We start from the raw sequence: 113,886 nt of genomic DNA, 5'->3' as shown, positions 1-113,886 counted from the left end.
TTATGAGAATGCTAACTGAAGGAAGCCAAGCCTTGAATTCCCACCCGTTCCCTGGAGAGATGGCCGTGTGTACCAGGTGTGTGGAACTCTTGGGAGCTACATTGCACTCTGACCTGCCTGGGGCTGTTGACATGGTTGTCATTGCCAGTTTCTGTGACTGAAGTCATCTCCCCTCCATCACCTGGCAGGTCCCCACAGTGTGCATGTGTCACCCAGTTTATGCAGGAAAGCTGACCTCAGGACCCCTCCCTTGGCAGAAGAGAATTACCAATGGCAGAGCCCATAGCAGGCCACTTTTCCTCCCCTTGCCAGGTTAGGCAAGTACCTGACCCAGCTCTGACCAGGAGAAGCTGAGCTGGACTCTGCTGGGCCTCCTCAGGGGTATTTCCCATTCTCACAGAAACCATCAAAACTATCAATGTGGTGCTTGCCATACCATGGCTCAGGCTGCTTCCTGCTGCTCTGGAATATGGGGCGGTAAGTTTGACACCTTTCATCCTGGGGGTTCTGATCCCTTGTATGGAAAGATGGGGCTATGAATGAAGCAAATCGCTTTTGTGGGGCTCCCTACTTTTTGTCTTGCCCTCATGGCAACAAGAGAATGGCAGAGAATAGCTGTAGTTGAGGTTGGCCTCATTTGCACTGGTCCTTTAGGGAAAGACTTGTAGTCTATCTGGCTTATTTGTGGGTCCAGAGCTCAGCCTGAAGAAGGCAGTGGTTGGTATGAGGGCCTTGTGTGTCTAAGGACAGCAAAAGGTCTCTTGTTCCCAGGGATTTGTCCATATCTTCCAGGTTTGTTCAGAAGCCTTTGCAGAATCAGCTCAGAAACCAGATCTCTAAAATCTAGGATATGTAGGTAAGTTCCAGATGAAACCAGTTGGGTAAGGTGAGTGAGTGCAGAAATACTGAGCGAAGTAGTATCAAGGGGTCTAGGAAACTGGAGGGCCTGAGGCACTTGTAGGTAGACGTCCACAAGTATTCCAGCAACTGTGTTTCCTGGGAGGGTTCCAGAACTCATCAGGAATTGCAGGCCTGTTCCTGTGGCCAGGAACACTGGCAGTACGTAATCTCCAGGTTTTTGATTCTTAGCCTCCTTGAGCTGTTGTCCCAGGACTGAGAGAAGGAAGATCCAGTCATCTTGGGATGTGGCTTCTGTGCTGCAGCTAGTGCTCCCGTGTCTCCAGATACTGTGGCCTTCATCGTTGCACAGTTTTTCAGCCATGGTGGCAGGGCTTTCCCTCCAGAGCTCCAAGAAGAGAGATGGTAGGATCAATATATGGGTCAAATCTTCTAAATTGTGGGGTCTTGTGATTTAAAAAAAAAAAATGAAAACTGTTTCCCCAAAAGATAAATAAAATGTCACTTCAGCTAAACTTGGGTGTTGTCGGTAGCTGTCCTTCACAGGAAGGCATGTCTGGCAGAGAGCAGGAGCACCCAGGACCACGTGCTACACATACCATTCCCACACACCAGACTGCACGTAGGCCTGCCGTGCACCAGAGCAGAGAGTGAGTTCTTGTAAAAAGTGAGACTGGCCCATCTGGTCCCTGGCTTCCTGCCTTACAATGTGATTTCTTCTGCCATCCATCATGAGGCACTCACCAGGGGCCAGATAGGGCTGCCTGGTTGGACTTTCACCCCAAAACTGGGAGCTAAATTAACCTCTCTCCTTCTCCTTCTCCTTCTTCTTCAGTAAAGCAATGTCTTTATTTTACTTTATGTGGTGCCAAGGATCGAATCCAGTGCCTCACGCATGCTAGGCGAGCGCTCTACCTCTGAACCACAACCCCAGCCCTTAACCTCTTCTTATAAAGTACTGAGCACAGCATTTAGAAGGCTGAGGCAGGAGGAACACAGGTTCGAGGCCAATCTGGGCAATTTAGTGGGATCCTGTCTCAAAAAGGGCTGAGAATGCAGCTCAGAGGCAGAGTGCGTGCCTAGCATGCTTAAGCCCCTGGTTCCATCCCCAGATCCCTGTCCAAACAACAACAACCACCAAAAAAAACAAGTACCCAGATGTAGGTCTTCTGTTACAGAGACCCAGGCAGCAAAGGGCAGTCCCTCAGCCCCCAGGTAACTGGAATCATAGGCTTGCAGGGCTTAGAGTGAATGCCGATGTCCTGGAAGTCTTGCCTATGGTGGTCCTCCCCGCAGTGGTCACCCCATGAGTCACGCCCTCTCCTGCCATGCCTGTCCCAGAGTAGAGCCTCTGAAGAGTCCAACTTGGGCTCCACACCCACTGAGGAAACACACTCTTCTAGCCTGAAGGCTAACCACGTGTCCTTCACACCTTACTATCCTGAATTGACCTTCTCCATCCCAGGAAGCTACCAACAGCACATCACCTGCCCAGTGACATCAGCCTGTCCCCAGTGTTGGCTCTCCCAGCCAGAATCTGAGTTCTTCCCATTGGCCTTAGAATAAACCAAGCACCTCACCCCAGCTTGCAGGGCCAGTATGACCCAGTTCTTGACCTCAAGCCCTGCCTTCTTCTCCTGACCTCACTGCTCTCAAATGCTCAGGTCATCTCCTGATTCAGCTCTTTGGAAAGGCCTCCCAGCTACCAATGTGAAGTGGCGCTCATGGTCTTCTGCCACCTCCCTTTTATGTTCTTCAGAACCCTAGCTTCCGCAGTTTTCCTATTCTTTGGTCTGTATGTTAATTCTCTCTACTGCACATCAGCTTGAGAGGAATATGTGTACTCCCGTCAACAGGCAAGGGCCTGGCACACAGGTGGGCCTCAGGGACATTTGGCTAGTGTTTGGTTATTCTGCAAGATCTGTGCAGGCCTCTCATGGCCCCACCGTCAGCTGAGCCCTTCAGAGGGAGAGAGAGCAGCACCATATGGAAAGAAAGTACTGGATGCCTCTCCCGAGCTCAAGCCTGAGTCTTCTTACATACTGATCTCACACTTGTGCATTATTGCTGTGTACTGGAGACAGCTGGCCCCACAGGGGAAAAGCACAGGGGAAATATGATGTTTTCAATGGGTTCATCAGATCACAGTCCCATCCTAGGTTGAGATGCATCTGTATAGCCAATTTAAAGATTTTGTTGAATTAAATTTGTATTGAAATTTTCCAGAAATATTTTCCCACATTTATAAAATAAAAGTCACATAAAAATTAAAATATTTGACTCTTCCAAAACCAGGAGATCAGGGAAAACTGCCGCAGCCCGGCTGGCTGGGCAAAATAACCGAGGGGTGACGAGCAACTTATGTAGATTGATACGGCAGGAGTAGGAGCCCTTTATTGTAGGACAGGAGCGCTATTTATACATTCCACACAGCTTATCTAATTAACATAAACTGAATACAGCAGTCAACCAATAAGGAAGCTCCACACTTAATGGCTCTGTGGCGTTACTTCACAAACCTCTCCCCCTGGCAAAATACCAGGCGCCATCCTGACTTGTTTATAGACTCTAATATTTCTCTGGCAAAATGCCAGGGGCCATACAGACTCGGCCATGGCTCTTGGCAGAAAACCATGTTAACTCCACTGCGCTTTCTCTCAACTCCTTAAAAAGTAAGAGACCTAGCCAAGTGCAGTGGCTCACACCTGTAATCCCAGCCTCTGGGAAGGCTAAGGCAGGAGGCTCATGAATTCAAAGCCAGCCTCAGCAAAATCGAGGTGCTAAGCAACTCACCTGTCTCTAAATAAAATACAAAGTAGAGCTGGGGGTGTGGATCAGTGGTTGAAGGCCCCTGAGTTCAATCCCCAATACACACACAAACAAGTCTTAGACCAGGGGCTAGAGCTGTGGCTCGTGGTAGCTCACTTGCCTGGCATGTGTGAGGCGGTGGGTTTGATTCGCAGCACCACATTTAAATAAAATAAAGGTCTATCAACAAGTAAAATATATATATAAAAGAAAAGGTAACAGACCTGCTGGGTGACAAATACATGTGTGATGCTTAAAGTCATGCTTTGCAATTGAGTCTAGAAACCTCACTACTCACATGAGCCACTCTCCAGACTAAAAGCTCTGCCTGCTGTCTTGGGTTTGCTGTGAGGTGAACCACTTAGGAAACCAAACAACAGTGATTTGGATTTCAGGTCTGGGTGACCCCCAGCTCTGTAGGTCCTGAGTTCTACACGCCCTTATCCCACTTGACCATTTTTGGAACATGTCTTCATGTGCCTTCAGAATGGATGGCCATGTTCCCCTAGTTCACCAGTCTTCACACCCCGTGTTTCTATGGCAGTCAGTTATCGATGACCTCAGTAGGTCTGAGTCAATGACACCTGCCGGCTGGGTTCCAGATTCCATGAGTCATGAGTCCTGGGCAGGTCCCTGGAGACACAGCTAGTCAAGTGGGACGTCTACTGGGCAAGGGTTCACTCTTGCTGTGGAGGTTCTTAAAGAAACTACCCCATTCTTCAGGGCTAGCTGTGGGCCCACGGGGACCCTGGCTATCCAGACCACATGAGGCAGTCCCCTGAGCCCAACTCTTTCCCTGGACTAAGAGCTCTTCCTAGCCACTCTTCTGTCAGTGGGACTCAAAGTTAGCGTCACCCAAAAGCCTGTTGCCTCTCACATTCAACAGTCCACAAAGAGCTACACCATGTGGAAGCTTGGAAGCAGACCTTCCCCAGTCGACACCTGGATGTCAGCCCTACCAAGAGGCTCTGACAGAGGACTCCGGCAAGGGCACCCAGGTTTCTGAGCCACAGAGACTATGAGTCAGGACACGTTGCTTTGAGCCACTAGGTTAGAGAACAGATGAATGGGTGCCAACACAGATGACTTCTGCAACGGCAAACGGCAACGATACGTGGCCCAGAATGCCAGGCGCTGTGGGCAGGGTCTGGCTCCCGTTGGCTCCCGTACGCTTTCTGTGGCATCCTCTAGTGATAAACCAAACTGGTAGGGCCTCTTTTTGATGGGAACTTTCTACAATCTTCTTAACATGGAGAGGTGACTGAAAGCTTCCTCCATTCCTTATACACAGAGGATGTTTCCCAAGTGTAATTTTCTTTTTTTTTTTTTTTGGTCATTGATTAGGGTTGGTTTCCTCCCCAGGGTCTTTCTGCACACCAAGAATTCAAAGTCTCTTTGGTGTGTCCTCAGGTGGCCAGAGCCACTGCTCTGGGCAGGTTTCTGTCTGGCATGGCCACCTGGTATCACCAACTGGAGCTGTGGAGGACGGTCTTCCCTTCTCAGCTTCTGTCTGTGCTCCCCTGTGCGTGGGTGCCCTGGCGATGTACATGCCATGCTAGGGGATTCTCAGTGCCCTGGTGCTCCCATGCTGGAAGAGGGTGGTTGCCCTTGGAACTGCTTCACAAATACCCAGTCCTGGACAGGGTCCTCTCTCCTGTGAACTCTGCTGTGTATAAAAGAAAAATGTTCTTAATGAATGAGGTTCTGCACATGTCACATATGGAAAGGCTGCCTCCACGGGGAATGGTCCTGCTGCTGGTGGCTTGATCCACTCCCGTGGGTAGGTTTCTACCTGGGACGCTCTGCCTGCCGTTCAGTCACGAGAGTCCCTAGAGTCTTTGACAGGTCAGGTGAGAGGAAGGACAGTCGTCATGGGGCACTGCACACACCACACCATGAGCCAGTTGGGTGACCCAAGGGCCGGGGAGAGCAGAGGCACCTGGGACAAGTGGCAGCAATGACTACTGATACCACCACTCAGTGATGTGAGCCTGGTCTGTTCACATCCCAGCTAGTTCTCCCATGAAGCAAGTTAGTCTGAGGGCCAGAATCCATAGCACAAAAAACATCGACGTCTCACATCATATAGATTATGCTGAAATAATAGGATCATGAAAAGGTGTTTCTTAAATTTTTTTAGTTGTAGATGGACACAATACCTTTATTTATTTATCCTTATGTGGTGCTAAGGATTGAACCCAGGACCTCAAAACGTGCTAGGCAAGTACTCTACCACTGAGCCACACCCCAGCCCATGAAAAATTTTAATAGGCAATGAACTTTAAACATCAGACTACAATGTTCTGGATCTCAAGCTCCTTCTTTTCTTTTGGTACTGGGGATTTTAACCATGTACCACCATGGACACTTACCACTGAGCCACACCCCCAGCCCTTTTTATTTTTTGAGACAGGATCTCACTAAGTGGCTTAGGCCCTTGCAAGTTGCTCAGGCTGGCCTTCAACTTGCAATCCTCCTGTCACAACCTCCCAAGTTGCTGGGATTGCAAGAGGGTTGTTACCTTGTAGGTGTGCACCATAGTGCCTGGTTTCTGGAACACCAGATCTGGCAACAGTGTTCCATCCCTCATCTCCTGTGCCCACTCTTCTGCTGGACAGCAAGTTTGCAAAGCCATGAAAGCAGTGTCTCACCGTGCCCAGAAACCCTGGTCAGTTCACAAAAACTTTGAACTCGAGAGCCTCTTGCCACTTACTATCTATACTACAGTCCACCATTTCTCTCAGCCTGAGTTCTTGCCTGGAGGGTGATAGATGCCAACCCACAGCGGAGAAGTAAGAGGAGTGCTCACAAAGCTGCATTCATTGCTTCCACGTGGGCTTCTGCCATGTCGTTTCCAATCTCTCCCTTTCACTACTTCACACCCAGTGTTTTTCTGTCTGCATCTATTACCCACTGCGCCCCTGTAGGTCTTGGCCCTCACCCTTATTAGGAACCAGAAGCCAGCTTACCTTCAGACATCTGGGGAGACCCTGAATCCTCCTAGATAATGAGGGACTTGCCTCCTGATGCAGGGCGGGGGGACCGTTCTAGTGTTGCAGAAAAACTTCCTTTTACTTAGGGTGAGCTCTGCGCCCTCAGGTAACCCTGTTACATATAAGCCATGATGTTTACTACACAAAGACTTCCAGACTCTCCGTGTTCTTTAGACAGGAGTGCAAAGCAGGCCAGGACCAGACAGCAACTCCCTGCCCTCCTGAGCCCTGAGGCCGAGGCCCAGGCCACTCGCTGCTCTCAAAGGCCATTCCCTATTCTACTCATTCCATTTCTCAGTTTACCCCCAGGGAACCCCTAAGATCAAAGGTGAATCAATACCACAATATAGAAGGCAGGTGTTTCCAGGGAGGGGGATTAATGGGCTCACTGAACACATCACGGGGGTGTCCAGGAGACTTGACCACATCCATGAAGAACGTACATCTTCCTGAAAAGAGCACACTGGGTTCCCTGTGAGGCCCTTTGCCCACCCTGAGTCAACGGGAAGCCATTCCAGTGGGCATAGGACCATCCTGACTCCTCCAGGAGAGAGGAAGCCCAGGGAACAGTCCCAGGGCCAGAGTCCCACTGCAGACATTTGAATCCAGGCAGGATGGAAAGTGGTCACGGTTTCTGCCTGAGGTTTCAGGGCTAAGACAGCTTGGCCTGGTGTCCTGGGCTTGTCAAAAAGGACCGAGTTGGCTGGGCACAGTGGTGCACACTTGTAATCCCAGCAGCTTGGGCGGCCGAGGCAGGAGGCTCACAAATTCAAAGACAGCCTCAGCAAAAGTGTGGCCCTAAGCAACTCAGTGAGACTCTTGTCTCTAAATAAAATACAAAAAAAAAAAAATAGGGCTGGGGATATGGCTCAGTGGTTGAGTGCCCAGAGTTCAATCTCCAGAACCAAGAAAAAGGGATCGGGCAGAGTTGCCTCTAGTTTTTTTTTTTTTTCTTTTTTTGGGGGGTGGGGGTGGGGGTAGTGGTGCAGGTGCTGAGGATCAAACCCAGGGCCTCACATATAGATTTTAATTTAATGTATTTTCAAATTTATCATGATACTCAGGACAGAACCTAGGGGCACTCTTCCACTAAGTCATACCTCCAACCGTTTTTATTTCATTTTTAAGAAATTTGAGACAGGGTCTTGCTATGTTGTTCAGGCTGTTCTCTTAACTTGTAATCCCCCTGCCTCAGCCTCCCAAGTCACTGGGGTAACAGTCACTGGGGTAACAGGCATGTGCCACCATGTCTGGCCAGATTCATTCTTCCTTCTCCTTCTCCTTATCCTTCCTTCTGCTTCTCTTCCATTTGGATGGCTATCTAGTTGAAATAATCACATCTACTACCCAATATTGCTTTTGTTCCTTTGCCAAGATTAGTCGGTCTGTGTTGGAGCTCTCTGTTCTGTTCCATTGATCTATTTGGGGATTTTTGCCAATAATATACTGCCTTGATTACTGTAGATTTAAGTATTTTATTTTGCAGTGCTGGGGGCTCAAGCCAGGGCTTCATGCATGCTAGTCAAGCACTCTACCTTTGAGTTACACCCCCAGCCCTGTTCTTTAATTTTGAGTTGGCTATTCTGGGTATTTTGTCTCCCCACATAAACTTTAGATCAGAACATTGATATCCATGAGGTAACTTGCTGAGGTGAGGCGTGGTGGTGTACACCTGTAAGCCTAGTGATTTGGGAAGCTGAGGCAGGAGGATCACAAATTCCAGTCCAGCCTCAGCAACTTAGCAAAACCCTCTCTCAAAATAAAAGATAAAGCCAGGCGAGGCAGCACATGCCTGTAATCCCAGCAGCTCAGGAGCCTAAGGCAGGAGGATTGTGAGTTCAAAGCCAACCTCAGTAAAAGCAAGGTGCAAAGCAACTCAATGAGAGCCTGTTTCTAAATAAAATACAAAATAGGGCTGGAGATGTGGCTCAGTGGTCAAGTGCCCCTGAGGTCAATCCCCGGTACTAAAAAAGGGCTTGGAATGTAGCTCAGTGATAAAGTGTCCCTGGGATCAAAACTTGTTGACATTTTTTATTGGGATTGCATTGACTCTATAGATCAAGCTTGGAATAACAATATCTTGACAATATCAAGTCTTTCTGTCTATACATAAACATGGAATGTCTCTTTTCATTCAATTCTTTGACTTTGTCCACCAGAACTTTGTAGTTTTCTTCATATATTTTATATGTTTTATTGATTTAGACCTATTTCATTTTTAGGATACTAATGTGATATTGTTTTTCAGTTTCAAATTGTACTTTGTTGGCACATAGGAAAGCAATAGACTTCTGTATATTTGTATCCTCCAACTTTGCTGTGATTGCTTATTAAATCCAGGAGTATTTTGCTGTTGTTTATTATTTCAGATTTTCTACATAAATGATCATGTCATCTGTAAACAAAAACAGTTTTATTTCTTTCTTCCCAACTTAGTAATTATTATTTATTATCTCTAAATAAAAACAAAAAGGACAGGATATAATTCAGTAGTAGAGCATTTCTGGGTTCAATCTCCAGTGCCAAAAAATAAAAATAAAAATAAATTATTGGGCTGGGCAAGGTGGCACCTGCCTGTAATCCCAGTGGCTTAGGAGGCTGAGGCAGGAGGATTGCAAGTTCAAAACCAGCCTCAGCAACAGTAAGGTGCTAAACAACTCAGTGAGACTCTATCTCTAAATAAAAATATGAAATAACGGGGGCTGGTGTTATGGCTCGGTGGTACAGTGCTTGCCTAGCATGCAGGAGGCACTGGGTTCCATCCTCAGCACCACATAAAAATGAATAAATAAGGGCTGGGATTGTGACTCAGCTGTAGAGCAATCACCTAGCATGTGCAAGGCCCTGGGTTTGATACTCAGTCCCACATAAAAATGACTAAATAAAATAAAGGTATTGTGTCCAACTACAACTAAATATATATATATATATATATATATATATATATATATATATATATATATATATATATATATAATATGTATACATATATGTTTAATTCAAGGAACTGCAGAGGTCCTGGAATAGCCAAACAAATTTTATTTTATTTTTTTTTAAAGAGTGAGAGAGAGAGAGAATTTTTTTTTTTAATATTTATTTTTTAGTTTTCGGCAGATACAACATCTTTATTTGTATGTGGTGCTGAGGATCGAACCCGGGCCGCACGCATGCCAGGCGAGCGCGCTACTGCTTGAGCCACATCCCCAGCCCCAAAACAAATTTTAAAACTGAAGAACAAAGTTGAAGGATATCTGCCACCTGATTCTAATTATTTATTTATTTTATATTTTTGGGGTACCAGGGATTGAATTCAGGGACACTCAACCACTGAGCCTCATCCCCAGCCCTATTTTGTATTTTTAAAAAATTTATATTTTTAGTTGTAGATAGACACAATACCTTTATTTTATATTTATTTTTTAGTTTTAGGTGGGCACAATATCTTTACATCTATGTAGTGCTGAGGATCGAACCCAGTGCCTTGTGCCTGCTAGGCAAGTGCTGTATCACGGAGCCACAACCCCAGCCCTTATCTTTTAAATATTTTTTTTAGTTGTATTTGGACACAATACCTTTTACTTATTTATTTTTAAACATTTATTTTTTAGGTGTAGATGGACACAACACAATGCCTTTATTTCTTGGTGGTGCTGAGGATGGAACCTGGGTCCTGCCCGTGCTAGGCGAGCACTCTGCCGCTGAGCCACAGCCCCAGACCTCCTTTATTCATTTTTACGTGTGACTTAGGATCTAACCCAGGGCCTTGCCTGTGCTACCCAGGCGCTCTGTCACTGAGCTCAGCCCCCGCTCTGTTGGACAGCTTTCAGGTACAGGTGTTGCAGGGTTTGTGTGTGTGTGTCTGTGTGTGTGTGAACATGCTGCTAAATATCCAAGTTTCATATTTTATTTTTGCGATATTGGGGTTTCAACCCAGGGGTGCTCGACATAGTCAGCCCTTTTTTTAGAGACAAGGCTAACTTGCTAAGGCCGACCTTGTGATCCTCCTGCCTCAGCCTCCCGAGTTGCTGGGGTCACAGAAGCGCACCACTATGCCTGGTTTTATTTCATGCTCCTTTAAATGACACATTTATTTCTAAATATAAATTTCTGATCATTCATTGATGACAGGTCATTCTGAGGTTTGCTTTCAGGCTGTGGGGGCACCGAGCTGCCTTGCCCCAGGGCTGATTTTCTCCACGAAGGCGAGTGCATCCTGCAGATGGCGAGCTTTCCTTCCCTCCCCGTGAGACACTCTGGGTCTGTCCCACCTGTCCCTCTGGGTGGTTCTTTCCCCAGCGTCACCTCACGGGGACTTGCCCCTCCTGAGCCGCGCTCTCCTGGCTGCAGTCGTCCAGGGTGGGAAGGCGGCTGCGCTGCTGACCGGGCCTTGGCCGGCCTCTCCACCTCCGCGGCCCAGGTGCTATCGGCCTGAAGGCGCTCTCTGGGCAGAGGCTAGAGGCCATCACGGAGCCCACTCCACTCTTCGGGGAGGGACCACCGTCTATGTGGTCTCCCACGCGGTGGCTGAAGAACATGGTCCTTACACTCTGTCTAGTCCTTTCAAGTGGCAGGGTAGACCCTGTCTTTGTCACTTTTCCTGGACTGAAAGCAACTTGTATCTTGTGATTTCTTTTTTTTAAAGGAATGCTTGTCTCTTTATTTCTTACAAGAGCAGGCATCTGTGTGTTTGCTGCTCTGCTGATGCGGTCCCCAGCACACAGTCTTAAATGGCCCTGGTTAATAAGCAAGTGTCCTTATTTAAATGCAGAGGGATCCAGCATGGGACATAATCAGGTGTGATTATGTGACTCACTCTTTCTTTTCCTGTCATGATGCTCTTTCTCCCGCTTTCCACAAAAAGCAATAGCTACGTTTGTGGGTGTGGAGGTGGCCCAAGCAGATTCTGTGGGGTGGCCAACCAACAAATGTCTCCTGAAATGCTTCTGACCGCCAGGCCCTGGGCTGGGGCCTGGAGTCAACAGAGCTGAGGTGAGGCAGTGGACACGCCTTCACTACAGGTTCCTATAGGGCATGGGGAAACACACATCTGACCCAGCAGAGAAGGAACAGGCAGCTCCAGGCAGTGCTATTTCCATTAGAATTCTGAAGGAAATGGAAGAGCGAGAAGTGCAGCAGGTCATGAGCAGCGTTTCAGGTTGGGAGTCAGAGAACCTTTCCCAGAGGCAACTCCAGGCAGAGTGTCCGCACAGAAGGAATCATGCTGTCGGGGTCCTGTCAAGAACGAGCAGGAGCTTTTGAGAAATCAGGTCATAAAGATTCTGTACCGGGGCTGGGGATGTGGCTCAAGTGGTAGCACGCTCGCCTAGCATGCGTGAGGCACTGGGTTCGATTCTCAGCACCACATAAAAATAAAATAAAGATGTTGTGTCCACCTAAAAAACTAAAAAAAAAAAAAAAAAAGATTCTGTACACTAGGGTGCAACTTGTGTTTCATTATCAGCAGGACAGGAACTAGTGCAAGAAACTCACTGCTCCAAGGGAGGTCCTACCTCAGTGACAGCCAGCCCAGCAGATGGAAGCCACTGCTGTTGGACACTAGGGTTATTGGCTGGGACACAATTCACACCCTGGATGGCTTTGAAGGGAACAGTTCTGAGACACGCAAAAATCCACAGAACTTAGGATCATCTGCTTTACCAATAACCAGTATGTGCTGTTGCACTCACCCTAAAGACCAGAGTGGTGCAAGATAAATGTGCGCAGCACTTCTTAAGAGCTGCTGAGCCATCTCTCTTGTGGCTGAAGTCATCACATTTGACAAACACTGAAAATCAGGCCTTTTGCTTTATTTTTTTCAAAGAACTGCTGCTTGTTAATTTCTATGGTGTGAATTTCTCCACTGTGGTCAATTTCACCCTACCCATGGGATGTGGATACGACCAGCTCGGAGCATCTGCCGTCTGGCTCAGGAACACCACAAGCCTGTCTCCTGCAGTTACCACAGTCTCCTTCCTCCCTCACCTCAGAGCCATGTTTCTGCAAAAACACCTGCCCACCTTATTCAGGGGCAGGTCCCAGGAGGCAGAGGCCCTCCACATTGCTGGGGACATCCATGAAAGCAAAGGCACCAACTCTTGCTGCCCAGATGTACTGGAGATTGGACACCACACACCAGATTTCCAAAGCTGTGGACGCCATAGGAGGTCCAGTCAGTAGGACACATGAACTGGACCACAGAGTGTGGGGAGACACTCTGAATGATTCACGCCTCCATCTGAAGCGAGAGGCTTTGACCGGTCACTACATTTCATAGTGACCTGGATGTCGTCCCGGTCCAGGAAGTTGAGGGCATGTCTTCAGATGTAGGCGTCACTCCCTGTCACCCATGGAGTCGAATCACACTCACCTCTTCCTTTGTAATATCACCCCTTTGACCTGTTTGGGATAGAACGTTCCATAGAAATGCCCTTTTGTGTCCCTTTCTCTCCCTCTGCCTTTGGGGTGGCCTTCCTAGATGTCAGTCCACCTGCGGACAGCAGACATCATGAAGCTAGACTCAGCCCCTGAAACCTGACCCCTGGCCTCATTTGAATGGCTTCTCCTCAATAAGAGGGGTCAGCCTGTGCTCTCTTAACCTTTCTGTGGACGCTGAAGGTCAGAGGAGCCCTGACAGGACCCCAAGAAAAAGGTCTCTCTGTCTCCTGTGTGGTTACTTCGTGCAGCCCAGTTCCCCTGGAGTGGCCCTGAGCGCTCTAGTCGTGAGGAACGCGGCAGCAGAGGCCATGGTCTGTCCCAGAAGGCCTCAGGCCTCAAGGATCTGACTGCACTGCGAGCTGATGCTGAGCTAAGGAAGCCACCCACCCAGACCAGATCCTTCTCCTTTGCCCTGTTGGAGCCCAATTAACTTTTCAGTCTCTCCCCAAAGAGGGTGGAGCCTCCCAGATTAAAAAGACGGTTTCAACAATAAGGACTTTATCGCCACACTGTGAAGGGTGGATGACATGGAGGCTGAACAAATTTTTTTTTTTAAGATTTTTAAAAATACCTTTATATTTATGTGGTGCTGAGGCTCGAATGCAGTGCCTTATACGCACCAGGCAGGTGCTCTGCCACTGAGCCACAACCCCAGCCCCCAAAATGAGTTTTGACAAGAACCAGGAAGGGAATTGCTCCTGGAGAGAAACCACTGGGGACAGAAGAGATGGGACTTCAGTGACCCTAAGGGCTCCTACCATGCTCTTCAGGGTGGGAGCAGAGGTCTGTCCCCCAGGGGGCGAGCACACGCTGCAGAGGCCGTCACAGTCAAGGTGAGATGGCACCTGGCTGTGACATAAGCTGACGAAGAATCTGGACAGGTCACGCGGTATCACAGCTCCTAAAACCTTCCCTGATAGCTGACACTCGTGAGCGACTTCTCCATGAGGGTGTTGGGGTGCGCACATTTCCTCACAGGTTCTCCTCACAAATCTCACTGTTGTCAGTCGTTGTCTCCTTGATTTTTTTTTCTTTTTTTTTTTTGTGTGTGTGTGTGGTGCTGGGGGTTGAACCCAGGCCTTATGCGTGCAAGGCAGGCACTCTACGACTGAGCCACATCCCCAGCCCCCCCCACCGTTGGCTTAGATTTGAGATAAGGTCTCATTAAATTGCCAGACCTGCCTCAAACTTGTGATCTTCCTACTTTGTTCTGCCAAGAAGCTAGGATCACAGGAGAGTGCCAGCACACCCAGCTCACAGAGACTTCCCGTTTGAGGCCATTCAAAGTGAACAAGAAAGCCCGAGGTGAGCGCTTTCCCACCCTGACCACACTCCTGAGGCCTTTTTCTAGTGTGACCTTCCTAGTGCTGAAAGAGACTGAGCTTTAGCTGAAGGTATTCCCACGTCCACTGCACTTGGAAGGCTCTTTTTTTTTTTTTTTTTGGTACCAGCAATTGAACTAAGGGGCACTCAACCACTGAGCCACATCCCCACCCCTGTTTATGAGTTGCTTAGGACCTTGCTAAATTGCTGAGGCTGACTTTGAACTTGCAATCCTCCTGCCTCAGCCTCCTGAGCTATTGGGATTACAGGCATTGGCCACCACACCCAGCCTTGGAAGGTTCTTTTCTAGCATGACCTTTCTTGAACTTAGAAAAGTTAGAGCCAAAGCAGAAAACTTCTCCACATTTGTTGCACTCATAAGGCTTTTCTCCAGTGTGAATTTGCTGATGTGAAAGGAGATTGCAGAGGTAACCAAAGGCTTTTCCACACTGGCTACACTTAATAAGGTCTTTATCCAGTGTAAATCCTTTGATGCAGAACAAGTTTCAAAACATTCAGGAAGGACTTCCCCCGCTCATGGCATGCAAAGGCCTTTCTGTGTTATGAATTTTCTGATGACGAAGAAGATGGGAGCTACTAATGAAGGCTTTCTTACTTTCATTGCACTCATAAAGCCTTTCTCCAGTATGTATTTTCTGAGAGCTTGTTTGGAGGTTCTAGCAGGGGAGCGCAGCTACTCGTATACCCTTGACCCAAGAACGGTCCTCCTCTCTCGGGGAAGGTGGTCAACTGAGCGCGCAGCTCCGGGAGGGACGCCCATGGAGTGGTGAGGGAGGACAGGGACACCCGCCTAGCCAGCCAGATCAGTCAGATCAACCCTGGCGATCAATGGGGTGAGAGTCGCAGCCAGATCGCCCTCACATCCAGTATGTATTTTCTGGTGCTCAACAAAGTTAGAGATATAACTAAGGACTCGCCAACACTGTCCACCCTCATAGGACCTTTTTGCGTTGTGAAGTTTCTGGTGATGAACAACACCAGAGCTTTCCCACACTGGCCACACTCATGCCTTACCTCTCAGCAGGACCCAACACAGGAGGTCCTGGACATCCAATCAGAAAAAGGGACACAGATTGGTGGGCATAAATCCAGGGAAATCGAGCTGCAGCTAGCCACCTTGTGGTCAGAGTCTATAAGAGGATGTGTACTGAGTGTAGACCAATTCGGGGCCAACCTGTAAAGGGAGCAGAGGAGAGGAATGGGGAAAAGAGGGGCTGGGGCTGGGCTCAGTGGCAGAGCGCTTGCTTGTGAGGCACTGGGTTCGATTCTCAGCACCACATAGAATAAATAAAAGTCCACTGACAACTAAAAAAAAAAAAAAAAGAAAAGAAAAGAAATGGGAAAAAGATAGAAGTCAAAGCAGTGGGTCATCAATTACCCAGGGCCAGTTAGAATAGGAATAGTAAGAAGTTGGAGAGGACAGAATGAGGAAGGAAGGTGGAAGTAAACTGTGGCTACTGCTCAAACCACTTAACACTAGTAGACAGAGGGCTGGTGCCCAACACCACACTGACTCCAGTGTCACCCTACAGCCACTCACCACAGCTGGGTTCTCTCTGGATCTTTCTCTTTTTAAAATATTTATTTATTTATTTATTTTTTAAAGAGAGTACCATAAAGAGAGGATGGAGCCAAATAAATATTTTTAGCAATAATGGCCACTAACTTTCCAATATTGATTACACATCAACCAGATTCAGGATAACATCAAAAGGTATTGGCATGAATAGACTTTGTATACAAGCAGAGACACGAAAAACTGTGCTCTATATATGTAATATGAATTATAATGCATTCTGCTGTCATATATAACAAATTAGAATAAAAAATTTTAAAGAAAAGGTATGGGCAAAAAAAACAACAACAAAAAATATTTTTGTAGAGGTGGTGATGATGTTATACTTTTTAATGTTATAAACTAACAAGGATTTTTCAGAAAAATTTTTACTTCTGTGAAATTTTCTTTCATTTCTCAGTTTCTTAACTGAGCGTTATGACTTTATTGATAGAAGTAACATTAAAGTATCTGGGGAACAATAAAGTATCTAGATGGACACAATACCTTTATTTATTTTTACATGGCCCTGAGGATCAAACCCAGTGCTTCACGCGTGCAAGGTGCACACTCTACCACTGAGCCGCAACTCCAGCCCAAGGATCTGGTGGATCTTAAAAAAAAAAAAAAAAAGGCATTGGCAATTGATTTTGATTTTACTTATAGGATGTAGCTAGAGTAGCCATATTCATAGACACAAAGTGGACAGTGGTTGCCCAGGGTCGTCAGGGAGGAACGACAGAGAAGCAATGTGTAATTGGAGCAGAGTTTCAGCGGTCAAGATAAAAAAGGTTCTGGAGATAGATAATTTCACAACAGTAGCAGTGTGAATGTACTTAGTACATTAAATGGCACACCTTAAAATCACTAATATTCTAAATTTTATGTGTATTTTACCACAGTTAAAAATAGTTTTAAGGACTGAGGCTGTGGCTCAATGGTAGCACACTTGCCTGGCACATGTGAGGCACTGGGTTCGATTCTCAGCACCACATATAAATAAATAAAATAGGGCTGGGATTGTGGCTCAATGGTAGTGCGCTCACCTAGCACGGTCGGGAACTGGGTTCGATCCTCAGCACCACATAAAAATAAAGGCATTGTCGGGGCTGGGGATGTGGCTCAAGCGGTAGCACGCTCGCCTGGCATGCGTGCGGCCCGGGTTCGATCCTCAGCACCACATACAAAGATGTTGTGTCCGCAGATAACTAAAAAATAAATATTAAAAATTCTCTAAAAAAATAAAATAAATAAAGGCATTGTGTTGTGTCCATCTACACCTAAAAAAATGAATATTAAAATAAATAAATAAAATAAAGATCTAGGGGACTGGGGTTGTGGCTAAACTGTAGAGAGCTTGACTAGTATGTATGAGGCCCTGGGTTAGATCCTCAGCATCACATAAAATAAATAAATAAAAGTATCGGGTCCGACTATAACTAAAAAATAAATATATAAAAAATAAAGGTCTTTCAACAACTAAAAAAATATTTAAAAACATAGTTTTAAAAATGCTTTGGCCAGGGCACAACGGTCCTGGCCTGTGGCTCAGGAGTGGCTCAGGAGACGGAGGCAGTAGTATCAAAATAATTAAATAAAAAGAGCTGTGGTTTGCAATCTCCTCTCATGTATAACTAATTAGAACAAAGTTTTTCTAGGGGCGCCTGGCATGCGTGTGGCCCGGGTTCAATCCTCAGCACCACATCCAAACAAAGATGTTGTGTCTGCCAAAAACTAAAAAATAAATATTAAAATTCTCTCTCTCTCTCTCTCTCTCTCTCTCTCTCTCTCCTTCTCTCACACTCTCTCTTAAAAAAAAAAAAAAACACCAAATTTTTTAATGTTAAATGTTGATGAGAATGAGAATGTGACACATGCATTGCTGGTGGAAATATAAAGCAAGACAACTTAGGATACAGCAATTTTACTTCTAGCTTTTACCTAAGAAAATTAAAAACCTAACTTTAAGCCTAACTTTTACACAAATGTTCATAGAGATTTCATTTAGTGGCTAATATTTGATCATAACCCATTGTGCAACAGGAGGATGGAAAAATCAACTGTGCTGCATCCACACCATGGAATCCCTCAACAGTAAGCACATGGATATAGACAAAATGGTGAGTGGAATGAACCAGACACAGAAGAGGTCACACCACTCTGATTCTGACAGAGAAGGGCCTAACCCTCCCAAGAGATACTTTTAATTCCATTTCCCCCTTTTCTTTCTTTCCTCCAGCTACTCCATACACCTTGAGCGATGCAGGGAGACCCGGCTCAGCCACAGTACCACAGAGGCTCCACCCTGGCTGTCAGAAACACCAGAATGGATCAGTCTGGGAAGCGGCTCCGTGAGGCCACTTACTCCACAGCAGGACGAGGCGCCCCTCGGGTTCATCTCTAGAGCAGCACTGCCCCTTGCTCTGATAGAGGGGGTTACGTCTAGGATTGGCTGATTTTCATTAAATTGAGGCAAGTAGAGGGAAGGGCTGTAATTGGATATGATAAACCAATTAAGGCTAAATACTATATTCTGAAAAATGGACCACCAAACTTTCTATTTTTCACAAGTCTCCTTTTTTTTTTTTTTAATACCTTTTGGTCTCATTTTCATTTTTGTTCTTGTACCTTTTGGTATGGCCATCCATCTAGATATGTTTACTTTTTGAGGTGGAAACTGCCCACAGTCATGGATCCTCTCCTCGTTGGCAGTTCAGATAGCTAGCCTGGTGATGAGGAGCACTTGGTGAGCTTAGTCCTTTTCAGCTTCTCTTCTTTTTTTTTTTTTTTTTTTAATATTTATTCTTAAGGTTTAGGTGGAGACAATATCTTTATTTTACATTTATGTGGTGCTGAGGATCTAACCCGGTGCCTTGTGCCTGCTAAGCGAGCGCTCTACCACTGAGCCACAACCCCAGCCCCAAAGCTTGTCTTCTTTTCAGGTCTTGATTGAAATCAAGTTTCCAAGCTTGAAGTAATGAACTGAGAACTCCAAAAGAAGAGTCTGAAGACAGCTCTTAATAATCGTGCTAACAAAAAACAAAAACCAAAACAGAGACACAGATCAAGTCTGCCTATGAAAGAGTTAGGAAGATTTGTAGGTCGCAAGTTGACTTAGAAAAAACTTGTGACTTGAAGATTTTTGTGATATTTTATCAGGCACTCCTGTATAAAAATCCTCCCTTTATAACCTCACAGTTTTACTTAATTTCAGGAGGCCTGATACAAATATGCATCTGAGGCAACAGTAATGGAACCATCGTCTTATTTTAAATGTCCATGTATGACTGGTGCAGAGGTGTATTCCTGTAATCCCACCAACTTGGGAGGTCGAGGCAGGAGGATTGAAAGTTCAAAGTCAACCTAAGCAGTTTATCGAGGCCCTAAAAATAAATTTAGTAAGATCCTTTCTCAAAATAAAAAATAAAGGGGCTGGGGCTGGGGCCGGGGCTCAGCGGTAGAGCACTCACCTAGCACGTGTGAGGTGCTGGGTTCAATCCCCAGCATTACATAAAAATAAATAAATAAAGTAAAGATATTGTGTCCAACTACAACTAAAAAAATAATAAAATAAAAAAAAAAGGACTGGTAGTGTGACTCAATTATTATGTACTCTTTGATTCAGTCCCTAGTACAAAAACAACAACAAAAGTCCAAATGTTTAAGACCAAGTTGGTCAAAATTGATTTTTTTCCCCACCAACTCTTAAGAGTCAGCGAGTTTTGTTAGGGTTCATTCTTGGGAACTTGTGAGAAGTTTCTTGGCTCCTTTAGTTTTTCCTCTACTAATTGTAACATCTGCCAAGTTGAGTTGGGGTCTCGCAGACCACATGTGGTTTCCCTTGGAAGCATCAGGCACATTTCCCTCTCCAGTGACCCTGCTCTTCGCCAAATGTGCACTGGTTGGCTTCCTGTTCTCTCAGCCTCGATCAGGGTCTCAGGGGACCTGGAAACGGTGCCCTAGAAGGGATCCTGGCTGACTCTAAAGTCCGGGCAAGAGCCAAATATTGGCTGCTTTTTCCTTGGCTTTTAGTTCCTTAACTTTGGTTTCAAACATCCAACAGATTGGGGCTGAGGTTGTGGCTCAGCAGTGAAGTGCTTGCCTAGCACCTGTGAGGCGCTGGGTCTGATCCTCAGCACCACATACAAATAAAGGCAACACTTACAAAATTCTATAAAGGAAATACAAAATGAAATGAAGAGGACCAAGAAAATAGTTTGTATGATAACTTTGAACCAAGAAATGTGATTTCTGTAATAACACTAAAATATCTTTGTGGTCTATTTTACATCCACAAAGACTCACAGATTTTTCAACTCAATTACATATAAAGAGGTGAGCACTCTACCGCTGAGTCACACCCTCAGCCCCCTTTTTGTGTTTATTTAGAGACAGGGTCTCACTGAGTTGCTTAGCACTTCAATTTTGCTGAGGCTGGCTTTGATCTTGAGATCCTCCTGCCTCGGCCTCCCAAACCACTTTAGCTTTTTCAAAAATATTGTATTTAGAGACAGGGTCTCACTAAGTTGCTAGTGCCTTGCTAAGTTGCTGAGGCTGGCTTTGAACTTGAGATCCTCCTACCAAGCCACTAGGATTACAGGCGTCTTCCACTGTGCCTGGCATACCTTTATAATAAGATGAAATACTTCACTCTTTACAGTACATTAATCAAAATACAGCTGAAACTTTTTGTATGCATATAGAATTACACCTGAACAGGTGTAGGGCTGGGGCTGGGGCTCAGTAGTGGAGCGTTTGCCTGGCACATGTGAGGCACTGGGTTTAATCCTCAGTACCACATAAAAATAAAATAAAAGTATTATGTCCATGTTCAACTAAAAAAAAATCATTAAAAAAAGAATTAGCAGGTGTAATAACTCATAGAGACCTTACTTTTAGTTTAAGACCCAGAAACAAGGAATATTACCATTTTTTAAAATTTACCAATGTATAAAAACACATTTAACAAAACCAAATATGTTACCTTATAAATTTAAAATGCAAAAGTACTTGAATTTATACTTAATTGATGTTTTAGTATTTTAACTTTGCAAATTAATCAGACATCTTCCTCTAACCAACATATTTAGAAATGTTTATTCATTATGTTAAATCTAATTTATCCATGTTTAACTTAGGTTATTTCTATAATGACACTAAAACATCTTCTCATGAAAACCAAGGTATCAGACAAGTCTAATTAACACTTCAAATTAGTTGTTTCTGCCAAAGGAAAAAATCCTTAAAAGCAATGGACATTGCACTTTAAACACTGTATAGAAACTCATGTTTTCTTTGTTTTTAATTTTTAGTTGTAGATGATACAATATCTTTATTTTATTGATTTATTTTTATGTGGTGCTGAGGATTGAACCCAGTGTCTTACCTGTGCGAGGCAAATGCTCTACTACAAACAATTAAAAATAAAAAAAAAAAAAAACGAAAAAAAAACCAAGTAGGTTGTAATTTCAAAGACTTTTTTTTTTTTAGTTGTCAATGGACCTTTATTTTATTTATTCATACATGGTGCTGAGAATTGAACCCCAAAATCTCACATATGTAGGGAAGCACTCTGCCACTAAGCCACAACCCCAGCCCTCAAAGACATCTTTACTCTTACCAATTTAGATTGACCCTTGTTGTTGGAGTTTTATTTAAGTCAGGTCAACTGAAAGGCACTTGGATCCATTCATTACATTTGAGTGCTCATTTATCTCTAAGCCAGTTTTGATTCTATGTGCATAACTAGACACAAGCACATACATAGGCACACATACGATATCCAGGTAGGCACAAGTATACATAAAACAGACAGGAAACAAAGATCTGGTAGCTCCTTACCGGGTATTAAATTCATACAGGTAGAAGGCAAAAAATAAAATCAACCCTTCAGAAATTAAAATAGAGCCGGTCACAGATTTTTACACTATGACTTACACATGAAAAGAGCAGGTGGGAACATTAGGAATAGAGTCTGTCAGCCATGATGGATTCTAAAATCAAACGTTCAGGTGGCCATTCATCCTGCATGGGGACAGGTTTACTTCCGCCATCACCACTGTTTATTTTCCCTACTTAGGACTCTTCAAAGGAAAAGAAGACTTCACATGGACTCTTTCCATTGTGCTTCCTTGTCTCTAGGCTTAGAATTTTTATTCCTTCTTTTCTTGTAGGTTCCTATAACAACACCCCTTCCTGGAGGTATCTTACACATCCCACCCCGCCTTTGCCAATCCCTTTTACTGGGGATCTCTTGCCCACCCCCATCCAGCTCATGTTTCTGCATACAGTCAACAACTCCCGCCTTGTGTGGTGGGGGTTCTTGCATTCACACCTCCATCACACTCACACAGCCTCTAGGACGTCCTGACCACGGAGGAAGTGCTTCTTCCTGGGGAACAGATTTTCCTACCTTGGTCTTCACACAGTTACTTGGTCACTGGAATGCTTGCTAGGGCCCTTTCTCTATGTTGTTAATCCACTTTTTTTTTTTTTTTTTTTTGTAGTTGTAGACGGACAGCATGCCTTTATTTTGTTTTTATGTTGTGCTAAGGATCGAACCCAGCGCTCTGCCACTGAGCTACAGCCCCAACCTACTGATCCACTTTTTGATTTTGAGTCCCCTATGGGCCTCTGGAATCTCAGGTTTCGTCCCCCACCCTGAGGCCACAAGAAGACGGTAAGATATCTCCTCTGAGGAAGGAGTCCCTATGACTCCCTAGGTGATGGAGCCCCACCTTGGGTGCCAACATTGTTAGAAATACAGGATACTTAACCTCTGAACCACATCCCCAGCCCCCCTTATATTTTATTTAGAGAGAAGATCTGAGTTTCTAATGCCTTGCTATGTTGCTAAGGCTGGCTTTGAACTCACAATCCTGCTCAGCCTCCCAAGGTTATGGGCGCGCCCCACTGTGCCAGCCTAAATACTATATTTTGAAAATGGACAACCAAAACTTCCCATTTCTCCACCTCCTGCAGACTTCACTTCCCCTTGCCCTAGGATGAAATCGGACTCCCAAGGGGTCTGCAGACTCCAATGCCTCACAGCACTCCATGCCCAGGCTCCCTTTCTCCCTCATGAAGCCTCCTTGGCCAGACCCAACCTTTCTCCCACTTTAAAAACCCAGGCTAGGGGCTGGGGATGTGGCTCAAGCGGTAGCGTGCTCGCCTGGCATCCATGGGGCTCTGGGTTCGATCTTCAGCACCACTTACAAATAAAGATGTGTCCAAAAAAAAAAAAAAAAAAAAAAAAACCTAGGCTGTCCACCCACCAAGACCTTGTGGGTGCACTGCCCTGTGCTGGGAACACCTTCCCCTGCCAGTGACACAAGAAGCCCTACTCATGCTTCAACCAGACCTATCTTGAACACTAGTGAAGCAATAGCTAATACCGAGAGCTTATTAACTCCCCGACATTGCAGTCTGCACACAACCATTTCTTTTATTTAAAGCTGAATTGAAAGCAAGTCCTGAGATGGTGAAGTGGTTAAAGGCATATACTGTGTAGGTTTACATTTCACCCAGCCAATGGTCAGCTCCCTACTCTGGAACACGTGGCTCATGTTCTCCAGTGTTAAAATGGGTGTGGTAATGGCAGGGTTTCCCTCAGTGACAGATAAAGGACCTAGAATCCGTCAGCATGGTGCCAGGGCTTGCAGCTACTCTGTTTTTGTTGTTTTCTGGTATTGAAGATTGAACCCCCATGGGCGGTTTACCCCTGAGCTACAGCTACAGCCCTTTTTATTTTTTAAGACAGGGTCTCACCAAGTTTCTAAGGCTGGCCTGGACATCTAGGTTCCTTGGCCTTAGCCTTCTGAGTCATTGGGATTATAGGCAGGAGCCACCATGAGCCATCATGCCCAGACTGTAGAGCTCTCTCTCTTTTTTAAGCATTCTTTCTTTTAACCTTCGTTTCATTCATTCATTCATTTATTTATTTTTATGTGGTGCTGTGAATCAAACCCAGTGCCTCAGGCAAGCACTGTACCACTGAGCTGCAACCTCGACCCCCTTGTGGGGCTCTTTTAAAAGACAAAACCTTTTATTCTCCGCCAGAAACAGTGTCAGTCTGCATGGAGAGCGTCCTGCCTTGGTGTTCCGTGTTGCCCTTGAATTGGTCCGAGGGAAAAGGAAACCAGCGTTGTCCTGTGTGGGGCCTGCGGACAAGTAAGACTGGGTTTGGGCACGCGCCTAGAAACCCGTCCAGAATCCAGAAAGACTTAGGCTAGGGGCCGGCAATTCCTGGTGTGGAGGTTGCGAGACTGATAGACTCTTCACAGCACAGTCCAAACCCCTGCTCAGGGCGCACAGCAGGAAACGGTCAGGAAAGGTCACATTTGAACTCTCAACTCCAGGCAGAGACTCCTCTGACTCTCAAGCACCCTCCGCCTCACGTTCTCTCCTGTGCGCCCCTTGCGGGAACTTTCCACCTTGGCATCTTCAAGGCTGAGTCTCCGGGGCTGCTTAGCGGCGCTCTGGGACCCGGGGATCCTCCGCACAGGTGGCCCAGCCTGCAGCCCAACTTGCGCTTAGGGCCCGCTGGGTTCCGTTGAAGACTCGCAGCGGCCACTGCCGGCCTCGCGTCGACGCTCGCCGTTGCCATGGAGAACAGACCCGCGGCGGCAGCGCGCGGCCAGGCCGTGGGAACTACAGCACCCAGAGGGCTCTGCGCGTGCGTCCGCCACGTGCGCCCGCCCCTGGGGGCCGGGGCCCGACTTCCGGCGCTCGGGACTGTCACTCGGCTGCCTGGCGTCGGGCCACTGCGGCTCTGCGGGTGGTACCCTGGAGGCTGGGCCGGCTGTACCGGAGCCTCTGGGTCCCGAGACGAGAAAGCGAGGAAGGTCCTGGAGGAAGACCTGCCTCGTGCCGCCTGCGCACCGCCGCTGCCGCTGCCCGACCCCCAAGCCTCGGTTTCCCGGAGCGCGTGGGCGGTGCCGGAGTGGGCGCTCCTCGGCCCTCGCCGCAGCGCTGCGGCGGCTTCCCGGGCGCCACCTGCCCTGGGCCGACCGCGAGACCGAGGCCCGGGCCGACCGCGCGAGGCTGCGGGCCCTTGGCGGGGCCTGGTCGTGCCCCCTTTCTGCCCCTTCTCGGCTGCAGACTCCGATGGCGGCGGCAGGGGGGCTGGCAGACCCGGCGCCGGTGAGTAGGGAGACCCCTTCCGAGGACCCCGAGCCTCATGGAGGGAAGGACTTCCCCTAGACGACTTGTGCCCTCTGGCTGCTCGGGTGGGAACCGGTACCCTCCAAACCCGGTAGACCAGGTCAGTGAGGCGGGCAGGTCCCACACGTGCCGAGGCTGGGAGCGGAGAGACTGGGTCGGGGGCACGGCTCCTCGACGTGGGGTACAGGGAGAGGAGTCTCGGGACTGAACCGGCAGGTAGAGGAGCTGGGACTGTATCCCAAGGGCGTGGAGCCATGGGAAGTTTTGAAGAGAGGCCGGACGTCCTCCCAGTTAGGATTTTGAAAGCATCTGACCTCTTGCTGAGTGGAGAACAGATGTGGAGAGGTGTGTCCGTACGAAGGGTGAAGGTTCCTACACAGCCCAGGGGAGCAGAGGATGGCTCCCGGACTGCATGGGGAAATTCGTAAGGGGAAAGTTTCGATCGTGTGTAGAGCTGCGTTTGTATCAGGTGTGTGGGGTATGAGCCAGTGTTGTGATGAAGCACAATCGCAAGCTTTTCAGAAGCCCAAGTGAGGTTCCCCCCTCACACACACACACAGGAAAGATCAGGAGTTTGCCGTGTCTGAGAGTGAAGTTGACATTGTAGGTGTCCTGAGCCAAAGCAGAGTTTGGGAACTGGACTGAGGAGGGGGTGATCTCACAGACTCAGTGGAGGATGGTCAGTTTCAGTTTCCTAGAGAGAGGAAAATGGTGGGGAATAACTGGAGTTGTCAGGGCAAGAGTCTGGCAGGTGGCTGAGGGAGGGGAGGGTGGAAAAAGAATGAAGAAATAGAGGGGACAATACTAGGGGGTAGTAGGGTATTGACTTCCTATGTGTCCACCAGGCCCTTTGGACCACCCTCCCGTGGCAACTGATTTCAAGGACCAGCCTGGAAATGTCAGGGGCACAGCAGGGAGAATTCTAGAGTGGGCACACCCTGGAGTATCCACAGCTGGGACTTACACAGTTGCTTGTGCCAGCATAGGAAGGGCACATTTGGTTAGGGTCATGAGTGGTCTTGCTGGGTTTAGTGGATGCCAGCCAAGAACCCTGAGGATTGCTCTCAACTTGCTTGTGTAAACTAGCCAAGGGAGAGGCTGAGAGTGCTTCTGTGCTGAACAGGAAAGGTGGAAGGAAGGGGGCCCAGATGGGTGGAGGAAGTGCCACTTGAAGGTAGCGCTGGAATAGAACCCCAGGAAGGTAATGAATGTTCAGAAAGTGCCAAGGATGTGACCATGGGGACAGGGATCTGAGTTCTGAGTCACAGCCATACCTTAGACTGCTTGCTGTTGTAGGGCCTGATTGCCTTTGAGGACATAGCTGTGTATTTCTCTCGGGAAGAGTGGATGCTACTGGACACAGCCCAGAGGGCCCTATACCGCCACGTGATGCTGGGGAACTTCGCACTTGTGGCCTCATTGGGTAAGGCCCTGGGTCCTCCATGGGAAGCCAAGTTGGTACCTGGCTGGGTCATCAGGACTATCATCTCACCTTCCCACCCAGCCAAGAGCAGGACCTTCTGGCTGGACGCCACATGAGGCAAAGGTCAGGATCTGGAGATGTGCAGGCTGCTCCGTCTTACCCTGTGGCCCCTCTGACTGAGTCTCCTGTGCCTGGGCTCAGTCCTCTTCCTGTGGTGCCCCAGCACATGTGCTGCTGGCAGGGATCCTTGAGCTGTCCCACTGAGCCCCTGCCCTGTTGTGACCCCAGGTTTTCCTGATTGCACAGATGAGACCGTCTGTTTCCATGAGGCCTGACTCCTGCCATCTTCTGTGGGATGGGCTGTCCTGACTTGACGTGGCCTCTCACTTGAACCACCCTGTTCACAGGACTCTCTGCCTCCCGACCTCGCGTGGTCGTGCAGCTGGAGCATGGTGAGGAGCCTTGGGTTCCCAGTGGGACAGATACAGCCCTGGGCAGGAACGCCCACAGAAAGTCCAGCCTTGGTGAGTTGGGGCTCAAGGTAGGGGTGGACGTGGGACCAACCGGTGGCCAAGCCTCTGACTCCCCTCCTACAGACATACTGTCTCCTCTGGCTGCCCATCTGCCTCTTTTCCCTTCTTTCATCATCCTGTCTTGGAGGCTGTGGCCTGGGTCTAAAAACATAGGACCTGATTCCACACAGGAAGTCACCTGACTGTGGTGAGACCTGTTCAGAGTCCTTCCTTCAACTGGGTGGTACAGCTTCAGACCTCCACATCTAGCTGTTACCTCCCTTCATTCATGTGTCCAGACGTTGCCTGAGTGCCTGCTCTGGCCAGGCCTGTTCCAGGTCCTGGGAACACAACCTTCGCGAGGATACTCCTTGTCCTGCTCTCTGGGGCTGATGCCAGGGGAGAGGCAGTCAGTAAACTGTTCGTGAATTGTCTGTAGCTTCAGAAACAAATCAGAGCAAGGAGAAAAAGCAGGCTGGGGAGTGAGCTGTGGGGAGGGATCTGTGGTAGGGATAGCAGCAGAGGCTTAGGTGATACATAATAGATGCTGAGTTCTCTATACTCCCACATCTGGTTGTCTGGGCTTTCCTCTTGACCACGGGGGTGCAGATACAGTGAATGCCATACCTGTCAGGGCAGATGCTTCTTCCACCCGCTTCCTGCAGGGCCCGCGTAGGCTTCCGCTTTTCTTCCTAGGCTTTTCTGTCCATCCCCTGGGTTCCCCCTGCCTTCCCAGCAGCCTGCTCTGGTCACATCCTGGCTGGATGCCCCAGGCAGCCATCATTCCTCTACCCTCAGGTTCCTGCTGTCTGGCAGAGGACAGAGATGTTTCTGGAGAACCGACACTGCCAGGGGCCTTCCTGCATAGCTCCCCTGAGACACCTACTAGTCCAAGCCTGGTGGGAAAACGGGGCGCCTTCTCCTCTGGAGAGAGAAGACCTACCGGTGTGTCAGTGATCTACTGGGAGAGGCTCCTGCTAGGCTCAGGCAGTGGTAGAGCCAGCATCAGCCTGCGACTGACCTCCCCACTGAGGGCTTCTGAGAGTGGCCAGTCTAGAGAGAAAGTCCTTACAGACTGCCCCGCTCCAGGGAAGTTGCCACAGATGGCGGAGCTACAGAAGCCACATGCGCAGCAAGCTCACCCCAGAGCCTTCCCAAGCGATCCAGACCTCAGCACCATCTGCAGTGGGGGAGAACGTGGAATGGACACAAACTGGCATGAGCCTCAGAGACTCGTGGGTACCCAAGAGGCCCCAACCTGGAAAGAGCTGGGCGGGGCCCTCCATGCTGCTCCCGGTCTGCTCCCGGGGGAGAAGCCCTTTGAATGCAGGGCATGCAGCAAAGTGTTTGTGAAGAGCTCAGACCTCCTCAAGCACCTGCGCACCCACACTGGTGAGCGTCCTTATGAGTGTGCACAGTGTGGCAAGGCCTTCAGCCAGACATCACACTTGACACAGCACCAGCGCATCCACAGTGGCGAGACGCCTTATGCATGCCCTGCCTGCGGCAAAGCCTTTCGGCACAGCTCCTCACTGGTGCGGCACCAACGTATCCACACGGCAGAGAAGTCCTTCCGCTGCAGCGAGTGTGGCAAGGCCTTCAGCCACGGCTCCAACCTCAGCCAGCACCGCAAGATCCACGCAGGCGGGAGGCCCTACGCCTGTGCCCAGTGTGGCCGCCGCTTCTGCCGCAACTCGCACCTGATCCAGCATGAGCGCACACACACAGGTGAGAAGCCCTATGCCTGTGCACTCTGTGGTGCCGCCTTCAGCCAGGGCTCTTCACTCTTTAAGCACCAGAGGGTGCACACGGGTGAGAAACCTTTTGCCTGCGCGCAGTGTGGCCGTGCCTTCAGCCATAGCTCCAATCTCACACAGCATCAGCTGCTCCACACAGGTGAGCGGCCCTTCCGTTGTGGGGACTGTGGCAAGGCCTTTGCCAAGGGAGCGGTGCTGCTTAGCCACCGGCGCATCCACACAGGAGAGAAGCCCTTTGTGTGCACACAGTGTGGTCGTGCTTTCCGCGAGCGCCCAGCCCTCTTCCACCACCAGAGGATCCATACTGGTGAGAAGGCCTTGAGGCGACCCAGGGCCGGGATGCGTGCCCAGGCCAGGTCTCCTTCGGAGGCCTCATCAGAAGGTGTTCATGGGAAGGAAGCCAAAGCCACTCCTTCCTCAGGTTCGCCCACGGCCCTAACATCTGCTGAGTCCTAAGGGCACACTTCTACCCTTCCCCAGCCTTCTGTGAATCCCTTTCACAGCTAAAGGCCTGTGTCCACTGCAGGTCCACAATGGGGAGAAGCCCTATGTGTGCTAACCAGGCACAAGGAAAATTCTTTGGTCGCGCTTCCATTTGTACACAGTGACAAGATTTGCCAGTTCAGCTTTGGGATACACCTGTGTCCTCAAAGAGGTCATATGCAGAGACACCAGGAGGATGGACCTGGTGCCAAAAAAGGCAGCCCTGCATGGTGATGCCTCTTCACTGTCTCATGACTAATGCTAAGGTGAGGGGAGAAGTGCAGGCATGAAGAGGTCTTCACAGAAACTGGCAGCTGGTGACATCTCCCTCTCCCACCCTCCCCCCCCCCCCCCAGGCCTCTGTTCATCCAGAGCTGCTTTGGATCTGACCCAGCAAATAGGAGGCTACAGAGGAATGAGAGTTAGGATGTAGGACTCGGGCAAGTGGTTGGGCTCTAAGCCTCAACTACCTTCTCTGGGAAAAAGAGGAAGAAATTTGGGCCCATCCCATAGAGGGTGCTCTGCAGGTGGGTGCCTGTGGGGAAGTTCCTCTTGTCAGCCCTGTGAACCCTGGGCTAGTTTGCTCCCTTTAAAGATGAGTAAACGGAGACACAGAGAGGAAAAGCGAGTTGCCCAGGACAGAGCTGATACTAGAAGCCGGGGGATTGGCTCAGTTTCACATACCTCAGCCCCCAGGCCTGAGGCTCTGACCTGGCCACACAGCCCACTCGCAGGCAGTGCAGCCCTGAGGGAGGGGATGTGGCTGTCAGCTTTGGAAAGACAGATCAAGGACACTGGCTTCCCAGCAGCACTCATTCACATTCTCATCTTCCTTCTGTCACGAGCTCCTGTTACCAAAGTCAATGTTATGAGGATTTTTTTTTTTAATGAGGGATCTTTACATCCAAAGCACTGGTAAGAACTGCAGAGGAAACAAGACAGGGTCGCTCATTTTGTTGGGTTTGGTGGCTACATGACCTGTTCTACTTGGTTGGAAAGTGGACAAACAGCTGAACAAGAAGGACTTGTATGACTTGAGCCTATGTAATGTTCAGCCTTCTTCTGAAGCCACCTTCCCCAGTAGAATGCCCCTTAATGCTGAGGACAGATGGATGGAGGGGCCATGTGATTCCTATATGGTTAAGCAGAGCAGGCCCTCTCCTGATCTGGGGCTTCACTGCCAGGGTAGGCCACGGTCTTTTTAACCCAGAGGAGAAAGGGGGGAGGAAGCCCAAAATGATAGCATTTACAACTTGAAATGGATGTAAGTGATAATTTTGTGTACCGGCATGTGGAAGTCCATGGCCTCAGCCTCTTCTCTTGGCTCCAGGGGTGTTCAGATGTCTTCCTAGTAAAGGTTTCTTTTTAAACACTGTGAACAATAACAGCCTGGTGCCTGTTTCACTCTAATGCAATGCAGACAGTATTAAACACAGATGTGTCATCAGGTGTCTTCCTCCCAGAGCTTCCACCTGAGTCCCCTAGAGAAAGTACAGGGTAAATATGCGGCTTGTCTGCAGCCCAGTGTGGGACTGGGACACCTGTGTCCCATTGGTGGTTGCAGGTTGGTGGAGAAAGCAAGGAGACCTGGGTGGGGTCGGCCTTCCCCTGAGCAGCAGCTCTCCTGGGAGATGAGCCTTTGGGGATCCAGTCAATGGGGGTGGGGGAGTGGAGAAACTGGGACAGAATATGGGGCAGCCATATGTGGTGTCCTAGCAAGGTTGACTCCAGCCCAGTAGGTACACCAGGCCACCACCTGAAGACCTTGCAGTCATCTCCTGTACTCAAAGAACATAAGACCCAGCTGTCCTGCTTAACCACCACTCGGGCCTTATCCACATTCTGCCCTGAAGCCTCCTGATACTCTGTAGGTCCCTGTACTGTTGTCCACCCCTCCCGTATGCACTCAGTCTGCAAAGCTGTGAAATACAGACAAACCCCACCCTGCCACAGAGCTACTTCTAGGGAACTCATGAGATTAAGGACCAAAGGCCTCTGCTGAACAAGTGTGTGTCCACTCATGAAACATTTCCTGTGCCTTGGGCAGAATTTCTTGGATCACCCAGTTTATGTCCTAAGCCCTCCTGATGCCTTAGCTGGATTCAGTGTCCTGTCTCCCCACCAGCTCTCCTTGAGCTCTTTCTCACCTTTGGGCTGTGTTCTTGTTCCTCAGCTCCAACCTCCTTGAATCTACCTTTTCTGATATCCAGAACTGGCTGGGGACCCCAACCTGGGCTGCCTCCTCCATCTGGCTTGCCTTTCTCCAACCCCTGTGGTCATGTTGGGCTGGTCTCTTTTAACCCAGTCAAGTTGTAACTGTAAAAGTGTACCTGAATTTTCTGGGACAAAGGTCGACTCAAACATAGGCATCACAGCTAGCTCAAATCCAGAAGACTGGTGGTATAGCTTGGTGGCAGAGTGCACCCCGAGCATGCCTGAGGCCCTGGGTTCAATCCTCAGGGAGGGAGGGAGGGAGGGAGGGAGGAAGGAAGGAAGGAAAAAAATAAAGGATAAATAAAATAAAAATAAATAAATAAATAAATAAATAAAATAAAATAAAAAATAAGGATAAATCCACAAGTGTGAGGATGGGGAAGGGTGTTAAGGGCAATGGCATTCTGAAGCTAGATGTGGTAACTGTCACTCACTGATGAGAAGCCAAATACTTAATTGGCATTTGGGTAAGTCCAACTAGGCTTACCCTGTAGCACAGCAGGAGGCTTGGTGAACAGCAATCCAGGGAGAAGGGTCTTCCTGTAAAGGTACCTGGAGAAGAGCTCTCCACCCACTGAAAAATGGTTCCCAGACGATCTGCAGTCCCAGAGAAAATACTGAAGCCCTTCAAAAAATAGCACCCTGATGAAGCCACTGGACAGGTAAGAGTTAAGCTCTACCCACACACTGCTCCAAGGTTCCAGTCAGCATTTAGGACTACTGCTCTTGTCCTGAATTGTTGACAGGTTATCTGAAAAACCAAAACACGTGCAGATAAAGTTTAGTATTGAGTGAGTACACAACAGTTCAGCTACTTGATAGGTGGAGGCAGAGTGAACCCTGCCCCACAGTTAAATAATAACACTGCCTGCTGTGAAAAACACGCCACTGTCTGGTTCTGTTTCGCAAAATAAATAGACGGTTGAGCACATCCCACAAATTTGGACACCCTTCGTTTGCATGTCAGACTCTGAAGGGTAATACACAGTTACCTTCTCAGTAAATGTATGCCCCCAAAAGTCCGCAGGGCATTAACGGGTTGAATGAGGGTCTCCAGTACCTGCTTCGAAGGAGAAATCTTAGCGAGGTGGAAGCCTGCGAATTCACGGAGGTTGCCACGGAGCGACATTTAGGATCTCTTCGGGATCGGGGGAACGCTGTGGTCATGGCCATGGAAAAAACTGGAAGTGGGCAGCTGTGCTGCACCCGAGTCTGCGGGAGAGCGGAGTGTGACCTGGCAGGCCGGGAGGTGGGGTGGGGCGAGCGTAGGCGGAGAGCCTCCTCTGATTGGTAGGGAGAGCACGCTGTCACCACCCCTAGGCCTCGGGTCCGCTGCGCGCATGCGCAAGACTTTGACGGGCAGTCCGGGCACGCGGTGGGTAAGCCTGGCGCTCGGGTGTGAAGACAGGGGAGGGGGACGCCCCTGCCTAACTCTAGGGCAGTGCGGAGTCTTCGAGAGGAAAGGATGCCATCCAGCCGCGAGGAGTTTGAAAATGCGCTCCTGGGCTCACGAGGCTCATGGGAAACGTAGTCCTCGGGGAGCCGGAGGTGCCTGAAGGGCCGGCGCGGGATTGGCCGGGCTGGAGTCGCCAGGGCAACGCGCGGGCGGGGCGAGCGGGTGTGTGCGCAGCCACTTCCGGGAAGTGGCCGCCGGCCCCGAGCGGCTGCGGAGGTGAGCGCGTTTCTGACTGGCCCGTGCGCGGCTTCTTCCACCGCCGCCGCCTTTGTCCAGGCTTTCTGCCCACCCAGAACGCCGTCCCCGGCGCCCAGACCCGGACCGGCACCCCTGAGAGACCTGCTCCTTCCCTTCCCGAAACGGGCCGCAGACCCCCAAATCCGAGGGTCTCTCGGGTGGGACAGGCCTGACAGACCCCCAGTGGGCATGCCTCCCCCAGATGCGCTTCAGGGCTGAACCCACAGTTTCGCGCCACGCGCAGCTCCGTTTTGTGTCGCTTCTGCTTTGGGGTTTTACTCGCATGGGCCCAGCCTGTACGAGGCCTCTGCAGTTCGCAGTGGTCAGCAAGCACCGTGTCTCGGGAGTGCACCTAGTATTGCACCTGCTTCGTCTGTCTCATGGCGAGGACAGGCCCGGTCCCCAGAGCCAGCTCTTCAGGCAGCAAGTCCCAGAGACCATTAGGACAGACACAAAGCCCAACCTTCCACACTCAGGGCTCCCAATCCCCCAGGACCAGCTGGTCGATTGACCGTTCACTTCTGGGCTGGGGGAGCCACTTTTCTGTCTGTTATACCCAGGTGTTGGGTTTTTGTTTTTGTTTTTTTTTTTTTTTTGGTGGTTGTTGTTTGTTTTGAGTCAGGATCTCACTAAATTGCCAACTTGCCAATGCTGGTCTCGAACTTGCAGTCCTGCCTTAGCCTCCCAAGTCGCTGGGATAACAGGTGTGGACCACTGCTCCTGTCTTACCTGTATTTGATCGAACTGTTTTCCACTTTCCTGGCAGCTTCCTGGACTCCTTCCATCCAAGCATTTATCCGCAAGGCATCCTCCTGATCTCAGCTCCTATGACCTTCTCCTTCCATGAAGCTTTCCTGGAGCCCCCACCCCTTACCTACTCTTACCTACTCTTGTCCTGGCCTTGGCTCCTGGGCTGGGCCTTGTATCTGTCTCCCCTTAGCCAGGCCCTCTTGAATGACACTTTGATCTCTCCTTTTCTGTAGGTCTTCTTGGTGATTCCAAAAAGACCCTCTGAAACAAGAATGCCATCCCCACTGGGGTCCCCACACCAGTCCCTCAGTAATCTTGAGACCACCCTTGAGGAGCCTGAGGCTGCACGACTGAAATTCCGTGGATTCTGCTACAAAGAGGTGGCAGGGCCCAGAGAGGCCCTGACCCGGCTGAGAGAGCTGTGTCGCCAATGGCTGCGGCCTGAGTCATGTTCCAAGGAACAGATGTTAGAGCTGTTGGTGCTGGAACAGTTTGTGGGCACACTGCCCCCTGAGATCCAGTCCTGGGTGCAAGGGCAGCAACCAGGCAGCCCTGAGGAAGCTGTAGCTCTAGTTGAAGGGCTACAGCATGACCCTGGGCAGCTGTTGGGCTGGGTAAGTGTGGTGTCATGAACTTCTAAGGACAGATCAAACATAGAGCCCATGTGACTTACCTCTTTTTCTCAGATCACAGCCCACATCCTGAAGCCAGAGGTGCTTCCTGCAGCCCGGAAGACAGAGGAGTCCTCAGCAAGCCCCTGCCCCTCGGGAACAGTGGAGTTCTCTGGGGCAGCCCCTGGAGAGGGTCCACATAATGCCAGGATGGAAGGGTCTACCCAGCTCAGCTGCAGTGTGAAGGAGGAGCCCAGTGCTGATGGGCAGCATGTGGGTGAGGAGAGTGCCACACCAAGACTGTGGGGCTTGTGGAAAGAGTGTGCACATCCCTGGAGGGGAGTCCCAGGCAGCTTTTTTTTTTGGGGGGGGGGTACGAGGGATTGAACCCATGGGTGCTTAACCTTTGTGCACATCCCTCCTTCCTTTTTTAAAAAAAATTTATTTTGAGATAGAGTCTTGCTAAGTTATTAGGACCTCGCTAAATTGCTGGCACTGACTTTGAACTTGCAGTCCTCCCCTGGCCTCCAGAGCCACTGGGATTATAGGAATATACCACAATATCTGGCTCCTCAGGAGACTTCTTATGCCAGGGCTTAGACTCTGGAAATGAGGGTGGATGTCCTTGGCTGGCATGGAAGCCCTGGAGAAGATCTGGGAATCAAAAGACAGGCCATACACAGGGCAGAGGTGGACCAAGACTTAGGCAGTAACATCAGATCCTCTCCAGCCTGGCTTGTGGGTAACTCCTGACACCCATTCCCATCTACCTTACTTTTCAGCACCTCCCAGTCCACTGCTTCCAACCCAGTCTCCCAAGGGGCATCTTAGGTACCAGGACCCAGCCTCCACTTCCTTCCACCCACCCAGGATTCAGGTGAGCGGTCCCCAGTGGAAAGTACAGGTCCCAGGTACGGGAGGGAGCTACCCCTGGTGCATGCCTCTGCCCTGTGGTTTTTCCAGTCTTGGCCAGTTGCTCTTGTACTTTGTTTTTGTTTTTATTTTTTGTACCAGGGATTGAATCTAGGGGCGCTTTGCCACAGAGCCACAACCCCAGCCCTTTTTTTAAAAAAAAAAAAAAAAAGCTTTTTTAGTTGTAGATGGACACAATACTTTTATTTATTTATTTTTTGCTGAGGTTCAAACCCAGTACCTCATATGTGCGAGGCAACCGCTCGGCCACTGAGCTACAATCCCAGCCCTCCCCAGTCCTTTTTATATTTTATTTAGAGATAGGGTCTCACTGAGTTACTTAGGGTCTCACAAGTTGCTAAGGCTGCCTTTGAACTCAGTCCTCCTGCCTCAGCCTCCTGAGCTGATGGGATTACAGGTGTGCACCACTGCGCCTGGTTCTTAAGCCCTTTACTGCCCAAAAGTGGAGTAAGTAACGGGTGCCCCAGAAGTCCCAGGGGTAGAGGAACAGACTGTTGGCCTCTATTATTGGAAAATTTGAGCCTCAGATCATGGAAACCTGGTCAGAAGTGACCAGAACTGGTGGGCTTGCCTTCTTCACCTCCAGAGAAGTCACTGGGGAGATTCGCAACTCCTAGAGGTCTAGGGCCAGAACTTGGAGATTTAAACTTGTGTGTGCAGGTTGGGAGGAACCAGGACAAACTGGCAGGACGTCAGCACCTGGGGTCAGAACAAACACTCTTCCTGGGAAATGCCTAAAGTCCCTTCTCTTGTAGGGTTTTTCTCAAAAGGCAATCAGCTGGGGGCTTGGGAGGTGGCTCAAGCGGTAACGCGCTCACCTGGCATGCTCAGGGCGCTGGGTTCAATCCTCAGCACCACATAAAAATAAAATAAAGATGTTGTGTCCACCGAAAACTAAAAATTAAACATTAAAAAAATTAAAAAAAAAAGGCAATCAGCTGGGCCTAGAAGCTTAATTCAAAGCTCCTGTCATCTTGAGCACCAAGTTCCCAAGTAAGTAGAGTGGGGGACTGTTTTCTCCTAGTTCTTTTGCTTCTATACCACTCTAGTTGGGAGCTTTCTCAGCAGAATTGTTGGCTGAGGTGTGCTTTGAGGCTGAGATTCCAGGTTCCTTCCATAGTCTGATGGCACGGTTAGAAATCTTAGCTGAGTGGAAAGGTTGCAGGCTCCATGGGATCAGCACTTCCAGCCTTTACCATCTCTATCTTGGTTAGATATGGCCAGCTCCCTGCTCCCAGACTCGCTTTGGCTTGTCTCTCAGGATTATTTTTCCCAACCCAGCAAAGCCCCAGATGGCAGGACTCAAAGGCAGGAAGTATATTTCTCAGTAAAGCCATTGGGGCCTCTGCCACATGCCAGGTTCATCCTCTCTCAGGGTCTTGCCAGAAGCAGCACACAGGAGCCAACTGGCACCCACACTCTGAACTTTCTTTCTTTCTTTCTTTTTGGGGGGCGGGGTGGTGCTGGATATTAAAGCCAGGGCCTGGTACTTGCGAGTCAAGCATTCTATCAACTGAGCTGTATTCCCAGCGCCCCCACACTCTGAACTTTCTCCACTGCCACTACTGCGTCCCCGGTTCTCATCCCAAGGTGCAGTCAGGATCCTGGATCCTCCTTCCTCCCCACAGCCTCATTTCCATGTGCTCAAATGCTCCCAGCCTTTGAAGACTCTTGTAGTCAGAGGCTTGGCAGGTGGCTGCGTCCCCAGCAGTCCCTGGGTCTCTTGCTCCCTTTAGCACCCTGTTAAGATACTTGAAAGGGCAAAGGTTGGGGGCAGCCATAATGGTCTTTAGAAAGCTTGACCTGAATCCCACCCTGTTTCAATCTCTGACCAGAACAGTGGGTGGGCAGCTAAGACAGGTGAGTACTGGCAGGCTGGCCAGATGATCTGAAGGAGGACCCCACATTCACAAGCCCCTTCTTGGCTTGTGCCTTATCCAGCCATAGATGAAGCTCAGGTAGCCTTTCCCAGGTAATAGGTAAGGATGCATGCAACACTAGCAGACTGGGGTGGGACACGATGATGAGCTGCACCCTCATCCTGCAGGAGGAGTGGGGGCTGCTGGACCCGTCACAGAAGGAGCTGTACTGGGACGCGATGCTGGAGAAGTACGGCACGGTGGTCTCGCTGGGTGAGGACCACCGGTCCCTTCCCGCCTGGGCTTGGGTGCAGGCTGCTTGCCTGGGCTTTCGCACAGGCCTTCCAGGGCCCAGTCACAGCCTTCCCCCTTCCAGAGGGCACCCACCCGGCCCTCGGGTGATCTCCCACCTGATCGTTCGTTGCCCACCCCAGCAGGACTGCCACCCCCGCAAGCCAAAGAGCGGGCTGAATCCAAGTCAGAGCCTGACCGTGAGCCAGAGCTGGGAACACCATGCTCCGGACCCGAGGTTGGTGAGAGCCGCTGCCCAGGCGAGCGCAGCCTGAGCCACCCAGAAGTTGGGGCTGAGGTAGACACGCCTGGGCGCAGCCAGGTCTGCACATCCCCGCCACCAGCACCGCCACTCCCGTTGTCCCCCACACAGCCGAAGCCCTACGTGTGCCCGCAGTGTGGCAGGGGCTTCGACTGGAAGTCCGTGTGCGTCATCCACCACCGCTCACATGCAGGAGGCCCCTGTCCCGAGAGGCCACCACAGGCACCCCAGGAGCCAGTGGCACGACCCCCACGGCGCCCGGTGGGGCCTCGGAGCTATACCTGTGAGGAATGTGGGCGCAGCTTCAGCTGGAAGTCGCAGCTGGTCATCCACCGGAAGAGTCATGCTGGCCAGCGGCGCCACTTTTGTAGTGACTGCGGCCGCAGCTTCGACTGGAAGTCCCAGTTGGTCATCCACAGGAAGAGCCACCGGCCTGAGGCCCCTTGAGCAGGAGGGCTGCCCTCCTGGGGGGCGGTAGAGGGGGGACACCTGTGGGCCTCTGGGCCTAGATAGCGCACCCTGGCGGCCAACTCCAGCCTACTGGAGACTCAGGGGGACAGTAAGGAACTCTGGACCTGCCCCCAAAAGTCCACCTGGGAGTGAGGGAAAGCTGCTCTGTTCCTCCTGCCCTGCCTTCTAGAGGAGGCCTGGGTTGGAATCCAAGCCGAGCGGTGACTGTGGGTGATCACCAAGGCCTCCCTACCTGAGGTAGAAAAGCCCAGGACACGCCCTCCTCCTGGGACCTCTTGCTCAAAAGCTGCCCCTTCCTAGAGAAGTCCCTGTGGAAGGTGGCAGTAAGCTCAGAAAGGCACAGCTGATGTCTGTCCTGCTGTGTGAGACCCCTGGACCTCCATGTGCACGTTTCATCCTTAGCGTAAATCGTATGTTTTAGCAGGTAAGTGTCTGAATAAGAGCCTGATTTCCCACTTCTGTTGGCCACTTCAGCAGTCTGCCTGGCAGCTAGAGGTTCAGGGCGGACCCAGAATTGCCAGCCTACGGTCACAGCCTCAGACCCCGCCTGCTTTCATCCTTGGCCACCAGCCTTTGAACTCTTGAGCCTGGGTTGGGGTAGACAGGGCACTTCTTTTCAAAGCATAGATGGACAAGAGTGACCTCTGAAGGGTGACATGTTCTGAGGCCATGCAAACCTTCAAGCCAGGGCTGCACCCTCACATCCTTAGTTGGTCATGCAGCAGAAAGGCAAAGGATCCCACTGCCCTGGGAGAGCTGTCTGGCTTTCTGGACAGTCACTCAGGACTTGCAGTATCGGTTTCCTAATAACTGCTCCAACGAACTCAGTGACATGAAACACTGCACATTTATTCTATGTTGGTTTTTAAGGTCAGAACTCTGAGACATGTCTCAGTGAACTAAATCAGTTTATCAACAGGGCTGCTAGTTCCTCCTGCAGAATCTGGGAGAGGATCCACCTTCTAGAGGTGTCCTGAATTCTTGACTCACGGCCTCCTCCTTCATTTTCAGTGCCAGCAGTAGCCAGTCAAGTCTTTTTACATTACATCACCGCCACTCTTCTGCCCGTCTTCCACTTATAAGGAGGACCTTTGTGATGACTTTGGGCCCACTTGGATGCTTCAGTCTCCCATTTCAAGGTCAGATGATGGAACATGGAATTCTAATTTTTTTTTTTTTTTTTTTGGATACCAGGGATTGAACCCAGGGGTACTTAAGTACTGGGCAACATCCCCAGTCCATTTTTGTGTTTAGAGGCAGGGTCTCACTTGGTTGCTTAGGGCCTTGCTAAGTTGCTGTGACTAGCTTTGAACTCTCTCAGCCTCCCCAGCTGCTGGGATTATAGGTATGTGCCACCACCTGGCTGGGATTTTTTTTCCCTCTTTCTAATTTTTTTTTAATTGATTTTTAAAAAAATAAATGACAGTGGAATGCATTACAATTCTTATTATACATATATACCCAATTTTTCATCTCTGTTTATATATAAAATAGGTTGACACCCAATTCGGTGTCTTCATGGATAATGTTGTCCATCACATTTTACCTTCCTTGCTGATCCCCTGACCCCTCCATTCCCTCCCACCCCTCTGCCCCAGTAAGATAGGGTTTTACAAAAGTGGCTTGATGGGAAGAGCCCAGTGGCTCCATCAAGCAGCACCTGTGAAGAGCCCATAGGCCTTGAGTCCTCGACAGGGACAGCTACAGTGGCAGAAAATGAGAGATGTTTAAAGACGTCTAAAAAACCCAGTCCAACTCAGTTTCCAAAGTAGGATAGAAACATTTATCCCATGTTCTGATCACAATCTGGGCTTTCCTAAGGCTGTGGTGCATCCTCTTCCTTTTCTTCATCACTGTCAATAGAAAATGAGTTCTTGGTTACTTATATGAAATGAAATGAAATTAGATTCCTGTCTTGGGCTGGCCAGCACCTTGCCAGGGAATTCTTGCCTGCTCAGAGGGATGTCTCCTTAGAAATTAAAGTCTGGAATAATTAGTGAAGAACAAAAGACAAAGTCAGAAAGATTTTTTTCAAAGTTGGAGCCCCTGATAGGTCCAGTCCACACAAGAGCTGGACTCATGTGGCTTATTTAAGGGGGTAGAGAAAAGGCAGGGATCAGGTTTCAAGGGTGGAGTCTTGCTTCTTGATGTCTTGCATTCAGCAGGTTGATTGCATCTTGGCAGGTTACACCCATCTCAGAGGGATTGTGAGGCTGGGTGGTTAGCAGGTCACCCCATCTCGGTGCTGTGTGGGACCAGGCAGAGCGGAATAAGGCTCACAGTGCATCTAGGCAGTCTTACACAGAGGAAATGTCCACTGGGAGTTCCCAGACACCAGATAATCCCATTCACTAGGCTGCAATGAGCCCATGGACGGCTCTCAACAAATTCCTATTTCACATCACAGACAGACATTACAGATAGGTTAAAGATCTGAATACAGAAAGAAAATTAAAACATCTAGAATATAATATAGAACAGTTTCAGATGACTTTGAATCAAGAAATGCTTTAAGTTTTATTTTGAGATAGGGTCTCACTAAGTTGCTTACGGCCTAAATTGCTGAGGCTGGCTTTGAACTCATGATCTTCCTGCCTCAGTCTCTTGAGCTATTGGGATTCCAGGCATGCACCATTGTACTTAGCTGAGAAGTGCTTTTTAAAACAAGGCATTTATTGAATATTGTTCATCTGGGTGAAATTAAATAATTTACTAAAATATATGATTTTTCTATATTATCTGTAGTATTAGTTTAAATCAAAGATAGTATGCATACATTAATAGATTAATGTTTAATACTGACTTCTCAAATTTAAAAAGTTTTTTAAATTTATAAATCTAGAAAATTGGGCTGGAGTTGGCTGGGATTTTTGATTCTTTTTTTTGGTTGTAGATGAACACAGTACCTTTATTTATTTATTTTTGTGTGGTGCCGAGGATCGATTCCAGTACCTCACATGTGTTAGGCAAGCGCTCTACCACTGAGCTGCAACTCCAGCCAGGGATTTTTAAGTTCTTTTTTTTTTTTTTTTTTTAATATTTATTTTTTAGGTGTAGATGGACACAACACAATGCCTTTATTTTTATGTGGTGCTGAGGATCGAACCTGGGTCCCGCCTGTGCTAGGTGAGTGCTGCACCACTGAGCCACAATCTCAGCCCCAGATTTTTAAGTTCTTAAGTGTTCCACACTTGCTTGGGGTCAGTTTACTTTGCATCCCCAAGAGTTCCCAACAGTTTAACACTGTGGACTCTCATTATTTCCTTTTCAGTTCTGTGGACAGAAGGTAATTAGTGTATGTCAGTAGAGCCCACAGTTGCCCGTATGTGCCACCCTGTGTGCCACCCTGTATACCTGGTTTGATTTCCATGCAGGTGATCCATTCATGTCTTCACTTCTTTTCTTCAGTCGTTTATCCACTGCATTGGCCTTAGCTAACTCAGCAGCACTGTCAGCCTCCAGAGTGGGTCGTAGAATCGACATCATCTCATGAGAACTTAGGCCAGGCCATGCCTGGAGTGGTGCCCACTCATCTGTTCCGTTCCCTGAGCTGCCTCTCCAGGGAGGGGGCTTTTCCATACCAACTCAGGTCCCCTGTAATTCATCTGATCTTCATGACGACTCCATGAGCCTTTCCTTCTCCCCACCCAGGTCTTCCTCCAAGACTCTTCACTTCCTGGGCTTCTGGTTAAGCCTACTTGGCGCCCAGAAACACTCTCCACTGCCAGAGCTGACCCAGTGATTGGCGAGCTGGGATTTGACCTGGGTCTGTCTCACTCTGGAAGCATCTATGGTTGTGGTGTAAGAGCTAAAAGTCAAGCCCAGTATTATGTTCTGCCTTGACATCTGAAACCAGTAAGGAAGTCCTTGGATGACAATTAGCACATTCCCTACCCCACTGTGCTCCCATTGATAAGGGCCTAAGCAAACAAGTTGGTAAATGGGCCAGGCACAGTTCCTGCTTATGCTTGACTAGCAGGTCTCAATGCCCTCCAGCCTGCAGAATTATTCAAACCAGTCCAGTCCTCAGACAGAAACCAGGAGCCACCTCAGCCTTTTATTAGGAAGACTGCTTCCTACAGCTCCTGGTCATTCACTCTATTCCCAGAGCACTTTTGAGGGAAATGTCTTGTCAAATAGTTAACTTTATTAGATCTTCCTATTTGTAAATTTAATGGATTATGATCAGAAAAGTGGATCCTGGCTGGGTGTGGTGGCTGGGTTCCATCCCTGGTGGTGAATGAGGGGGTGAACCTGGGTCCTGTATAAACTTTTCATAACATTTCACACTCACTAATATGACTGTAATAAGAAAAAGACAATAACAAGTGTTGGGGAGGACATGGAGAAATTAAAACCATCATACTGCTGGTGGGAATATAAAATGGTGCAGGTGTTTTAGAAAACTTTCCCCAAAAGTTACATAGTAACACTATATTTCACCTTTTGATGGTCTTTCTAGTCATTATCTAATACATTTAGAAATAAAATGATGGACTGGGGATGTGGCTCAAGCGGTAGCGTGCTCGCCTGGCACGTGTGCTGCCGGGTTCGATCCTCAGCACCACATACAAAACAAAGATGTTGTGTCCGCCGAAAACTAAAAAATAAATATTAAAAAATTCTCTCTCTCTCTCTCTCTCTCTCTCTCTCTCTCTCTCTCTTTAAAAAATTCTCTCTTTCTACACTTAAAAAAATTATCTAAAAAAAAAAAGAAGTAAAATGACAAGTAAATTTAACAATTCAGATATTCTTCTGAAAAGAGCTCTGGATCAAAAAAGAACTGATATTTCTCTGCAAATTGTTCTCTGCTGCACTGAGCAGGCCAAGAATTAATTCCCAGACTGTATCTTGCAGTAGAATCTATTTTCTGTTTTCCAGGTTCCTGACTGTAAAAAGAGAGGCAGGGAGTTCAGTGGCACATGCTTATAATTCCAGCTACTTGGAAGCTGAGAAAGGAGGATTGCAAGTTCAAGACCAGCCTGGACAACTTAGCAAGACCCTGAAAATCAACCAGTCAAAAGCTTTGAGGACTGTAGAATTTGTTGTGAAATGCATAGAGCAGGCTGTGGGTATAACTTGATGATACAACACTTGCCTAGCATGCTTGAGGCCCTGGGTTCCATCCCCAGTACCATCACACACACACACACACACATTTGCATAGGAGGCCCCTTAACCTGACTCAATTCCAGGGCTTGAGAGACCCTGTTTGGGGTAAAAGCCTAAAACCATGAAACAATGGGAGTGTGGAGATGAAGGCAGTTCGTAACTTTTGTTGCTGGTGCAAGTTTACAAGCCTTTTGTTTTCAGAGCAGACAAGGGCATCACAGCCCTGAATAGGATAGTCCTCTGACCCGTCTCTCTCCAGGCTACAGAAGCTTGTTAAAGCAGAAACTCACATGATGGTAGACAACAAAGTTGTAGAACAAATAAATCCAAAAGCTAGCTCTTTGAAAAGACCAATAAATAAAATAGATTAAAGCATTTTGAACCTGAGTGCTAAACTATCAAAAAAGGAGACTTATTAAGGGGCTGGGGGCTGGTGTTTTGGCTCAGTGGTAGAGCACTTGCCTAGCATGTGTGAGGCACTAGGTTGGATCCCTGGCACCACATAAAAATGAGCAAATAAATGTGTTTTGTCCATCTATAACTTAAAGAATATTTAAAAAAAAAAAATTTTTTTTAAAGGGGGCTGGGGTTGTGGCTCAGTGGTAGAGCACTTGTGGCTCAGTGGTAGAGTGCTTACCTAGCACATGTGTGGCACTGGGTTTGATCCTCAGCACCACATAAAAATAAATATTGTGTTCGTATACAACTAAAAAAAGTTTAAAAATAAGTAAAGGTATTATGTCCATCTATGACTAAAAAAAATATTTTTTAAAAAAGGAGATTAAACTGTATCCGGGCTAGGATATAGCTCAGTTGGTAGAGTGGCTGTCTTGCATGCACAAGGCCCTGGGTTCAATCCCCCTCACCAAAAAAAAAAAAAAATTATATCCACTGAGAGACATCAAAGAGAGACATCAAAATGAATATTGTGAATAACTCCTTGACAACACATTTAAAAATCTAATAGAAATAGGTTTTCTTTCTTTTTTTTGGTGGTGCTGGGGATTGAACCCAGGAGCCTTATGCATTCAAAGCAAGCACTCTATTAACTAAGCTATATCCTCAACCCATAGAAAATAGATTTTCTACAAAAGCAAAATATTAGATAAAAGCATCTGCAACATAAACAACAACAATGTTTTTGAGCCCCCAAAAAAGAAAATGACTACAACATAATAAAATGTGGAGAAAGACTATGAAGCAGGAATTCACATCATCAGGAACTTTATTAGGTTGATAAACCAAAAATGAGTGTATGCTTAAGAAGTAACCAGAAGAACACCAGCAATATGTGGGTAGACCTGGTCTGCCTTTTTCTTTGCCACATTTCCCATTCGTCACACTGTTGGGTATTAACAGCATTGTCAACAAATAAGACAATTCAAAATAATGGCTGGGTGTGGTGGTGCACACTTGTAATCCCAGCAGCTCGGGAGGCTGAGGCAGGAGGATCATGAGTTCAAAGCCAGCCTCAGCAATGGTGAGGCGGTAGGCAACTCAGTGAGACCCTCTCTCTAAGTAAAATCCAAAATAGGGCTGGGGATGTGGCCCAGTGGCTGAGTGCCCCTGAGTTCAATCCCCAGTACCAAATCGTTAATAATAATAAAATAAAAAATAATGTAATGGATTGCTCAGTTTTCAAAAATAGCAAATAAGACTCCAGACAATATGTAATCCTAGCTACTGAGTCAGGAGGATCACAGCTCAAGGTCAGCCTGTATAACTTAGCAAGATCCTGTCTGCAAAATTAAAAGGGCTGAGGATGTGGCTAGGGGTGTAGCTCGGTGGTAGAATGCTTGTCTAGCATAAGTATAAATTACTCAAGCTGGATGGGTCTGAGGATCCAGAATGAGATCTTGTCTATAACATTTATGCCCTTTGACCTGACACCTGCACTGATAGGGTTTGCTGAATAACTCATAACCTCTCTCAACTGCAGCTACCTTCACTTTAAAGTGGAACACCATTACAATCTACCGTGTGGGATGCATTTGTAATGCCAGATTCGTGGGACCTCAGTAGACCTCCAGGAGCCGAATCCGATGCAATCACACAAGAGTCTTTATTGCAAGCTCCAGCCTGGACTCACAACCGTTCCCGATGCAATGGTCCCGGTCCTTTGCCAGGGAGATTTTATAGGTTTTGGGGGATACTCTATGCATCACAACATCTCACAGAAAATCATTCCACACCGCAGGAAAGTCAAACAACAACTCTTAACATTGATTAGCACATTCACTGGCGGGAACAAGTTGGGTAGGGGTGATTGGCTAGTACAAGAGGGGGATTCCTTTGAACTGATTAGTTTAAACCACGAAGGGGTGTACTTACTGAACTACATGGTTTCCCATCATGTTATCAACCACCATAAACTCCTGGGGGCTCATCTGGCATCCCAGGTATTCTCCCTGTCTCATGCTGATTGGTGGCTGCTAGGGGGTTGCTATGGGTCCTCACCTAGCCTGACTGAGTCAGGGACACCTGGGGCAGCAGATCTCTCCTGTTATTTGTAGACAAACAACTCAGTAGGGCGGGTATGTGCCTAGGAGTGCTCTGTGGGTCTTTCCAAGGACAAGGGTCACGCCCCCTTCCTTGGACAGTCTTTGCGCTGAGGTAGAGGCTGGTTTCTCAAAAATGGAGTCCCACTAGTTTCTCACATTAAAGGGTAAGATAAGGTGTCGATTGAAAAATACCAGCCCTAGCTTGGCCCCAAGGCACCCCATGAGTGTTCTCAGACACAAGTTTATTCCTATAGTTGTTTATGATGATTCTCTCAAATGACAGGCAAGACAGACAACATGTCTGTCAGGAGCTGCCACACAGGAACCAAATGCCCCTTAGCCTTGAGCAATGAGAATGTGGAGATGTGACAAGCCAGCCATGGGCTGCATGTGTGTGTGTGTGTGTGTGCGCACGTGTGTGTGAACTACGAGCATTGAGCGCCAAAGTGGACTGAACCAACATTGCCCCTCTGTTTGGGTGGGCCTTGCTCTGGTCCTTTTGCTTGCTCTGCCTACGATCCCCACACAGCTCATGAGATGGGCATGGCCTCCCTAGATGTCAGTCAGTCTGCTGACAGTGGACATCACAAAACTATAGACTCAACCCCCTGAAACCTGACCCCTTGCCTCCTTTGAATGGCTTCTCCCCAATAAAAGGGGTCAGTTCCTCTCTCTCTTTCCACAGACATCTAAGATCAGAGGAGCTGTCACAAGACCAAGAAAATGGTATTTCTCGGGCTGGGGATGTGGCTCAAGGGGTAGTGCGCTCATCTAGCATGCGTGCGGCCCAGGTTCGATCCTCAGTACCACATACAAACAAAGACGTTGTGTCCACCAATAACTAAAAAATAAATATTAATAATTCTCTCTCTTCTCTCTCTCTCTCTCTCTCTCTCTTTAAAAAAAAAGAAAAAGAAAATGGTATTTCTCTGTCTCTGTGTGATTGTTTCATGCCAGCCCAGTTCACCTGGAGTGACCTTAAGTATTCAGTCGTGAGATGTGATACATGTCTACTCTGCAGATGAAGAAACTGAGCCCTGAGTGACATCAGAGCAAAGATGCCCAAAGCGAAGACTAGTTAACCTTACGGGAGAATCCCCTTCACCTTTCTAGATAAACATCCTTCAAGGGAACATCCTTTCAAACATCCTCAAGGTAAACATGGGTAGACATCTGCCCCATTTTAAATCAGAGGAAACTGAGGCATGTGGGTGGGGGCAGGTGGTTCTAGGGACTTGCCCCAGGTCATGCAGCCAATAAGTGGCTGCCTTCTTCATGCTGCAAGTTCTGGGGTCCAAAGACACACTCCCACTCTCCTCTCATCTGGAACATGTCACCTGGTCATCTGTTCACTGGTGGATTTCCTCAGTCCACATTTCTGATAGTAGGAAATACAGTGACATGGCCTCACTGCCCAGGACTCCTCACACTTCTTGCCACAGGAATGCAACATTACTTATTTGCAGACAACTAAAATTTAACACCCACTCACAGTGTGGTACATGCAAAAATCCTGATACCTGGACAAAGGGTAGCACGAGATTAAGGGCAACTTTGTGCGGGAGCTCAGGGAGCCTGGAGAGCAGGGCTTGTCAGATCTCAGTGGATGGTCCTAAGACAGGACAGGCCCAGGACCACAGGGGAGGTGGCCAGCACCAACCTCTGCTGTTTCATACATGCACTCCAACCTCCCCCGAGGGTACAAAGACCTTAATGTAACAATGACCTACTAAGTTCATGGCAGGAGAGCCATCCAGAGGGCCAGTCTCTGTTGCTAGGTGCCCACTGTCAAATGACATCAGACCTTTTGTGTACACAAGCTGAGGCTGCAACAGTAATGGCCAGCTCCTGCTGCTATGTTCCTACAACTTCCAGCTCCCTTTTTGCCCACAGTCCTTCCTAAGAGAAATGGTGTCTGCAACAGGAGACAACCCTGGGCCCCAGTCGGTGGCAAAGTTTGAGCCTCTACTATTATATTCACACAGCTGTAAATGCCTTCATGGCCAGGCTATTGACCTCCTGGGACAAACAGGAATGTGAATGAATGCAGTGACCTACCCTCTACAGGGGAGAAGAGCTGGACCCCAGTGGGTAAAGGATCCGCAGTTCTGTGGAGAACACAGCAACCTCATCAGCTGGGAAAGTCAGAGAAAGGGCAAATGACAACAATGGGAGTCAATCACCATGCCCAGCAGGCACAGATGACAGATTCTCAAAGCCAGACCCCAACAGTCGGTCCTCTCCCCAAGCTGACCCGCAAAGCTTCAATGTCTACCAGGCGGAAGTTCGTGGAGCTGCTCCCGGCTCTGCGGCTGGCTTCAAAGGCCGGTCGGTCGGTCTCCTGCAGGCCCTGGGATCAGGAGGCCAAGGGTCCCTCAAGGGCTCAAAGGAACTTCAACCCAGAGTGCGGCCCAGGGACAGCTAGTGCCCGTGTCACTGCTCTGTGGCCCTCGCCGTGCGCCCAGAGGTGGGATCAGCGTCACTGCGGACAACCAGCCTGAGGCAAAGTCGCAGCTGCCACCGTGCCAGATGGCACCTCTGCCTCCAGGTGGGAAGACCAGCCTGGGACCTGGCACCTGGCCGCCAAGCGCCTGAGGGGACTTCCGGGACCCTGAGGGCAACTCGCCCTGGAGGTGGCACCGACCGACCTCTGGCGGCACCGGAGGGCACTCACGTTCTGGCACCTCGCAGAGGCCGCGCGCCTGCAGTGCCCGGTGCCCCAGGAAGCACTCCCAATCATCCTCTAAAGGCGTCTCCCAGGAGCCCAGGCTGCCACCCTGCCTGCTCCATGCCCTCCCCACCCCACCGCCCAAAACTCCTCAGGGTTTTGCACGTGTTGCCGCTCCCTGCCTGGAACGGTCCACTCCCTTTTTGTCCTAGGCCAGTGCCCTCCACTCTTTTCTGATCACCTATTCACATTTCTCCCCACATCCTGCAGGCCCTTCTACGACACCAGCCCACCCCTGCCCTGTAGCTCAGGAGCCCCAGAGACCCACAGATGGAGTCGAAACTCTCTTGGAGTAGCGGTTCTCAGATCTTTGGCTTTGTCCAAACGGGACCTCCTCTCCTCCCCAAAGTCAGGTCTCTGGTAGAGGACTCTGGAGTAAGGTCCTGGGGAGCACTGGGGGATATGGCTTTTCTCTATTTTCTTCTTCTTCTCCTCCTCTTTTTTTCTTTTTTTCCGTACTAGGGATAGAACCAGCAGCACTTAACCACTGAGTCACATCCCCAGCCCTTTAGAGACAGTGTCTTGATGAGTTACTTAGTGCCTGGCTAAACTGCTGAGGCTGGCTTTGAACTTGCAATCCTCCTGCTGCTAGGATTACAAGCATGCGCCACCAGCCTGGCTGCCTCTCTGTTTCCTTAGCCAGCTATGTTCACAGTCAAATTTATTCTCACTGTGGCAAAACCCAGAGTCATTGCCAGCCCTGCTGGGATAACAACAGCTTTATGCAGGTCCAAGATGGAGATGGATGGGGTGGGTGGATGTGAGGATGGCCTTAGGCCTGAACCTAAGCAACCCCAGTTTATTTTTTACCTTTATTTTATTTATTTATTTTTATGTGGTGCTGATAATCGAACTCAGGGCCTCGCACGTGCTAGGCGAGCTCTCTACCGCTGAGCCACAACCCCAGCCCCAGCAACTCCATTTTAAAACTCAAGTTTGAATCATGCAGTCTCACCAGGCACACCTAAAGGAGCCCTCCAGTATGGCCCTCAGCCACAAACAAGTCACTTCTTCCCACCCTAATAAACTCAGAGTGAAGCCTCTGGCAGGCTGTCCTCACTGATGAGAGGGAAAAGCGCTTGATAAGAGAGAAAGGTGGAAAGATTAGGTTGGGGACCACCAGACCAGTTGTCACTGAGAGATCCCAGTGGCAGTTGATAAGGATTGAAATGGGGGTCAAAAGCCCCAAAATTTGGTATAAATAATAGAGCAAATGAACAGAGATTCAGCCATCCAGCCAACAAGGATGTCCTCACTCTGAGACCTGATGAGGACCTGGACTGACACCCCAACGCTTTTTGTCATTTGCTGATCCTCTGCAGTTTCCTCACCACTCTCAAACTCCACAACCACATCTTGACCCTGGTGAGAGCTGCAACTTGTCCCGACGACCCTCTCCTTAACTGGCCACCAGCTCCGCCCAGGAGAAGCCTGCCTTGGTTCCTGACCTGATCACCGCAGTCGAGTGAGTGTGCACCTGCTGGACTTAGAGCCTAGGGCTGGAGACGGTTTTGTTTTTTTTTTTTTTTTTTTTTTGTAGTTATAGATGAACACAATGCCTTTATTTTATTTGTTTATTTTTATGTGGTGCTGAGGATCTAACCCAATGCCTCATGCACGCTAGGCAAGTGCTCTGCCCCTGAGCTATGTAGCCCCAGCCCAAGGCTTGAGACTTTGGATCTGACACTTGAACTTAGCACATCATGATTAAGTGTGTTTGCACTGCTTAGAATCAATCTAGAATTGTTTGCTGTGAATTGATTATGTCTATTGCAGGGCCTAGAATTAAGGATTGCTGTTTTCTTGATCAAGAACGTATGGAGTGAAATTGTAGTGAGTGATCTGAGTGAATGAATCGTTTACCAGGGCAGAAGCGTGGGCACATTCTTTATTTCTCCCCGTGGACTGCACGAGTCGCATCTTTCGCCCATAGCGACAGTGGGTTGGTATTGGTCTCTGCCCCCTCGTATTGCCCGAGTGCTGGCCAGGTGGTCAGAGCTTCCAGGTTCCTTCACACACAGCCTGGTATATGTCTGCTGTCAGGGGCCGGAAGGCCTGGACCCGGTTGTCCAGTATGAACACGGGGTCAGCGACGACACTCACATCAAAGCCCTCACGCACCAAACGGGGCTTCACCAACTTGAACGTGCTTGTGATCTCCAGTACCTCCTGCAGGGGTGATGGTGACTACAGCCTGGGCCGTGATCGCTCACCCAACCACCCCGGCGGCCCGCGCTGGCTTACCTGGACCCGGACGAAATGCGGGACGGCATAGGCGGGGAGCCAAGCGCGCACATGCTGATACAGCTTCTGCCCATCGAAAGTTTGGCCCGGAGCCAGCTGCACGGCAGCCATGCCCACCTTCCCCTCGCACCCTGGGAAGCACACTTGTCACTCTCGGCTGGCCCTCCAACCTGGCCCAGTTCTGCTCAGTGGCTGTGACACTGGACACTAAACCACTGTGTCACAGCAGTTCCCCTTGCAGATCAAAATAACAACCCTCCGCCCACAAGCTTTTGGAGGTTTAAAACAAGCAAACTCCTCGCACCTGGCACACACACGCCGTAGACATTCACTTCCTGCAGGAAGTCCACCTGCGACAGCACGTCCTCCACTTCCCTGGTGGACACGTTCTCACCCTTCCATCTGCAGGGGCGGAGCCAGGGCTTGGGACCACGCCCCCGGAGGCGGGAAGCCCCGCCTCCCTCGGCCCCGCCCCCCGGGTCCCTGGGGCCCCGAGGCCCCGCCCCCAGCCCGGCCCCGACCGGAAGGTGTCTCCCAGGCGGTCTCGGAAGTAGAGGAAGCCTGCGCCGTCCATGGCCAGCACGTCCCCGGTGTTGTAGTAGACGTCGCCCCGGCGCCGCACATCCGACACCAGTTTCCGCTTCGACTGCTCTCGGTGCCCGCGATAGCCCAGAAAAGGGTGGCGGCCTAGGACCCGCGTCAACAAGAGACCGGCCTCCCCTGCAGGAGGAGGAGGAGAGGATGAAGAGGGACCCGAACCTCGGCAGCCCCCGCCCCGCCTCAGTTTCCCAAGGTGGCGGACTCTTCACCTGGCACCCTGCCCAGACAGCAGCGAGACAGGAACACTGGGAGGGGAGAGCAGGACGAAAGACCCCGAGGAGACGGGCACGGCAGGCGGAGGGGAAATGCAGGGGCGTCAGGGAGCCGTGAGGAACAGGGAAAGGATGACGAGGAATGGGCAAGAAAGACATGGCCAGGTCCTGGCCAGGCCCCAGGAGAGAAGACCAGAAGGTACAGGACAAGGGGCTGATGCCCAAGAGGCTGTGACCCCCGCAGAAAGCTCAAGGAAACACAGTGAGAGCAAGAGACTGAGGCAGGGGAGCTGGCCCCAGGTGGTAGTCAGACCACCCAGGGCCTGGGAGATCAGATGAGGGCTGCAGACACCCCCAGTTGGCACCCATCTCAAGGCTCTGGGCAGCTGGTTCCAGAGGTGGAGGAGGAGACTACAAGTGTCCACAAGGGTGTCCACTCCTCCAACACCAGAGAAAACTACCTCCATACCTGGCTCCACAGGGATGCAGAAGCCCTGCTTGTCCCTCACAGGTTCCACTGCCTCTGGGTCAAACTGCACAAGCTCAAAGGGAGACAGTACCTGGGGTGGAGGGTAGGGGGCATTGGCAGAGGTCCTCTGGGGTCAGCCTCAAGGCCACTGTAACATGGGTGCCCTACCCACTCACTCGAAGGAGGCAGTTTGTCTTGCCCACAGCCCCACAGTGCCCCGGATAGTTCACAAAGCCCATGTTGCCCTCCGTGGAGCCATAGAATTCCCAAATCCGAATGGGACCAAAACGCTGCTGGAAGGTTTCCCACACATCTGCCCGTAGTCCATTGCCCATTGCAAGACGGACTGTATGTGTTTGGTCCTCTGGTCGCTGCAAAGACATCACAAGAAGAGTGAGGAGGAGACAGCATGTCCAGGAACCTTTTCCCAGGGGAGGGGGGCTATGTTGGGTCCTTATCTTAGGAGTTATCCTGGGGGATGACCTGTAACTAAATCTACTTGGGGTTCTTTATTATTATTATTATTTTAGTTGTCAATGGACCTTTATTTTATTCATTTATATGTAGTTCTGAGAATCAAACCAGTGCCTCACATGTACTAGGCAAGTGCTCTACCACCGCGCTGTGACCCCAGCCCCTACTTGAGGTTCTTAAGGATATTTATTGCAGGTAACCTGTAGAAGTTACCTGAGAGCTTTGCCTCGGGAAAGTTAACTGGAGGTCACTCCTAGGTTGACTGGAGACCACATCCATCTGAGGGTCTTACTGGGAGGAATATGTGGGGTCTCAACCTGGGGGTAGTTACCTGGAACTCTGACCTGGCAGGGGTTACCTAAGGTGATCTAGAAGGGAGCCTTACCTAGAAGGCTTACTCAGGAACCTTTATTTGAAGGTAACCAGGGGAGTGACTTAAAGCCTCATCTTGAGCAGTTACCTGAAGCCTTTCTCTGAGTTACCTTGAAACTTAACTGGGAGGGATACCTGGGGACCATACCTTATTGCTCTGTATGAGGATGTGAGTTTACCCTTGAGCTACACCCTGTCTGGGCACTTTACATATATTTAATTTTGACAATACTCCTTCAGGTAGGGGCCATTCTTATCTATGTTTTTCAAATGATGACACTGGTAAAATCACCTGCCCAAGCTAATCATCAAAAGTTCCCCAACTTTGTGTATAATTCATTATCTGGGCATTTGCCCAGATAATGTTTTACCTGAGGAACCTTGCTGAGTTCAACACATGAATTTTCCCAGGGTGCTGGAGATTGAACCCAGGGCTTCACACATGCTAAATGCATGCTCTACCTTTGAGCTACACCCGTAGGACCAAAGGTGCCGCCACCAACAGTCGGGAGCTGCCACATAGGAACCAAGAGCCCCTTAGCCTTGAGCGATGAGAATGTGGAGATGTGGCAAGCCAGCCATGGGCTGTGTGTGTGAACTATGAGCACCGAGCACACAAAGTGGACTGAACCAACGTTGCCCCTCTGTTTGGGCGAGCTTCGCTCTGGTCTTTTTGCTTGCTCTGCCTATGATTCCTACATGCTCATGAGATGGGCATGGCCTCCCTAGATGTCAGTCAGCCTGCTGACAGTAGACAACACAAAGCTAGACTCAACCCCCTGAAACCTGACCTCTTGCCTCATTTGAATGACTTCTCCCCAATAAAGGGTTCAGCATGAGCCTCTCTCTCTTTCCACAGACTCCTAAGGTCAGAGGAGCCATCACAAGACCCAAAGGAAAAGGTATTTCTCTGTCTCTGTGCGATTATTTCATGCAGCCCAGTTCACCTGGAGTGACCTTGAGTGTTTAGTTGTGGGACGAAACAACCAACCCCTACCAGTACCTGAATCTTATCTAAGAATTCTACTTGGGATATTATCTGGGACTTCATGCCTGGAGTATTCAGCATGAAACCTCATCCTAGAGCCTCACCTGGGGAACATTACACAGGTACCGCAGGATCTCGCCTACGTACAGGATCACTGTCACACCATGCTGCCGGCAATCATTCCAGAAGCGGGAGGCAGAAAATTTGGGGGCCAGGACACAGGTGGCTCCTGGGAGGAAGAGAAGGAGTGAGTTTCAAATCATGCTTCCAAGTAACTGTGAGAAACTGCTTTGAATGTGTGAGTGTGGCATGTTAGAAAATAGGACAACGTCAGTCTCATTTCTGTGTCTTGGCCCAGCAGGACTACTCCCATGAGAAGAGGATAGGGAGGCTTGGATTCAAGTCTTGTTTCCAGAAGGGTGCAAAGCTCAGTACCTGGTATAAAGTAAACACTGCCAAATAAGGGCTGGCGATAAATTATTCTCAAATTTGATAAGTGAATGACTAGTAAAGTAGAAGGGTAAGTGGGAGGATGGGTATAGTGGATGGGTGGAAAGGTGACTTGGTGGGTAGATAGATTGGATGGGGAATGCATGGATGGATGGGTGGGTGGTGGCAGGGGTGGGTGGGTACATGGATAGATGGTGAATAGAAAGATGGATGGATAGGTGTGAGGGTGGATGAATGGACAGGTAAGTAGGTAGAGAGATGGGTGGGAGAATGGGCGAGGAGGAAGGTGAGTAATCGGATGGGAGGTTTGGTAGGAGGGCATATAGTATTGGCAGATGGCACATGGATTAGTGATAATATTTTGGGGCCACTGTGTTCACTCCAGAAAAGTGATTCTTCCCTCCTGATCCCTACATGACATCTGGTTCATCATCCTGCACCCAAGGGGTAGCTGCTTGTGTGCCTGGTGAGGTAACAAACGTGTCTTCTCTGAGACTGTGTTTTTTGGGGAAAAGTAACAATGCTCTCTGAGAAAACACAATCCAGGTCACTGAAATTGGCAGTTTTGCTTCCAATCCCTAAGGAAACATCTGAATTGCAAAAGAAGCAACTAGGGAACCTTGATGGAGAGATTTCCCAGTCCATCTCAACCTCTCTAAGGCAGGTAACAGACATAAAAGCCCCCGGTGTGACAAAGGAGGAATCACCAGCCACCCCTCACCAAGATTCTTGTCAGAAATAATAGAAATCAGTGCTGGGGGTGTAGTTCGGTGGTAGAGAATTTGTTTAATATATATGAGTCCCTAGATTCAAGCCCCAGCATGTGAACAAATAGTAAAACAAAGCAGAAACTGAACCTAAAAAGCCTTTAGAAGGCCTTTCAGTCTTACAGGAAATCTTGGAGGAAAGAGGAATGGACACCTAACAAGTAAACGAAACACGGAGACTTTAACTGTAAAAGAGCAGTTGGGGAGGGCTGTGGTTGTGGCTCAGTGACAGAGTGCTTGTCTGGTGCGTGTGAGGGTTCAATCCTCAGCACCATATAAAAATAAATAAAGTATTATGTCCATCTACAACTAAAAAAAAAAAAAAGGAATTGGGGAGATTTGAATATGGCCTTGACACAAAATAGTACTAAATGGTTACGGTTTTTTTTTTTTTTTTTCTTTTTTAAATTTAGAGGTGGGGTCTGGCTAAGTTACTTAGGGCCACACTAAGTTGCTGAGGATGGCTAAGTTGCTGAGCCATGGTACCACAAAACAAACAAAAATTCTAGAATTTCCTCTAAAATAATCTGGAAAGAAGAGTACATATGGAATTAAAACTGGCACCATGTTGACAACTGTTGAAGGTGGGCAAGGATATAAAAGACACCAGCAAATCATCTGTACTTTTGTGTGTTTGAAATTTTCCACAAGAAGCTGGGCATCATGGCATACACCTGTAGTCCCAGCTGCTCAGGAGGCTGAAGCAAGATATTCTCCTGAATCCAGGAGTTCAAGACAAGTCTGAGTGACTTAGCAAGCAAGATTCTGTCTCAAAAATACACATATTTAGGGGCTAGAGTTGTGGCTCAGTGATAGAGCGCTTGCCTACACATGCAAGGCCCTAGGTTCAATCCTCAGCACCACATAAAAATAAATAAAGTAAAGGTATTGTGTCCAATTACAACTTAAAAAAAAAGAATAAAAAAAATACATATATTTAAGCCAGGCAGGGTGGCACATGCCTGTAATCCCAGTGGCTCAAGAGGCTGAGGCAGGAGGATTATGGTTCAAAGCCAGCCTCAGCACAGTGAGTTGCTAAGCAACTCAACTCAGTGAGACCCTGTCTCTAAATAAAATCCAAAATAGGGCTGGGGATGTGGCTCAGTGGCTGAGTGCCTCTGAGTTCAATCCCTAGTACAAAAAAAAAAAAAAAAAACCAACCAAACAAACCAAACATGTATTTCTGTGATAAAAATGTTTATATGGGCTGGGGATGTGGGTCAAGTGGTAGCGTGCTTGCCTAGCATGCGTGAGTTTGATTCTCAGCAACACATAAAAATAAAATAAAGATATTGTGTCCACCTAAAACTAAAAAATAAATATTTTTAAAAAATTTTTATATATAAGCTAGACACAGAGGAACATGCCTATAGTCTCAGCCACTGGGGAGACTAAGCCAGGAGGATTGTGAGTTTGAGGCCTGCATCAGCAAATTAGTGAGAATATGTCTCAAAAGCAAAAATAAAAAGGATTGGAGTATAGCTCAGTGAGTTTAATCCGCAAGCAACACACACACATACACACACACGAGAACCTGGGGTACTGGGTAACCCATGGGGTCGTCGCCTTGACCACCCCACCCTGACACCCACTCCAATGGTTCCACTGATTGGAGGGATTTTCAGAGAAAGGCTTACCAAGCTCTAAGCAGCTGAGGATCCCAACAACAAGCCCCATCACATGGTACAAAGGCAGGACAGTGTAGACCACATCATCAGCTGTGGCCCCAAAAAAGGGCAGCATCTTGGTCATCTGTAGTACACGCTCATGTGAGAGGATGGCTGCCTTTGGGAGCCCTGGGAAGGAAGGAGTGGGAAGGATAGCACAGAAGAGCCCATGCCAGAGGGGCAGCTCTCCAGTCAGGCCCTGGGCTTAAGGCCTCAGAGGGGTCAAGTAGGAATTTGTGGCTGTATCCTGAGGCTGAATTCCAATAGGCAGTAATAGGTAAAGACTAACGGTCAGTAGGGTTTCAGTTCTATTTATTGGACAGAGGCAGGATTTCTGCATGGACCACCCAAATCACACTGGGAATCAGAGTCAAGACCAGATGTCTGAATCAGAAGGCAGGTGTCAGAGGACAAGTGGCAGGCACAGGACAAGTCAGGGTGGTGTCAGGTGAGAGTTCAGAGGCGGGGCTGGGGCTGGGGGTACCCTCACCGGTGGTCCCTGAGGTGTAGATGAACAGGGCAGGGCTTTGCCATGTGATCTCAGCACGCAGGTCAGCAGGCACTGGGTCAGAAGGAGCAGCCTCCAGGGCAGCCCCCAGAGCCCCCACACCTGGCGTAGGGGAGACCCGACTGAGGTAGAAGCAGCGGATGTTCTCAGCCTGCAGCTCAGGAAGGACTTCTTCCAGGTTCTCTTTAAGATCTGCAGGAATGGCCAGAGGAAAACTGAGGCAAAGCTTACCTGTGAGATCAAGCGGGGTACCCAAGACCCAGAGGCAGATGGCAACTAGCATTCTTGGGCAAAGAATTCCATAATTAGTAATTTTATTTCTTTTTTGCAAAGAAGGATTGAAACAGTAATTTTGGAAAAATTACAACCAATGGCCCCAGGATTAGTTTCCAATTATGCCAACTTTTGACCCTAATTATCTGTGACATGAGCAGACGGGAGCAAAGGGCTCTCTTCCCACCCCCCACCAGGACTTCTGACCTTCAGTCCAACCCTTGCCCCTATCCCCTTCCCTCCTCCGCTGGCCCTGGGGCCCTCACCTGTGTCCACTACCAGCAGCTGTGCCCCAGAGCTCAGCACAGCGTGCACCAGGGGTGTCCCCCGGATGTGTGGGTTGATCCAAGCCACTGGGCAGCCCAGTTTGGCCAGCCCCAGCCACACGGTCAGAGCAGGAATGGCCTGGGAAGTCAGTACCAGGAGGGCAGCTGGCTTCCTGACACCCAGGCCTGTGGGGTTGCCCAGTTCATTCTTAAGGGCCCATGCTGCCTGGCAGGCCTGGGCATCTAGCTCACCAATGGTGACCGAGCAGGCCCTGTGCCCTGTCCACACCAAGGACACCCGACCAGGTTGTGCTCTTGCTTGTCGCTCGAAGGCATCCACAAAGGTGTCGGGAGGCTGTCGGCTCAACTGTGTCCTGATGCTCCATCCTAGGTGGAGGATCTTGGCCAAGTAGGCCATATCTGCAGGCAGCCAGCGTAGCCCTGGGGGTGGCCGTGCAGGCGATAGAATCAGTGTCAGAAGCACAGCCACCAGGCTCAGCCAGTGGGATATCCAGGAGTTGATCCAGGGCTGTGCCAATACCACCAGGCCAAGCAGCAAGAAGCAGGTAGGGTCTCCCAGGAGCCATCGCAGGGTCAGTGCCATAGCAGGTAGCCATATGGGCTGCTCCAGCCCCCACAGCAGTAGCAGCAAGAACAGCAGAAAGGCCAGCCTCTGCCTGATACCCATGGCACCAGCTCTGTCCCTGGAGAAGTGGCTGTGGAATGCACTCTCACCTCTGTCCCCGGGTTTCCTGGCCTTGGCCTCCTGCCCTCAGAGGAGCCTGTCCACCCCTCCCCCAGATGATGGCCCAGGCTCTGACAGTGGCTGCTCCGCCCTCAGCTCTTTTCCTCCTGTTTGTTTTCTCTTCCTGGTCTTGTGTATAGTCCCAGCCCTTCTTGCCTGTTTACTAGGCCTGTCCCCCTCTCTGCTGCAGGCCCCAGGGCCCCAGGTCTCTCTTCTTGAGCACAAACGCCAGTCTCCTTTCGGCTTGTCCTGCTCTCTTTCCAGTGTGGGGACAAGCATATGGAGTCCTGCATACATGGCGTATGTTAAGGGTGCTGAGCAGCAAACCACCCACCCCATAGGCACAGCCCTGGGTGTGAGGCCCTGTGCTTGCTCCATGGCCCGCTCCTAGACTGTTCGCTGCAAGCATAGTTGGCAGAAATTGCACTGGTGGCTGCCTGTCATCTGCTTAGCCACTGCCTGAGTACATGGTAACTGCGCAATAAAATCAGACCTGCTTCTGGCTTGGTCTCCGGAGGTCTGGATTAGCGACTCTGCAGCCACCCTCTATTCTATCCTGTTCCATGGACCTCCTTGCTGGACGAGAGAGCCCACACATTCCAGGGCTGGGAACTGCCTCCTTCCCCTTCCATCCATGCTTACTGTATTCCAGGCATTTGGGAGACAGTCAGAAATCCCAGCACTGGGCGTGTTTCACTCAAGTCAAATGGAAACGCTTCAGATGCTCTGCTGACCTCACTGGGTGGTCCTCCTGCAGTACTCACTAACCCGTTGGGGAGATGAGGTTCTGCTGGGTCAAGCCTTTGGTTCCCAGTGATCAGGCCTCCCTAACCTCCTGCCAGGTGCACAGTAATAGCTCAGAAAATAAACACCTGCAATGCCTGAATTCAAGCCTAGCTGTCCACCACAGGCCTGCACTGGGACTCTGCCTCCCCTCCACATCAACAGGGATTGAGCTTGGGGTTCAGAAGTTGAACTCTTCCTGTGATGTGTGGTTTCCCCTTGCCTCTGGAGGCAGTGACAAGTAGGACTAGGGCATGGCCCTTCTGGCTGTAACCCCCTCCACTGGATCCAAATCCTTAAAGCAGGGTACCCAATCCAGGAGCTGTCAGTGCACTGGAGGTGGGAGAAGGGGGAGTGTGACCCCTCTGGGTTGGCAGAGGTCTGATGCAAGGTCCTGTGACATCATCTTAACTTGGGTGGCCACCTTCATCCACCCAGCCCTAGGGTCTCTGGCTGCTCTTGCACCTTCCCCCAGGGTCAACTAATTCACACTGCACTCTAGTAGTTGGCACCCAGTAACAAAGGGAACAAAGGTAGGTTTCCTGGGCTCATATACCCTCAAGCAGCCTGGCTCCAAAGGACCCCCTGGGTGAGTTTTGTGGTCCCCCTCATTTCAGAAGGAGGGCCTGGCCTACAGCTCTGAGTGAACTGACCTTCAGTCATATATGCAACTCACCCTAGATACCCAGAACAGAATCCCATGGCAGGGTGCTGCCCAGAAATGTGGATGCCGAAGCCTGATGTTCCTAGCCCAGCCAGTCTACGATGGCAGTAGGCCATGACCAGAGTCTTTTATTAGAAAGTGAGAAGTGAGAGTTCCCAAGTCTGACCTATTCCATGAGGGGTCCATCTGGGCTTTCTCAGGCCCTGGATGAGGAAGGGGTAGGGCCAAGTGGGGCCCAGGGACAACATTCAACCAATATTCAGATAGAGCTGTATCCGGACCCTACAGCTAATGGGAGGCCCGCGCAATTCAACACCAGATATTTAAACCCTGGACCCAGTTCCTAGGGCCTGTGAGCCTACTTTCAGACTGGAAACGGTCCAGTTCTTAGTGGCCAGGTCTCTGACTGTCCCCTTTGTGGACCTTGCCCTACCTAGAGGGTCCAAGGCCGTGGAGGAGAGGAGTGATAGTCTGGGCGCCAGGTTCAGTCTGGAGAAAGGGATAGGGCAGGGAAGAGTGGTGGGTGGTGCAGGAACGCAGCAGAAGCCAACTGCTGTGGGGGCGCAGTCGATTCTTGGTGGGCGTAGCCAGATCCCGCGTCAGGTGGCAGGGTGCGCAGCCAGATGGCGCTCCAGCAGCGCTCTGTGCGAGAAGACCTTGCCACAGGCGGGGCAGGGAGCCCGCTCCGGCCGGTGAGTGCGCATGTGCACATTGAGGGAGCTCTTCTGGGTGAAGCGCTTGGCGCAAACTGCACACTGGAAGGCGCGCACGCCAGTGTGTGTGACCATGTGCTTGAGCAGGTAGTCGCGCAGCGAGAAGGATCGCCAGCACACCGCGCACTGGTGTGGCTTCTCACCTGGGGACAAGGAGGGCAGTACACAGGCGTCAGACCACTCAGCTCTCCCAGGCTCCTGTTACGGCAGGGGCTCTGGTCCTCTCCCCTCCCTAAGTAGCCATTACCCCCCAGGGCTGAGTGCCTGTCAGGGAAACTTCCCGATTCTGAGTCCTCCTGCTCCACAGGGAGCCCCTCTCCTGGACCCACACCTTCACCCAAGGGAGCCGTCCTCTGGCAGGTATGCCCCAGCAGGGAACCCTGCCCTGGATATCCACTTGTGTCTGGACTCCCCACTAGGAACTCCCCGGACTTTCAGGACCTTCCTCCCTAACACTGGGCCTCTGTAGGTAGAGCCTTCTGAACTCTCTGACTGCCAGTCACTATTCTTTTTTCCTTTTTTTTTTTTTTTTTTTTTTTAATTTTATTTTGTGGATTGAGTCCAGGTGTGCTGTACGGCTGAGCTACATTTCCAACCCTTTTTTTCTTGGGTGGGGGTGGGGGTGTACCAGGGATTGAACTCAGGGACCCTGGGCCACTGAGCTACATCCCCAGCCCTATTTTGAATTTATTTAGAGACAGGGTCTCACTGAGTTGCTTAGTGCCTCACCATTGCTGAGACTGTCTTTGAACTGGAGATCTTCCTGTTTCAGCCTCCCCAGCCACTAGAATTACAGATGTGCACCACGGTGCCCAGCCAACCTTTTTAATGTATTTGAGACAGTGCCTCACTAAGTTGCACAGACTAGCCTTGTGATTCTCCTGCCTCAGCCTCCTGAGTTGCTGAGATTAAAGAGGTGTGCCACTGCACCCCGCTTTGCCAGTTACTATTTTAAGGACAGTCTAGTAAGGCCCGGCATGCCTACACAAGGAGAGATCAGGACACATCTGCCCCTTCCTGCTGGAATCCCCAGTCAGAATCCTGACTATTGCCACTACACTGTCCCCAGGGTGAGAGGCTGTACTCATCACCCTGGACTGCAGGGGAGGCAGACTGTGTTGGGCTCTCCAGTCATCATGCATTGACAACGTTTATCTCAGTACCAAGGGACTGTAGGGCAGCGCCTGCTGGGGTGGGGTGAGGGTGATTGTCTCCAGACCAACCAGGCTTGGGCACTTGGCTTAGGTCACACATGTCTTGCAAGGTTGGCACTACCTTGGAGTCCTGGCAGCATTCTGCATGCCAATCACCCTGCTCCCTTGTGTCGGGTAGGATAGCTTCCCTATCCTCCCAGGGCAACCAGATGGAGATTTTGAACTGTGACATCTCGGTCACTCCCCAACTGAGACAACACGGACGGCTTTCCCACGCCTCAGAGTCAAATCCCAAGTTCTGGCCCCTGAAGAGCCTCTGGCTTCACTCCCACTGTAATGGTTTTGGTTTTCCTGACAATGGTCAGCTCTGTCGGCTGGCCAGCTTCTGCTTTTCATACTCCTGTCCCAACCCAGTCCCCTAGAAACAATCTTACCCAGGACCTACCCACCACCACCCCAGGCCACCTTCCTGCTCTACTTCTCCCTGGCCCTGAGGAGACACCTCCCTGGCCAAGATCAGAAGGAAGTTCCCCATGGTCTTTGAGGCCTTGTTCCCCTCTAGGGGCCTGTGCGGTTCACATACTGTGGCCATGTCTTCTCCTGAAACTCTAGCTCAAAGGGCTACTCCTCAGCCTTCATTCAGCTGCCCCCTGCCAGCTTCCCTCACTCTTCCTAGGTCAGGGGACACACCTGACCGTACCTCAAGCCCCAATCACCTAGTGAACAGCTGGAGAGATGGAGGAGACTACCTGGAGCTCTACCCCCATACCCCAATCCCTGCTCCATCTCTCCTGCTCCCCTCCAGGCTCCACCACAAACTTTTCAAAGGCCTGGATTTATAGGTGTGCACCCTAATCCAGGCTCAGGATTCCCCATCCCCCAAAACAGGAGGGGAAGACACAGGCAAGAGTACCTATTACTCACGAGACTCCCCCCCAACATGCCTCATATTTGGAGGGTTCAATTTTCAGACCCCCTGGGGTAACACAAAAGCAACAAAACCACATCAGTGCCCAACTGCCCCTAGGGCTTGAATCTCCAATGACCAAGGGGCTTAGAAAGGTGGTCCTCCCGGATCCCCTGGGCTCACCAGAATGGATGAACATGTGCTTGGTGTAGTTTTTCCGAGAGCTGAACGTCTTACGGCAGTGACTACACTCGTAGGCAGGCTGCTCTGCGCCGGGAACACGTACTGGGGCACCTGAAGGGGCACTGGCAGGCACCACAGGCGGGGCCAGGGCTTCCCCAAGCTGAGTGCTGGGGGCGGCCTCAGGCTGGAGTGCAGGGTAGAAGGTGGATGTGGGTGCAGGAGCTGGCCCTGATGGTGCAGGAGGGGTTGGCTGGGGTGGCCCCGGCGTGCCCAGGTGAAAGGGGAAAAGTGCTACAGGCATTCCTGAGGTTTTCACGCCAGGCACACGGGCTCCTGCCAGGGAGCAGTCGGGTGGGGCAGGGGTCTCAGCAGGACAGCCTTCTGTGGCAGTGCCACCCTCCTCGTGCCAAGCAGATACATAGCTTTCTGGAAACACGTCCTCGGTCACCACAGCCCCGCGAAGGAAATCTCTGCCTGCACTGCCATAGTCAGTGAGGCCAGCAGATGCAGGGGGGTCCTCTCGAGCACTGTCCGCAGCAGCAGTGAGGAAGCCAGTTGCACAGTCAGGGAAAGAAGGGGGCGCCTGGCCCTCACCTGGGCCACCACCTTCACCATCCTCGCCGTCGGTTTCGCCATCGGTGTCCTCCTCATCCTCACCTCTATCCTCAGGGACTGGAAGTACTGGGTCTGCATCAGGACCCTCTATCTTGGCTGGGAGTGCAGGCAGCTGAAGACGTGCAGGCTGGCGTTGCTTGCGGCTATGTGCTACACCAGGGTGCCCAAGGGGTCGTGCAGCCAACAAGTGACGCAGGCGGTGGCGCAGCTGTGCAGGTGCCAGCGGTGGGGGCACCGGTGCTGGCAGGGGGGCTGGTGTAGGGGTTCCTGGGGCACGAGCACGTGCGATAATCTGTGTGCACTCATCTATTACCGTCTGGATGCGAAGCACTGATGCAGCTGTGAGCACCTGCAGAGCCTCACCCTGTGCCACCACAAGGGAGCCGCTATAGAGGAACTCAACCAGCTGGCGCACAGTCTGTGCAGGCACCACTGGTGGTACGCGAATCTCCGAGTGGCCAAGCAGCAGCTTGTCCTGAAAGAAGGGGGAGCCTGCAGCCAGCACGCAGCGGTGTGCTCGCAAGGAAGCCTCACGGATGCGCACAGTTACATCACAGAAGTGCCCACCAAGCCTCTGTCCATTGAGGGTCTCAAGCAGTGATCGAGAAAAGTTCTGCAGGTGGATGTGGTGCACTGCCTCCGCAGCCGCCATCTACATAGGACAACAGAACCGGGAGAGGAGGTCAGCCCAGGACTCTCCTCTCCCAGTGTTCAGGGCAGGGCCAAGGTGCACTGCACTCTAGACCTTGCCCACCCCATATCTCCCCAGTAGCCCCTCACAGTCCTGGTTCACAACACACAGGACTCAGCCGCCTCAAGTCTTTTCTTCTGCAATGCCCTCTGCCTCCACAGCCCCCAACATCCCTCTGGAAAAGGGTTAGGCATATCAGTTCCCAGGTGCTCCCCCATCCCTGAAGGTGCAGGGTTTACCTCCTCCTCTTCTTGGCCCACTCCACCCCAATTAAAATATCCTTAAGTAGCCAGGTGCCGTGGTCCAGCCACTGGGGAGGCTGAGGCAGGAAGACCTCAAATTCAAGGCCACCTCGGCAACTGAGCAAGGCCCTAAGCAACTCAAGGAGACCCCATATCTACATACAATGTGAAAAGGGCTGGGGATGTGGGTCAGTGGTTAAGTGCCCCTGGGTTCAACCCCCAGTTCTATATATATATATAAGTATATATATATAGAACTTAAGTAGCCTCCACTCTCCCTCTGAATGTGTAGCTCTGTGTAGAGGAGCTAGGAACCCCCATTTAGGACCAGCTGCCCTGCCTCACTTAGCAGATCCTCATACAGAAACACTAGCCAGTGTTCATTCAGCTAGTTGTGGCTCCCACTCTGCCTGTTTTTCTTTTTTTTGGTCTTCCCTTTGTACTTCTCAATCTTACTGCAGCTAATTTCCTGTGCTGACCCAGGAATGCTGCACCAGAATGGGGTTACATTAACTGGAATATGCAGGTCTTCACAGGTGGCACATCTGCCTTCTGGTCAGATCCATTTGGAGTATGCCTGGTCACATAGGCGTGAAGGTAGAAAGCTGGTCAACAGCTGGGCAGGTGCCCCAGGGTGTGTAACATAGAGAGGCGTTATATATGGACCATGTGACTGGATGGGTAAGGGTGAAGCACCAGCAGGCCACAGCCAGAGTGAAGTCATGTAAGCAGCATGGATGAGCAATCCTCATGCTTCTTGTGAACTGTGACCCTATGATCCAGGCACTGCCCAGCCTCAGTCACCAGAAGGGGGGGTACCCCCAGGGGATTCTGAGAAATTGCTACTTCACCCATCAAGCAGGTGTCCAGAGGGCACTGGGCCTGTTTTTCTGTCTATGGAATAGGATAGTTTACTCTGGTCATCTTACACCCAGAATGTACAGATTTCTGGTCTAAGAGGGAGAATCGACAAACCCTGAGGCTGTCTACTCTCCACCAACTTGTCTCTCCAGGGTCACAACCCCGGAGTGGAGCCCCACTTAATCCTGCCCCTGTACCCTAAAGATCTGTTGGGGGTCTCGGTCTCAACTCTTCCCTCCCCATTTGCAAAAATCATCTTCCAGCAAGACCCCCAAGCCCCGATGCGCCAGTTACCGATGAAGTAACATTGCTGGTTGCCTCCACATCCGCCACCTCCAGGTTTATTCCCCAACACATCAGCCAGAGGGAGCCTGTAGGGACCCAACAGACCCGGACCCTTCGGATCTCAGAGCCCTCCATGGCCTTGAATTAACTCCTCAAAGAAGCCAAGCCTTTGCATCTACAAAGGCTGGTCTCCGCCAGCCGCACCATTCTTCAGGTATAGAAAAGGAGGCGGGGCACAAATCTGTGCACCCACCCGCGAGGCCTGAACCCTTTCTTTTTCCAACCCGCCCCGCCCTGCTCCCCGAGGGCTCAGATTCCACAGCCCCGAGCAGCGGGCGGTCCTGGGTTCCTCCCAACAAAGGCCACCCTCCTGGGACTGGCGTCGCACCCTCGTGGCCCCGTCTTCGCCCACGCGCTTTACTCCAAGAGCCCGGTCCCGCACTTGGCACCACTGCCTGCGCCCTACCCTGCGCGCTGAGCCGCCTCTGACCCGCTGCGACCGCACGCGCTCCAGCCCCCGCCACCCCGGTCTCCCGCGCTGCACCCTGGCCTGCGCGGAGCTCCGGTCCTGCAGCGCCCTCTCGCGTTCGCAGCGTGCGCTCCGAGCCCAGCCCAGGTGCCCCTCCCCTAGCACGTCCCGGCCTCCCTGCCGACCCGGCGGCCGGGGGATGCCCGCCCGACCCCACCTCCGACTCCTGGCCCGGCAGTGGCCGCCTCCTGCTCACCAACTCGAAGGCCGCACTTCCGGGCCAGAACGCCTGCGGAACCCCAGGCCGCGGCCGTTGCAGTGCCGGCGGAGCGCTCGGTCGCAGCACGTTTCCTGAGTTTGTGTGGATGTCTGCCGCCGCCGCCAGGCCGCACTTCCGGCTCTCGTCAGAGTGGGAAACAAACAAACAAACAAAACCTCGCCGAAGCCGGGGCGGCCGCGACGCGAGGGACCCAGGACCCGTGCGGGCTTCCGGCGTCGCCCTGGTGACGGGTGGGGGCGGGGCCAGGACTGTCACTCCGCTGGCAGTCGCCCGGCTGAAAAGGGCCCGGGAAAATTGAAGGTGGGGCCTAGCTCGGAGTGCAGGCCTGTCACCCCCGCCACGTGGGATCGCAGGCTCCAAGCCAGTGGGGCAATTTAGTGAAACCCTAGCTCAAAATCAAAGTGAAAAGGCTGGGATGTCACTCAGGGGTACCACGCTCTCCACACCTGCACAGCATGCAGACCCCAGAAACCACAACGGGCCTAGGCCTGGTCTCATGGTTCAGGCTCTGACCCCTCCCATGTGGCCCGTCCCCCCAACCCCCACTGGATCTGGTCCTACTACTTTGACAACCCCTCTCATCTCAGGTCCCTTGCTGGAGCCCACCTGGAGGTGGGCTCAAGTCATTTTCTCCATCTGTAGCCCCCTTTCACACAGCTTAGATGTCCTCGACGTCCTCCCTGACTTCAAACCAACCCGCATCTTTGTCCAGGAGGTTTGCCATCTGTGTCTTTCAACTTGATGCCTGCTGCTCTAACACAGGGACAGGCAGATGCTTCACCCTGCCCTGGCTTTCACTTAGCTTGACCCTGCAGGATTCTCCACGATTTTGTACCCAGAAACTGTAAAAGTGATCCCATTATCTGAGTAATTACCCTGCATGGTGAGAGGGGCTGTGTAGTGGTAATTAAGGTTATTAATCAGCTGATCTTAAAACAGAGGATGAACCTTAATTATTTAGGTAGTTCCAAGGTACTTTCCAGGGTTCTGAAAGTCAAAAGAGAAAGAGCCTTTGAAGGTAAAGAGTGCCAGATGATGGAACGCAAGACTGGAAGTCTGAGAAGAACCCTGGACAACAGCCAGCAGGAAAACAAAGCCCTCAGTCCTGCAGCAGCATGGAACTGGATTCTGCCAACCATCTGAATGAGCTGGAGTAAGTAGATTCTTCCCCAGAGACTCCAAGTAAGAGCCCCCCTGGCCAACACCTCAGTTGCAACTTGTGAGACCCAGAGCAGACAACCTGTGGAATGGTGAACTGAAAAAGACAATGCTTTAAGCCACTGAGTCTGTGGTACTGTGTTACAGTAGCAGTAGAAAAGAAGTACCCTCGGGAGACCCAGGGCCTCCACACAGGAAGAATCTGTTTGTTCTCCTGTTTGATGAACACAAACCCTTTACCTCCCTCTTATCAAATGCTTCATTTCTGCCTTTCTCCCTTGGATTACAGACATGTGCCACTGAGCCCAGCTCATGTGAGTGTTCTGAGGAATGAATGAGTGCAGTAGAGGACACCAGTTTAAGGAACCAGGGAAGAGCTACGTGGCCTGTATATATTGAAAATCTGAGGCCAGGCCCAATATGGGAGAAGTAGGTACCAAACAGATCTGAAAGGAGTAGAAGAAATTGAGCTCCAGCATGACTGGGCTCCCTGAGCTGATGTTAGACCAGCACGCAAGAAAAGACCAGTGACTCCAATTAAAATCAAATTAAAGCAAGCTTATTATTCCTACTAGCCGGGCTGCCTCTCCCACCCAAAACCGTGGGAAACAAGAAAGCAGCAGCAGTTTTCCTGCAGCCCAGCTTTATAGCCCAGAAAGTTACACAAAGGGGGGTTACAGATAACAAAACTCCGAGGAGCATCACACTAATGGTAGTTTACATTTTTGCTGGCCCCAACATCAAAATTTATGAAGATCATTAGAGCCCCAGAGAAGGTCATTATCTGGCCAGGGAAGGCCAATATTTATGAGGTGTCACTACAGTTTCAGAGAGGGCTGCTATCTGGTCAGAGAGCCAGGCATGGGTGAGTTCAAGGCACGGGCAGGCATTCCAAGCAGGTTCAGAATTTGCAGTAATTTACAGTAAAGCCAAAATTATCATGGCTTTGTGGCGAGATGGCTCCCAGTTTTTAAGAAAAGATCAGGTCGGGATGAGGATGTGGCTCAAGGGGTAGCACCCTCGCCTGGCATGCGTGCGGCCTGGGTTCCATCCTCAGCTCCACATACAAAGATGTTGTGTCCACCGAAAACTAAAAAAATAAATATTAAAAAAAAAAATTCTCTCTCTCTCTCTCTTAAAAAAAAAAAGAAAAAAAGAAAGATCAGTTGGGTCTATCACTGACTGAGGCATGGATCAGTGGACAAAGGCATCCACCAAGGCATCTTCCAGGGCCCCTTAGCTGTGTCTGTTCACAGCCTCTCTCCATCCTGCATCACCCCCGGGGGAGCTCATCATCCAGGGTCACCCTCTCTGGCTATTACTGTCTAGAAGAAAAAACTCATACCCAAGTCCCATTCTGTGAGTCTGGTCTGTGCCAGATGTGGGATGCAGGTCCCAGGATTCAGGGGAGGCAGATGGGGGTAGATTCTGAAAGGGGTCTCTGGCAAGGCAAGTAGCAGCAGAGGAGGGCTGAGCCACAGAGGAAAAAAATGGAAACCTCAAGACTTGAGTTGACATTCCCTACGGGCCTCCTAATAATGTAGTCCGGAGTCCCAGGAGAGTTCTGTGGAGGTGGTAGAAGCAATGGGTGGGACTAGTCTTGGTGACTTTAGGATTTACCAGAAAGGTAAAGGCATCCAGAGATTAAGAGTCTACTGAGAGGGGTGGAGGCAAAGAATGTCTGAAAGTTAGAAAAGGTTTAAAGAGCTTTCATATGTAAAAGAGCAACTCAGGAAAGACCTTCACTGGATGCCCTGGGGCTAGGAATTCCTTGCCCATAGGATGTGGGCCTGAAGCCTTCACACCCTTAGATGCTACCTTTGCTGCCTCCAGACAGCTCTTTCAGTTCAAGTGAACAATTCAACCATCCTTGGTAAAATTTACCATGTGGTGCAACCTCACCACCCTTCATTTCCATCCTTCTGGTGGGCTCCTTGACCCCTTTACTGTGAGTCGCTGTCCCAATTCCTGTTCCCCACTGATATAACTTCACTACCACTTTGCACATTCTGGGCAGTTCACATCAATCACACAATACAGTCTTGGTCCCTGCCCTTGCTGTCTCAGTCACTTTCCCTTGGGCTCCTGTGCCACCTAAATGTTGTTAATCCCATCAGTTTACACTATTCCATTCAGGAGCATCTGGTCTGAGAAGTGGTTCACTACCAAGGTGAGCAACTGAGCAGCCACAACCAACACAGTAGGAAAAGCCACCTGTACCACACCTGACCTCAGTCACTCCCTCTGTCACTCCCTCTAGGCCCATTGTGTTGAAGCTTTGGTTAAGTCTCTCCTTTTAACCAGAAAACATGTATAATAAACAAGGATTGGTTCCCAGAGGCCCATCTCCAGGAACTTCCTTACTACTTAGCATACCTGGTACACATGCCCATGGACCCTGACAGGTAGGGTTGGCCCTGCCAGGCCTTCTCCCAGGCTGCTCAGGCCCTTGCCTCTGGTGGACCCACAGGCCCTGGTGGACCCACAGGCCCTGTCCCAGCTTTTTCCCCCCTCCCCTCCCCTCCCTTCCCCTCCCCTCCCCTCCCTTCCCCTTCCCCCTCCTCCTCCTCCTCTTTTGTTATTCTTGTTGCTGTGCTAGGGTTTTAATCCAGTTGCATCCCAAGCTACGTCCTCAGGCCATGATTTTTTTTTTTTTTTTTTTTAAACAGAGAGGGAAAGAGAGAGAGAGAGAGAGAGAGAGAGAGAGAGAGAGAGAGAGGGAGAGAATTTTTAATATTTATTTTTTAGTTTTCGGCAGACACAACATCTTTGTTTGTATGTGGTGCTGAGGATCGAACCAGGGCCGCACACACGCCAGGCGAGCGCGCTACCGCTTGAGCCACATCCCCAGCCCAGCGGCTAGCATTATAATCCTCTACCATCATGCCCAGCTGCAAGGATTCATAAGTTTAAATTGAATGTCATCATGAGTAGTGAGATGAAATCCCAGCTGCCCTGCTTGGGACATGAGTCGTTCCTTTGTCTGACATTTAGCAGTGCACATATCCTGCCCCTTAGTTGTCCATAGCTATCTTGGTCATTACTGTGCTGTGTTCTCATGATTTTGTTTTGTGTAAAAATTGCCCCAAAGCTCAAGATTAGTGATGCTGATGCTGGACACAGTGGTGCAGGCCTGTCATCCAAGTAGCTTGGGAGGCTAAGGCAGGAGGACCGCAAGTTTGAGGCCAGCTTTAGCAACTTAGTGGGGCCCTAAGCAACTTAAAAAAGTCTAAAATATAAACAAAAATACAGACTGGGGGTGTGGCTTGGTGTTAGAGTTCTTGCCTAGAATGTATGAGGAATTGGATTCAATCCTCAGTACCACATTAAAATAATAAATAAAACAAAATAAAGGAATTGTGTCCATCTATAACTAAAATAAATAAACAAAAATAAATTAAAAGTAAAGGGCTGAGGATGAGGATGTGGTTCAGTGTTTAAATGCCCCTGGGTTCAATCCTCAGTACAAAAAAAAAAAAAAAAAGAGTATTAATGCTGACAATTTTATTACAGAATATTATTATAATTGTTATTTTTTGGGGGCTGGGGATGTGGCTCAGGTAGTGCACTCTCCTGGCATGCACGGGGCGCTGGATCAGATCCTCAGCACCACATAAAAAAATAAATAAAATAAAGATGTTGTGTCCACCAAAAACTAAAAAATAAATATTAAAAAAAAAATTCTCTCTCTCTCAAAAAAAAAGTCTAATTGTTCTTTTTTATTAATTTCTGCCCAATGGATAAATTAAATTTTATGATAATAAAAATTTTATGATAATCTGAGTATGCTCTGTCTGCTCAGGTACCCAAGGCAGCCACATTAATACCAGGAGCCTCCTGTGTAAACATAAGTAGATAATTCAGGCATGCTCTGGGGAATTTGGCTTGAGAAATTATGTTTTTCATATTTTAGCATCTAATTATCAGGATGCATTCTTCTATAAGCAAGAGCTGGGGCCACGTGTTCCCCTGAAATAGAGTTCCCTTCAGAAAGGCAAGATTGATGCCAAGTTCTCAGAATGAGGAGTAGCTAAAAGGCACCATCATATGGTAACAGATGGGTATATTTTTCAGACTCTTTCTCTCTGTTTTGCTGGGGCTCAAACACATGGCCTTGAACATGCTAGACAAAAGCTCTACCACTGAGCCATATCCCCAGCCCTTTTTATTTTTTGAGACAGAGTCTCACTAAATTGCCTAGACTGTCCTTGAACTTGCAGTTTTCCTGCTTCAGCCTCCAAGAACCTGAGATTACAGGTGTGCCCATGGCTCCCAGCTTGGTCACAGTTCTTTCTGATGCTGAAGTTGTATCCTCAAATTTCGCTTCTGTGACCTTTTAACATATCTCTACCGTTCTGAGGCATGTCTTAACTTTATTGCGTATCAAGGTATTTCAGATTCACCTCAGACATTGCTTGGAATATGCCTTCTCTCCCAGGTGCCCTGCTTCCACTCTGCAGGGGAAAGAAGGAAACTCTGGGCGTCTACTGTCCCTTTCTCTCCTTGCCCTTCATGGAAGACATAGCTTCTTTGGGAAGGCAGTAGACAGAAGAGGTGAAGCCACCCAGTAGGTCCAGGAGTGGGTTGGATTCATGTAGGCTAAGGCGCTCTGATGGACCACTTTTTCTCTCTAGAATTGGGTTTCCCATCTGTGATATAGCAACTGCACTAAACTGAAAGTGACTCTAATTCCTGGAACCTTTAAGTGTTACTTTATTAGAAATAATGGTCTTTGTAATAATGATTAAGTATCTTGAAAAGGGGACATCATCAGAATTATTTGGTGGGCCCTAAATGTAAATTGACATACATTCTTATAATAGAGAGGCTGTGAAAATAAAGACTCACAGTTCTAGAAGTGAAATCTAAAATCAAGGTGGTGGCAAGGTAGGTTTGATTTTGAGGATTCTTCTCCTTGCATATTGGGGTGGGAGGTGAGAGCTCTCAGATCTTCTTATAAAGACATTAATCTCATCATGAGGCCCCCACCTACTTGACTTTATCTAACCCAATTATTACCCAAAGGCTGCATTTCCAAATACTATCACATTAGGAATTAGGGCTTTACCATATGAATGACTGGGGACATAATTCAGTCCATAATTCAGGACATAATTCACTGACAGGCAGAAGAAGATGCATTTGGAGTCAGAACCCAGATTTGAAGATGGTGGTGTTAAAGATCAGAGTGATACAATCACAAGCCCAGGAATGCCTAAAGCTACCAGAAGCTGGAAGAGGCAGAGATAAATTCTTTTGGCTTCCAGAAGTGTGAGAGACCAATTTTTTGTTTCAAGCTATCAAGTTTGTGGTAGTGTTAGAGAAGCCACAAGCAACTAGGGAGGAACTACAGAGATTCCAAAGAGTAAATCAAAAGAGCCAGTGCTTTCTCCAGCAACCCACAGGGACAATAATCTTTGGTTTTCCACCTTACTCCCACCTATACATTCCCAACATGAAACCTTGAAATGGCAATCAGATATGCCTCCTCTGCTAAAACCTGCCAGCTCCTCATTACAACTTGAGAAATACTCAATCAAAAACTGTGGATGATACTGCACATAGTAACTGCATTTATATCAATACAAGCAGGAGGGAGGCCCAAATGCAGTCAAAGGAAGTGCAGGCTGGGCCTGCTTGTATCCCTAGCTACTTGGGAGGCTGAAGCCAGAAGACTGCTTGAGCCCAGGAGCTCAAGTCCAGACTGGGCAACACATTAAGAGACAGTTTCAAAACAAAAATATTTTTTAAAAATGTAAACTGCAGGGTATTTATATAATGAGACCGTACACATGCAGGGCAGGGAAGGAACTAGGGCCACATGTGGCCACATGGATGTGCATTTAGGGTATAAGCCAGGCAGAGAAGTGAAAACCCCATGTGTGTTCATGAATGGGCAAATTTTTCTAGGAGGTCAGGATATCAGCTATAGGGGAATGAAGGGCTCATGATAGCCAGTAATGCTTTTAATATCAAAGCTGGTTTTCTGGGGTACTCACTATACATATTTCTACATATCATAAACCTCCATCAAAAGGTTAAACAATTGCCAGGCATGTTGGCCCATGCCTGGACTCCCAGCAATTCTTTATTTTTATCTTTCAATTAAAAAAATTTATTTTTCGGGCTGGGGATATAGCTCAGTTGGTAGAGTGCTTGCCTCACATGCACAAGGCCCTGGATTCAATCCCCAGTACCACCAAAAAAAAAAAAAAAGGAAAAAAAATTATTTTTCAATTAAAGAAATCTATTTTTATGTAGTTGCATATAGATAGAATGCATTTTTTTATTTATTTAAGAATTTTTTTTAGTTGTAGATGGACACAATATCTTTATTTTATTTATTTATGTATTTATGTGGTGCTGTGGATCGAACCCAGTGCCTCATGCATGCCAGGCAAGCGCTCAAGCACTGAGCTACAACCCCAGCCCCTATTTTATTTATTTTTATGTGGTGCTAAGGATTGAACCCAGTGCCTCACGTGTGCTAGGCAAGCGCTCTACTACTGAGCCACAGTCCCCCTGGAATTCTTAAGACGAAGGCTGGAGGATTGTAAGTTTAAGTCCAGCCTTGGCAACTTAACAAGACTCTCTCATAAAATAAGAAATAAAAATGAGAGTTATGGCCAGGCCTGGTGGTACAAGCCTGTATTTCTGGTGACTCAGGAGGCTGAGGCAGAAGGATCATGAGTTCAAAGCCAACCTCAGCAGTTTAGCAAGGTCCTAAGCAACTGTAAGACCCGGAATTAAAAATGGCTGGGGATGTGGCTCAGGTGTTAAATGCCCTGAGTTCAATCCTTGGTGGTACCAAAAAAAAAAAAAAAAAAAAAAAGGAAAAGGAAAAAAAACAAACCCAGGGATGTAGCTCACTGGTAGAGCACAAGGTTTTAGTCCCCAGTCCTGTGGCAGAGGATGAAGCCAAAGCAGCTGTGTGTGTGGCAGGGTCGGGGTAGGGGAGGTGTTCAAAAACACCAGTTCTTGTGGTCCCCTAGGAAGAATCAATAGAGGTGCACAAAGTATAGACATGAATTTGTCAGAAAAATGAGAAATGAGGATCAGGTACACTGTAGGGCACTGCACAGACGGCCTCTGAAGAGAATGGAGTGGCTTTTTTTTTTTTAATATTTATTTTTTAGTTGGACACAATACCTTTATTTATTTATTTATTTATAAAATGTTTATTTTTTAGTTATAGATGGACACATCTTTATTTTCTTTTTATGTGGTGCTGAGGATCAAACCTAGTGCCTCATGCGTGCTAGGGGAGCGCTCTACCTCTGAGGCACAATCCCAGCCCCAATTTATTTATTTATTTTTATGGGGTGCTGAGGATTGAACATGGGGCCTCACACGTTTCCTGAGTGCACTACTGCTGAGCCATAAACCCAGCCTCAGAGAATGGAGTGGCTTTTATGGAGTCTGGGGTTTTTAAGGGTTTTGGTTTCTTACCTTAGTTTCTCATTCCCTCTTTGTTTTTTTTTTTTTACCCTTTTTATTTTGTGAGGTACCAGGGATTGACCTCAGGGGCACTTGACAACTGAGCTACATCCCCAGACCTATTCTGTATTCATTTTAGAGACAGGGTTTCATGGAGTTACTTAGTGCCTCACCTGCTGAGGCTGATTCTCCTGCCTCAGCCTCCAGAGCCAGGGTGTGCCACCTGGCTTTTCTTACCCTTTGTATAGCCTTCAGCAAATTTCCTTTGTGAGGGTTCAGATGACCTGGTCACAATGTGAGGGTCCTGAGGATCTGATCACTAGGGATTGGTGTTACATGACCTTGAAACAATCCTGTCCTTAAAGAGTCATAATTAACTATTACTGGGTGAGGTTTGGCTCACCAATTTCCACTTTCCAGATGTTTGCCTTCTGTGATAAAGTTCCCTGTGATTCCCAGTCCTGTGACTTATAAACTCTCTTGGATATCTATGTATGTTGTACTACCTGTAAAACGCAGCACAACATACATGTGTGTCCATCCCCTACCCCTAATCACCTGCTCAAGGTTAAACCATCAACCTACAGTAGGAAGAAAAAAATAAAGAAAGAAAGAAAAAAGTCCATAGACCCAGGTTGGAGATAGAGCTCAATGATACAGCTTGCTTAGCATAGGCCCTGGGTCCATCCCTGATACTACAAACAAAACAAAACAAAACAAACCTAGAAACAAAATTAACTCTTCCCCAAAGAACCCAAAGAACCAGAAAACAACACTCTCCACCCCAAAGTCCAGCAGAGACAGAAAGCACAGTAGTATTTGCCAGGGGTTAATGAGAGACCAGAATGGGGAGTGATTGCTGACAGGTATGGAATTTCCCCCCACTTTTTTTTTTTTTTAAGTTGTTCATGGACACAATGTACCTTTGTTTTATTTATTTTTATGTGGTGCTGAGGATCAAACCCTTTGTGCCAGGCAAGTGCTCTCTACCCTAGCCCCTGGAGTTTCTCTTTGGGATGATGAAAATATTTTAAAACTGGATAGAGTTGGTGGTTGCAAGATATTGTGAATGTATTTTTTTTTTTATTTTTGGTACTCAGAATTGAATCCATGGGTGCTTAACCATTGAGCTACATCCCAGCCCTCCCTCCCTCCTTCCTTCCTTCCACAGAAGTCAGGGGCACTTAACCACTGAGCCACATCCCTCCCTCCCTCCTTCCTTCCACAGAAGTCAGGGGCACTTAACCACTGAGCTACATCCCAGCCCTCCCTCCCTCCCTCCTTCCTTCCTTCCTTCCACAGAAGTCAGGGGCACTTAACCACTGAGCTACATCTCAGCCCTCCCTCCCTCCTTCCTTCCTTCCACAGAAGTCAGGGGCACTTAACCACTGAGCCACATTTCCAGCTCTTTTTATTTTTTATTTTGAGACAGGGTTTTGCTAAGTTGCTTATGACCTCACTAAATTGTTGAGGCTGGCCTTAAATTTGTGATCCTCCTGCCCCAGCCCGAGTTGCTGGGATTACGTGGTATGCTCCACCATGTGCTACCAGTGTATATTTTATTTATTTATTTATTTTGGTACCAGGAATCGAACCTAGGGAGGGATTAACCCCTGAACCATATCCCCAGCTCTTCTTCTTCTTCTTCTTTTTTTTTTTTTTTAAAGAGAGAGAGTGAGAGAGAATTTTTTAATATTTATTTTTTTAGTTTTTCGGCAGGCACAACATCTTTGTTTGTATGTGGTGCTGAGGATCGAACCTGGGCCGCACACATGCCAGGCGAGCGCGCTACTGCTTGAGCCACATCCCCAGCCCCCCCAGCTCTTCTTATTTTTTATTTTGAGACAGATCTCACTAAATTACTTAGGGACTGGCTGAACTGCTGAGACTGACTTTGAACTTGTGATCCTCTAGCTTCAGACTAGATGTAGACTTTAAAGTGAGCTGGGCTTGGTGGCACATACCTGTATGGGAGGATCACAAGTTCCAGGGCAGCTTCAACCGTGTTTCTCCTTTGCTACCAAAGCAATAACAGTGGTCTACTTTATGCTTTAAAATTGCAATCTGTTTATTTACTTATTTAGTAGTGCTGGGGATTTAACCCAGGGACTTGGGCATGCAAGGCAAGCACTGTATCAACTGAGCTATAGATCCCCAGCCCTGCTGGGGATAAATAGGTTTAAAAAAACTTTTTTTTTTTTTTTTTTTAATTTTTAATTTATTCTTTAGTTTTCAGTGGACACAACATCTTTGTTTGTATGTGGTGCTGGGGATCGAACCTTGGCCCCATGCATGCCAAGCGAGCACACTACCGCTTGAGCCACATCCCCAGCCACCCAAAAAACTATTTTTTAAAAAATATTTATTATTTAGTTGTAGTTACACAAAATATACTTATTTTATTTATATGTGGTGCAGAGAATCGAACCTAGGGCCTCACAGGTGCTAGGCAAGCTAGCTCTAAGACTGAGCCACAACCCAACCCCCCCCCCCCCCCCCCCCCCCCCCCCCCCCCCCCCCCCCCCCGCCAAGCTAGCTCTAAGACTGAACCACAACCCCAGCCACCCCCCCTCAACTTACTTTTAAAGTGGACACATTTCTTTCTTTTCCTTGTCCCTGCTCCTCCCTAATTACTCCCCACTCCCTAACCTCAGGGAAAATTACCTTTCTTTCCCAACCTAGGCAGAATTATCTGTCCTTGAGTACACACACCCACCACAGGAACAAAGTAATACAGACTTTGGGGATGGTACAGGAAGATCACAAAAATGAATACCTCCCAAATTAACAAGTGAATTAACAACTCTAGACTGAGAACTCTGAGTCACCTCTTTAACACACACACACACACACACACACACACACACGTTTCTCCTTTGCTAGCAAAACAATAAACCATTTTCCTTTTACTCAAAACCACGTCCTTGTTATTGGATTGGCATTGGGAACAAGGATGGAGCGTTTGGCAACAAGAAGCTGTCTCAAAAAATAAAAGTACTCTATAGCTCTGGGTTCAATCCCCAGCACCACAAACAAAACCAAAATAGCACAAACAAAAAATACCAAACAAAAACACCCCAAACCAAAAACATCTAGAATAGTATTTGACTAAATACTTGGGGACCACCTTGGCCTAGTCCAATTGACATATGCAATTTCCTTTCTAGGTATAAGCCCAGAGAGATGCCAGCAAGGGTATCCTGTCTGTGTACGGCTGTGTATCACAGTATCACAGGGAGCGCAGGTGGGGAGAGTGGCTGCCTGGAGTCTTCACTGGGCAATGAGTCCTCCAGGAAGGCCTGTGATGGGACCTCCCTGTTAGGCAGCAGGGGGTAGTCTAAGCCAGGGCCATTCAGAGGTTTCCATGCATCAATCCTGCTAGAGGACTCTCAGGAGTCCAGAAAGGATGAGGAAAAGGAGGCAGTAGGGACAATATGGGCAATTAAGGAAAGAAAGCGGCATATAAAGTATAGGTGGGGGACTGGGGCTGTGGCTCAGTGGTGAGTGCCCTAAACAACTAAAAATATTAAAGAAAAATAAAGGTCCACTGACAACTAAAAAAATGTTTTTTAAAAAAAGTACAAGCTGAGCATGGTGGTCATGCCTGTAATCCCTGCAGCTCAGGAGGCTGAGGCAGGAGGATCATGAGTTCAAAGTTAGCCTCAGCAAAAGTGAGGCACTAAGTAATTTAGTTGAGACCCTGTCTCTAAATAAAGTACAAAATAAGGCTGGGGATGTGACTCAGTGGCTGAGTATAGCTCAGAGGTTCAATCCCCAGTATGAAAACAACACCAACACCAAAAACAAAACAAAATGGAAAAAAAAAAGAGGTGGGGGAACAGCAATAAATTTTTTAAAAATGAAAAGAAAAAATATTCATAGGGGAATCTCTAGAATAGGCAAATCCATAGAGATAGAAAGTTGAATAGTGTGTGTCAGTGACTGAGGAGAGGCTGTGAGTTTCCTAGGGTTCCCAAAACAAAATACTACAAACTGCGTTTTTAAAAACAACAGAAATTTATTCTCTCAGAGTTCCACAGGCCAGAAATCTGAATTTTAGTTTTTGGTAGTGTTGGTTTCTTTGGGAATTTATGGGGGGAGACTGTGTCCCATGCCTGTCTGATGGTTTCTGAATACTCTTGGCCAACATTTCTTTGCCTCCAAACACATAATTCCAATCTCTGTCCATTCCCCTTTTCAGTACTGGATACTGGAGACTGAACCCAGGGGTGCTCTACCACTGAACCACATCCCCAGCTCTTTACTATTATTGTTATTTTTGTACTGAGGATTGAACCCATGGGTGTTTTTGATTGAGCTACATCCCCAGTCCTTTTTATTTTGACCCAGGCTTTCCCTAAATTGCTGAGGCTAGCCTTGAACTTGCCATCCTCCTGTCTCATTCTCCCACGTAGCTAGGATTATATGCCCAGGATTCTGCTTTTATCTTTTTACAAGTGTTTTCCCTGTGTACACATATCTTCTTCTAAAGGCACCAGTCATATTAGATTAAGATTTACTCTATGGGGCTGGGGATGTGGCTCAAGTGGTAGCGCGCTCGCCTGGCATGCGTGCGGCCTGGGTTCGATCCTCAGCACCACGTACAAACAAATATGTTGTGTCTGCCAAGTACTAAAAAAAAAAAATAAATGTTAAAAAATTCTCTCTCTCTCTCCCTCTTAAAAAAAAAAAAAAAAAAAAAAGATTTACTCTAGGGGCTGGGGATGTGGCTCGAGAGGTATCGCGCTGGCCTGGCATGCATGCGGTTCGGGTTCGATCCTCAGCACCACATACAAACAAAGATGTTGTGTCCCCCGAAATCTAAAAAAATAAATATTAAAAAAAAAATTTACTCTATTCCAATTGGATTCAGTGGCACATGCTGGTAATCCAATAGACTTGGGAGGCTGAGGCAGGAGGATCACAAATTCAAAGCCAGCTTCTGCAACACAGTGAGATACTATCTCTAAATAAAATATAAAAAGGGCTGGGGCTGGGCTGGGGATGTGGCTCAGTACTTAAGTGCCCCTGGGTTCAATTCCAGGTACAAAAAAAAAAAAATTAGCCTACTTCAGTATGACCTCATCGTTACTTTATTAAATCTGCAAAGACCTTATTTCTAAATAAGTTCATATTCACAGGTACTTCAAAATATCTTTTTGGGGACACAAATAAGCACAAGATATGGGCATAGTGAGTTGAATATGTACCCCGCAAGAAGACCTGTAATATAAACTTTAGAAAGGGTCTCTGCAGATAAAATTCAACATACCAAGATTAGATTATTTTGGTGTATACAGATAGGCCGGAAATCCAATGATGAGTGTTCCTGTAAAAGACAGAGACACATTCAGTGATGCAGCCACAAGACCTCCTTAGCATGGGTTTGGGGTGATGCCTAAGGGTAGAAGGGAGAACCAGACACAGGTGTGGAGTTTAGGGAAGGAAGAGAGGTGAGGTAGCTATCTGTGGCCAGGTCTCCAACTGGGGTGGTGGGCAGTCATCAGCTGGTTTGGATGCAGTCTGAGCAGCCCTTGCACATGGTTTTCCCTCCTAGAAGCCCTGTCTGCAAGGCCAGATTATTCCTGGTGGACCAAGGAGTGAGTCTTTTTAGAGGGTGAGCAAGGAGTACAGAGGGCAAGGGCTTGGTTCCCTGGGGAAAGAGCCAAGGCAAACTCCTGTCCTGTCATATACCTCTGGACCTCTGGCTGTCCAGCTTTTCTCAGAGAAAAGTAAAGGTCTTGCCCTGGCCCTGTTTGGCCCATCCCTGGTCTATTCCTGGGACTGCCTGCTCTCCCTTCCTCCAGTACTGTCCTAGCACTTTCCAAAGCTTCATTTTCCTCATCTGGATAATACAGAGACAGCAGCCTGGTGCCTGGTGGTGAGGGGATGTTCCAAGGCCTGCTATTGATACTGCATGTCACCAGCCTGTGTGGCTGCCTCACACTGGGGACCTAGGAGATGGGAATGGGGGGCTCTGCCAGGGTTCAGAGGAAGGCCTGTAAAGGGACAGCCAGGGGACCCAACCTCTCTCTAGGACCTGCTGGATGTACAGTCACCATTTTGGGCAATTCCTACAGACCCCTCACTTCACTGCTTTTCACTTTTCCAGTTGCTTATCCTAGTCTGCCTCAGAATCTTTGCATTTGTTTTTGCCTGAACCGTTCTTCCTGTGCAGATGTTTGGAGGCAGCTCCAGGGCTAGCCACTACCATCTTCCACTTTTTTTTTTTTTGGCTTCAGGATCTCTCTGGGTTGCTCAGGCTAGCCTGGAACTTTGGTAATGCTCCTGCCTCAGCCGCCCAAGTGGCTGGAGGATGCTTGTGCGCCGCTCTGCGACTGTCCAAGTCGCCAGCCAGGGTCCAAGCCGGGTAGTGGCGGTGGGGCAGCACTGGGGAGGGCACTGAGCGGCCCAGCAGGGCCAGAACAAAGGCAGGGGCGGGGACAAGCCCGCGGTCCCCAGCTTCGCCTCGATAAAGGTCACGTTGGCCTGGCGGCCAGGCGCGGAGACCTTGTCTCCAGCGCTCTGCAGAAAGCCGCAGACCGTGGCGTTTCTTCGTGCCGAGTTCCTGCAGGGTCCCCTTTCCTCGGGTCCCGCTGCTCCCCAGATAGCTTTAGTCGCCAGCTCGCGCCTTGACCCGGAATCTTCCCCGCCAGATCTGCTCCCCTCTGTGGGATTGCTCTCCTCCAGACCCTTTTTTCTCTCAAGAAAACAATCTCCACACAGAACCTGCTTCTCTACATTATTTTTTTGGTACTGGGGAATGTACCCAGGGGCGCTTAACCCGAGTCACATCCCCAGCCCTTTTTGCATTTTATTTAGAAATAGGGTCTCAATGAGTTGCTTAGGGCCTCCCTAAATTGCTGAGGCTGGCTTTTAACTCGGGATCCTCCTGCCTCAGCCTCCAGAGCCGCTGGGATTATAGGCAGGCACCACCGCACCCGGCCCTCTCCTCACTTTGGAGGTCTAGTTCGCCCACATGGGAAAAAAAGACATAGGGCTGGCTAAAACCCAAGGAGTCTTCGGGGTCTGGGCAGAACTTTACGAACTGGCTGCTCCGTGGTTTCTGATGGCCTGCTTTTCACTTAGTGGATTTCCCTGTTTCCAAAACTCAACAATACCGAGGCCACAATCGCCTCCACCGAGGCAGAACCTAGCCAAACGCCCCTCCACCTGCGCCACACCCACTGCGTGTTGGGCCCGCCCCCGCTCCAGAAGCCAGGGGGACGTAGCGGCAGACGTCTCACCCCCAACCGAAGGGCGGGGATTGAGTGGAGGTCTGCAATGCCCAAGCTCGAGAACGCAGCCGACCACGGCGCGTTCGGTGGGGACGTGGAGCTCGGCAGAAATCACGCTCCGCTAACGGTGCAGACGCCCTACTCGCGAATTCAGTTGCGGCGGTGACGTCAAAGAAACCACGCCCCCTTCCAGGTCGTGCCGAAGTGGGGTTGGCCGTGGTGGGCCGACCCCGCGCGGGCGCCTGCGTACTCGCGGGCTTGCCCCCGGCGCCCGGCTTGAGCCCCTCCCCCGGGCGTTCGGCGCTCACTGCGCGTGCGCGTCGGCGTCGGCGCCAGTTATTTCTGTCCCGCCCCCAAACCGCGGCTCTTTCTGCGAGCGGGCGCGCGGTCGGGCGGTTGTACGCCGAGCTTGTGGCGCGAGTCTCGGCGGTAGCTGAGGAGGAGGCTTGGGTGGCGCCGTTGCGAGGTGATCAGGCAGCAGTCGGCCCTGCCTCAGCAGCGCCCCGCACGCGGCCACCGGCAACCCCCAGAGACGCGTGGCGGCGCTCGGCCTCGCGGCGTCGGCGGCGGCCCAGCCGTTGGCGGCGAGTGGGTCTGCGCCTGCGCGGCGGGCCCCGCGCCCCTCCTCCCCCCTGGGCGCCCCCGGCGGCGTGTGAATGGCGGCCTCGGCGGCGGCGGCGGCCTCAGCGGCCGCGGCCTCGGCTGCCTCGGGCAGTCCTGGCCCAGGCGAAGGCTCGGCGGGCGGCGAGAAGCGCTCCTCCGCCTCTTCGGCCGCGGCCGCGGCCTCGGCCTCGGCCTCGGCCTCTGCGTCCTCGCCTGCGGGGGGCGGTGGCGAAGCTCTGGAGCTGCTGGAGCACTGTGGCGTGTGCCGGGAGCGCCTGCGGCCGGAGAGGGAGCCGCGATTGCTCCCCTGCTTGCACTCGGCCTGTAGTGCCTGCCTCGGGCCTGCAGCGCCTGCCGCTCCCAATAGCTCGGGGGATGGCGGCGCAGCGGGCGACGGCGCCGGTGAGTACCGGGTGGCGGGGCGCCCCTCCCCCTCCCCGCAACCCCTGATCCGGACGCGGCGCCGAGACCCTGGACTGCGCCTGTGCGAGCTTACGGGGGCCGCGACAGGGTTTGGCCTGAGCGGGTTGTGGGCCTTCGTGGTAACAGTGGGGCCTGAGATGGGCGTCTGACTGAAGTTGGAGGAAATCTGGCTCGGGGAGTGGAGGGTCGCTGCCGCCGGAGAATGGGGGTTCAGCCTAGGTGCAAGCGAGCGTCGTTCTCAAATCCCTGCCTCTCTGCCTTTCACAGTGGTGGACTGTCCGGTGTGCAAGCAACAATGCTTCTCCAAAGACATCGTGGAGAATTACTTCATGCGGGATAGTGGCAGCAAGGCTTCCTCCGATGCCCAAGATGCGAACCAGGTGCGTTCTGCTTTAGAGGAACCTAGTATCAGCTCCAGTTGTTAGTTTGTAGGTAATATCACAGCCCTGGTGGGTTGCCTAGCTTGAGGAACAGACAGACCCACCATATTCTCGCGATGTATTTCCTGGGAGGTAAACCCGGATCTATCAGGTTGTCCTGCTTTTTGTGATCCTGTCTTTTCCCTGACAGTGCTGCACTAGCTGTGAGGATAATGCTCCAGCCACCAGCTATTGTGTGGAGTGCTCGGAGCCACTATGTGAGACATGTGTGGAGGCTCACCAGCGGGTGAAGTACACCAAGGACCACACTGTGCGCTCTACTGGTATGTGGTGGGGTTGTAGCTGGAGCTGCCCTATGTATGTCTTTAGTTTCTTATAGTGCTGGTTTTCATCTGGAGGTGGGTTCTAGGGTGGTACCTTCCAAAAAGCCTGAGGGCAGAACTCAAAAAATAGTTCTGCCTAGGCTCTGGTTTGCAGTTTCTCTGGGAGCCTAGGTGGAAGATAAAAAAAGGCCATGGGTGGGGGAGGCATGGGGGCCCTCAGCTACAGGGGTACTGAGGATTCAAGAAGGTCTTCTTGGAAGCACCCTGTCAGATAGGGCCCAGGTTGGTGAAGGGCTGAACATATGCAGTTACATAAAAAACAAGATATGAGGGGCTTACTGGGTTTTGGGATCCCTGGCACTTGGCTTTAGACTTGCACTGGGGAAAGTGGAGTTTCTGGACCATCATTGATGGGGTGAGTACTGGAATATGTCAGCTGTTGAGGTTGACGTATCCTACCTAAAGCTTAGTTATGTATTTGTAGGTTTTTCTGAGTATGTGAGTTTGGGTTGGAAAGGGGTTTGTGTGATAGTGGAGTTTGATAGCTGTGGGTCCTGAGGAGCTGAACTGGGAGGAATGGGCAGGGATCTGCAGAGGTCCCAGCTTTCAGGTTCTTGGCCAATGTTGAAGGAGGTGGGCTGCATAGAAACCTAGGTCTGATTGATCTCTGTTATGTGCTACATAATTCAGGCCTGATCAGTATAGTTAGGACTTGATTAGTGTTGAGCAGGAAAGAGATTGATGTGCCTGATTTTCTAATGGGGAGACTGGTGTGGGAGTTATTGGCTTGTTGGTTTTTAGTGGTATTACTCTTAACACCAGGACCCTGCCCCAGAGAGTGAACCTGTAACATTCTGAGAGTCCTATTGTAACATTTTATCTCCTACTTTGAGAAGTCTCAGCTGGGTATCCTAAGGGTCTTTCATTTGTAAGGAATTCTTTTTATTAGGGAAGAGGGAAGACAACAATGAAAGAGGAGAAAGGTAGCCAATTGGAAGATGTTTTGTAGGTGGGCAGAACACTGAACAATCACCCAGATAAGTTTCAAGTAGAGAGTAATGAGTTCTCTATTGATAAGCTGTCATCTTTTTTTTTACTTGTTAATTTGTGGTACTGAGAATGAACCCAGTGCCCCACACATGCCAGGCAAGTGCGCTACCGCTGAGCCCCAGCCACTTATTTGTTTGCAAATAAATACTTAAAAAAATAAATATTTAATTTTGAGTTGTAGATGGACGCAATACCTTTTTGTTTTAATGTGGTGCTGAGGATCGAATCTAGTGCCCCAGGCATGCCAGGCATGAGCTCTACCTCTGAGTCACAATCTCAGCCTTTATTTATTTATCTATCTATTTATTTATTTATTTATTTTTTAAAGAGAGAGGGGGAGAGAGAGAATTTTAATATTTATTTTTTAGTTATCAGCGGACACAACATCTTTGTTTGTATGTGGTGCTGAGGATCGAACCCTGGCCGCACGCATGCCAGGCGAGCGCGCTACCGCTTGAGCCACATCCCCAGCCCCTCAGCCTTTATTTTTAATATATATACTTTATTTTAATGTGCTGAGAATTGAACCCAGTGACTCACATACCAGGCAAGCACTCTACCACTGAGCCACAACCCCAGCCCTGACAGGCTGTCATCGTTAATCTTTTATTGTCTCTCATGGAAGCTAATAGAAATGGAGTTTTTTCTTGAGCAAGCTGGGGGAGATTGGGGAGCAAGGAGCCACTGCCATGTGCCATCTGGGCTTTCTCAATAGAATAGACAGGAAATATCCCAAGCTCTGTCTACTGGCCCAGTTAGAATTGGCCAAGAGTAGGGTCCAGCCTCATGGTTCTTAACTTCTCAGGGCCGGCCAAGTCTCGGGATGGTGAACGTACTGTGTATTGCAATGTGCATAAGCATGAACCCCTTGTGCTGTTCTGTGAGAGCTGTGATACCCTCACCTGCCGGGACTGCCAGCTCAACGCCCACAAGGACCACCAGTGAGTCCCAGAGCACAGCGGGTGGGTGGATGCCACTTCTTCTTGGGCTCAGCATTCAGGTAAACCTTTTTTGCTCTCAGGTACCAGTTCCTGGAGGATGCAGTGAGGAACCAGCGCAAGCTCCTGGCCTCATTGGTGAAGCGCCTTGGGGACAAACATGCCACATTGCAGAAGAGCACCAAGGAGGTTCGCAGCTCGTAAGTGTGGATGTGAGAGGTGTGGGGAACCCTGGGTAAGACACTTCCCAGGTTGACCTACCTTGTCCTCTAGGATCCGCCAGGTATCTGATGTGCAGAAGCGTGTGCAGGTGGATGTCAAGATGGCCATCCTGCAGATCATGAAGGAGCTTAACAAGCGTGGCCGAGTGCTGGTCAATGATGCCCAGGTAAACCTTGTGCAGGTGGAGGAGTACCTGGGTACCCACTGCTTTCCTTGCTGACCTTGTTCACTTTTACCCACAGAAAGTGACTGAAGGGCAGCAGGAGCGTCTGGAGAGGCAGCACTGGACCATGACCAAAATCCAGAAGCATCAGGAGCATATCCTGCGCTTTGCCTCTTGGGCTTTGGAAAGTGACAACAACACAGCTCTACTGCTTTCTAAGAAGCTGGTGTGCGGTGGTGGGCTACAGTTGGGTGGACCCCTGCACTCTGGGGTTCTATTTGTTGTCCAGTGTTAATGTCCCACTTACTTGTCCCACCAGATCTATTTTCAGTTGCACCGAGCCCTCAAGATGATTGTGGATCCCGTGGAGCCACATGGTGAGATGAAGTTTCAGTGGGACCTCAACGCCTGGACCAAGAGTGCCGAGGCATTTGGTGGGTTCCAGTTTTTGCGCTTGTTCTACTTTGGTGCCACCCTAGAGACTGTACCTACTTAGCTTTTTTTTTTCTTCAGGCAAGATTGTGGCTGAGCGTCCTGGTAGCAATTCCACGGGCCCTGCGCCCATGGCTCCTCCAAGAGCTCCAGGGCCTCTGAGCAAGCAAGGCTCTGGTAGCGGCCAGGTGAGCAGGGGAGAGGACCCAGGGAGAGCAGGGCAATAGGGTCGAATCGAGACTGAGGTTCTCTTGCTCTGCTCTGTTTGCAGCCAATGGAGGTACAGGAAGGTTATGGCTTTGGGTCAGGTGAGTGGGTCTTTCTGGGGGCAGGGTGAGAGGACATGATAATGCTCTGTGTCTACCCCACTTAGGCATCTTCATATTTGTGTTCTCAATAGATGATCCCTATTCAAGTGCAGAACCACATGTATCAGGCATGAAGCGGTGAGTGGCCTTCCTTAGTGGAGTGGGGTGAGGGATAGGGACAAGTGGATGCTTAAGCCAAGGTCTGCTTATAGAGCCCGCTCAGGTGAGGGTGAGGTGAGCGGCCTCATGCGGAAGGTGCCACGGGTGAGCCTTGAACGCCTGGACCTGGACCTTACAGCTGATAGCCAGCCACCCGTCTTCAAGGTCTTTCCAGGCAGCACCACTGAGGACTACAACCTCATAGTTATTGAACGTGGTGCTGCTGCAGCGGCTGCTGGTCAGCCAGGGAGCATGCCTCCGGGAGCCCCTGGTGCACCGCCCCTGCCTGGCATGGCTATTGTTAAGGTGAGCTTGTCCCAAGGGACCATTGGAAAGGTGGCATTTGGTCACCAGGGTCTGGCAGGCTTCTCTCTTGAACACCTTTCACTACCTTGTAGGAGGAAGAGACGGAGGCTGCTATTGGAGCCCCTCCTGCTGCCACTGAGGGCCCTGAGACCAAGCCTGTGCTGATGGCTCTGGCTGAGGGCTCTGGCACTGAAGGTCCCCGTTTGGCCTCACCTAGTGGCAGCACCAGCTCAGGCCTAGAGGTGGTGGCTCCAGAGGGTACTTCAGCCCCAGCTGGTGGCCCAGGTACCCTGGACGACAGTGCCACCATTTGCCGTGTATGCCAGAAGCCAGGTGACTTGGTCATGTGCAACCAGTGCGAGTTTTGCTTCCATCTGGACTGCCACCTGCCTGCCTTGCAGGATGTGCCAGGGTGTGTATGAGGCTGGGTGGGGTCTGGGTAAGGCATGAAAATTGGGCAGGTTCCTGTGCATTCCCTCCTTTTTTTCACACCAGGGAGGAGTGGAGTTGCTCCCTCTGCCATGTGCTCCCTGACCTGAAGGAGGAGGATGGCAGCCTTAGCCTGGATGGTGCCGACAACACTGGCGTGGTTGCTAAGCTCTCACCAGCCAACCAGAGGGTAAGGGCTGAGCTGCTGAGATATGGTTGGCATAGTGGGTTTGATCTATGTTCTGTATTATAGCTCTGGCATCTATTGTAGAAATGTGAGCGTGTCCTCCTGGCACTATTCTGCCATGAACCCTGCCGCCCTCTGCACCAACTGGCTACCGATTCTACTTTCTCTCTGGTATGTTGATTCCTAGAGTCTAAGAGTAGAGGTGGAGTATGCTGGATTTCCACTGTCAAAGGTCAGAAGTGTATGTTGTCTCTTGCCTGTAGGAGCAACCTGGTGGCACCCTGGACCTGACCTTGATTCGTGCTCGCCTCCAGGAGAAATTGTCACCCCCTTACAGCTCCCCCCAAGAGTTTGCCCAGGATGTGGGCCGCATGTTCAAGCAGTTCAACAAGTTGACAGAGGTGAGCCTGTAGAATGAGGGCATGGTTGTGGGGGAAGTGGGAGGAGGAAGCCAGGGACTACCCACCCATTGTGCACCCTTGCCCTGTCCCAGGACAAGGCGGATGTGCAGTCCATCATCGGCCTGCAGCGCTTCTTCGAGACGCGCATGAATGAGGCCTTCGGTGACACCAAGTTTTCTGCTGTGCTGGTGGAGCCCCCGCCGCTGAGCCTGCCCAGTGCTGGCCTGAGTTCCCAGGAGCTGTCTGGAGGCCCTGGTGATGGCCCCTAAAGCTGGGGCCCTTATGGCCTGGCCAGCCCAGCTCTGATTTGTCCTGTTACCCCATCCTTATCCCAACCCTGGTGGCCTAACTCCTACTCCTTGGTGGCCCCATCCCCAGTCCCTCACAAAAATGGTTTTTACTTCTATGGATTTAATAAAAACTTCACCAGTTCCTCAGGCCTTGGCTGGTTGGGGGCTATAGTCCTGGGGCTTGGTCTCTGCCTGCATATACTCCTTACTTCCATCAAGCACTTGGCTCCCAGGGCCCTTTTTTTCAGAGGGCCTGAATTGGGTGTGGCGAAGAACATCCCTCAGGCGGTTCTTGGCATTGGAGGAAGAGGTCATATATACAGGGTGGTGGATGTACACTAGTGTCTTAAAGTTCTCATCAAGCCACTTCCAGGTCAAACCTTGTTGGGTGTTGCACTGTTGAGGGAGTTTGCCATTGGGTCAGAGACAGCAGGGCCCCCAAATCCCTGAGTATGCCTGGTCAGCTGCTTGTCCAACCTAGTGCCAAACCCCAACCAGTATGGAATTTGGGTCCCATGTGAGGCTACTCACACAGGTTTGGGATTAAGTGTCCAATTTTATTACAGAGGGAATGGTAAAGACCCTGGGTGCCTGTTCCGGACATCCCCCTTGGCAGTGGGGTCATCAGTCCCTTCTTAGGTTCTTGAGTCTCTCTTCCAGATCTGCGTCTGCATCAGCCAGGGCTGAAGCTGTGGCCTCTGCCTTCTTCCCACCAGCAGCCACACTCAGTGAGCCTCCAGTCGAGGGGAGATCTGAAAAGGGGAAAAGTTAGGGTTAGAGTAGGGAGAATGGCCAAGGGCTGTGGGTGGGAAATCTTGAGGGTTTGCAGCACTCACTTGACAGTTCATCCGTCAGGCTTAGTCCCAGCTCATCCAGGACCTGGGACACAACAGCATCACTAGGGAAGAGGAGGAACTTGTTGAGATCTATGCACAGGTTGAGGATCAGGAAAACATCCCCACCTTAACCACCCAGTTTCCCACACCTCTCCTCTTCATCCTCCTCGTCCCCCATGGCATCATCAATGGCATCATTCATCATCTCCTCCTTCATGTCCATGATCTCTGCCTGCCGCTCAAACTCCATCATGATCTTCTGGATCTGGGGCAATTTCAGCTGGAAATAGGTAGGGTGACTTGGGTCAGTAGGGTCAGTGGGGGTGGGGTGGGGTGGAAAGAGAAACTGGGAAAGAAATACCTGTCTGTTCATGGTGCCCATGGCCTTGGTAACACCCTTCATGGCTTGTGCCATTGAGTTGTTGGACTTCAATGTCTGTATCTTGAGGGACACAGCCTGGATATTGGCGCGCATCAACACAAACTTGCGTACATAGCGCCTGGTACGCACCAAGTCTTTTGCCATGATGCGCACAGCATCCTGTGGAATAGGGGAGTATCAAAGATGAGGTCATGAAATTATGTTTTAATATTGGGGTCTCCAAAGATCTTTATGTAGCTAATAGAAAGGTCACTTTTTTTTTTTAAGATTTTAATTTATCATTGTGAGTAGAGAATTTTTTTTAATATTTTAGTTTTTGGCGGACACAACATCTTTGTGGTGCTGAGGATCGAACCTGGGCCGCACGCATGGCAGGCGAGCGCACTACTGCTTGAGCCACTTCCCCAGCCCTGAAGGGTCACTTTTTTAACCAGGGATTTAAACCTGGGGGCCTTTATCACTGAGGTACATCCCTAGCCCTCTTTAATTTTTTTTTTTTGAAGCTTTTTTTTTTCTTAAAGCAGGGGGTAGATATCAGGGATTGAACTGGGAGGGTGGGTATGGAGCCACATCTTTAGTCCTTTTTTGCATTTTATTTAGAGATAGGGTCTGAATTGCATAGTGCTCATTTTTGCTGAGGCTGGCTTTGAACTCATGATCCACTTGCCTCAGCCTCTTGAGCTGCTGGGATTATAGGCATGCACTACCATGCCCAGTTTACCCTTCTATCATGTAAGGTCTTCCTGATCCCCAAATGTTGGAAGGCAGGCCCAGACTTCCTTTAATTCACTCTACACAAAGAATCTGCCTCATTGCTGGGGATGGAGCCCTCACAGAGTGCTTGCCTACTAGCACACACAAGGCTTGGATCCCTACCAGGGCAAAAATAACCTACATAGTTATTTTATGTAGTGGCGCACAACTGTAATCCCAACACTAAGGAGGCTGAGGCAGTAGGATTGCAAGTTTGAGGCCAACTGCAGCAATTCAAGATCCTGTCTCAAAGGACTGGGGATGTAGTAGCTCAGTGATCAAAGTGACCCTGGGTTTAATTCCCAGTGCACAACAAAACATCAAAAACTCTTTTGCCTCTTTCACTTAAAGCCTCCAGCGAAGGCTGTGTCCTGAAATATACCAAGCCAAACATAGTGGTGCACATGTGTAATCCCATTGACTTGGAAGGTCAAGGCTGAAGGATCCCAAGTTTTGAGGCTAGCCTCAGCAAGTTAGCAAGAACCTGTCTCAAAACACCTCAAAGTTTGATTCCCAAGTACTATAAAACTAAGACTAAACATCTTCCTCGTGCTTTATAGCTGCTCAGAAACAGTCACCCCTCAAAGGCTCTGCTCCCTTCTTAGTGCTCTCCCTACTAGTTGACTTCCTTTCTTTTGGCCAAATATTACTCTTGTCCTCCAGCCCTTCATAGAGCTAATTCTGAGCCGTCTGGCCCCCAGTTTGCTAAGGCTCTCCAGTGTCTGCTGGATGCACCCCCTTGCCAGATCTGAAGACCTACTCTCATTGTTCACACTTTGGCTGACAGCACTAACATAGATAAGACTTCCAGATCCCCAAACTAAGGGACCCCTCTTCATTCTTTACTCAGCATTCCTCAAAGGACTTGTTTTCCGGTGTCCTGTCTCGTCCACTGTCATCACAACAGTATCTGGCTGAGAGCTGGCACTTTGCCCCTGATCATTGGCACTTACCATCTGGCCCTGCTTGGCCATCTTTTTAATATCCGCGATGATTTTCTTCTCCTGGGTCTCTAGTTTCTGTCTCTCCCGGTCCAGCTCCCGCATGGCGCGGTTCAGGGCCCGCTGGTTCTGCCGCAGTAGCTCCTCTGGTGTCTTCCGGCGCCCAAACAACAGGTCCATGGTGGCTGGAGCCCGCTGGCAGGCCTGGGACAGATGTGAGGGGCAGCTATAGGGTGTTGTGCCCAGAAGGAGGGCAAGAGGCAGAACAGGCTCACATAGGGAGACTGGAGTGAGGACAGGAGGTGTGAACAAAGCCTCAGATAGGAGCTTTAGAATGCCCCTCAGGGACAGTCAGAAAAGAAATTATCCATTATGCCAGCCCAAGCTCCTTCACGTTTCCCAGCAATTTCAGGGTGTGGAAGTTTGGGCTCCCCTTTCAGACCCAGGGGTGTGGCCCTGGGGTTTTCCACGGACTGAGACTGGAAATGGGTGAATGGGTATGCCGGGATAAGACAGACCCTGAGCACCAAAAGAGGGCAGGATGGGTGAAAGCCCCGAACAAGGTGGATCTGGGGGCTCTGAGGGTGGACAGTGGCACCAGGATTGGGGTCCCCGACTGCTGAGGAAACTCCGGAGGGCAGTCGGAGGCACTGGCACCCTGTACACCGAGGGCTGGGTCTGGAACGTCGGGGGCCCTGTCGCAACAAGGGCATGGCGGTGTGTGTGGGGGGCCCAGATGACGAGGACTGGGTCCCAGGGAGGAGCCTGACCCTGGATACCTAAGCCTAGAGAAACCTTCGTACACCGCCACCCACCCGGGACCTGCGGCCCAGCAGGAGCCACTCACCGGAGCTGGCACAGGGACTTGCTTCCGCTTCCGGGTCACGCGCCACTTGCTCAGATCCCTGGCGTACCCACTAACGAAGGCCTCTCGGTTCTGTGGTCGCCGCCGCCGCCGTTTCCGGATTAAACGACTCGACGTCACAGGCCCCACCCACACTCGGAATGCTGGGAAGTAGCTGGCGCGCACGCGCACTAAGATAGGCCGGCGCCCAAGCGCCTGCGCACCAGTTCCCGTATCTTTGCCAAAGGTCCGAGGGCGTTCCCTGGATCGGAGTCCCGCCCCAGTGAACCGAGCTAGGGCGCGGGTGGCGTCGGCAGGCGAGAAGTGCATCTCTGGGTGCCTTCAGTCTAGACATTCTGGAGGGCCCCCGTGCCACCGCTTAGGGCACAGTTCATCCGTGCAACCCTGACTTCTGCCTGAGGCCTCGGACAGCGCCAAACAGGAGCCCCCTCCGTGTCCCGCACATGGCAAAAAGGGGCAAAGCTGGAGATGTTACGCGCTGACAGGTGCCAGGAAGCCACAGATTAGAGGCCTGTCCTCCTCACCCCAGAGCAAGCGTCATCCCACCCGACCCAAGGCCATCCCAGGTACCAGCCAGTCTTTGTAGGGTGACCAAATGCCACCTCACCTGCAACCATCCACTTTCCACTGCCCTCACCCCCTTCAGACCCCTGAAGGACCTTACTGACCCTCCCATCCCACAGAAGGAAGAGGCAGAGGCCATGCAGTAACATTCCCCTTTAATAGCCTGGTGGGACCTCCGGTGGTGGAGAGGTGGGTTGCTTGGGCCCAGTTACCCAGGCCCCTTGCCCACCCACCCCACAGCCCAGAGTGGGGGGCTGGACAGCACCCAGCGGGGGGGCTAGACAAGCCAATTCATTTCCCATCGCTGAGCAGGTCGGGGGGAGACAGCGCCGACCATAATCACGTGATGGTTAAAAAAAAATAACTAGGGGCAGGTAGCAGAGAGGGGAGGCAAGGCCAAGGCAGAGGATTCCCCCCACCGGTTGCCCCCACCCCCCCACCCCGTGGCCCCCAATAAATATTTGCAGGGAATGCCTGGGCTGGTGGCCCTGGCGGGGGCAGGTATATGCCAACCCTATTTCAGGCAGCGCTCGAAATAGGTGGAGCCGATGTAGCCACCCCTCATGGAGCGCTGCACATTCTGTTCAAATAGCCGCCGGTTGTTCTGCAGGACTTCCGCAGCCTCCTTGTTCAGTGGGTCTTCAGGGTTGGGCTCCTGTGACCAGTACAAGTGGGGGTCAACAGGCCAGAGAGGAAGAAAGCCAACCTCCCCAATCCCAAATGCCCACTCCTACTCACCAAGAAGAGATACTGCAGGCCATAAATTATGGAGTTTATCGTAAGGACTGGCTTCCAGTCCTCTCTGTGGGCAGAAAGCATCAGGGTCAGGCTGGTGAGTGGGAGGCCACTATAGGCTCTGGTGGTACTGAACAGGTCAGGGTCAGGGCATGCAGGAGTGAGGATTTGAGAAACTAGGGAGGCAGGGAGCAGGACAGGCCATGGAAAAAGTCGGGTTGGGCCATTAGGAAGATGACTTGGAGATAACGGGACAGAGGGATGCAGGCCATAAGGGGGAAGAGAAGGGACGGAGAGTGATGCAGTTAGCTATAAGGGGGACTGGCAGGTAGGGCTGGGGAAGGAAGTGGAGGGCCAGTGCCCTTACCTGAGGATGTTGAGGCAGACGTTGCCCTCGAGGTCAATATTGGGGTGATAAACCATCGTCTCACACTTCACCTTGGGGGGATCATGTGGGTAACCCTGGCCCACCTAGCTCCAGGAAAAGAAAAAGGAGGTGGGTAGGTGCCCAACAGGGCCTCAGATGCTGCCTCCTCAGTCCATGGAGCTACCTCTGCCCATTTGGGACTCACCTTAAAACTGAACACAAACTTCCCACTCTTGTAGAAGCCCTGGGAGGGAAGAGAGAAGGTGGTAGGGCCTCATCCTGCAGAGCCAAAGTATCCCTTCTCTTGCTCTGTTCTTGGGAGTCTGGCCAGTACAAGTTGGGCCACACTTACCTCATCAGGACAGATAACCAGCTTGAAGTTGAGGAGGTCGTCCGGGTCTGAGAAGCTGATGTCACAGGTTTTGGGCAGGTTCAGCTCGTTTATGTCTGCATTTGGGCAGCAGAGAAAGAGGCCAGAGAGGGAGGAAGAGGCTCATGAGAGAAAGGAGGGAGCTCTGCACAGGTGTCAGAAAGTCCTGATGGATTCATCACAGAATCTATGGGCTCTGTCTTGCGCTATGTTTCCACACCTCACCTCTAACCCATTCTGTATTCTCTGCTTTCTCTGTTCCAGTCTCTGGGTGGGCTCTTCTGGATACACAGCACACAGAAAACATGCATCTTTAATTGTCCCACCACCTGGGCCAAGGTGAGCACTAATTCTACTAAATTCACAGCCCTAAACACCCCCAAACTCAGTTCCCCAAGTGACTCCACTCTCATGTGGCCCCCATTCTGAAAGTCCTGGCATCTAACAGCCTCTGAACATCCTAACCCCAGGCTCCCCAGTCATGACTTCCACTCTTCACAGTGTTTATTCATCCATCCAAACTCAACGACCTTGGCTCACCATACCCTAAATTGTCCCCTCTGTATCCAAACACTCCTCCTCCTCATCTCAAACGCAGGTTCCCGTCTGACCCTCACACTTTCTCACCTTCCCACTCCTTGTGACTCTTGAGATTCCCAGCATGATAGCCTAAATTTCCCTCTTCAGCCTCTGACACCCACTAACCCTTCCAGCTCCACAAACTCCAAACTACTGTCTAACCCCCAAACCCATGAGTCTGGGGCCCTTTTCTGACTCAGATTCCCAGCGATCCCAGCATCATATACTAAACTGTCTCTTACTCATTTCCCCAATTCTCGGTGCTCGCTATCCCTCTGGACCTTCACCCCAAAGCCAAGTTCTGGTCTGACCTCCAGACTCTCAAGCCCCCGCACCCCCACCTTATACTCAGATTCAAGGGCCCTAATACCAGACGTCAGGCCTTCAGAATATCCCAAGCCCCCGCTAGCGGGTCTCTTATGTGACCCTCCCTAGTGGCCGCCTTACCCTAACCCCGCTTTCGGCATCACAGTGCTCAAGTTCTGACCTCCGACACGCCACATCCGCGGCCCACCATCCCTGACCCTCGGAGACCACATTTCCCCATTCCTGACTCCCTCATTGCCCTCCCCTGGGCCCTGTCCTCCGACGCCCCCCCCGGCCCCAACCCCCATCCCCCGACCAATACCCTTCTGGATTCGCAGCTGCGCCGCCGACGCCTTCTTGCTGCTGCCCTTGGTGCCGCCGGCCGACTCCTCCTCCTTCTTCTGCTGCTTCAGCGAGAACAGCTTGATCATCCTGCCGCCGCCGCCGCTGCCGCCGCCGCCGCGGGGCCCGGGACCCCGGCCACCCGGCCCCCCGCTGCCGTCCGCGCCTCTTCCGCTCCTTGGACCCGCTGCCGCGGCCTCCTCCGCTGCTGCCGCCGCCCGCCCGGCCTGCCGCGCTGCTCCGCGCCCACCGCGCGGCCCGCCTCGGCTCCCGTAGTCCGGCTCTGGCCTGGCCCAGCGCCTCGGTCTCGCTCGGCGGCGTTCGGGCAGATTCGGCTATTCTCGGGCCCGATCGGCCCCGCCCCACCTTCTCCCGGCCGCTCCCTCCTCCCCCTCGCCCGCTCAGGTCTTCCGAGGCCCAGCTAAGGCTGCAGATGCCGGGCTTCCTGGTCCCCGCGGGTCAGAGCTCACTCGCTCCCTCTGCAAAGGGTTGAGGCTCGGGATGGAACGAGGAAGAGGCAGCCACGGTGGTGGTAGCCGTGTACCGGTGGAGGCTCGGCTTCCTTGGTAGCAGAGGCTTTGGCGCAGAGATTGGCAACGGCCTCTGGCGCCCCACGGCTTCGGATGTTTCCGCCGCCTGCCCTCTTCGGCTCTTCTTGCCGGGCCTGCGCTGTGCGCCTGCGCAGCTCCTCAGCCCTCGTTGCTGAGCGATGGGGTTTGGGGTTCGGGATTTTCCGGCTGGGCTCGGGTATTTCCGTTTCTGCAGGTGACGATTAAGCGGTCCCGGGCTCACTTCCGGGGACCCTCGCCGGGCCGTACAGGAAGTGATGCTTGTAGCCAACTTTGAGTGGGGCAGGTGCTTTCCCCTGGCTCTTCGTGAGTTCATTTAATGTTGCATTCAAGTGGAGCTCAATAGTGGTGGGTCAGACTAGATCCTTGCCCCCAAAACGTCACAGACAAAGGTAGAACATGGGCGAGGACAGGATCGTTGCTCAGAGGTTGCAGGGTCGAGCACCCTCAGTGTCCTAAGGCAAATCCAAAGATTTCCTCATGGAAATTCGATTGAGGTAAATTAACAGAAAATTCGTATTGTTCGGAGGCTGAAGCAGGAGGATCTCTTTAGCCCAGGAGTTACGGGCGACAAAGCAACACCCTGTCTCTTAAAGACAAACATTGTGCCACAAAGTGGTGGTTACTGTGTAGGTTTACAGGCCAGAGTGGCCCTTGTGGGGTGGGGCACCCTTCGCTCGCCGGGACCCACCAAAGGGCACCGCCTCCTTGGTACCTCCCCGCCGCTTTCGGGGTTCCGCAGGCGTGGTTATCTCTGACCCAATCACAGCTCAGCCCGCCAGGAGGGCGGGAGGAAATGGTGCGCCCAGTCAGGGACTTCCGGCCGTCACCAAGGAAACCGGGGGCGGCGCCGCGTGGGGGATGTCAGGCTAGTGTACTTCTTGGCCCTCTGCCAAAGGGCAGCAGCACTAGCCTGCCGGACTGGCCCGCAGCCCTCACCTCGGCGGATTCGCTCCTCCGGCCACTAGTTGACCCGGTCATAAAACCCCGGCATCCTCTTTTGCCTTTCCCTTGAGAGCTGAGTCTTGGAAAGGATTGGGAGGGGGGGCAAGGATGGACGCTCAGACAGCTTGGGTGTGGTGCCAGCAGGACTTCCATTGTCCATCTCAGTTTCCTCAGGCTTCTCGTGGCTAGTTCTGGGACTCACAAGGCCCCTCCCCTCTTCCTCCCCTATCCTTTCCCCTTCTCTCTCTCTCTCCTGCTCTTCTTTCATACTCACCATTCTTAGCCACACCGTTCTGTGGCTGATTGTTTTCATAGAGATCATTTCCTCAAGAGAGTTGATGACTGTTTAAGTACAGTCTCTGGGTGGTTCTTACTGGCCAGCCTGGTTCATGTGTCCATCCTCCAGTTAGTTGCTGAAGCCCATCTACTGATGATCCCATCTAGGAATGTGGTATTGGTCCCCCAGAGAGTTGATGCTGAATTAGCCAAAGCGGGACTTGTATGGTCTGTGACCTCACATGTCACCATCCAGTGAAGGACCATCAGTCCTGCAACAACATGGGAAGAATTGGGTCCTGGAGTGCAGACTTGGGAGAAGGGGATGGTTGAACTGAAGTCAGGAGCTGGGTTGTGTGTGCAACTGTGGGTGTTTACTGTAGCTTCTGGGAGGTTGGAAGACAGGTTTGTTTTGGAGAAGAAGGGGCGGGAGGGAGGCTGTAGGTTCTAGGTCAGAGATGAAGCTAGAATCAGCAATGCTGAGGAGTGTAGAAGGAGGTGTATAGAAGGGCTGGGGTGAGAATAACTGCATGAATCAGCATTGAGAGGAGAGTGCTGGGCTTGGGAGTGAACAGTATGGCCAGCCACTGGCTCAGGGACAGGCAGGCCAGGCATTTTATCGCTGTTCCCGCTTGCTAGGGCTTTCTGGACTTCTTTGCCAGATTTCTTTTATGGCTATGACTGTGTGGGGCTGAGCTGTTCTGTTCACGCCCTTGTCCCTGCTGACAGTATGGTAACACTTGCCTGCTGAGGGTCCAGTGACCACTCTTCTGATTTGGATTCTGCCCAGTGTCTGGGGGTCAGAGGGGATAGTGAATGTCATCATAGGGATGGATGACCCCTCTTGTGTCACAGGAGTGGCCTCTGGCTCAGGTTGGCTTATATGCTTATAGGCCAGGGCCCCAGTTTTGAAGGTTGAAATGACTTCAAGTGGAAGGGAAAGGTACAGCTATGCCCCTGTAAAAGCTTGGACACACAGGCCCAAGTTGCTGTTCCTGGAAGTGCTAGGTCAAGGCCAGGCTGACTCATGCCCTGCCTGGGACTTAGGGCTCAAACTGGATCATGCTGCACCAGAACCTCCCCCCCCCCTTTTTTTTTTTTTAAGAGAGAGAGAGAATTTTTCAATATTTATTTTTTAGTTCTTGGTGGACACAACATCTTTATTTTTATGTGGTGCTGAGGATCGAACCCAGCGTCCAGTGCATGTCAGGCGAGCATGATACTGCTTGAGCCACATCCCCAGAACCCTTTTTTTAAAAAACATTTGTTAATTGTAGGTGGATCCAATACCTTTATTTTATTATGTGATGCTGAGGATTGAACTCAGTGCCTCACACATGCTAGGCAAGCACTCTTCCTGAGCCACAACCCCACCCCCTGCACCTGAATCCTTTAATCCGTGTTACCTGAACCCAAGGCACCCACCAGTGGGGTTAGGGAGGAGGGGCTCTGTCAAGGGCTTGGTCAATATGTGGAAGTGGAAGATGGCTAGGTTAACAGAGCCAATGGCACAGTGTCCTGGAAACATCAGGCCTGAAGTCTGCAGGGTTCTGAATGTGCACCTGCACATGCAAGCTGCTGTCAGCTACAAGCTACATTTTCTGTGACTTGTCACTGAATGCATTGTTTTATTTTTCTTCTCCTCCCTCCTTTTCTTTCTTTGGGTCGAATCCAAGGCTTTGTGCATGCTAGTAAGTGGTCTACCACTGGGCTACATCCCCAGTCCCCACTGAATGCATTCCTGATGGGGGCTTCTCAGTGTTGGGGAGTCTGGTCAGGCTGTGCACAGGGCCAGAGCGGGAGGAACTACTCCTGTGGCTGGAATGATGGGAACATTATGACCAGAGGATGGAGGAAATGGACCTGGGCCTGTGGTCTGTGCTTTCCAAACTAGTTGGAGTCCCTTCTATAGAATCCTCCACTCAGTACTATGGTTGTAAACACATGGGAATAGGGAAGTCTTGAAATATGTGAATTTCAGGGTAAAACTTTCCAGCTTTCAAACTTAGGAAAGGGCTTCCCAAGTATAAAGGAGTCTCACAAATGTGTCTTCAGGCAGTATGTGGCCTGCCAGTGGCCAGTTTTGCTGCATCTGATGATCTTGGGTGTACAGGTGTCAGGCATCACAATCCAGGCTCAGTACCACCCACCAACACGGGAGGGATCTTGGTGGGCTCAAGTGGGATGAATCTTGGGCTTATAGCAGTCAGAAGTGCTGGGACTCTACTAAAGGAGTCTGAGAAGCCCCACAAGGACGGTCTCTCCTTGAGCTTGACTACCTTTTGCAAAAATCACCAATCACTTCATACCTATTAGCAGCTCTGTTAAAATATCTGCTGTGACTATTTCTGGACTAGACCCTGATTGATGGTCAGGCACTGTGTGGCAGATACAGAGAACATTTTCTCCTCTGTGGGTCTGGAAGACTAAGAACATCTGCCCATGACCACTCTGCCCCACGACCTGCTGGGTGTTTCTTCTGTGTAGCCAGAGGCATATAAAAGGGCTGTCCCACAGAGGGGATGGGTGTGTTCGGAGCCACCTCAGGGCTAGGGGTGGCAGGGCCTTCACAGGGGCATGAGAGGCACAGGGAGTGTACCAGCCTAGGAGTGGAGGTGGGCAGAGGAGAATGAGCGGGCGCAGAGGCACTGAGTGGGCAGACCCAATGGCTGTCTACTGTTTATTATTTACTTATTTGGTACTGGGGATTAAACTCAGGGGCTCTTTACTATTGAACTACATCACAGCCCTTTTTGAGACAGGGTCCTGCCCAGGCAAGCCTTGAACTTGATCCTAATGCCTCCGTCTCCCAAGTAGCTAGATTATAGGTGTGCACCATCATGCTTGGCAGTTGATTTTTTTCTTAAGCACCTACTGGGGGCCAGGCCCTGGTGGGGCCTTCTTGCTCCTATGCCACGCCAGCCTCAACAACACTGTGAGGTAGGTGTTTTACTAAGTAGTGCGTGCATGGCTGGAGCTACTCAGTGCTGTGGACACGCTGGTGCTGGATGAGCTTGGTGCTTTGGTGGAAGCGACGGCCGCAGTCCTGGCAAGCAAAGGGCTTCTCTCGCCGGTGAGTGCGAAGGTGCTGTGTGAGTGTGGGCCGCTGGCGGAAGGCCTTGCCACACTCGGGGCACGCATAGGGTCGCTCCCCTGTGTGGATGCGCCGGTGCTGGGTGAGGTTGGCGTGCTGCCGGAAGCTCTGGCCACATTCCGGGCAGGCGAAGGGCCGCTCGCCCGTGTGGATGCGCTGGTGCTCCGTGAGCCGTGAGACTTGCGTGAAACCCAGGCCGCACTCGCCGCAGTGGTATGGTTTCTCGCCAGTGTGTGTCCTCTGGTGGCGTGTGAGCTTTAGACGCTGGCTGAAGCGCTGGCCACACTCCGGACAGCCAAAGGGCTTCTCACCTGTGTGCACGCGCAAGTGCTGTGTGAGCGTGGGCCTCTGGCGGAAAGTCTTGCCGCACTCCGCGCAGGCGAAGGGCCGCTCTCCCGTGTGGATGCGCCGATGCTGCGTGAGGTTGGAGCGCTGTCGGAAGCTCTGGCCACACTCAGTGCAGGCAAAGGGTCGCTCTCCGCTGTGCACGCGCCGGTGCTGCAGCAGCACCGAGCGGCGGCCAAAGCGCTCGCCGCACTCTACGCAGCCGAAGGACTTATCACCTGTGTGCACTGCCTGGTGCTCTAGTAGCACCGCGCGCCGTGTGAAACTCTCACAACATTCACTGCACGGAAAAGGACCCGGTGGCTCTGGTGCGCCAGGAGGGGCGGGGGGTGCAGAGCCTGGGCCTGGGGGGTCACCATGTATGCGCTGGTGCTGCAGCAGGTTGGAGCGCTGCCGGAAGCTTTGGCCGCACTCGGCACAGCGAAAGGGCTGCTCCCCAGTGTGCACTCGCCGGTGCTCCTCCAGCCGCGCGCTGCGCACGAAGCCCTGGCCACAGTCGCAGCACACGAACGGCCGCTCCTCGGTGTGCGTGAGTTGGTGGCGGAGCAGGTGCGAACTGCGACTGAAGCTTCTGCCACACTCGCCACACACAAATGGTCGCTCGCCTGTGTGGATCTTCTGGTGCCTCAGTAGGTTGCTGCGCTGGCTGAATACCTTGCCGCACACGTCGCAACGGCCGCCCCGCGCTGCCGCAGCCCCAGTGCTGGGGCGGCCTCGGCCCCGGCTGCGGCCCCTTGGGGTGCGCCAGCGGGCAGCAACTAGTGCAGGTCCCATGCCGGGCCGGACAGCCTCTATAGTGGGGTCCAGCTCACTTCCTGGGTCACTGGGGAGCACAACTGCATGCACAAAGCCAACTTCGTGGGAGGGAGAGTCTATTCGGCTGGAGAGACTGGCCACGCCCATATCCCAGGGGACACGGAGGTGGTTGCTCACAGTACCTGGCTCTGTGGAGACGCTGTCCATCTGGAGCGCAAACCCTGCACAAGAGGGACCCGCTCATTCATGAGAGTGCCCTCTGTGCCCAGACCCACTTCAGCCCTGGGTATACAGTATGAATTAGGAGAGGCTTGAAACAGACCAAAGGAGCAGATAGTTGGCAAGGCGGGTGCAGGGATTCTATCCGTGTAGGTTTCCCCTAGGTGACAATGGGACAGAGCCCAGAATGAGAAGAGACTGGGCTATGTGAAAAGGCTTTCGTGGCTTGACTTAAGCAGAAAAAAACCAGCCTGGTTCTGGAAGGACTCTAGGGCAACAGTGGGGCAGGCAGCCTTTGCACTGTCTCGGTAGACAGTAATGGGCTCTGCCATGCAGAGATTGGGTGGGTCTGAGGAAGGCTGGAGGCAGTGCCCATAGGAAAGGATGGGGGGTGGTGGTGCAGGAAGACAAGCTCCTAGACTTTGGTCCTGGAATTGGATGTGTCTGACTTGAGTTGCCTGTGGCACACAGGAGGAATAGACTTCATGCAGGCTTTGGTGAAACATGAGCCTGGTGTATACACAGGTCATACAGAGCCCTGTGCCTGCATTTGATTAACAGAGGCCTGTCTTGTGGAGGAGAGAAGTAGACCCCAGCCAGGCTGTGAACAATCCAGAGATAAGACACTGAATGAGGAAGGAGATGTCAGCAAAGGCATCTGAGAAGCATGAGCTGGGAAGAAGGGAATCCTGGAGGTTAAATAAAGAAGACTGAGAGTGGTGAGCATTATAGTGTGTGATGGAAAATCAATAAGCCCTCAAATAAACATCAGTTGTATTAGAATGTATCAAAGGAAATTAACAAAAAACAATACGGAGTCAAAATAATGGGAAACTGAAAAACTCTCCAGAGGCAAAGGGCTAATTAATTTCTTCGGTAAAGAGCTTCAATAAATCAACAGAAAAGACTAATGACTTGACACATGGTCAAAGGATGTGAAGAAACCCCATAAAACAAGTTGTATCTAAGAAAAATGCACAGTAGGGCTGAACTCATTCACCATTCCCACATTCTCAATGCAGGGGTTCAAGTGTTCACATGCATGACTGGTGAGCAAAAATGGGAAGCCACTAAAAAACGGCATCAAAACAGTAAATGTACCACCTTTTGCCCTAGTAATTCTATTTTCAGACATTTCTCCAACAGTTGCATTCCTACCTGTGTTAAAAGTGGCTAGTCTCTCCAGCCTAAGGTTTTTCAGAGTTAATGAAAAGCAGCCCAAAGGAATGCCAGTAAGAACCTGGATGGTGTGTCCACAGTAAGCCATAGCGCATACGTCTAAGTGCATTCAAAGTCCTAGGGTGCCCCCTGCTGTTTGTTGAAGTGGGCAATGTCAGGTGTGGAACAGGTGGAAATAAGCCATATGTGAGGTTTTTTCTTTTCTCTCTTCCCTTTCCCTTTTTTCTTTTGTACTATGGATTGAATCCTGGGACACTTTAACACTGAGCTACATCCCCAGACCCTTTTTTTTTTTTTTTTTGGTACCAGGGATTGAACTCAGGGGTATTTGACCATTGAGCCACATCCCCCGAGCCTTATTTTATATTTTATTTACAGACAAGGTCTCACTGAGTTGCTTAGTGCCTCACTTTTGTAGAGGCTGACATTGAACTTGTGATCCTCCTGCCTCAGCCTCTCGAGCTGCTGGGATTACAGACATGTGACATTGTGCTTGGCCATCCCCAGACCTTTTCGAGACAGGGTTTCACTAAATTGCCCAGGTTGTTCTTGAACTTGCAATCCTCTAGTCTCCCAAGTCAGTGAGATTATAGGTGTGTTCCACCACAACTGGTCACATGTTTTTAAATTTTTTTCTTTTTCCCACTTGTGTTTTAAAGAAGGAAAATGAACATATGTCTGTATAGTCATGTGTTGCTTAACTATGTTTCTCAGAATGGTTCTAAGAAGTATTGCGTGGTTATGTTGTGTAAATATCAGAGTGATGGCTATGATGTCAGTAGGAATATAATATGTATATATATTTTTCTGTGTGTGTGCGCTTGCATTTTGGGGGTTGAATTGAGGGCATCATGCATGCTAAGCACATGCTCTACCACTGAGCTACTTCCCTAACTCCAGTAAGCAATATAGCCTTATAAGACCACCACTGGATTTGTGGACCAGGTTGCCCAAGATCACTATGTGGCACATGACTATGTATGTATCCTACACATAGAGAAACTTTCTGGAAGAAACTGGTAATGTTGGCTGTTGGGAAGCAGTCTTCTGAATGTTCTTTTGGACCTTTTGAATTTTCTAATACGTGACTGCATTATCTATTCAAAGTATTCTCATGAAGATAACATTAAAAAGAAGACTGGCTAAGGGGATAAATCAGTGGTAGAGTTCATGCTTAGCATGGGCAAGAACCAGGGTTTAATCTTCACCATCAAAGGAAAAAGAAGAAAAAAAGAAAAAGAACTCTGGCTGCCAGAAGAGGCATAATTGGGGGACAAGAGAAGCAGCTGAGAGGTCTGAGAGGAGTACCAAAGAGGCACTCACTGAACAATCAGTGAGTGCTGCTAAGAGCTGGTTGTCTGCATGCAGCCTGAGGAGAAGGAACTAGCCAAGGAGTCTGAGGCAGTGCTGAGACAGAGTCTGAGACGAGAGAGACTGTGGGGTTGTGAATTAAGAGAAACAGGTTTAAGCTAGAGGAAGTGGTCAGCCATGCAGCACAGGCCAGCCCTAGGTAGGCCAGCTAAAGGCTGGAGTAGCAGAAGTGGCATGTGCTGGATGCTACTTTCTTCTCCAATGTGCAAAAATGCAGACAAAATGAAAGAAGGGCTTTAAAACTATTTTGGGAAGAGCTTTCTGTAGTTTATAAATTTGTTGATGGGGTTTTCATGCCATTACATGAAATAGGCCTCCCTCAATCCTATTTATGATGTTGGCATATTTCCCTTCTGGCATGGAAAAAAACTATCTTGGGCAGCTCTGAAGTAAGGAAGGGCAGTTGGTGAGATTCAGGAATCAAGAGCCTGGTTCAGTTGGGCACAGTGGTGCATCCCTGTGGTCCCAACTACTTGGGAGGCTGAGGCAGGAAGATTGCCTGAGCCCAGAGTTTGAGGTCAGCTGGGCAATATAGTGTGACTTAAACAACAATGACAACAAAAAAACAAAAACAAAAAACAAAAAACCCAGCCTAGAGCAGTTAATTCTAAAGCAGCCCTTAGGCTGTGGAGACCTTTGGACTGAAGCCAGGCTTCCTCAGGCAGCTGGGGTTGTGGAAATGGGTTGGATTAGTTGTGTACTCACCAACCTGGCCAAGAATGAGCTGCTTGCTTCTGGCTGGGTTGCAGGCAGAGGTGTCTGTACTGAATGGTCCAGGTCCCAGATGATCCTTCTACTTCAAGGTTATGATGGGCCCTTTAGCAGCCCCACACCTACGATGAGGCTTACAGTAGGGGACACAAGAAGCTCCCAGAACTTCAGAGGGCAGGCTGTCAATAACCCAGCCAGTGGGAGACTTCACACCTGAAGATATAGCTAACTGGCCTGTCTGTAAAGGATACTATGAGTATTTCCAAATCCTCAAAAGGAGGGATCAGCATCCATGACACAAGGACATTATAAATAAAGAGTGAGTTAGAATCCTTATTTATTGATTTATTTTCTGATTCTGGGGATTGAACCTAGGGGTGCTTAACCTCTGAGCCACATCCCTAGACTTTTTAATTTTTTAAAATTTTGACACAGGGTCCCACTAAATTGCTAAGGGACTTGCCAAGTTGCTGAGGATGGCCTTGAAATTTTGATCCTCCTGCCTGTAATCATTGGGATGATAGGCATGCACCACCATGCCCAGCTAGAATCCTAGCTGATAAAAAAAATATAACAGCAGAAGCTGGGCACAGTGGTACGTGCCTCTAATTCCAGACACTAGGGAGGCTGAGGCAGGAAGATCACAAGTCTTGGCAACTTAAGTTCTTTTTGTTTTAGCTTTATTTATCCCAATTTGGTACTGGGGATTGAACCCAGGGCACTTAACCCCCTAAGCCACATTCCCCAGCCCTTTTTTAAATATTTTATTTAGAGACAGGGTCTCTCTAAGTTGTTAAGTGCTTCGCTAAATTGCTGAGGCTGGCTTTGAACTTGTGATCCTCCTGCCTCAGTCTTTGAGCTTTTAAAAAAATTTTGAGAAGGCAATTTTAAGTTGCCAAGGCTGTCCTCAAACTTGTAGTCCTCCTGTCTTAGCTTCTGAGTTGCTAGGATTACAAGCACATGCCACCACTGTGCCTGCCTATTTTAGCTTTATTTTATTTTATTTATTTTTTAAAAAATGTTTATTTTTGAGTTGTAGTTGGACACAATACCTTTATTTCACTTATTTACTTTTATGTGGTGCTGAGGATTGAACCCAGGTCTCACACATGAGAGGCGAGTGCTCTACCACTGAGCTACAATCCCAACCTTATTTTTTTTAAAGACAAGAGAGAAGTAAACAAACATTTTGACATTTTCTGCTCTGGAAAAATGGGCAAATGGTAACTGCTGCAGACTGGAAAAGGTAAACACTAAACTAGCAGTGAGAAAGATGAGATGTTGAAAAAAACCACACTGGTTTACTCCAAAGAAGCTTCTAAAAGCTCTGGAGTTGGAGATATCAGGTACTTATGGCTATAGGTGAATGAGTGGGGCAATCATGTTGTTGCTATAGACTGTCTGCACAGATTCTGGCCAACAATATGCACTGCTGTGACTGTTTACTGGAAAGTGGGAGGACCACACTGAGAAAGGCAGAAGGATTAAGTGCTAGGACATCATCTTCTCCACAAGCATATAGGCAGGAGGCTGAATGGGGACTCAGGAAGAAACTAAGGATGCTCATGGCAGGGAGTAGCCCAACCAGACTGTCCTGTGGATTTCTCAATGCATCTACTCATACTCCAGTCACTTAATCATATCCCCAAAAGGTGGATCTTCTTGATGGAGTAAGTCCCCATGTTCCTCTCAGCCCTGTTTGCTACAACCCATAAGCCCCTCACCCTCTTGCTCAGAGCTCCTGGCTAAATCTGTGTCCTCCCTATCTTACATGTAAACAAACAATTTGGAAGAGAAAGAGACCATATTGAGAAAAGAAAGCTTTAAAAAATAAGTTATTGCTGATCTCACAGAAATAAAGGAAGATGTTACAATTGATGGAACAATAGGAAGCAACTATAAAAATGAACAATTCAGAGAATGAAAACACTTTTAGAGATTAAAAGTTTTCTAACAGAAATGAAAATGTAACAGAATATATAGAAGATATAAGTAAGAAAATTTCACAAGTAGAGTGGAAATGCACAAGGATGGAAAACTGGAGTGAAGAGATAAGAATATCACACAAGGAAGCAAACCAAGGAAGAGGTAGACTTGGGGTGACTGGGAAGGCTCCTGGTCTGTCCTTGCTGGATCCCTGTACTGTGTGAAGGTCTCTCCTGCCCTGTCTGCTAGCCTGCTATTCGCCCTGATGCTAGGACAGCAGGAGGCAAGCTTTGAGTCTGCAACTCACCTAGGATTCCAGGACTGGAAGGGGATGTGGGTGTGGGAACACAGACTCCACTCTCAGCAGGTTTCATGGTGGTAAGGAGCAGAAGTTAGAGGAACTGTGGGGTTGGTGAGGGCAGAAGATTCTATAGGAGGTTGAACACTGGAGAGGACAGTCTAGAGAATGGGGAAGGGAGACATTGGAGAGGGCTGCCTGAGTATGGCAAGGAGTGGGGCTGATGGATATGGTGGACCATGAGGAGGACCCAGCCCCACCATGTCTCGTCTCACTTACCTGGGGAGAAGATGCCCCCAGTTTCATCATGCCACAGAGCCCCAGGGTGGTCCCTCCATGAGGGCCCTTCAGGCCCAGTCTCACTCCGAGGATAGGCATGGTCCAGCGCTGTCCCATAGGCCTGAAACCACAGTGTTCACTGTTCATCTGTGCCCACCGGGCTTGGGGAGGGACCTGACACCCACCCACTGAGGCTTCTAGGGCAGAGAATGGGTCATGTCCTGTGCAGGGCTCACCTGAGCCTCCTTAGGTAAGAGGGCGGGTACAGCCTTTTGGGCAGCAGGTAGAGGCCCAGACTCCAGGTACTCTAGGGAGAAAGAGTGGGGTGAGGTAGCCTAAGGGATTTCCCACCCTGCTGCCCTTCTTGACGGTATGACAGGTGCCAGGATCTAGGCAGAGGAGGGCCTAGACATAGGCTTGGGTGGGGGAGGGCAGGGCAGCTGAGGGCCTGCTTGGGAGTAGGGTGAAAAGGGCACCCTAGAAAGCCAGTGGTGGAGCTGCAGTGGGATAAGGTGGGCTCAGGTCTGTGACTTTGTACCCCTGTGTGAGCCAGGGGTAGGACGTCATATGTGTGTGTGTGAGGGGGTGCTGTACAAGGTCCACATAGGAATGGTGGAGTATAGGTGGCTGGCTCAGGTGCTCTCCCTGGGAGGTGAATGGGGAGCACATCATTATATATCAGCACACTCACCTATATATCAGCCTGATCCCCAGCCACTCTCAGTGGACCTCACTGGGGAGTGAATCCACATTTTCTCACACAGGGAAACCCCAAAAGTCTGCTCCATGCTGGGGGACAGTTGTGGAAATGAGCTATGGCAGTCAGGCTTGGCTTGTTAGATAGTAACAGTGCTGGCTATGCTGGAGGGAAACTTGATTTGGTGGGAGGTGGGGGCCAGTGCATATGGGAACCACTCCATATAGTAGAGACCTGGCCAAGTAGACTTCAGACTTCTCAGGCCAGGAACAACCCCCCCACCCCGTTTGTCCACCCTGCCTGGCCTCACCTGGATTCTCGGTAACCTCTGGCTCCTCTTTCACTTGAAGGCCCAGTGGCAATTCCTGCACTGTTCCAGGGGGCATCTCAGGCCCAGGTTCTGGAGGTTGAGGCTTGGTCTGAGGTAGAGGCTGGAAACTGGGGGCCTCCATCTTCTCTGATAGGACCTCCTGGCCCTGCACCTGGACTGTGACCTGGGGAGATGCCCCTATTAAGTAGAGTGGGATTGGGCACAACCTGGGGTTCATGGGCACCCATTCCATTACAGGACCCCCAGAGGTCTGTCTAGTCTATATATACTGACTAGATCCTCCAAGGGTCTACCTCCTCTAGGACCTGAGCAGGGAGGAAAAGCACAACATACAGATGCTCTCTTATTACACTCAGGGCTGCCTGGTACCCTCTCTTTTTTCCTTTACCCTGCAGCCCATGTAGCCATGTGACTCCAGGTGATGCAGGAATGACCTGGTGAGAATACACCCTGCCTGAGCAGCCTCCCCCAGGTGGCCACTTCCTTACCGTGAGGGGCGGGGTGTGTCTGGACAAGCATAGCACCCTAAGATGAGGCAGAGCTGGACAGTGCTTCAACCCTGACCCTCCATTCAAGGTCACTGACTCACCCATCTCCGAGGCCCGCCCAGTTCCCAGCGAAGCCTGTCGACCAAGGTGGCAGCCTCTTCAGGGTTACCTGGCCGCTGTTCCTGTACATGGGCCTGGATCTCAGGGGGCAGTGCACCCAGGAACTGTTCCAGCACCAAGAGCTCCAGCATCTGCTCCTTAGAGTGCACTTCTGGCTGTAACCACTGGCGACACAGCTCGCGGAGCTGGGCCAGGGCTTCTCGTGGACCCATTGCCTCCTCATAGCGGAAGCACCGGAAGCGTAGGTGTGCAGCCTCAGGGCCTGGATCCCACAAGGTAGCTTCCCCCTCCTCCTCAGAGTCCTCTAGCTTCACCATGACAGGCTCCTCGTCTTCTCGGGGGGTGTGCCCTGGGGAGCCCAGCACAGTGGGTCTCATCAGGAGTACCAGGTCACGTCTCCCAGGCCAGTATCTGTCCCTAGGGAAGTAACAGGATGAGCCTGGTGCAATAACAGACAGTGACAGTGGACATTTATTGAGTACCTACTGTATGCTGTGTTGTTTGATCCTCAGACCTGCTCCACCTGGAAGGCAGATGAGGAAACTGAGGCACAATAGGCAGGCAGATCACTCTCCAGGGACCTGTAGGGCTGGAAGCCCTGGTGAGCCACTTGTTTCCCAGGCCCTCTCTCTTGCTGGGCCTGTGCAGAACCTCTGGTAGCCCACCTCCCAAAACAGCCTGCTTCTTAAGCCTAGAAAACACCTCCTCTCTACCCAAATTGTGCCTTTCTTCTTCATTTTATTTTAGTTGTTGGTACTGGGAATTGAACCCAGGATTGCTCACTGAGCTACCTCCCAAGTCCTTTTTAAAATCTTCTTGAGAAAGGATCTTGCTAAGTTGCTAAGACTGTCTTTGCACTTGCAGTCTCTCAGCTTCAGGAGTCACTGGGATTTCAGGTATACACCACTGTGCCAAATAACCCTGCCCTCCTTCTACACAATCAACCCTTTCCTGCCTGCAGTTCTCCCTCTACGTGGTGGATGGCCTGTATGCCACCTAGCATCAACACCACTACTTCCTACTCCACTTGACCCAAAGCCAGCCCCTCACTACTGTCTACTCTCCCACTCAGTCTCTCCCAGATTTGGCCCTTCACTAGGGCCCCAACATCCATCATTCCTCTTTTGTTTGGTCCCAGGCGACAGCCTTGCTCCACCTGGTCCCCTACCTCAATCTATTCAGTCACTTTTGTGTGTCACAGCTCCCAGGCAGCACCCTTCGCCTATTCAGCCCTATCATCAGAGCCCAACTCAGCACAAAACACAATACTCCATTCTCAGTACTCTGATTTAAGTGGGGTTGGATGTGATGGGGGAATTTAGGAAGGCCCGCAAAAGCCCCAGGCCACGGACCAGGAGAATGAAAGGATGGACCAAGATTCTGATTTCGCCCTTTCAGGTCGCTGTGCCTCTCCGAACCGCAGTTTACCCATCTGCAAATGGGGCTGGCCTCCCCGCTCGAGATGCTCCTTTTGCAGCTGGGGTTCTGTGAAAATCTGAGTTTATTAATGGGTCGTTGTCCCAGCCATGCCCTGTGGGTGGCATAGATTTCGAGGACCGCCTGATCCCGTGGGCCAAATCTCTGCTTCTTAAGAGTTCCAAGTAAACCTGAGACCCTTACAGAAACTTGGGTCTTCTGGGAGCCGGTAAGTGCCTGGGGAGGCTCCGGAAATACATTTCCCAGCAGTCTAGGCGGGCAACATCCTCCCTGGGATGCCCAGGCAGGTCCTGGCGCCGCCATGGCAACCGGGAGCGAGGCTCCCAGAGCCTGTGGCAACGAACGGTGATTGACAGGCCTCCGCGTAGGGGCCGTCCGAGGGAGTGCTCGGATGTCTGCCCCGCTCTCCCGGTCTCGGTAGACGTCTAGGACCCCCGAGTCCAGGCCACCGCCCCGGTCTCCTCCCGAGCCTTCCAGGTTGAGAGACCCCACCCGCCCTCACCTCAGCGCTCAGCGGGCCGCTCCCGCGTTCCTGAGCATGCGCACTTGCCGTCCACCCCGTCCCCGGCGAGACTACGTCTCCCAGAATGCTCCGCGCACAGCTCGAGCCTTCCTGGCCCTTCCTCCACCCTCGCCTCCGTTTCTACTCCCTCTTCCCGTCCCCTGGGGATAGTGGTGGCCGCAATAATGAAGTCGCACTCCTGGCCGTCTCTTCCCACACTCTCCGCCTCGAATCCAGGCGTCCGGCCTCCGTTGACGTGCGTAAGCTTCTCTGGGGGCAACGGACGGCAGTACCGCCTTCCAGATCGCGCATGCCCCCTACCACATTTTCGTCAATTATCTATGGGCCCTCCCTGGATTTGCAGGGTTCTGCACCAATCACGCCCTCACTAGGACGCCGTCAGCCTCTCCGTTTCCAAGGCAACCCCCCCCCCACCCCGGACCTCTGAATGGAGAGAGGCTCAGTCCGGTGTTTTCTGGGAGATGTAGTTGGCAGGGCCCCGTGTGCGCGTGCGCAGCGTCAGGAGGCTCCTTTGTACTCTTGGGTGGTGGGTGGGCCTGAGCGTCTCCATAGTAACCAGGGATCCACCTGGCCGTCTCCAGGGCAACAGACCGAGCAGCAGGCTTTTGAAAGGCCTTGAGGCTGGTGGGATGAGAATTTAGGAGCCACTGGGGCCGGGAGATGACGAGGGTGAGAGAGGAGAGACAGACACACTGATGCAGGGACAGGGAAGAGAGACCCAGAGACTGTGCGGACAGATTTCTTGACTTGAGGAGAAAACCGACAGTGAAAGTAAGTGAACAGCAGAATCGATGTGATTAAAAGAGGGATTTCACCTAATTAGAGAGGGTCAGAGAATCAGAACTGTTGCCTAGAGGCAGAAAGATCAGAAACTGGACGAGAGAGAGAGAGAGAGAGAGAGAGAGAGAGAGAGAGAGAGAGAGAGAGAGAGAGAGAGAGAAATAACGGACTGTAAGAAACACGCTCGCTCACCTGTTTAAGCCCAAAGAAAGGACTAAGAGACACAAGATATAGCAAAAAGCGACAATTTTGCAAGTCGGGTATCTGTGGGAGCAGGCACACCCCAGAGCCATTACAATTGGCATTTTATCCTGTAGAGCTCAAAGTTCTTTCTCCCACTTCCTCAGTGGCTGAATACTATGGGGTACACAATCTTCCAGAACTTTGCCTAGGTTTTACTGTCGTCTATTGGATTATTTAAATAAAAATACCTTTAGTCGTTCTTCCCACCTTCCTTTGTTCTTTAGTGGGCCGAAAGCCTTTCTGGGATTGAGTGCATTTTGGCACCTATGAAGTTTATTTTTGTTGGCCAGGCAGGCCCCTTACTTCACACCTCCTGTTTGTCAAGGGGCTGTGAATTTTTCATTCTGGTGTTGCCTGCTTGTAACTTTCTACTCCCCCCTTCAACTGCCTTACATCCCAATTTTATATTTAACGCTAAATACTATATTCTGAAAATGGACCACTGGACTTTCTCTTTTACATCCTGGGGAACGGGGTGGGGAGAAACAGTGATTGAAATAAAATTCATTGCATGTATGGTTTTTGTCTAAATGAACTCAACTACCATGTATAGACATAATGCTCTAAAAAAAAAGTGCAGACATCCAGACTCAAGAGATGTACAGGAGTACAGAGGTAAGAAAGAAGACATGGGGAGAAATTAGAGATACAGTAAGGTGGATTGACAGTTTTCAAAGACTGGGAAAAAGATGATAGCAAGAAGAGATGGAGAAGTCAGGTACTGCAGGAAGCTGAGGCAGGAGGATCACAAGTTTGAGGCCAGCCTCAGCAATTTAGTGAGACCCTAAGCAGTTTAAGGAGACCCTGTATCAAAAAACAAAATAAAAAGGGCTGCGGATATACCTCAGTGGTAAAGTGCCTCTGGGTTCGATCCCTAGTACAAAACAAACAGAAAAACAAAAAAAAAAGGGAGAGTTGGTTTTTAGGAAAATTTATCTAAAACTTGATAATAAGGCAAAAAGTTGACTGGAAGCCGTAAATTCCCTAGCATTGTCTACTTAGCCCACTTTTAGACTCCCTAAACACAGCAACCCTTCACTTAACTACTTTTGGTCAAGGTCCAGAGGTGGTTTATTAGAGACTAACTTGTAAAAGGCTGAAAGACTGCTGATGCTTTCTGTCCAGTGTATTGCTGGCTAGGTCACTAAGAAGTTTTGCATCTGACTTTGGGCTTT

General features: G+C 50.2%; 8 protein-coding genes, 1 long non-coding RNA gene and 2 other non-coding genes across 24 annotated transcripts; 5 read left to right on the top strand and 6 right to left on the bottom strand.

The window, feature by feature from the left end:
• The first annotated feature begins 25,029 nt into the window (after window positions 1-25,029).
• Window positions 25,030-30,904, top strand: LOC143384356 (uncharacterized). Its single transcript, XM_076839398.2, has 4 exons — window positions 25,030-25,134; window positions 26,452-26,578; window positions 26,986-27,102; window positions 27,889-30,904. Exons 1-4 carry the CDS (start codon window positions 25,099-25,101, stop codon window positions 29,301-29,303), a joined length of 1,695 nt encoding a protein of 564 aa, XP_076695513.2. The 5' UTR covers window positions 25,030-25,098; the 3' UTR covers window positions 29,304-30,904.
• LOC143384374 (uncharacterized) lies at window positions 30,206-32,783 on the bottom strand. Its single transcript, XR_013089303.2, has 4 exons — window positions 32,605-32,783; window positions 32,032-32,295; window positions 31,661-31,785; window positions 30,206-30,811 (listed from the first exon to the last, which is right to left on the bottom strand). It is a non-coding gene; the product is annotated as an uncharacterized LOC143384374 (long non-coding RNA).
• A 205-nt stretch (window positions 32,784-32,988) lies between these two features.
• On the top strand, window positions 32,989-41,643 carry Znf446 (zinc finger protein 446). Of its 4 annotated transcripts, XR_013089300.2 has the most exons (7): window positions 32,989-33,216; window positions 34,221-34,601; window positions 34,674-34,875; window positions 35,381-35,475; window positions 37,579-37,663; window positions 37,825-38,838; window positions 39,426-41,643. XR_013089300.2 is itself a non-coding variant. In XM_076839413.2 (6 exons), exons 2-6 carry the CDS (start codon window positions 34,260-34,262, stop codon window positions 38,388-38,390), a joined length of 1,287 nt encoding a protein of 428 aa, XP_076695528.2. In that variant the 5' UTR covers window positions 32,989-33,216; window positions 34,221-34,259; the 3' UTR covers window positions 38,391-41,643. The 4 variants fall into 4 exon arrangements, 3 of the variants coding, with proteins under 3 accessions (XP_076695528.2, XP_076695526.2, XP_076695527.2); XM_076839413.2 differs by having other exon boundaries at window positions 37,828-41,643; XM_076839411.2 differs by having other exon boundaries at window positions 37,825-41,643.
• An 8,836-nt stretch (window positions 41,644-50,479) lies between these two features.
• Window positions 50,480-58,733, bottom strand: Slc27a5 (solute carrier family 27 member 5). 2 transcript variants are annotated; one of them, XM_076839421.2, is made up of 10 exons: window positions 58,046-58,733; window positions 57,489-57,698; window positions 56,969-57,127; window positions 54,219-54,343; window positions 52,457-52,651; window positions 52,281-52,371; window positions 51,521-51,719; window positions 51,304-51,401; window positions 51,000-51,130; window positions 50,480-50,924 (listed from the first exon to the last, which is right to left on the bottom strand). In XM_076839421.2, exons 1-10 carry the CDS (start codon window positions 58,731-58,733, stop codon window positions 50,748-50,750), a joined length of 2,073 nt encoding a protein of 690 aa, XP_076695536.1. In that variant the 3' UTR covers window positions 50,480-50,747. The 2 variants fall into 2 exon arrangements, with proteins under 2 accessions (XP_076695536.1, XP_076695537.1); XM_076839422.2 differs by having other exon boundaries at window positions 58,298-58,733.
• A 12-nt stretch (window positions 58,734-58,745) lies between these two features.
• Zbtb45 (zinc finger and BTB domain containing 45) lies at window positions 58,746-82,624 on the bottom strand. 4 transcript variants are annotated; one of them, XM_076839405.2, is made up of 3 exons: window positions 82,544-82,624; window positions 63,195-64,461; window positions 58,746-61,093 (listed from the first exon to the last, which is right to left on the bottom strand). In XM_076839405.2, exons 2-3 carry the CDS (start codon window positions 64,459-64,461, stop codon window positions 60,837-60,839), a joined length of 1,524 nt encoding a protein of 507 aa, XP_076695520.2. In that variant the 5' UTR covers window positions 82,544-82,624; the 3' UTR covers window positions 58,746-60,836. The 4 variants fall into 4 exon arrangements, with proteins under 4 accessions (XP_076695520.2, XP_076695519.2, XP_076695518.2 ...); XM_076839404.2 differs by lacking the exon at window positions 82,544-82,624 and adding an exon at window positions 66,355-66,428; XM_076839403.2 differs by lacking the exon at window positions 82,544-82,624 and adding an exon at window positions 66,614-66,862 and having other exon boundaries at window positions 58,747-61,093.
• Trnav-cac (transfer RNA valine (anticodon CAC)) lies at window positions 73,925-73,997 on the top strand. Its single transcript has one exon. It is a non-coding gene; the product is annotated as a tRNA-Val (tRNA).
• Window positions 82,625-82,827: 203 nt separating the features above from the next.
• Window positions 82,828-89,227, top strand: Trim28 (tripartite motif containing 28). The gene is made up of 17 exons (XM_076839382.2): window positions 82,828-83,475; window positions 83,764-83,876; window positions 84,067-84,199; window positions 86,055-86,190; window positions 86,271-86,387; window positions 86,461-86,575; window positions 86,652-86,798; window positions 86,892-87,006; window positions 87,086-87,192; window positions 87,276-87,312; window positions 87,405-87,450; window positions 87,525-87,777; window positions 87,870-88,189; window positions 88,273-88,396; window positions 88,478-88,564; window positions 88,657-88,794; window positions 88,887-89,227. The coding sequence occupies exons 1-17, from the start codon at window positions 83,127-83,129 to the stop codon at window positions 89,061-89,063; spliced, it is 2,514 nt and encodes an 837-aa protein (XP_076695497.1). The 5' UTR covers window positions 82,828-83,126; the 3' UTR covers window positions 89,064-89,227.
• A 393-nt stretch (window positions 89,228-89,620) lies between these two features.
• Window positions 89,621-92,984, bottom strand: Chmp2a (charged multivesicular body protein 2A). Of its 3 annotated transcripts, none has more exons than XM_076839415.2 (6): window positions 92,844-92,984; window positions 92,009-92,200; window positions 90,282-90,461; window positions 90,070-90,200; window positions 89,921-89,982; window positions 89,621-89,836 (listed from the first exon to the last, which is right to left on the bottom strand). In XM_076839415.2, the coding sequence occupies exons 2-6, from the start codon at window positions 92,174-92,176 to the stop codon at window positions 89,709-89,711; spliced, it is 669 nt and encodes a 222-aa protein (XP_076695530.1). In that variant the 5' UTR covers window positions 92,177-92,200; window positions 92,844-92,984; the 3' UTR covers window positions 89,621-89,708. The 3 variants fall into 3 exon arrangements, with proteins under 3 accessions (XP_076695530.1, XP_076695532.1, XP_076695531.1); XM_076839417.2 differs by lacking the exon at window positions 92,844-92,984 and adding an exon at window positions 92,776-92,843; XM_076839416.2 differs by lacking the exon at window positions 92,844-92,984 and adding an exon at window positions 92,812-92,837.
• A 579-nt stretch (window positions 92,985-93,563) lies between these two features.
• Ube2m (ubiquitin conjugating enzyme E2 M) lies at window positions 93,564-96,790 on the bottom strand. Its single transcript, XM_076839420.2, has 6 exons — window positions 96,105-96,790; window positions 94,880-94,974; window positions 94,733-94,771; window positions 94,528-94,631; window positions 94,164-94,227; window positions 93,564-94,080 (listed from the first exon to the last, which is right to left on the bottom strand). The coding sequence occupies exons 1-6, from the start codon at window positions 96,211-96,213 to the stop codon at window positions 93,940-93,942; spliced, it is 552 nt and encodes a 183-aa protein (XP_076695535.1). The 5' UTR covers window positions 96,214-96,790; the 3' UTR covers window positions 93,564-93,939.
• A 3,773-nt stretch (window positions 96,791-100,563) lies between these two features.
• On the bottom strand, window positions 100,564-111,918 carry Mzf1 (myeloid zinc finger 1). Of its 5 annotated transcripts, XM_076839389.2 has the most exons (6): window positions 111,668-111,918; window positions 109,710-110,145; window positions 109,100-109,283; window positions 108,329-108,399; window positions 108,093-108,213; window positions 100,564-102,330 (listed from the first exon to the last, which is right to left on the bottom strand). In XM_076839389.2, the coding sequence occupies exons 2-6, from the start codon at window positions 110,103-110,105 to the stop codon at window positions 100,892-100,894; spliced, it is 2,211 nt and encodes a 736-aa protein (XP_076695504.2). In that variant the 5' UTR covers window positions 110,106-110,145; window positions 111,668-111,918; the 3' UTR covers window positions 100,564-100,891. The 5 variants fall into 5 exon arrangements, with proteins under 5 accessions (XP_076695504.2, XP_076695507.1, XP_076695506.1 ...); XM_076839392.2 differs by lacking the exons at window positions 108,093-108,213; window positions 108,329-108,399; window positions 109,100-109,283; window positions 109,710-110,145; window positions 111,668-111,918 and adding exons at window positions 105,584-105,711; window positions 107,823-107,883; XM_076839391.2 differs by lacking the exons at window positions 108,093-108,213; window positions 108,329-108,399; window positions 109,100-109,283; window positions 109,710-110,145; window positions 111,668-111,918 and adding exons at window positions 105,588-105,711; window positions 107,823-107,883.
• Window positions 105,134-105,237, top strand: LOC143384615 (small nucleolar RNA U13). Its single transcript, XR_013089405.1, has one exon. It is a non-coding gene; the product is annotated as a small nucleolar RNA U13 (small nucleolar RNA).
• Window positions 111,919-113,886: the final 1,968 nt, after the last annotated feature.

Source organism: Callospermophilus lateralis, chromosome 18 (assembly GCF_048772815.1).
Source record: "Callospermophilus lateralis isolate mCalLat2 chromosome 18, mCalLat2.hap1, whole genome shotgun sequence".
In the NCBI taxonomy this organism is placed as follows: domain Eukaryota; kingdom Metazoa; phylum Chordata; class Mammalia; order Rodentia; family Sciuridae; genus Callospermophilus; species Callospermophilus lateralis.
The sequence above is the reverse complement of the archived record's forward strand: the minus strand, read 5'-3'. Positions and strand labels throughout refer to the sequence as shown.

Excerpts from the sequence above, each read along its gene's own strand:
- LOC143384356 (XM_076839398.2), top strand. The coding sequence starts at position 25,099 with ATGGCGGCGGCAGGGGGGCTGGCAGACCCGGCGCCG. Across the intron at positions 26,579-26,985 it reads CGCACTTGTGGCCTCATTGG|GACTCTCTGCCTCCCGACCT; the intron begins GTAAGGCCCTGG and ends CCCTGTTCACAG. Across the intron at positions 27,103-27,888 it reads CCACAGAAAGTCCAGCCTTG|GTTCCTGCTGTCTGGCAGAG; the intron begins GTGAGTTGGGGC and ends CTCTACCCTCAG.
- Znf446 (XM_076839411.2), top strand. The coding sequence starts at position 34,260 with ATGCCATCCCCACTGGGGTCCCCACACCAGTCCCTCAGTAATCTTGAG. Across the intron at positions 34,876-35,380 it reads TGCTGATGGGCAGCATGTGG|CACCTCCCAGTCCACTGCTT; the intron begins GTGAGGAGAGTG and ends CTTACTTTTCAG. Across the intron at positions 35,476-37,578 it reads TCCACCCACCCAGGATTCAG|GAGGAGTGGGGGCTGCTGGA; the intron begins GTGAGCGGTCCC and ends CTCATCCTGCAG.
- Slc27a5 (XM_076839421.2), bottom strand. The coding sequence starts at position 58,733 with ATGGGTATCAGGCAGAGGCTGGCCTTTCTGCTGTTCTTGCTGCTACTG. Across the intron at positions 57,128-57,488 it reads CTACACCTCAGGGACCACCG|GGCTCCCAAAGGCAGCCATC; the intron begins GTGAGGGTACCC and ends CTTCCTTCCCAG. Across the intron at positions 52,652-54,218 it reads ACCTGTGTAATGTTCCCCAG|CGACCAGAGGACCAAACACA; the intron begins GTGAGGCTCTAG and ends ATGTCTTTGCAG.
- Zbtb45 (XM_076839405.2), bottom strand. The coding sequence starts at position 64,461 with ATGGCGGCTGCGGAGGCAGTGCACCACATCCACCTGCAGAACTTTTCT. Across the intron at positions 61,094-63,194 it reads GCACATGTTCATCCATTCTG|GTGAGAAGCCACACCAGTGC; the intron begins GTGAGCCCAGGG and ends CCTTGTCCCCAG.
- Trim28 (XM_076839382.2), top strand. The coding sequence starts at position 83,127 with ATGGCGGCCTCGGCGGCGGCGGCGGCCTCAGCGGCCGCGGCCTCGGCT. Across the intron at positions 86,576-86,651 it reads TGCTGGTCAATGATGCCCAG|AAAGTGACTGAAGGGCAGCA; the intron begins GTAAACCTTGTG and ends TTTTACCCACAG. Across the intron at positions 88,795-88,886 it reads AGTTCAACAAGTTGACAGAG|GACAAGGCGGATGTGCAGTC; the intron begins GTGAGCCTGTAG and ends GCCCTGTCCCAG.
- Chmp2a (XM_076839415.2), bottom strand. The coding sequence starts at position 92,176 with ATGGACCTGTTGTTTGGGCGCCGGAAGACACCAGAGGAGCTACTGCGG. Across the intron at positions 89,983-90,069 it reads GAGGAGGATGAAGAGGAGAG|TGATGCTGTTGTGTCCCAGG; the intron begins GTGTGGGAAACT and ends CCTCTTCCCTAG. Across the intron at positions 89,837-89,920 it reads CCTGACGGATGAACTGTCAA|ATCTCCCCTCGACTGGAGGC; the intron begins GTGAGTGCTGCA and ends TCCCCTTTTCAG.
- Ube2m (XM_076839420.2), bottom strand. The coding sequence starts at position 96,213 with ATGATCAAGCTGTTCTCGCTGAAGCAGCAGAAGAAGGAGGAGGAGTCG. Across the intron at positions 94,772-94,879 it reads TGGTTATCTGTCCTGATGAG|GGCTTCTACAAGAGTGGGAA; the intron begins GTAAGTGTGGCC and ends CTTCCCTCCCAG. Across the intron at positions 94,081-94,163 it reads GCCTGCAGTATCTCTTCTTG|GAGCCCAACCCTGAAGACCC; the intron begins GTGAGTAGGAGT and ends TACTGGTCACAG.
- Mzf1 (XM_076839389.2), bottom strand. The coding sequence starts at position 110,105 with ATGAGACCCACTGTGCTGGGCTCCCCAGGGCACACCCCCCGAGAAGAC. Across the intron at positions 109,284-109,709 it reads TGGGCGGGCCTCGGAGATGG|GTCACAGTCCAGGTGCAGGG; the intron begins GTGAGTCAGTGA and ends GCATCTCCCCAG. Across the intron at positions 108,214-108,328 it reads TCTTACCTAAGGAGGCTCAG|GCCTATGGGACAGCGCTGGA; the intron begins GTGAGCCCTGCA and ends CTGTGGTTTCAG.